Raw genomic sequence first — 144,179 nt, 5'->3', positions numbered from 1 at the left:
AATTAGTCATCCCTTAGCTGAAACTTTTCTGGGAAGTATGCCAATGGGACTAATATGAAATTCAATGAAATGGTCTTGAAAAGGGGCCAAATAGTAATTCATTTTGAACTTACTTACCTTTTGGTGGAAAATGTTCCTGAACTATGGGTATGGCAATAGCTGAAGGGAGAACAGGGCTACTGCAATGCTTTGTCACAAGACAGTTATAAATTCACTCACAAAGTTGTCTTAATGTCCTTTCAAAGTTTTACCAAGTATGATAATTTTAATGGGAGCTCAATGCCAGAGTTTAAGGGCAATGATAAAGGACTTAGATAGCCCAGTAATATCTTTGCAAACAGTGTGCTTATTGAGAACATGGCACATACAGGTTAATGCAGAAGAAAAGGTTTCATAATGTTCTGTGCTTTCTGCACAGCTCTTTACTTTAGTATGTTGTCCCTCAAACTGATATATCTCAGACAGGAGGTGTTCAATTAGCTGAGGTTTTCACTGCAGATGTCCACAAGTCTCCCTCTGAAATGGAAATCAGTAATTCGCTCAGCATACCCCCAAAATAAGTCATTAAATTTCAGCTATGAAAGTTCTTACTAACCATGATGAGTTTTTTAACGTTATAAATGAGGGTATTTCAAGTAAATGTCACTTTATTTATAGAAAATGAAATAAACCAAATTATATAATGGTAAAATTGATATTAAAATATTTATGGAATTTAAACCACTCAGAGACTGTGGACATGTAGCTTTGAATAGTGTTATTAAATGAGCTCTATGAACCTATTTTAGAAAATAAATAACACTGGCTAAATATGTATGAGAATGATTTATTCTGTTAGTTATTGTTACCTCCCAAGTTATCGATTCAGTCTAAATGAATTTACGTTGTATACTGAGGTCAATAAACTCTCCGGACTGGCTGCCTGTTGGCTTAACTCTCATGGCTCTGATAACAATCATTCGTAAACCTCTAAAGCTGGCTACAAACAAAGTTTATGAACAAATGTGTTTAATGTAAGCAAAGCTTTAAAAGTATGAATAAATTAAATGAAAACTATATTAAAACTAATAAACATTAGACAAATATCTGCAAAATTGTGAGAATTATTGACAGGCCCTCACAAACTTCTATATGGAGCAGAAGTTTTACATTGGTGATTTCAAGACATTTATATCAGGATATTGTTTGTGGCACAACAGAAAGACAACAGCAGGGGGTGAAACATAAATTAATCAGGAACCAAAGAGATCAAGCATATCAACATCACCATCAAAGAAGGGTAAAACAGCTGCTTGAACAACAGGTAGTCCACAAGATCAATAACAATAAAGAGATTACATCGCCCATGAGAGAGAGTAAATCGTTTTTCATTTGCCTTTACCGGTGGGATTATTGGACATTAGTTTTCTTTCAGAGGGTCATTTAGATTTCTGTCCACCTTTTGCAGACACACACAGGCACACATTTGCAGACTATTCTATTTTTGGTCAAACAATAAATCATATTTCTGCTGTGCATGCAGCAATTCTCAGTTAACAGAACCTGTTATCCAGTTATATATATATATATATATATATATATATATATATATATATATATATATATATAATGTAATATACTAAACTATATTAGAAGGGTTCATGAATTATGTATCACTAACGTCCTCAAGCAGTACAATTTAAATTGGTCCCCAGGAAATGTAATCCTTCAATTGCAAAGTATTAAAATATCAGCATAGTACTGTAGCATATTAGCATTTGGAGGGAAATGAAACAAGCAGGAAGGCTGTAAATCACGCCAAACAGAGATTTCATTGAAACAACGTGGCTCAGTGGCTTAAGTCAAAGAAATTGCTGTAATCTTCTGTTCTTATTGAAATGCAGTACGAGATTGACAAAGCGAGATGCGGGATGTTCAAGACTAGAAATATAGCCCCGCCAACCTGACATTAACAATTGCGCATGATGGTTGCAGTCCGAGGACAGTCCAAAAGTGAGTGACTTGTCAGGAAACGCATCAGGTCAGACAATCCTGTGGGCCCAAAAAGCCGCTCTAGTGAGGCGGCAAGCTCGTTCATCCACAGGGTGAGATAGTCCAAGACAGTCACAGAATACTGCTTCACAACAATACATACAAATGTGTTTTTAAATTCAAAACAAATAAGTGCAGTTTAATAGTCAAGGAGTGTGCCAGTTCTGCTTCAGGGATGTTTTTGTTTAAGATTGTTTTGTAATGAAGTTAAAAGATTTTAGTTTGTTTTGTTTTTGTAATGATTGGGTAAAATAAGTGTGAGGTCATCAGATAAAACTGTTTCTGTAGTTTACAACACCGATTGTGAACTGGTGTGAGTGATTCATTGTAGTGAGGATTGGCTTTGCTTGCTTGACTGAGGGAATGAAAGGGGAGGTGGTGGCAAACAAAGTACGCTGGGTCGGGGTGATATAGACTGGGTATTTACAGTGCCAGTAGAAAGTTTTTAAACTTTTTTCACAATGTTCTGCTCCCGAAATAGTATTATAAATTCCAAATTCATAATAAAGATGCTTTTATTGTTTGTTTTTGGTTTGTAAATTATGAATTATACTGTTTGAGTCATGACTATGTATTGTTATTTATTATAAAATATATTTTGACTTTGCAAATGTGTGAATGTGGAAAATAGATCAAAGGAAACTTGTCTTGGTGGAATTGAGTGATTTGAAATGATAATGTGTGCGCCCCTCAGGTTTTGCAGCTCGGTCAGTGATTCGGTGAGGTGAGTAATTGCTCCAGGAGGAGACATCCCAGCTATACTGTGTTTTCTTTATTCATGCTTCCCATCTTAAAAAATGCAGCAGCTCAGTGAGAAGCTGCTAAAGATCCCCCGCTAGTAAAGGTTTATGGTGGAAGGAGACATTTGCAAATTGGTGTTATAAATGACACTGTAAATGCATGCACTATTATTATTAATCTCTCCTGGTGAGAAGAAAGGTGGAGGGGATTGTTTGCACACATCCACTGTTGCTTTCAGTCTTTATACCCATGATGTGTGATTCTGAGCAGGTGGAAAGAAGTGGTACATTTAAAGAGCCTTTTTAGTTACTTCATAATTGATTTAATCTTCTTAATTTCTCTTATTTTTTAGACATTTTTGAAGGTCTTTGGAGGTATTTTAAACTACGAAAAACAACTTGACTCACCCCTTATGAGTCCTTTTTAAATTCAGCATTGTGAAAATCCAAATAAGGTGCACAGTAATCTGATACAATTTTATGTACCACACCAACAGTTTTCTTTACAGAGGATTGTGGCTTAAATTGTGTTTTCCTGGATAATTACATTGTGTGTGTGTTGTCTTGATATTTAACTTTGTCACTGTTCCTGAAGTAATGTCACCATGTCATGTTTATAGTTGCCTGAAGCTGCCCAAGGGACTGAACAACACATTCAGACACTTCTGATATGCATGTCTGTGAAACCGAGAAGAATACAATATAAGGGATATTTAATGCACTTACATTTTATTGGTCTGTTTAAGAAAATATTGATGCAATATGCACAGAAAGAAGGCATCCTTATCTCTGAGCCAAGAGATTTCCAGAGTAGTTTATTAAATGAAAAAAACAACACAATGCTTTTCTTTCTTTTGGAAATTTAGGGCTGCATTTATATCCCCAAGGATTGCAAGACAGAAAATAATTTCTTACAACCTGTACAATACTAATATTGTCGCAATGATTGCATGGCAAAGCACCACACCCAGAGCATTAACAGTTTTTATGGTTGGTTGGTTGTATCTGAACAAACATAAAATTAAACTTCATAGTTAAAAAGGAGAATCTTGAGCTTCCTGTGTATTTCTTGTGCATAATTGTTTAAACCTCTGAAGACTTTGAATGCATTACAGTGATAATGAGTCAATCCCTGTTCACTTTAGTATCTGAGATTCAGTTATACTTTTGGACAATGAGAATTAAGCTTTGTTTTTCAGACACTTATACTAGTAGTGTGGGGGTAAATATGTATTTATTTGGTCTACTAATTACTAATTACGAATTACTAATACTAACTTCTAATCAAAGCCATGAATATCTTGAAGAAAGTTTTTTGGATTTGTTTTTTCATTTGATTTGTACTTATTTAGGTGAGCTCCAGTGTTTAATTACTCCAGGGTGGACCTTTATTATTATAGTACAAATTAAATATATTTACCAGATTCTTTAAAACTGAGTGTGCAACATTTTGGGAGACCAGAAAGAGTAACCAATAAAAGGACAAACAAGTATTGATAATTAAGCACTTACAGCTTTTTGAAATATACTGCCCAGCCTAATAATATGTCCAATAAATTATTATAACTACACACAGCTTCTAAAACAAGCCTGCACTTCAAAAAGTCCTGCTTCAGCAGAAATCACAGTTTGGCCTCATTCTGCTGTCTGGATATGTACCAGAGATGAACGTATGAAACAAATACAGAAAACTGAATATCTATAGCTATATTCCACTGAGAGAACACAAGGGAACACAAGGGCAAAGCTCACTCTTCAGTGGTTTGTTAATTATATGAAAGGGCAGTTCATTTATGTTAAAATCCCAAATAGTAATTCTTCTGAGATGTTGGCAATTGACAACATTATTGAGTAGATAAAAATAGTGCTGACTAATGCAATAAAGATATGGAGAAAACTCACCCACCAAATTGCATGATGTTTTGGATACAAAGTTAAAACATTTATAGTCTGAATAAAGATGGCATGCAAGAACTACAAGTTCTATCTTCGCAACATATTCTTTAATAAATGTTGCACCTATCATTACATTTACTCAGTTTTCCTTCAGGGTAACTTGTTTACATTTTTAAAACAAATTAAGACTCAAGACCTTTGGTTGAGTGACAAGTCAAGAGTTGCAGTGTGACATGGCCTGTATTCTGCATTTGTTTCATGACTCACTAAAACTAGAAAGACCAAAGTAAACAAGAATGTACAGCAAAAGTAACATTAAAGGTTAGGACAAGGTTACAGGAAGACTTATGTTCTGTTTTACAGAGGCCAATATGTTCAATAACATTTACAGGTCAACACTGTGATTCAGAGCTGAGCTGGAATGGTGGTGCAAGGTTTTAAACTAAACAGAGAATCGGCTTGTTAAGTACATTTTAGTGAGCCATAAATGGGTAATGTAAATATTCATAAATATAAAACTCAATTCTTACTGTAATACTCCCTTTCAAAATATGCATATGTTTGGAAGTGTGTGCTAAAATGTTTTATGGTTTGCTTTTGTTCTCCAATAAAAACCCTGTATCGTCTCAAGAGTGGCATACGTACAGTCAATACACATAACATTACAGCAAAAACATTATCTTTCCCCTGCAATAGAGAAACGCTTTACATCTTTGTAACCGTCAGCGATAAAATACTAGAGGACAATTATTGTGTCTTACACAGACAGTGTTTGAAATAAAACTTTAATAAAACTATGCTTTATGCGTTCTTGATTGCATACCAGGGAAAGAAACGACAATTCAACAGAAACATAACTTTTATCACTGCGGGGCATTTGTAAGAACTTCACAAGGCCTTTTAAAGCTGGAGTGTGTTTCATATTCCTGACCTGCTCCAGAGATAAGAGCAAAGCGATTTTCGTAATTTCTGGTCTTCTTGTCGGAGGATGAAATTTAGGGGGAGAAGATGAGAAATAATTCCATAAAAGGAGTTAATTATATATATATATATATATAAACACTTTTTCACCCCAAACAACTGTTTCCATTTAGAAGCTGTATTTCTTTTTTATCAAGATGAAGCTGTGCTCATTGCTTATTGTGTAATACATAAATGTTAAACAATTTAGAGGTCACTTGAACTTTGTATTTGAAGCCCAAACAATCAAAAGCAGGCAATATGAAGATTTTTATGATTATTTATTCTTAGCATTTGTTCCAAACTGTCTTTGTGATTCTGCTTAGAGGAGAGATGCTGGAATACAAATAATAACATTGTACGACTCCAAGACTGTAGGAAAAACATCTTTAGAGCGATTCTACTTCTCTCTCAGATTTTTGGAAATGACGCTTTGTTAATTCCTTAAACCTACACATGAAGACACCCCAGCTGAAATTGAACAATTAATCATATAAAGGAATCATGCTTGATTAAATAATGTGTGCTAAAGAATATAATTAAGATCTGCTTCCTCTGGGGCTACAGTGTAGTCAGATCGTAATATAAAAGGAATGTTGATTAAAAATGTTAATAGATATATTCCAGCATGAGTCAGGATAGATGCGTGGGAACACGGAGACATGAGTTTGTGAACTGGGGATCTTAGTGAACACTGTGTAGGTGTCTGTAGGCTTTCATTGACACAGGGGTATATTTAAATGCACCTTTTCTTGACTCATTTTAATTTAAATTAAGTTTAATACAATTTTATAATTATATATATATATATATATATATATATATATATATATATATATATATATATATATATATATATATATTATTGTATAAAACAATACAATGCTCAATATGTTGATATTGGATGAGATTTTTTTTTTTTTTAAAGAAACACCAAGTAATGCCTTTCTTTTGTTACTTTGTTTGGTTAGTTTGTTTTGAAGAGTCACAGAAATCCAGAGAGAGATGCACCTCCAATCAAAAGGTTTTTATTACAAGCAGCTGCAAGGAAGAGGTTCAAGAGGCAATCTCAAGAACAGTTAGTTACAAACTACAGGCACTTTAATGAAGACCAGACAGGAGAGAAAGATAACAGGCCCACGTCTGTCCCGTGATGAGTGGCAGCCTGAAAACTGCTCAGGTAGACCCATATAGAGTCAAACCGGGGAGAATTAAGGCATACGTAATGTTTAATATAAGGGGGTTTGTACGATGTATCAAGCCCATCCTCCACTCCATGGTACACACACTTTTGTAACACTTAAATTGCTTATTGTGGAAACTGTAAGTCTCCCACTGAAAAAGGGTGTCTACCAATAAATAAATAAATAAATAAATAAATAAATAATAGACCAGTCTAAAAACAATTAGAAGATGGTTTTACCCACAGCGCTCCAATATTTTGACTTCAGAAAGAAACAGGGATAAGCTGGGCTCTGGACCCGTCAGATCCTGTCACAATCAGCTGCTGCTGCTGTCGAGGATGTCGTTTAACTAGCGTGTGGCCTTCCTCCCTCCGGATCAGAGAATCCACTCCCACCGAGCCGCCCGCCGAGGCGGGAGGTACAGAGGTTATACTGAATAATTTAACGGGGGTCCTGTCCCCATTGTAAACATTGTGACCTGCAGTGGGGGTTGGAATTGCATTTGACACCATTTCCCTTATGCAATCTGAGAAAGAAAGCTATCCAGATTGACAATGCTGATATTTTACTTAACAACAACAGAAACGTAAAAATGCATATGGCACCAGGATCCCAAAGCACCGACACTAGATAACATTAATAAAACAACACGTAATTAACTCTGACACAGTTGTCTTTTATTATTCAGCACTTTTGCTTAATGCAATTTCAGGTGCATATAAATTAAATCCATCTTTGCGTTTCATTACAGTGTTTCATGTCTGTCAGCTGCCTCCCTTATATCACAGGTTTTTCATCACATGAGTGGCATGTCTGTCTCGCACAATTTATCAATGTATTGAGCATTCATTCTCTTCATCCTGACTATTGTCAGCCTAAGTAAATTTTATTAAGAAGAATTTTATACAAAGTTTTGAGGTTTTTAGATTGTTTAAAAGAAAATATATATAAAACATATTTGGCTCAACTTTTGTTATTTTTAAATGCGCTGTATAAATAAAGATTGATTTGATTTGATTTGAACAAGCCTTCAAGGGCCTAACCATATATCTCTATGACAACTGAAGTGAATGGCTGAATCACTTTTGTTAGGACAACCTGCAATTATATGGAATTTGCTTTCAAAATGGTGTTAGATGCAGGTTAGTGCAGGTTAAGTTAAAGTAATAAAAAAAGGGCTCGACTTATGTAATCACCCCTGAAACGTTTGAAGATAAAAAAAGCTGTAAACAGAAATTCACAGGAACAGTCTTGTGTTCTCCTAGGAATCGATGTGTCTATTTGGACTATGATGATTACCAAGCACACGATTTACAGTACATCGGGGTGCTTATTACATTGCATTTGTTCACATTGCAATGATTACAGTGCTTATCTTTTATAAACAGTCAGGAATTATTGGAGCAATGGCAATTCTGTTCGCAGGCTTTCAAATAGTCAACAATTGCCTGGAAAGTGCTTGATTTTTATTATCTTGCTTTGCCAATTAAATATCTGCTGCCTCTGTGAATCAACATCTAATTGCACTAATTATATAGTCCAAACTTTGGCAATAAAAATATATTAAAACATTTGGATGCCTCCATCTTTAAATGTTTGGTTTAGTAAATTTGACACATTACATTACTTTAAAATGTTAAAAGTAGAAAACACACAATCAACAAAAAATATAGGTGCCAAGTCAAAAATACACAAGTCAAAATATAGAACTCACTTACTAAAGCTCCAAAAACGATTTATTGTAATCTATACTCTTATTTTTAAGTTTTTGTCCTGTCGGCCTTTATCTGAACAATACAAAGCAATACATTGACTCCTTTAAATAATGCGATAGGAATCCTAGGTGCGAACTCGACACACTCAACACTTAATGCTATCCAATCATTATCACGAAGCAAACAATCAGAGAGTGTGACGACGAAGAAAAAATTAAAAAAGAACACTTAAAGTAATAAAAAACAATATTATAAAGGCCAACATAATTCCCGACATATAAATGCAGTCAGAATAGTGATGTGCTCTTGATAATACAATTCTACTTCTTTGGAGATTTTCAAGCACAGCATTGCTAAGTGAACAAAAGCTTTTGCATCTGGATTTTAGAGAGATAGTAGCACACGCTCGGTCCAGCAAGAGGGCACCTAGTTTTGAAGGAGGCCGCTGCAATGGACTCACACATTATAAGTAATTTATATGCTGACATCTTAAGTATTAATAAGCTATTGCAAAATAATGTAGGAATGTGGAATGGTTAAAGGAAAATAAAACAGTTCAGATAAGAGAATAAATTACATGATTTCTATTGAGATTACATTATTAGTGTCATTTTAATTTTTTATTAGGCCCACCACATGTCCTAATATGTATAAATGGCCAAGACTCTGCTAGTGTTAATAAACTGGTTAGATCCGCTGATGAACCAATATGTGGAAAAGTAGGAGATACTATCTTATAAGCAAATGCATGTTCTAGAAAATCTTTTTTTTCAACTCGGGAGCATTTATTTTCATTCCATCTGAGCTCTTACTAATTATATAATCAGACTTATTTGCTTAATTTAATGGGTTTAACCCTTTTGCCAGCTTTAGCAATCAATGCTTTAAAGAGCTATACAATGTGCTTGATTGCAGCAGCCCTCCAGCTCTGGAGTTGTGCAGCATTACTCCAGTTTAAACAAACGGTAAGCCGCATCCATTTAGCGCTGATATAACGTAAACACGGCTAACATATGGAGTGTCCTCAAGGCAAAGGGAATTTTGCAAATGGCTAAGTGCCTGACATCTGCTGGTTCAAAACCAAATAGTATATGTTATCCTGGCCAAAGTCATTTTGTTTTGGTATATATCTGCTTTATTGTGTCCGCTACCTGCATAGAAAAGGAACTATTATAAGAGCATAAGTACATTAGTTACAATACAAACAACAGAGGGCTATCCGGCATATTGTGTCCATTTAGTTTTAAGTAGCTAAGTGATCCCAGACTTTCACGCTGTTGTTTCTTAAATGAACCGAAAGTGAGCTTAACTACTTGATTGAGTTGTTTCAGACGTCCATATTTAACCACAAGTTCACTTTGCTTTTGCACAGACTGGCTGTGGTATAATACAAGAGTTCATTGCGCAAAAGTAAGTGTTTCTACAACTTTTTCTGTTCTGCTTTGTTGTGTAAACAGAGCTGTGTATTAAGAACATGAGGATAACTGACACTCAAGCTAAGTGGATGGAGTAAATTAATCGCTACAATGTTTTTAGGTATACAGCTCTGGAAAAAATTAAGAGACCACTGCAAAATGATCAGTTGCTCTGGTTTTACTATTTATAGGTATGTGTTTGGGTAAAATGAACATTTTTGTTTTATTCTATAAACTACTGGCAACATTTCTCCCAAATTCCAAATAAAAATCTGAATGGAATGGAATGGCTGCCATACAAGTAGAGATACTGATTTAAGAACAATTTGCAGAGGTCTCTTCATTTTTTCCAGAGCTTGTATATGCATCTATTTGAATCCTTTTCTATTTACAGTCCTGATTCATTGGATGAGAGCAATGTGCCATTCTTCAAAATGCTCAATAATAACTTTGCCAATACTTTAGATTCCCTAGCTTTATACTAATTGAATACTGTCTAACAAAACAGAGTTTGCGACTTCAGGCTGTTACTAAAGAAATGGGAATGCATGCAAGACTATGGGACTGGATAAGCAACCGGACGAAAATAGCAGCGAGAGTTTCTATGAAGCCGAATGTCAAAGCGAGCGCTGAGTGCAGTCCCACTGGGGCTGTGCTTACTCTCCCACTGCTGTTACTTCCTATAAATATTTCACATGGGGAAATGGCCTGTAATTCTGAACTGAGGGAAAAACATATTTTTCAGGCATAATGTTCAGGCATAGTCAAACAGCTAATAATTGAGTAGGTTTATAGGTTGATATTTTATCCGGCTACCCTGCTAAGAAAACCTCATGTCATGTTATTCAGGCCAACAGTAGTGTCTCCCGGTGAGGTGAGGATCAAAAACTGTGCTACGAGGAAACTACAAACTCTATGAAAAGTTTTGAATAAGATTTGCTGCTTCAGATCCTATTTCTGGGCCAGCAGTTAAGAATGTATTCATCAAAGTAGTTGCTTCAATAAAATCCCAGCTGTATATATGAAAATAATGCGATATATTGTAACAATTGCAAGTCACCTGGGGTAAGAAATATAATAATAATAACAATAATAATAAAAGTTCAAGGTTTTCAGCAATAGATCATTTTGCAGAGACCCACAAAACCTATGGGATCGTTGCTTTCCAAGAATAGGCTTGCCCCCCCCTTTTGAGGTCTTTATGAATAATTCAAAAGAACGGTTCCATTGACATGCCATTAGACCCAGGAGTGTATTTACAGACAGGATGACTTACAAACTGCGTGCCATTGAGGAAGATCTGTGTATTGCATCTGTGTGTTTACAGTTTCTAAATTCAGAATGTCGAAGGATTCGGGCAATTTTCATCTAATGCCGAAACTAAATATATCTTTCTAGAACATTATACACACATTTGACATGATAACCAGGTCTTAACAAGTACCCAAAAGTGTAATATCTTAAGTGCTATAAAGTCTGTCCAGTGTTTTTTTTTTCCTGGCCTCCTGGCAGATGGACTAAGAGACACAGATGCTTGATTTATCTTGAATGCAATGCAGACTGCTCAGGTGAGAAGCTGCGGTGTTTTATAGCAATGATATCAAATGCCATCAACCTGTTATTGGAGAAATTGGGGCAAAATGAAAGAATGTGGTAAATAGAAACCCATTGATCCTGGCAAAATTGGTCGATGTGTGATAGCTGATAAAACATAAGGTGGTTAGAGCTTTTAGAAAAAGTAATGACTTTTCCAGCTGAGAGCCCTAACAGAATAAAACTTTAGTAAAGCTCCACAAGGATCTAATATTTTTCTTCTCAGTTTGCTGTTTGTGTGGACAGATGGCTGAGGACCTACCACTGCTGTGACTAGACATCACAGATCATGCTTTCTACAGATATGAATCTGTTATAAATCAATCATATTGGGTGAAGTCAATAAAAATAAATACATAAATAAAGGCTCACGTGATGGTGCATAGAGTTGCACTGTACTGGGTTGTTCAAACAGTTAATTAATTAAGAAATTGATTTTAAAAAACAACATCTTTAAAAAACAATCTGCAATTTCCAGCTCAAACCTACACATAACTTGTTGTAAGAAGTAATAATAAATAATATAATATAAAAGTGTCATAATCCTTACAAAATACAACACTTATGATAAATGCATGTTTGTTAAAGAAAGATATTAAAAAATGGAGCTAAGAGTCTGTGGATTCAATGTGACAGTTCATACATTTTATTAAATGCACATTCATTCAGCCCCATTGTTTGCAACCCGGCGAGCTGAGATGTATCTAACACTGGTGTTTCAAATGATACCAAGATTGTTATTATCTGCAAAGTAGGGAAAAAATATAACAATGCTCGAACCTAATCAATTTTGGGTAAATTTTAAATAAATTATCATAATTCCCTCAGTTTTTATAACATTTTCACCCAGTTTCTCTTAAAAGTTGTATTTTGACTAGTTCACTAAGGGAAAAGTTTACAAAAAATAAGTTTACATTGGAAAGAAAAATCATAAAATCCAAAAATGTAATAATTCATAATTATGCTATTATTTATATTGGAAAAAAGTTGGTAGTGTTGCAATATAGTGTGTCTAATCATGATCAACAATGCAGGATTTGTAGTTTGCATGCTTTTATTTGAGTGGTCCCACATGCCTGTGGCCCTTCTAATGGAGAAATGGCCCTCTTGCAAGTATTTTGTGGTACACATTTTCTCTAAACTTCTCTGCATATGTTAGGTTCTTTCAAATGCACATTATTCCTTCATTTCTTATGCTACTGTCACCCAACAATTTTCAATTTGAGTGATATTTCAACATAACATTGTCATATCAAGATTTCCCATAGACTTTAATGGAGGAAAAGGTCAAAAAGGTCAACATTTCAAAAAATGCATTTTTGTTTTTGTGAAAACACTTGGTGGTACTGAAATATAGTTTGTCTAATCATGATCAACTATGCAGAATATTATAGTACATGTTGTCTAGTTTCATGTGATAGGTGTCACATAACTGTACTCCTTATAATGTCCATAATAAACACTTGTGTGTCTAAGAAGTTCAACCAGGAAAAAATGGGGCAGAGTGTAAAGTGTTAAAAAGTGAGGTGAAGATGGTTGTGGAGAAAGTTCATGAGATATTAGATATGTAATAGTGTTCATGTTGCCAGTATAATTTATCTGAATTTTCCACAGCCTCTTCTCTGCATATGCAGTCTTTCTTTGTTTTGATATTTACAAGCCATTACCATTGGCGCACGTTTTATCGTCAGCTCAGCCATAAGACAAAGATCATTTCATTTGCAGGCTGACTTTTATTGGTTTCTTGACAATTGCCAGTAATTTAACATAACGTATAAAATGCCAGTAGAACACGACTGTCTCATTATTTATCCAGACACTAGTGTTATGAATGAGTAGAAGAAAAAAATCATAGTACTTAAGCAGGGCATGCTGTATCTACCATCTTCTTACATGAATAAACCTCCTCTGTATGAAAACACAGAAAGGGGTCGGGTCCTCGAGTGGAAAACTAACAACAAGTAGATGTGGAATCGACTGAAGTGTGATCCTTCCAGAACAACCGCACAAGGCAAAGCTGCTTAACTATGAAAAAGGGCTGTCTGTTTTAATAGATGGCGCCCTGAGTTGATTCATGGCAGACTCTGGCTCGTGTCAAAGCCATACAGACTTGCTCTATGATGTCTGACAGGAGAAGCGCAAACCGGTGTCCCATTGAGGAGACTTTGGAGGATATTGACATAGTAAGAGTCATAGTAAGAAATATTCAGTGTCTCCGATAGTGTTACTGTAAATCTGACCTGTTTTTATACAGTCCGTTCAATCTATTCCAACAATGTTAGAAACAGGCCTCAGCCAATTAAAGAGATAGATATAAAACACAAGCTTTCCTTTCTGTAACTTGATATTCCTTCCCCTCAATCTCAATGCAACGGCACTCTGCTGTATTAGTAAATTATTAAGACAATATCCGCCCCCCACACACACTTTCTATAGATCATCTTCCACTTTCCTGGATTGAAAGGATATGCCAATTAAATTAGCATTGTTTAATTACTACTTAAAATACATTTTGAGATATACTTTACAGATACTACGCACTGCAAAACTCTTTGCTCTTTGGACTCACTATAAGACACAGAACTGGAAAGTCATAATTCACCTTCAAACACGGGTCAAATTTATACATTGTCAACTATTTAATCTTTTGCACATTGTTGACAGCAATATGGCTGAAGAGTAGACTCTGTCATTCCAGTGGAAAAGATTAGGTAAGCATCTGCCTTTTAAGGTTCAGAGTTTTGATGTGACTGCAAAGCTTGTCGGGTGAAAATGTAACAAACGCAAATGCACAAAGGATGCAATGCACAATTTCAGGAGAAAACATTGCATTATACACTTAGTGTGTAGAAGACTGGGTAAACCTTTCAAAGAATGCAGATTTTCTTTAACTTGCTTTCATTCATTATTTACTATTCATTCATAATTCTCTCTGGTAAATCTCTTGACATATGCACACTGTCTAAAATACACTCCCTAGTGCATGTGAAATTAAAAAAATAGTATGATGTTTCTATATACCAGTGAATAGATCGCATAAGGGTTGTCCGTTGGTGGGTCCCTCTTTGTTTAACCACGTTGCTTAGTTATTTAATTGATCGCTTGAATTGACACAGACTTGTGGGTAGAAGGACAAATCAAACTGTTTTAAAAGCCCGTCTCACAATGAACAGGATGAAGAAATATGAAAAGAAAAGGCCTCAGAGTATTGGATTTGTTTAATCTCTTGTTTGGGAGCAGATGTAGACGGCCCTGCCCTCACAATGTCCGTGACCCCTGCCTTGATGTGCTTTTTGTTTTCAAAGGTCTGTGTCTGCAGTTGAAATGGGAGATTTTTCAAGTGTCCTTCCTGGATCAAACCACTTCTTAGTTTCTGCTGCTTATGTTGCTTAAAGGTGAAGCCAAGTAGATGTCGCTCTATGAATGTGTAAATAACTAGGTGTACCCAAACAATTAAATTAAATATAAGGACATGGTCAGCACAATTAGTTCATATGAGTGAAAAGAACAAACTTCATTACAGACCTCTCTGATGCAGACTGAGGGTTTAGATGTCAGAAGCTTCTTTTTTTAATGTAGACTAATAAAGTGTCTATTTTTTAAAGTTTGTTCATATTCATCTGTAAATAATGTGTGATGTCTTTACCTGCTGCATGGTACTGCATGTACCTGATGGCTTCAGAGCACTTCATGATATCCGCTTAACACAACAACCTTTTCTAGGTTTGAATGAATTACCGGGAGACAGTGATGCCTGAGTTCACCGGCGTCTGACGCAATTGTTTTCGAAAAAGCACAGCAGATGAATCGGTTAATTGCTTTCAGGAAGTGGAAAATGCTTCAACCACATTTTGTCCACTCAACAATACAGCCAAGTTATTAGCCTTCCTGCCAGGCCAACGAGATGGAGACATTTGCCTCAAACTTCCACAACTGCAAAAAATATCCTGCAGTACTGATACAGAAAAAAGAAAGAAAGAAAAAAGTCTTACTAATTGTCAAGTTATTTTCGTGTAGGTTGACGTCAGATATTTTTTCCTGTAGTTGAGTAATGCACAAATCACTGTGCCTTCAGTTGCTTATGTGCACATTAGAATCAACTGTCATTTCCAAAAGGATCTGGGAATTGCAAATGTTAGACTGTGACATTCAAGCTACAGGAGCTCGATAGCACATATAAATCTGTCAGTGTTGTGGGTTCAATCCCAGGTGGGGGACACTGCTGTTGTACTCTTGAGAAAGCTGTATCAATAGGTAACTGTATGTAAAAATAATGTGATATATTGTAACAATTGTGAGTCATCCCGGATAAGGGTATCAGCTAAGAAATATAATCCTTCTATATACATATTTTAGTTATGCACAGACAGTAGACAGTGAGTGTGTGTATGTATATTTATAATTTTTCAGTTTCATCAGCACTTACACTAGAATATTGTTTTTCAGAAAGGGTTAGCAAATTATAGTAGGATTAGCCATTAGTCTCATTTGTAATTGTCCTGTTTTAAATACTACTAATACCAATGTGTTGGTGTGGGGATGGTACTGGGGGGCCTCCTAGTGGTGTAAAATGTTCATCAGCAATGGCACATATTTCGGACAGATATCCTGGTTTGTTAACTATATTTCTTATGATTTCCCCCATAATTTCCCACAAATGATCAAACTGATCTGCAGTATAACTTAAAAGAGGTAAGGTATGGAGTTGGCCTCAAAATGAGTTTGATATCCAGATTTATGTAACAAATCCCATTGTCTAGACCTTTAATACATGTTTGCAATGGGCAGATGGTTTACATTACAATCGCAGTAATTTGTGGTGAGTTTCCATTAGGTAGCAGTGAGAACATCCCAGGGAAAAGCAGTCATAAACTACCAGCTTTGCAATTTGAAACTTGCAAGTGAGTCGAAGTTTTGATTTAATCTGGGCTTTAGCAAAAGAAAGGTATTTTTATAGCTTATGTTATTGCTGTCAACCTCATTGCCTCTGGTGAGGAAAATACAAACAATTGATGGTGCAATTCCAACAAGAATACCTGAAGGAGAAATAGCACTAGATGAAGCCTGAAAAACAACTGCGCCAATGGATTCTTTCATAAGAAATGTGTTTTCCCAAATTCAATCCAGTTTCTAAATCTAATCGAATGTTTCTGCTGGGAAACAATACATTATTCATGGAGCAGGAAAGTGGACAACTTTATGAGTTTCACAAAGGTTCAGGACAAAAGGTTTCTTGGCTTTTATTTCTAAGATAGTAGGATATATAAGTTTGAAAACACACAGTAGCACATGGCAAACACCATGACGAGAGAGCATAAGTGTCAGTAATTATAATAGTTCAAGCATATGAACTGGGCTTGTGTTCAAGATATTTTGAGTTAGAAATATGATTTCCAAACAATTATCCAATATGACATCTGAAAGAAATAAGAAAGCATGAATTGGAGAAAAAGATCTAGATCTTCATTGACGATTCTGTTCTTTTATGCAAGGAAGACGATAAAACAGGTTATATCCCTCATATAATGCAGTCACCTCTTTCTGCTTTGTTGCTTGATTTAAAATCAACCGAGATCCAATTTCTATTTCTACTTCAGCAATGAAAGCGAGACACCCACTTTAATAGGTTCCATTCAAAACCTCGTTGACATCTCCATCAGTAGTCGTTTGTCTATCACATCACCTGCAGAGCATCTCCTAGGGCAAAGGAAAACAAGAAAAATCAATTAAGAGACTCAGTGAGGTGCGATGGCATAAAGACAAACATTTTTATTGGTTTCAAACTGGTGAAATAACACATACATTAATACAAGGAAAGACTATAATATAAAGTTACCTATTTTCCAGTCAAACTTAAAATAAATAAATAAATAAAGTACAAAAACATATACAGATGTGCTCAAATTTGTTGGTACCTTACAACTGAAATAATGCTTCATTCCTCCTGAAAAGTGATGAAATTAAAAGCTATTGCATCATGTATACTTGCATGCCTTTGGTATGTCATAGAATAAAGCAAAGAAGCTGTGAAAAGAGATTAATTATTGCTCATTCTACAAAGATATTCTAAAATGGCCTGGACACATTTGTTGGTACCCCTTAGAAAAGATAATAAATAATTTGATTATATGTCTCCAATCTTGTAATCAGTCATTCAGCCTATTTAAATGGGGAAAGTAGTCGTTTGGTATCATTGTGTGCACCACACTGAACATGGACCAGAGAAAGCAAAGGAAACAGTTGTCTGAGGAGATCAGAAAGAAAATAATAGACAAGCATGGTAAAGGTAAAGGCTACAAGACCATCTCCAAGCAGCCTGATGTTCCTGTGACAACAGTTGCAAATATGATTAAGAAGTTCAAGGTCTATGGAACTGTAGCCAACCTCCCTGGGCGCGGCGCAAGAAGAAAATCGACCCCAGATTGAACAGAAGGATAGTGCAAATGGCAGAAAAAGAACCAAAGATAACTGCCAAACAGATACAAGCTGAACTCCAAGGTGAAGGTATGTCAGTTTCTGAAGTACATCCATCGCTTTTTGAGTGAAAGTGGCCTCCATGGAAGAAGACCCAGGAGGACTCCAAACATAAAGACAGACTGGAATTTGATAACATGCATATTAACAAGCCATAATCCTTCTGGGAGGATGTCCTTTGGACAGATGAGTCAAAACTGGAGCTTCCTGGCAAGTCACATCAGCTCTATGTCCGCAGTCGACAAATGAAGCTTTCAAAGAAAAGAACACCATACCTACAGTGAAGCATGGAGGAGGCTCGGTTATGTTTTGGGGCTGCTTTGCTGCGCCTGGCACAGGGTGCCTTGAATCTGCAGGCCATAATTAAATCTCAAGACTATCAAGGCATTCTGGATCGAAACGTACTGCCCAGTGTCAGAAAGCTCTGTCTCAGTCGCAGGTCATGGGTCCTCCAACAGGATAATGACCCAAAACACACAGCTAAACGCACCCAAGAATGGATAAGAACAAAACATTGGGCTGTTCTGAAGTGGCCTTCTATGAGTCCTGATCTGAATCCTATCGAACATCTATGGAAAGAGCTGAAACTTGCAGTCTGGAGAAGCACCCATCAAACCTGTGACAGCTGGAGCAGTTTGCTCAGGAAGAGTGGGCCAAAGGTGCAGAACTCTCATTGAGAATTACAGAAAATGTTTGATTGCAGTGATTGCCTCTTAAAGTTGTGCAACAAAATACTAGCTTGAGGGTCCCATCATTTTTGCCCATGCCATTTTCATTTGTTTTATTATTTACAATATTATGTTGAAAAACAAAATCAAAAGCAAAGTCTGATTTCTATTAAATATGGAATAAACAATGGTGGATGCCAATTACTTTTGTCAGTTTCAAGTTATTTCAGAGGAAATTGTGCATTTGTTTTTTGTGGAGGGGTACCAACATATTTGAGCACGTCTGTAGCTGCATTAGTCATAAAGCACTTATTCCATAGTAGATTTGTGTTTGTTTTCAGTTATTCTTGTAATGCAAACAAGATAATCTTAAGAGCAATACCTTCTCTAAAATACTGATTAATTTGAAGCACATACTGTGTCACTACTTAAGTCCCACAAATCTTATTTTTTGACATTTTTCTCCTTGCTGTATGGATGGCTCTTTTCCATACTGGAGATTGGAAATCAGATTTATCCAGATGTATTATTTCCTGTTTCCACTGCCAAACCCATCTATCATGCAAAATGTCTTTTTGTCATACACAGTTATATCTGGATTTTGTGACATGTATATGAAACAGAATTCACATATTTTAAGAACTATTCAAATAAACTACATATCCCGCTACAATATGCTCATAGAATGGAAATAGCATTTTTAGATTCAATTAGCTGCAAGGTCTGTATTTCTGATTCTGTTTACCTACCTATCACTACCTACTAAATGTAATAAATAATGTTTACAAAATATCTGCTCGCTAAATATATGTAAATTCCCTACTCCTTCCTCTGAAAGACTCTTGAGCGGGCGGTCCACCGCCAGCTCTTTGCATTTCTTTCCCATCACTCACTCCTGAATCCTCTGCAATCCGGCTTCCGCACAGCTCACTCCACTGAGACGGCTCTCCTGGCAGTCACTGACTCCCTCAGCTGTGCTCGGATGGCCTCCCTCTCCTCAGTCCTCATCCTCCTTGACCTCTCCGCAGCATTTGACACCGTTGATCACTCCATCCTCCTCTCTTGCCTCGCTGACCTTGGGATCTCTGGGACTGCTGTCACCTGGTTAATAATAATATATTGATAGAGAAAAAATGTAATCCATATTTGATATGCTTGAACATTTTGCATTCATATTTATACATAATTGAAACACAAAAAGTAGGGAAATGTTGACACTAAATCACACTGTATGAAGTATAGTTTTTGTTCTTATTTCACTTCTAATTAGTTGTGTCACTTTACTACATTTCTGTACTTGCCATGGCAGTATCTTTTATCTGTTACCTTTGTATTAATTTGACAATTTGTGAGTATGCACAACCTCTAAGCTAAACTATGTTTGACACAGAGAAGATGTTTGTGTACAAATCTATTAATTATTTGTAATATTTCTTTTTGTATGCTTAGGTTAATAAAAATTACAGCCTGAAAAAATGTAACTGTGGAATCCATGGAGGGTTTAGGGAACAGTTACATTATCACTCTGTCAGATATTAGATTTTTTAAAAAGTCATCAAAATAAGCATTTATTTTTAGATGGGGAAGTAAAATTTATGCCAAAATCTTTTTATTTTTACTTCCTAACTTCAGATTGTGTCTTGTGCCCTACTTCAATTAAAATCAACTTTACTTAAGGGAATTCCTGGCCATAAATTTGAGATCTGTGAATCTTTTCTGCTTCTCACGTTGAATTTTCTGCCACCAAACTTTCAAAGCAAATATCTTAAAGCTACTATAATTATTTTTACTGCATGTCCAATTTAGTTTACAAACTAAGCGACTTAGTTTAATATAGCCGGACTGTCCATCATGCAATTCTGGCAAATACCAAATTGGACGGACTATTTTTTAGATAGGTGGGCTGGTCGAAGTTGAAACAAATTAATATATATATATTTCTCTGTCATAACGAGCATTTGTCAGATCTATGTGAAATGGCCAGCCCTGCTAAATGACCCCAGTTTCTGATTGGCTAAGGAAGAGCTGAGCTTATGGTTATGCCAATTCTCATTAATAATCAAACTGGCATGAGATCCACTTTCACTGGGTGTCATTCATTGGATCGTAAAAAACGAAAAATTGATAAGACCAAAAAAAAAAAAAAAAACGCTAAATTGGGGCTTAATAAATCGGGATTCCAATTTTTAAACTGAAATGTCATTCTACTGCAACGCCCAATTTATATTCTGTTCGTAAACTTCCTTATATTGCAATAGTTATTAATAGAGTTTTAAATTAACTATAATTTAAAGATGGATGTTTATGTCATGCTAAAAGATAATTTGATGTATTATAAAATACCAAACAGTCCTATTTGTTTTTCTCCACATAATTTAATTACCAATAGTGAACTGTTATAATACTATTATAAATATAGCCTCGATCATATTCACTGCATCAAATTCTTCCCCCATTTGGCAGCTCATATAATTTTTCAGATCCTTTGGATCTCCCTACTTATGGAGAAGAGTAAGGATACTCTTCTCCATAGAAGGTGCCAGTCTACCTCTCTGTACACCGACCCCAAGACCTGTGACAGATCTTCCTTAAATACCTCCCAAAAGATCTTGTACAATTCAGCAGGGATCCCAACAGGACCTGGTGTCCTTCCAGAGTGAAGACTCTTTATCACCTGGCAGAGTTCAGTGGTGGTAATCTCTGGATCCTCCTCCTCCTCCTCCTCCTCGCTCCCAACAGAGACAGAAAGTGATGGATCAGATTCTGATCCACCACCTTCTGATCGTACAACTCCCTGTAGAAGTCCCGCACCACTGTCCTCTTTAGTAAAATACTGTTTTATTGAGTTCGTATTTTACATTTAACAAATAAAATCTGTACAAAATGTTAATATTTTTGATTAATTAAAAAATTAAATCAATTTCTAAAAAACATTTCTAAAATCATTATAATACTAAATGAAATAATATTCAAAACAGTGAAAAATGAACTCAACATTAAATAAGTGCATTAAATGAAAACATTAATGCAAAATAAGTGGAAAATATCAAGAAAAACAAAACAATCTGGTGCACTGAAATAAGTCCCGTCTTTACATGCATTACACAAATAAAAAACATTCACAATTTTAATGCTTTTGAAATCCAATTCTAAAATCACTTAAAACTTTTAAAATCGTAAAGTGTTAAAGAAAACCAAAATACCAAAAAAATTCAAAGTAAACGTGCATTAAAGCAATCAAAACAATTCAACTTGTGAATATGTGGCAATCCGCAAAACCAACAAAATTTAACAAAACCCTCTAATGCATTGACAATGAATGGAAAATACATCAGATAAACAAAAGAACAGAATCAAAACAATCTGATGCATTTAAAGGAAAGATGACGGTCAATGCATTTGACAAATAATAATAAAAAAACATCAAAACATTCAAAAACAACAATGAAACAAGTGCCTTTAAAAACAATTAGATTAAAAACAATCATTAGTCAGTGAAAGAGTAAAAGCACTCGGGGTCCAGCAGGGGGAGTATCCGTCCCTGGAGATGGTATCCCATCATGGGATTCTGAGCTCCCCCGTTCATGGATTTTCCAGGTGTCCAACAAACAACAATTTGAGGATATTTCTATACCATCTGACATAAACCTAAAAGGGGATAGCTTGATGGTTGATTGTGGTTTGGATATGGGGGGCTGGTGTGGCTAAAATGCCTGGGCTGAATTTTGGTCCCAGTCCGCATGTGGAAATAACTGTGCTTAACTGCAGATTAAGGCAAATGTTTTTACAAGGCAGATAAGAGTTGGTCTTACCCTTGAACTACAGTTTACCTCACCAAAGCACAAGGCATTCGTATTGATCTGGAGATCACAGGAAACAAAGAGGGGATTCCAGGTCTTTCGATTCCCTCCCACTGGTGATGGCTATGTGTACTGAGTTTTTAATAAATCATAATCGGCTTTTAATATTTAATTCCGAGGCTAAATGATCTAGGGTGGCACAAATCTTTAGACATGTAGAGGCCAATTAATGATCACAGAGAAACAATATTATCCCAGTATGCGGAAATCGCTTTATTTACTGACATGTTTGATACATTATTACATCAATGAAGGAGGAATCAAAGCAGTTTTAATAACTATGAATATATTTGGCATTGATCATTACTGAAGTACCAGAAAGGCAACCACATCCCCATTTGACTACCAAGAAAGGACATTATAGCCTGGGAGAGGGGAGGGGAAGGTCTTGTAGGACTTTGTATCTATAGCTACTCTTGTAACATGTTGATAAAGAGTGATGGGCTCCTTTAATTTTGATTTCATTTTTATTTTGGGTAAACTGGGAATTGGGACCTTTCTGAACTCTGAGATCAAGATACAAGAGAGAATACAAGGTCTCATTATTATAGGTAAGCAATGGAAGAAGTGAGAATTGAGGCCATGGCAGTACTGTAATAAGGCTAGCCTGTGTTATCTGACCTGTAAAAGCCGTTAAAGACATCTCCCTTTACTTCTTTTGGATCTCCCTGGTATTTTCTATCATTTGGTTACAACACATATAGCACTTAAAGCCAATTGTGATGTCTTGCAACGCTTGAGTATTGTGTTGCTTGTTGGTTTCCTGTGAAGGGGATGTGATTGCCTGAGAATGGAAAGGACAAAATAAAAATAATAATTCATTCTGTGGCCGACCTGGAATTCTGTGGCTCATCTTTATCAATTTTACTTTGTTGTCCCCCCCCCACCCCCGTCAAAAACATCTGCAGAGCCATTTCAAGTTTTCACTCATTAAGATTTGTTTTCCAAACCCAGGACCTAGGAATTCTGGGTCGGCATATACCGAGATTAGTTACAGAACGAGAAAGATTACTTTTGATTTTCATTTGATATTAGAACAAATTGTTAGAACATTATGACATTTACATTTACTATGACATTAGAACATAGTGCATTTCAGTTGGTAAAATTGAGCTATAAAGATTTTTTTCATTAACATAAACCATATCTTAACACTTTTGGTTGTGCATGAACTCTCAATATCAGCGATTAGGAACCCAGACTTGATATGTTATAATTGGTTTTAAATAGACACAACAATGTGCTGGGTTTCTGTGTCGGAATTACACTTCACACTAGCTCCATTAAAGAGCAACATAAGCAAATTTGTCTGCACCAAACTTGCATGTCCATCTTCTCGTTACACTTAATTCAATCACTTGACTGTGCATTTGAGGTTCTGATGTCATATTTTGCTTATAGTCTCGGAGAGCAACTCCTCAGAGAGCAGAACTCTTTGTGGTCACTGTGGAATAGCCTTTAACAATTTGTTCTGCTGTTGACACACATATCTTATAACACAGCACATATATCTATGATCACATCAATTGGCTACTTCTGTATTTAATATTGCCACTAGTTTTAGCTTAAGACTCAATAAAAACCTTAACCCACACACCAATTGCAAATTACAAAGCCAGTACTTGATTTGCAATGGGTAGAAGCACAAAAAACCACCGACAGGTTTTGTGCTGCGTGACTGACAGGTAGGCTGAGGTTTCTACTTCATTTGGGCTTTAGGCCAGTAAATCACCATGTACAGGTCATGCCATACATTTTCAAATAGGTACTGTACAAAATCTGCATTCGCCTACTTAAGACTATAATGAATTAAATATCACTTTTAAAATTTGGCACATTTAGTATTTCCACAACTCTGAGATGATACATTATGCAGTTTGCTGTTTGGTCAAACTCACATTGTCAGCGAGATAAAAACAAGTACGTTTTTATCTCCGTTTACCGAACATGGGTCCGTTTCATAAGTGTTTTGCGCTGAATCATTGTTGCAAACCTTTCATAGATCAAATTTTGTCTTTCATTAGTGTTTATGGGGCTGCCATATTTCCAATCTTCATCTAAAATATCCTGGCAGCACAGACAATGGTGTCATGTAGGTGAATTATTATATTTCTGTTTCCTCTAACATTTGCAATATTGTTTTTTAGGAAATTAAAGTCACTCATGATGTGTCTAATGAAACACTCTCAGGGACACCCGTTGTGTCATCAAAAGGAAACCACAACTGATGAGCGCGTGAACTGGACCCCTGGTCTGGCAGACTGCGACGCACGCTACACAATCATTCCACTGTAAACGCAGCACACTGTGACTTCTGCAATATATTACAATCATAAAACAGTGCAAGGCGTTGGCAATGCTTGCAACATTTTAAATCTGTCGAGTTATATTGTGAATGAGAGTTGCCTTATTTTGTTTTTGATTTAGGGGAGCTCGTGTTTATGGCTCACCCACAGTTTCAATTTTACACAATACAAATATTTTGATGACCGGGGAAGTACATTCATATTAATCCCTTAACCCTAGACAGCAACAATTTCACCCTTTTTTGTTTACAACTTCCTACCTGAGAAAATAATCCACTAAATCCTGCAGTTTGATTATGGTTTAAGCACCATGCTCATCTGTTTTTATTTTTTTGTTTACAACAAAAGTGTCTGATTCATCCCACGTTTTTAATTTCCAATCAATATGACGTAAGTGGACATTTGAAAGCACATGATCGTTATTCAAAAACCTTTTTTCTGAAATAGAAATGATACCCGATCTGTTTTATTGTATTAATTTTCCGTTGAAAAACTATAGAATGTTTTATATCCCTTTATAAACAAAAAGAATATATATCAAATATGCTATACAATCCATATAAATAAATCCTGCTTGAAAATTTTCTAAAATCTAACATTAATGTCAATATTCCTTTCAGTTTGCAAAAATGTATTACAAAAAATTATAGTATCCCAGATCATCTTCAGTTTCTTTCTTTTCCCCCTAAAGGTAAACTGTGTGAATCTCCCATGACTTTTGAGGGCTCCTTTCATATTTGCAAAATATTATACCCAATCTGTACATGTTCTTATGTTGATTTTTAATTGAAATTTTGAAAATCACTTAATTCTTTGTATTAAAATGGCATAACTACATAACACCCTGACTCCCTTCTATTGTTTCTGGGTGCTTTCAATACAGAATGAAGGAAAAAAAAAAAAAAGACTATCGATTTATATTTTTACACAGCCCTTAGTATAGTCTCAGGTTCGAATGTCCTTTTGGAGGTGGTAGAAAAACTGTTACACAATATACAAATTCCCAAAACCTTTAAACTCCTGAACCATTAACATTAAATAAAAAAAAACAAATCTATAAATCACTGGTTAGATGTTAGTGTGTTAAATCTATTTCAAATGTCTTCACAGCACCCTTTTCAATTAAGAGTACTTCTATACCCTATATCAAACTAAGGACAGCCTTCATATATAGATCTTCCTTTTCTGTTGTTGTTTATTGCTTTAGCTTTTTCATCAATTGTATTTTTACAATGTGAAATCCATCACATTTCAGATGGGTAGTTTGAGGTTACATTTATTAGGAACAGTAGAGTATTACTTTCTCTCTTTCTATATGAATAGGCAATTCTAAATGCATAACTAAAGATCTGTGTTATTTTATCCTGTTAATTAAAAACAAAGTGGCCGTTCTGCATTAGTTGCATTAAAAGGTAAAGCTTAACTCACACAAAGTTTTTAATTTCAGGGTGTGATCAAATTTAATCCTGATGGTAAGCATTACCTTTAAAGGATACTAATGTAGAATGGCCATAACCGCATCTCATGAATATGGGATATTATAATTATATTATAATTAGACAATATCTGATATGTTGATTACATTATTATTCTCCAGATCAGTTTGATTCATATAGCTTGACTCATAACTTGAAGTTTCCAAATGACAATCAAGAGACTTGGTTGTGTATTTTCTGCTGTGAATTTCGCAGGGATACCATACATTAGCATTGATTGACTGGGCTAAAGATCAATTGCAGCTTGTGTGAAATTAGTTATACCACACAGCAGAGCACGGCCAACCAGATGGATATTTGTTGGCGTGTGGTTGGTCAAAGAAATGCTTGGTAAATCAATTTCTTTCAAGTGTTTTTAAGCTTTTCTTTGAGGTGTTTTCCAATTCACTGTGTGATTATCTGAAGTATTGTCAGTGTGACTGGACTGGCTATAAGGACACCTGGAGGCTAACAGATTAATTTCAAATAAAATAAATTAAGTGAAAAAACCTGGCCGTACCTATACCTGCTTTCGTTGTCCTGTACCTGAGACCTCAAGTCTCCACTTATTCTACCTTAAGTACTAATTTTAATTGGCAATTTAAGGGAGACTATTTTTAAAAAACAAAAAACATATTTGTCCTATAAACGTTTTTTCAGTCGTGTGCGATAACTTCTGCTTTAAACAATGAAATTAATTTTCACCAGAATGTTTGCAAGGATTCAAAATCCTTACGAGTATTGATACCCACGGATAATAGTTACCCTTTTGAAAACAACCTTAAAATATGAAGGAGAAGAATTACCTCAACAACAATTCAATTTACAATTATACATTTCATGATAGCAAATTTCTTTACGAAAGAGGTAGGCCCTTGTCAATATACACCTTAGACATCAAATGGTAATGTAGATCAATTGGAAGCTGAGCTGCTTGACAGTGCAATTAAAGCTTGATATGATACATTACACCAGTACACCAATGTGGCCAAATATGTTTTTTTTATTTATTTCTGTTGCACACTGTGCACAATTTGAAACACCCTTGCCTTGCTCAAATATATTATTTTATTTGAATGTGTTATATGGTCAATAGGGTGGGATAAACTCATTATTACAAGGTACCACAGGAAGCACAAGCTGGTGTATAGTAGAATGCATCATACAACAGAGGATGAGTGCAAGTTAACACAGAAAATGTCAAATCAATATATTAAAAAAATAAATAAATAAGAAAATAACATATGTGCTTCATTACCAAAGAAAGTGCCAGAGTTCCTCTTTTCAAGAGATTCTGTTGTGTCGGTTTTCCTCTAGTCTCGTCTTTTCTCTGCCTGCTGAACGTACAGGTTACACTAACACAGCCCTCAGACTCCACAGTCATTCAGCTTGTCTTGCAGTTTGCGTGTCAGAGTCAGGTGTGTGGAGAGGGACGCCACGGCCACGTGGAAGATCACTTGCCAGATATTCCTCAGTCCGTACAAAAAGATGTTGCATAGAAAAATAAAACTCAGGGCGACGAAGGACTTCAGCTTCTTCGATGATGTGTGGAATAAATACAGGTTGCACTGTAAATGCAAATATATACTCGATTACAGCGATTCTCAAAACAATACAGGGAATCAGGAGAGATGCTCAAAGATCAGATCACATTTGAACCCCACAGCAAAAGACAAATACTGAAAAAACTCCTTAGTCACACAGGATTGAGAATGTATTGTGTTAATAAGGGTTTAAACATACAGTGGCTGAATAAGCCAAGGCTTACAAAATATTCAGTAATAATATTATAAATGACCACTAGAGGCCAGGATATCCAAACTCACACACACTTGTTTTCATTTCAACAATCGGAGCATAAAGGACCGCTGCATTATCTGTTTTCATTCCCCTTGAGCTCTTAATTAGAAACTAGAATGAATTATTTGCTCAGCTGAACCAAATTAATCTCTTTTCAAAGGAAGAAAGACGTGAGTTACAGAAATCTATGCAATCTATTGACTTGAAGTCCAGAGTGCGTCACAGATCTATACCAACAAGAAATAACAACAGTGCAAGACAAATCGCATACTCTTCTACAGATTTTCAAAGTTGAAAAATATTGTTTACCTGACAAAGACAGCAGGCAAAAGCGAATAGAAATGCCAATACATTCCATATTCCTTCATTGTCATCCTGTGCAAGAAATACAACAAAGTACAACAAATTCAGTAAAAGATGTTGAACAATTCCTTTCTACAGTCAAAAGACAATATAACCTTCCATTTTTATCTAATTCTGTCTCGGTTTATTATCCCATGAGAATGCTTAGTCTTGAATAGAGAAATTAAACAAAAAAATATATATATTTATGTTTTTCATGTCATGGAAATCGCCAATATATTCTAAAACAACTGAAAAATGAATGATTCCTGCAATGGTTGAAAGAGGTGTGCAGTTCTGTCTTCAGGATAACCTAAAGACCAAGGCCCACAAACTCTATTTAGGGGCCTCACATTTGACTGAATCCAAAAGCTTTTTCGTCATTTGAAGAGGTGAGACTGCAAGGTTACCTGAAACGTGTATTCGATGAGATGAACTCCACGGATGAGGTTCAGAGCGGCACACATGATGTTGAGAACCAGGGACAGGATCCCAGAGGCCTTCACAGGCTCCAGTCTTTGACTTTGCACTGCCGGTGCAATTAAAAATATAATTTAAAAACTGGTCAATTCAAGGAAACCAAGGTTCAGGGTTCTTTGCTTTTGTACTTAAAATCTTTAATTTCCATACCTCCCTTGTTAAACTGGAAAGTATTATTTTCTAACTCACAGGCTATTGATTAAGAGGCTTTCAAAACGTGCAATATTAAACAAAGAATAATTTGCTCAGAGAAAATGCTGATTTCTATATATGTAGAACGTACATTTTGGAATGAATTAGACTGTTTGTACCCTGTTTTAGACCTTTAAAGTTAGACCTACAGTATCGTTCCAGCAGCAACCCAGTCTGTAAGGAGATTAAAGCTTGCGTCTGCAGGGGACAGATGCAGTCTGTCTATCAGCTTTGCCTGCACTGTATGTACTGTGATTATTAAGATGTGTTTTTTTTCTTCTTTGGAACAAGAACGGTTCCATTCGCCATATGGTGACGTGACAGAGTTAGTTCAAAGTTGCCAGTTGATTAAAAACACATAAAATGAACAGCTGCCCCAGACGGCTCTGCTGAAGAGTCCGATCGCAACATATTCTAGACATCAGCAGACATCCCGTTTCAGTTTCTCATCTCTTCCCGTGTCAGAGATTAAGTGGCCAGACTAATTCAGTACCTAAAAGTCTGTGTCATCTTTCAAGAAGTTACATTAAGATAGTCTGGCTTCTGATCAATCCAGTGAAGGTTACAGAATAAATGTGAGCTCCCCACAATCGTTAACTGACACATCAACCTTCATCTCGTGGTCTAGCTGTTGTCTAGAGGAGCTGCTGTGTTTAGTGTGAAGAAGATCCTATAAAAGCGCTGTGATAACAATGCCCTTTAATACCCGTAAACCAATGTCATGTCTCACCAGACCCTGACACGGGCTCTGCGTGCCCATTGGTCAGCCCGTTGGTCGGCACCATCTCCTCCAGGTTGAGCACTTTGGGGGGTCTCGTCCGGAGGTCCTCCTGAATGTCCGCCAGGCTCAGGGTGAGAGACGGGGAGCTGCTGTTGCTGTAATGATGCTTCATCTTCTGAATAATACTGTCTGCAGAATTCATAAACAAAGAGAAAAAGAATTATACTCACTATGCATTAAAGTAGCATGAAGCGAGAGATTACAGAGCACAGTTTACATTCTGCATCAGTCTTCTAACACTTGAATTATCTGAAGGTGAAAAATGCATAAGTCATTTCCATTTATCACTTTACTTTTATAACTGCTGGTTTATAATACGTTTTTGGAGAGAATTTCCTCAAGAACTCGCTGTTCTAATTATAGGAGTGGGTTTGTCAAATAGATTGAGAAATTGTAGGAAGCTTTTGAATGCTTACATTTATTCCAAGTGATGTAAACATATGCATTTTAAATTAATCTAAGTGCATTGGATCAAGCCAAGGAGATTTGGAATAAGAACCTGCATTGCTTGGTGAGATAAACTTCAACTTGTCTGCCTAACAATTTGGGTTAGATGCTTCTCTGTGCTAACAATGTTTTGTTGGGCTTCTCTGTGCTAACACACAAGTGTGATGTGTTGTTGTTGTTGTTGTTTATAAATCCAACAGAATATTGGGTATAATGGAATATAAGGACCTTCAGAGATTATATATTTTTTACTCACCAAATTCAAGAAATGGATATGGTCTGGATGCCAGTGCAATTGTGGTATTGTCAAATAATGCTGTGAACTCCCATCTCAGGTCCTCTAAGAAGCTAAAGGCCATGGCAGCAGGGAACCTACTGGAGCAAATTGTCATGTAGGATACACCTTCTGAAGAGAGGAAGCTACAAATCAAGCAGACAAAACAAATGCAATCAAGCTTGAGTAGACATACTAAAACACAAGCTGCAAAAACACAGTCGCAGATACACTCACCTAAAGGATTATTAGAAACACCTGTTCAATTTCTCATTAATGCAATTATCTAACCAACCAATCACATGGCAGTTGCTTCAATGCATTTAGGGGTGTGGTCCTGGTCAAGACAATCTCCTGAACTCCAAACTGAATGTCTGAATGGGAAAGAAAGGTGATTTAAGCAATTTTGAGCGTGGCATGGTTGTTGGTGCCAGACGGTATTTCTGAGTATTTCACAATCTGCTCAGTTACTGGGATTTTCACGCACAACCATTTCTAGGGTTTACAAAGAATGGTGTGAAAAGGGAAAAACATCCAGTATGCGGCAGTCCTGTGGGCGAAAATGCCTTGTTGATGCTAGAGGTCAGAGGAGAATGGGCCGACTGATTCAAGCTGACAGAAGAGCAACTTTGACTGAAATAACCACTCGTTACAACCGAGGTATGCAGCAAAGCATTTATGAAGCCACAACACGTACAACCTTGAGGTGGATGGGCTACAACAGCAGAAGACCCCACCGGGTACCACTCATCTCCACTACAAATAGGAAAAAGAGGCTACAATTTGCACAAGCTCACCAAAATTGGACAGTTGAAGACTGGAAAAATGTTGCCTGGTCTGATGAGTCTCGATTTCTGTTGAGACATTCAGATGGTAGAGTCAGAATTTGGCGTAAACAGAATGAGAACATGGATCCATCATGCCTTGTTACCACTGTGCAGGCTGGTGGTGGTGGTGTAACGGTGTGGGGGATGTTTTCTTGGCACACTTTAGGCCCCTTAGTGCCAATTGGGCATCGTTTAAATGCCACGGCCTACCTGAGCATTGTTTCTGACCATGTCCATCCCTTTATGACCACCATGTACCCATCCTCTGATGGCTACTTCCAGCAGGATAATGCACCATGTCACAAAGGTCCAATCATTTCAAATTGGTTTCTTGAACATGACAATGAGTTCACTGTACTAAACTGGCCCCCACAGTCACCAGATCTCAACCCAATAGAGCATCTTTGGGATGTGGTGGAACGGGAGCTTCGTGCCCTGGATGTGCATCCCACAAATCTCCATCAGCTGCAAGATGCTATCCTATCAATATGGGCCAACATTTCTAAAGAATGCTTTCAGCACCTTGTTGAATCAATGCCACGTAGAATTAAGGCAGTTCTGAAGGCGAAAGGGGGTCAAACACAGTATTAGTATGGTGTTCCTAATAATCCTTTAGGTGAGTGTATATCATTTTCTTCTTCAATGTCCGAGTGTATTTCCTGTCTTAAAGTAAAACCGTTTAAAAATGAATGTAACTCTAATGATAATATCCCACATATAGTCAGATCCACGTGCAACTGTACATAAATGAATGGTGATTTATAACATACCCCCCAGCGAAAATGGTCCATCCCCCAACAAAATGCATGAACTGTACTTACTATATGTTAAGTTCATGGCCTTTCACTGTCCCTCTTTCTGGAAACAATGTCAGAGCTTTAGATATTGTCTTTAGCTGTTGTTTCCGCTCTTGCAGTTCCTTGTTGTGTTCGAAATCCGTTGAAGCCGACAGCGGGAGTCCATCCCTAACCCGCACCACGAAGGCAAACAGGATCAGTGACATGGTCCACTGTGGCACACATGAAGACACAGTCTGCAAATCACAACAATGACAATGTGTTATTAGAAAAATGCATCTTTTCATTTATAAACACAGAGGAAAGTCATATAGTTGACAACTATGTTAAGATACCCAAACGAGTCAATGATTGCATACTTAGTGCTCATGCAAACATACAGTATAGGCTAGGCCTCTCTCGTCCTTTCTTCTATTTTCTTAATTTCATATAACCACCCTTGGTGTCATTGGGGCAGCAGCTCTACCACCAATTATGACCCTTGCAAATCAAAGGTTAACAAAATAAATGGTAAAGTCTTCTCATTCAGCAAATCAATGGACGGAGACAAAAGTTTTCCAGAGCAATTTAACATACCAAAACTACACAAAAGAACTGATTTTCATGAATATCAACATGTACTAGTACTCTGTTATCATATTGTTAGGTCCTACATTTTCGGTGACGTAATGGCTGCTGCTGAGACCCGGATGCTGGAGGGTTTGTTTTTGCTGCTCAGCAGCGCTGTCTGGCTTGCGGACCCTGACATATGGCAACGTGCTCTCAGACTGGGCATTTTACACACAATGGCTTGAGGGTGTACAGCATCTTCGCCAAAACAAGGCCACTGACAATATAGACACTCACGAACCAAAGCTAACTGCAGTACTCTGCAGCATGTTTGATTAAGATGTTACTAATGAATACAAACGTGTTGATCTGGACGAGTTAACGTGGAGGAAACACATTCAATGCATGTGTTCTCATTAATTTGTCGTTAGCTCATGTTGGATAGTTGTGCAATGCAAACACATATGAACATGAACTGTGTATATTATTTGCACGCAAACCTTTGTTGAACAAGGACCAACATATTGCAAAGCAAACCGCATTCATTAATTTCAGTTTTTTCTCCTAACGCACTGCATTGAATTAAAACCAATATAAAAATATAGCAATACACTTTAGAAACAACAGTAATACATTTGGCGTGATGTGTATTGATCGTGTTAAATCTGTAATTGCACAAAGCGGTTGTGGTTTCCTTGCAAGATGCAATGATTTTCTTACCTCAGTATCCTTCGGTTCATTATGCTTAAGGTTACTTATGATGCACAGACCAATCCAAATTAATGAGAATGCAACGTGTCGTTTTTAATAAGAGAAACAGATCTGTTGATATTTGTATAATTATCGCAATAACAACTGCCTTAGTTTGACAGGTCGAGCTGCTGGCTCTTGACAGTTTGCCGCTAAGAATCATGGGAAATAGACTGGCGAGGTAAAACTGCTTCCGCAAGCGACTCTTAAAGAGGCAGCACACCATTCCTGAAATCTCTGTCAAGGCGCACTATAAAATAAACATGTTATGTATGCGTTTGTGTGTTTATTAATTTATTTCTGCTTCAACGCACAGTAATTACTTTTTTCACACTGTCAGGGGAACTTTTAGTTTTCGTTAATGTAACAGATTTCTCCTGCAAAGTCAATATTATGGTCAAATGTATTCTGCAATTAAATACTGGAATAGAAAAGTTAAAAAGTTCTTTGCATGATTACAAAAAATATATGCAAAATTGTGTCCGCCCAATATAAAGGTCAGATTCCTCCAGGAAATGATTATGTGTCGGGTTCAATGTCCCTTAGACATATGCATGTCAGCTTGACACTGTAACCTAATGCACAGCCCCTTTTAACAGACTAAACCAGACACTATTTTACTCACAGGCTTGCTTGGGTGGAAACAGGATCAGAGACTCCACTAGATGGTGGTGTTTCTATTCAAGTTTTATTGATCTTAAACTCATTGAAATTCAAAATGTTTCACACCAAAGTTAAAACTGGGCCGTTCGTTTCTTGTTTTGTTTCCTGAATTCATGTCCTTTTCCATTTAAAATCTGTTAAACACACTTGCTGAACATGTATGAGATCTGGAAACAAATAAATATCCAGAGAAAATACATAATATTATAGAGAAACAGAGCTATTAATCTAACTTCTCATTTTTAGGTCTTCCTAATATTGAAAACTATCAACATAAACAATACACTAAAATAGTTATCCCATTGTAATGATGATATTGACCAGTAATGTAAATCACTAGAAATCCTTTTCCAGGGATATATATATATTTTTTTTCTTTTTCTTTTCTTTCTTGTTTTGTACTGATTTAAAGTATACAGAAGCCCACAATAAAAATAGATCTCTGCACAATAGTTCCTTGAGTCCTGGAATATGTGTTGTTTTTGTGACTAATAATAGAGCAGCCTCCTGTCTCTTGGCCTTTAGTGCTATTCCAGGCTCAGAGCAAACAGCCAGGCAGGATGCTATATTTAGACCACAGGTGCAAACATGTTTTGGGAAATAAATAGCTTTGTAATGACTTTGTGTTATTTGCAATTAATGAAGTGCAGCACTCATTAACCACCTGCGGCAATGGTGTTGTGACACTGCGAGTAAAACAACAGAGGACTAGAAGAGCAAATCAAGTGAGGTTTAATTCAGTTTTAACTTTCTTGACTGCATCAACTTTTTCATTTTAGATGTTGTTGATTTTTTAAGTATTTCACGTGTTTCAATGTTTCCTTTGCTAATAAAATGCTACCTATTGTTGCACTTTTCTCGTTCACTCTAGTTTACACCCCTGCCAGGATTGTAACCATTATCCTGTTGGTCTAATTCCTTATTGAACTGAACCGCCATCTTGAGTGATAATGAGATCACTCAAACATTCAAACAGCTTTTACAAAATACAAATACACATACTTCTGCTACTCCTACAGTGGCCTCCAAATGTATTCAGGCTTTTCTTGAAACTCATTTTTTCATATATAATCATAACATTTGAATATGATCTGTTCTGTAGTATATATCTTAACTTTTATTATAAAGTCAATTGTAAACATGCATATCAATAAATTAACATACTGGAGAGAGCATTGAGCTTAATCATGCAAATACCTGCAAATCCATTTCTTATATTATGTATGGTAGAATGTAGAAATGAACACGTCAATAAATATATATGAGGTCAATTATTTATTTATTTAAACATGTATTTAGTTATTCGTCTAGGCAATTTATGAATGCATTGGAGTCCTCCATTAAAAGTCGCTCTACACTTATTGCCCTGGGTGGTTTTAGACAATGTGCTTATTTCTGAGCCCTTACTCAAATTGCACTTAAATACCCAGTTATATATACATGTGTGTTTATGACAATTCATATAATCACATGTATGAAGCATGTTCTAGAAGAAGACCAGAGCCGGACACAAATCAAAAGTCAAGCACGGTCGGGCGACCTGTCCCTTTAACGCGGGTCCTCCACGTTCCCGGCAGCCACCGGGAGGGAGGAAGGACCTCCGCGACGCCACCGCAACAGCGCACCTCGACTCGCAGCCATAACCACCCAGTGCGCAGGTAAGAGAAACCGTCCCGTCTCGTCTGTGTGCAGGACTTTACCGATAAACAGTGCGTGTGACTTAATTAAACATGCAGCTTAATTATCCCCGGCGACGGCGCTCATTAAGAGTATCGCCCGCCCGGGGGCCTGATCCCAGTGGTCCTGCTGGCGGTGTTGATGCTGGGGGTTAGGAAAGTCTCTGGAGAGTTGCGCATGTGGCTGTTGTGCTGCTGTAGTTTTTGCGATTTCTTCGGCAAACATCTGTGCGTCTTCAAAAAGCAATGCACAACACATAACCTGCAGGCCGATTACATATATGCATTTAACGTGAGGTTTAACTCTGTGAGAGGAATGCTTTTGCTTTCACTTTCGTAGGCAACTAAGATGTCATGCACTGCTGCTGTATTACTGTAGCAAACTGCAGTTGACCCCCCTGCAGATTGATTTATTGTCTGTAGTGACTTTAATCTCTTCAAATGATTATGTCTGTGCAAGAGACTAATCCTGGATCAAGTTTTAAAATGTTGTCCTGTAGGTTCTGGAGACAGGGTCACTGTCACTGTTTTCCTTAAACCACAGGGGTCAGGTGGCTCAATATATATAATACTGTTGTTTGAAAGCTACTATTACTAGTAAATCTCTATCCTCTAGCTACTGGTGTAAAGTGTGTGTAGCAAGTATTAACTCATCACAAAATCATGACATCACTTTTCATTATGTATGATAATCAGAATTATTTTCAATGTTCTAATGTTTTCAAAAATGCAATAATAGTCCCAGGACATATTTAGCAGTTTGATGTGTTTCTTGTTTTATAGGCTCTAACTCCATGCATCTACAGTAAAGCAACAAACCACATATTACAACCATAACAGAAATGTAATGCTGACAAAACAGATGGTGGTTGCACACCTTCTACGGAAATGTAGATTTAAAAATATTAATAAATTAATTAATAAATTGCCTTAAAGGTATGTCGTGGGGGTGTGTCAACAGTGATACAAAATGAACAATGTCAAATATCACCCGACAGCAACCAAAAACAGAATAAAACATCCAAGAGCCAGTTTAAAATGTATTACAAATTACAGTAAAAACACAGCCTGAGTTTCTCATGCCTTTTGCAGAGCCTCTAATTGTCTGGAATAGGTGCACACATGGTTGTTATGGATGGTTGAAGAAACATGCAAAATCTGAGGGATTTCTTTCCAGCTTCTCTCGCTTACCATGCAGTTGTGGAAGGGATAGGCTGACTGAAATTGAAATTGACTGACAATTGTATTTTGCGGTTTTAAATTCGATCTTAGTATATTGTTTAGTCTATCTATTTTTTCCCTGATTTGTATTTTTCCATTTTTAGTGAACTGCCAAAGTTGTGTGCATGTCATTGATCTTTGATATAGTTCAGCATTACAAAATGTCTTCATCTCAAACAGTATTGCTGGAGCTGTGCCATTTGTTTCTGTCACAGACTGAATTCTCACATGGACACAGACCCATTGGTAGCTTCTCTTATCCTTTTAAGTCAGGGGTGAACAAATTTCTTCTGTGTCTGGTAGTCCAGTGGGCTACCAAAAGGTAAACTATGGTAGCCTGCCACAGATTTTGGTAGCCCACATTTTTCAATTCCTTTTAATGCTCCAATAAATACATTGTAGACAGATCTAATTTCAAGGTCGTAAAAGGTTCAGACAAAAAACACAAACACTCCCAAGTACATAAACTAAAGATGTTTTTGTTTTGTGTATAGAAAGGCCTGTTTATTGCTTGGTCTGTCCTACATACATTTTGTAAAACTAAAATACACGTTTTTTCTTCCTCTGCAATTTAGACAACTACACAAACTCGCACCTACAAAGCCAAACCTAGTGGAAGAACCAATCACAGCTCTGTGTTCAGCATAATAATAATCTGGTATCCATTTTTAAAAAGTTTATTTGAAAATCCTATTACCATAATTCATTCTAATGTTAATGATTTAGAAATTACATGTTGATGTAAATGTAGACGACATTCATGCGGTTTGCTGTTTTTGTTATAAAAATAGTAAGCTAACTTTGCAAGAACAGTTTTGTGGTCATGTGAGATAATGGCAGACTTAAAGCAAACATAATGCGAAAAAAGCCATTTTGTACATTTGGTTCTTCTTTTTTGTTTCTCTTTCGCTGAATGCTAAAAAGTAAGAATATGCAAAACTGTAACAAAGACACTTCAAGGAACATCATGCTGAGTCTAGCGCTATGGCTTTGTCGTTTTGCAGCTTGTCTGTTCAGCTGCAGGAGAGAGAATTCAGCAATACACGTCAGCACCGCTATTATCTGCTCAGGACTATACATGGGATTTACTATTCCTATAGGGCTCCAGTCTTAAGTAATAATTCAGTTAATTAATCAATTTGCATTGCTTATTCCACCAAGGCGAGCTGCTTACACTACTTGTTGGTAACTACACCTCCACACCTTGTATTGCTGAAAGATTTGACTGATGTAGATAGTTTGGTGTAATTTAGACATGAAGGTCTTGAAGCAATTCAGGTTAGCATAAAACCATGGGTGGTATATTTCTTTCTAAAATTATAAGGTAATTTAATTTTTAAATAAGTATGATTTTTTTCAGTTTTAATAGCATCTGCAGAGATCCAAATTGATTTAATTTATATTTTTAATGAGAATACTAATGCAATTGTAGAACAAAATACTGTACTAGAACAAAATAAGTGTTATATTAATTTAGATGAAAATGTGGACTCTTATTTAGCCATTGGCTTTTCTTCATTTTAAAGTAATTACAATTAAATTGGTACAGTGAGTCAGGTTGGAAAATATTGAATAGGGAATGTCAGTTTTATACAGTGTGTTTAAATTAATACATGTATACTTTTAGCTAATTGTGTTAAAATGTATTTAGCAAGTGTCAGAATTTGCCAAAAGCAATGCCTGCCATAATTGTCTATTTAAAAATCCCTTGGATAAACAGTTTTTATTAAAAATATTTATGATTCTGCCTTAGTGGTCTATTTAGCACTTTAATAAGGGGGTATTTGCTTCCGGTATAATGGCCTCCAATAATGTTTGTTAGCATTCTCTCCAGTACTAATTTTGTAACAAACTGCGTCAAACAAAATTAAAATGGAGGATCGTGGCTAGGTTGGATGTGTGGTTGTTTTTAGGAACATAAAATGTTATCTCAACAAGTGGATCCCGTTAAATTGTTTGGAGGACTAGAATGGTGTAACAGCCGTTCTAGAATTTTGTGACAGTTTTCCCATCTAAATAAATGTTTCAGTTAACTGCCTATCAACTATATATATATATATATATATGGCGAAATTATATGTAGAATTTAAATCGGCAGTGCGTTGACGATGTGGTGTTCCTTGTTCAGCCTTCACTGCATTTGTTTTCTTATCTACCTGAACAATCTTCCTCCATCTGTTTATTCATTACTTCTGAAGGGCAATCCAGTAATTTAATTAGCCTGATCTCCTTCCTTTGAGCATTTGTAACTCATTTACCGTACATCCACACCCTATTCCAGGCTCCACTTTAATACACATTGGTATTCAGATGCTCACATCCAGCTGTGCTCTCTTTGATAGTTCAGGTTTTGAAATCTGGGCTCATTCTTCTACTTAAGAGCATAGTATACCCTGCAGTCTGCAACCAGGGCTTCTTCTCAAAATATATAACAAATGTTTTAATGTACTCGGGGTTGACATATAGTTTGCTTTTTAGAATAAGTTCTGCAATGTTTACAGATAAAGTATCCACACAGTTTTGATGACTGTTGGGCATTGTGGTGTTTAAAAAAGTAATTATAAGGCAAACAGATGTTTCAGTGCTTTATGATTAATGCAGTTAATTAAAAATGTTCACTTAGTGCACAATATCTTGCTGGCTTGGCAGTGAGTTTATTCTAAGCCGTGCACATTTAAGCACCAATCAGGTTGATGTGTGCAGAGACGTGCAAGCAGGTAGGCTAAAAATAAACCTAGGCACACAGCCCTGAGTACTGCAGCATAACTTGAGTTATTGAGCACCCTACTCGGCCCCAGGGGAAGACTGAGAGAATCTGCCTGAAAATATGAAATGCACAATTTCTTTGTGTGAACACTTGTATTAAGTGTTCATCTGTTCTAGCTCCTTGAATGATTGTTTTTGGCTTCTACTTCTGCTAATTTGTTTCAGAAACAAGAGTGTAGGAATTGAAGAATGAATACCTTTAATAAACATGAAGTGAAAGCTAAAGAAAAATAAATATGAACTAGAGCCAGTAAGTCAAGTTAAACTGGTTTTTAGATTGACGTAGTGACTTTAGACTATTATTTAGTTTTCTTATATTTGTTCTCTTCTGCAGCAAAAAAGGTAACTTAAGGAGAGATTAATTAATTATTTGAATAATTATTTTCGATTTATGTATTGGGTGAACTTTTTGGAATGAGCTGCAAAAATTAAATAGGCCTAGTTATTTGTGTTATTTAACATGTTTATCCTAGCAGCTTTTTCAATTAAGCTGTTACTGATACTCAACTTGTGTTGCCCAAGGTGCTATATGAGTTGTTTTTCAATGTAATACTTGAATATGTAATTCTTAAGAATCTTTCTTTGAAGATTTTTGGTAAATATTTGATTAATAGCTAGAAACAGTTGGTAATAAATTTGTCATTTTGAAGCTGTAAAATATTGATACATTTGCCTAATGCACTGGTATGCTGCATGGACATATGTTTTTGATGGGTCACAGATTTAGTTGAAATGTTAGAAATGGTTGCTTATTCTTGGATCAATTGTGACAAAGCAACTGAACACATTTTATTTGGCTTTTAGATGAAGGATTAACATTATTTGAAGACATATATTTTTCTGTATATTCACGTGTTTTAGGTAATTAAGTCATTGGAGTTTCAAACCAGACACCAGCATATTGCATTAATGTTGTATTGCACAGATTTATTTTCACTACAGTTAACTTCCATTGGGTCCTGAAAATGAGCAATAATACATAAACAGCTGCACAAGACATCTGCCTAATGGCATCATTTAACTCTGTCAGCATAAAGGTGGGGCACGAAATTAAACTACAGCGAGATTGGCAAATGCTGATAGTTGACTTGTCTGTGCATTGGCTACATGCTTTTTATAACATACAAAATTTGCATTTTGTTTTTCAAATTCAGAGAAATATAGTGCTGCAAACAACGTTCTTGCACTATTTATTCACACCTCCCTACACACACACACACACTCTTTGTGCAATAAACTGACCGAGGACTAGATCAAATCAAATCATAAAAAGGGATTTCGTCCAAATTAAACTGCTGTTGGCTATAGGTTTGTATCTTTTGTATGTAGATCAAGGTTTTGATTTGTTGTAGCCCAGTGGTCTCTAGCCCTGGTCCTCAAAATTCCCTATCTAGCAGGTTTTAGAGGTCACCCTTCTATCCCCAATTTATAAACACCTGGGAGTATTTAATGCCAATCAGTTAAGCAGGTGGTTTACTAAATTGGGTCATTAAGAAACCACTGGAGCAATCATCTGAATACCTTCAGCCTCTCCAGGCCAGAACGCCCTTGGTTGATTTGCTTAATTGATTAATAGCTTGCAAGTGTTCCCGGTATTTAGAAATTGGTGCTTTAGGGTGACCTTCCAGATTAAGTGGATTGGGGCTCTCTAGGACCAGGGTTGGAGACCACTGGTCTAGCCCTAAGTTAAGGTTCTTTCATCCATGGAGTGACAATGTTGCATGACTGTCCAGGGGATCCCATGGGTGCTTCTGGTGGCTGAGCTCCGGGCTCAGTGATGCTGTCATGCTACTAGGGACACATTTCCCTGTTCAAGCCAGGGCAGTGTGCTCTATGACATGATGTTGAATGCCCGTGTCAGTTTTCTCTCCCATAACATTGTAGCATGGACTGTGCCGATGTCTTTTCCAGGTCAGTTGGAAAGGTCACCCTTATGAGGACCTCGCAGACAGCCCTGACAGCGCTGGTCACACTTTTCCAGTGTCTGTCCCCAGGCCCTCATGTTCGCTTGGTAGAACCGAAACAAGCCTTTGTATTTTCCAAGAATATATATTTCCCTGAGATGTGTGTGTTTTGATGCGCTCCTTGCCAGTGTTGTGGCAATTGCACACAAGTGTCAGAAAAAAGTCATCTAACTATTTGTGCATAAATTATCTTATTATAATTAATAAAATCGCTCTTTGGCTTGTCAAAGAACTTACAGCTCTTGAATTTTGAGATGGGAAACGAATGTGAAGGGTCCTGTTGGAAAGCATCCCTATATTACAGCTTCATTTCCACTTTTTTCCAACAGTAATACTGAGCTCCTCTTCTTTCTCTGTTAAATAGGTCCAGTGTGTTTTATCACGCATTGAGGCTTTGCTATGCAGTGTTTTAGCAACAGACTATAAGGAGTCATTTAATAAATGATAGATCTGCAGATCTGTAGTAGAAAAACAAGATTAGAAAGTTCTATGGCTCTAGCATGTGAAACTGCATGCATTCACATTGAGAAGCTGGCTGACATTCCTTTGCCTTCACTTTTTTTTATGGGATTTTCATGATCAATTAGCAGCTCATATTTTAGCACTTCTTTCCTAGTTTCTGTGGTGGTGTGCTCTTTATTCTTAATTTAGTATTTTACTGAAGGCTTTCCAACATAAATGAATCCACAATCTTCAACATCATATTTACTCCGCAGCAGCTGTTCTCGGTGCGTCTGATCTAACCGTGTGACAGGTTGGGATTCAGCAAAAGGGAGAATTTGAATTTCCATATCTTTGTCAGACAAGGCGTTCACTCATTGGTTTTGAAGAGCTCTCTCATGCCTAGTCATGTGTTGGCATTAATGAGAGGCAGGAATGATTCTCTCGGAGATTGGGGAGCTCATTAAATGCTGCATGGCTAGAGAACAGGGAGAACGCTGCTTGTTTGTCACTCATCTGTACGTGCTTTCGATTTCAGATTCCCGGGACCTCGTTCATGATGGGGGTTAAAGACCGCCCCCAGTGCTACTTCGATGTGGAAATCAATAGGGACCCAGGTAAGAGATGTGCTCTCCTCTTTATTTATGTATCTTTTGTAATGGAAAGAGTCTGGATAACCTTTCTGTAAGTTTTGACACTGGTATGGTTTTTAATTAAACAATGGGACGAGGATGACCCAGTCCTGTCCTAAAAGTATTGCTGTAAATAAGAAATATATTTCCTGCCTTTTAATTTAAAGTGTTGTGTAAAAAAAATCATTTAATTTGTTATAGGCTATTTAGACTGATAAATCTAGGGGGATATTTTGTGCTTGAAAAGTTCTCCTTTTCATCACTGTTACCTGCAGAGAGAATGCAGTACTAACAGCAGACTAAACGTGTCTATGCTGTTTTAATTTGAATTTGAAGCTCAGCTTTATCCTAATAACCCCCTGCCAGTGGGATCTTGTCCTTCTCCATTTGAGACCCATCTTCACACACTTCTCAGAGGTTTTGTTTAATTCAAGCATGTCAGACAAAATTGAAATGTGTTGGTGTAATATTATATATGTATATATATAAAAAATGTTTATATTGTTGAGGGGTACTTATCTTTAATTTGTATTGTCTACTAAAGATAGGAATAAATGCCACACATAATCTAGCTCCAAGGAGACTGTTAATGTAGATAAGTTGTATATTTATTTTTAATACACTACTCCCGAAAACCATAACATCCTGCCTTTATTGATTTAGTTTTATAACAGATAATGCTGTGGCCTCTCGGTGCACAGTTAGGCACTGGTGAAGGGCATTTATCTGTTTTATTAAGAGGTATAGGAGAGGTATGGTTTCTGGCACTCATTCATTTTTATAATTAATATTATTAACACAGTTTGAAAGACTTTACAAGAAAAATATCAGACTGCCTGCAGGACCACAGCAGCATGTGTAATTTACCCTGGCCTGCAATTAATCCTGGGAACAGCTTTACCCCCTTAAGGAAAATTGCAATTAGCAACTGAATATAATGCATATAATGAAGAGTCCTCTCCCCCCCTTTACCCATCTTCAAACACCTTTGTTTATTTTGTTTTAGTTTTGTGGATAATATAAAGATGTCATTGTATTGGAAAGCTGCAATTTTTTCCTTCAACAAACTGAAATGTTAATTGCCACACACTGAGTGTAGCTAATATTGAATCTGATTATCCATTTTAGGGTAATTTAAAGATTATTTCTCAAATATATTCCATGGCAAAATGACTGGTGGTTATATTTCATAAGGAATTCCACTGCTGTTAATATGGAAATAGAGATTAGTGTAGGTGTCCTTATCTCTTAAGAACATAAGAAAGTTTACAATCGAGAGGAGGTCATTCGCCCCATCGTGCTCGTTTGGTGTCCATTAATAACTGAGTGATCCAAAGATCCTATCCAGTCTATTTGTGAATGTTCCCAAATTTCCTGCTTCAACCATATCGCATTGTTCCAGATTGTGACGCCTCTCTGTGTGAAGACGTGTCTCCTGTTTTCTGTCTTGAATGCCTTGAAGCTCAATTTCCATTTGTGTCCCCGGGTGCGTGTGTCCCTGCTGATCTGGAAAAGCTCCTCTGGTTTGATGTGGTCGATGCCTTTCATGATTTTGAAGACTTGGATCAAGTCCCCACATAGTCTCCTCTGCTCCAGGGTCAAAAGGTTTAGTTCCTCAGTCTCTCAGTAGGACATTCCCTTCAGACCTGGAATAAGTCTGGTTGCTCTCCTCTGAACTGCCTCTAGAGCAGCGATATCTTTCTTGAAGTGTGGAGCCCAGAACTGCACACAGTATCCAGATGAGCTCTAACTAGTGCATTGTACAGTCTGAACATCACTGCCCTTGTTCTCAATTCCACACTTTTGACAATATATCCTAACATTGTGTTTGCCTTTTTTATTGCTTCCCCACATTGTTTGGATGGAGAAAGTGAGGAGTCCACATAGACTCCTAGGTCTTTCTCATGCGTTACTTCATCTAGTTCTGTTCCTCCCATAGTGTATTTATAGTTGACATTTTTGTTACCTGCATGTAATACCTTGCACTTGTCCACATTGAATTTCATCTGCCAGGTGTCGGCCACAAATGAATATTATCTAAGTCCCTTTGAATAGCCTGTGCTGCCGAGATTGTATCTGCTGAGTCATCTGTTTTAGTATCATCTGCAAATTTGACAAGTTTGCTAACTATCCCAGAGTCCAGATCATTAATATAGATTAGAAACAGCAAAGGCCCTAATACTGATCCCTGTGGAACTCCACTAACAACCTCACTCCAGTTAGAAGCAACTCCTCTTATTGACACCCTCTGTTTCCTATACATCAACCAGTTCATAATCCATCTACTTACATTACCCTGAATGCCTACAGCTTCCAATTTGAGGATCAGTCTTTGGTGTGGAACCTTATCAAAAGCTTTCTGAAAATCTAAGTATATCATATCATATGCTTTCACATGATCTACAGCTGCAGTCGCATGTTCAAAAAATTCTAATAAATTAGTAAGACATGATCTGCCTCGTCTAAACCCAGGTTGACTATCTCCAAGAGTATGGTTTTCATGAAGATGCTCCTCTATTTTCTGTCTAATAATTTTTTCCAACATTTTACAAGTAATGCAGGTGGGACTGATTGGTCTGTAATTTCCTGGCTCAGTTTTGTCCCCTTTCTTGTGGATTGCTATGACATTTGCTGATTTCCAGTCAATTGGCACATCCCCTGTTCCAAGTGTCATTTGAAATATTTGAGCAGCTTATAAATAATTTATAAATAATTTATTGTAGATTAAATGTGACCACACTGCTGAAATGTCAGGATGGATGTTAAAATCTAAGTTTTAAAAACCTATTTAACAGCATACTATCAGAGATCTCCTGAATTATAGGCAGTGCATACTGGGTAGTCATGTGTTATACATTTTAATGGTGTATTCGCTCAATCTAAAATTAAATGTATCACAGCTGGACTATTTTGATGTAAATGGCCTGATTGTACAAATTAAGAGAACTGAAACAGTGTGGTGTGTCTGTGTGCCATATTTAAGAGTGCAAAATCAGTCTACAGTAGAACATATTTTTAATATTAATCTCAAGAGTATTTGCATAATACTTTAACCTCCGACACAGTGGCTTTTTCGTCCTGTTACAGAGGCAGAGTATAGACACAGTTTTATATATATATATATATATATATATATATATATATATATATATATGTGTGTGTATATATATATATGTATGTATATATATATGTATATATATGTATATATTATATAATTGTGTCTATATAATTAATTAATATATATATATATATATATGAAATTTGTCTTTTTGTTTCTTTTTCAGTTGGACGCATTGTCTTTCAACTTTTTTCGGATATCTGTCCAAAAACAAGTAAAAATTTTCTTTGTCTGTGCACAGGTAAGTAGCCTTTATGAACTTCCATTAATGTGTTGTAATAGTATTTTTTTTATTTTTGTCAGTTTTGTGTTCAACTATTATTATGGCTACAGTTTACACTGTAATGGACTTTATTCAGCAATAAAGAATGAGAGGGGAGGACCTCTACCTGTCAAATCAATATTTGTTTCAGTCAGGAGGCCCTGCCTATCCCAGACAACATCACTAACAGATGGAAAGGGTAAAAAAGATTATAGACCAGGGTTCTTGGGTATATTTGATCACGTAAAGCAATAAAATGAATGAGAATTAATAAAACTAGACCCTCACAATAACTCTCATCCTGCAGTACCAAGAGCTGCAAGATTAACATTTGCTGGTTACAGGGCACTGTCGGTATCTGGCAGGAGGTTAAGATCAATATGCCCTATCCGTTTTCACAGTATCTACAAGTGTAATGTGTTGCTGGGGAGGACGGAGGTGAGGCAAAGTCCTGTTGTGCTCTTCTTGGCTCCCTATTGGCTCCTGTCTCCTCCACCCCTCTCTACCACTCTGTTTGGGACTTTCCATCAATTACTCCTCAACCTAAAAACCCCATTTGTTATCTGTGGTAGTCAAATAGACATAATCTATGAGCAACCTGAGCTGACTAACTGCTGGAAACTGTCAGACAAAATCCCCTTAGTCTCCACAGCTAAAATAATCTGTCTCATTTAAAATATCTTTACACTGTCGCCCCTGCCTCCCCATTGGATGTAGGGAAAGATATACCCTTCCACTGACAGTGGGGGTTTATCAATGTCAGGTAAAACCTTTTGCCAAGTTATAGATTGTCGTGCTATAGTTGATTTTCTCCTTTAAAGTTTGCACAAAATAGCCCTCAAATGTTAGACACAGTGGTCGGCTGCAGCAGATGAAAGACACATCATGCTTACTTCCCTTTGCAATCGGAAGATGTCCAGCAGTGCCATCAGCTCAGAATTGGCAGAAAACAGTGGGACCCTGGTACACCCATCTACTGTCTGGAGAAGTCTGGTCAGAAGTGGCCTTCATGGAAGACTTGTGGCCAAAAAGTCATACCTCCGACGTGGCAACAAGGCCAAGCGACTCAACTATGCATGAAAACACAGGAACTGGGGAGCAGAAAAATGGCAGCAGGTTCTCTGGACTGATTAGTCAAAATTTGAAATATTTGGCTGCAGCAGAAGGTAGTTTGGTGGCCGAAGGGCTGGAGAGCGGTACACGAATGAGTGTCTGCAGGCAACAGTGAAGCATGGTGGAGGTTCCTTGTAAGTTTGGGGCTGCATTTCTGCAAATGGAGTTGGGGATTTGGTCAGAATGAATGGTCTCCTCAATGCTGAGAAGTACAGGCAGATACTTATCCATCATGCAATACTATCAGGGAGGCATCTGATTGGTCCCAAATTTATTCTGCAGCATGACAACGACCCCACACATACAGCGACAGTCATTAATAACTATCTTCTGTGTAAAGAAGAACAAGCAGTCCTGGAAGTGATGGTATGGCCCCCACAGAGGCCTGATCTCAACATCATCGAGTCTGTCTGGGATTACATGAAGAGAGAGAAGCAACTGAGGCTGCCTAAATCCACAGAAGAACTGTGGTTAGTTCTCCAAGATGTTTGGGCCAACCTACCTGCCGAGTTCCTTCAACAACTGTGTGCAAGTGAACCTAGAAGAATTGATGCTGTTTTGAAGGCAAAGGGTGGTCACACCTAATATGGATTTGATGTAGATTTTTCTTCTGTTCACTCACTTTGTATTTACTTAATTGATTAATATAATCTATTAACATGTCTATTTTTGAAAGCATTCTTACTTTACAGCATTTTTTCACACCTGCTTAAAACTTATGCACAGTACTGTGTGTGTGTATATATATATATATATATATATATATATATATATATATGAGTTCCCTCCAGCACATGCATTATTTTACATTAAAAACTTGAATGGGATTGACACAGTAAAGGTTCTGATTACAAATAATAAAATACTATGTTTTTCACCAACATTCAGTGAAGATGAACTAGAGATGTTCTATTGACAAAACAAATAAGTTTGCTGAAAAAGACTAGGCTGTATTTTCTGAAAGCTGTGGCAATATTTGCAAGTTTAATTACTTGTAAGAATTCCTGAGAGTGCGCTGGGAACAGCCGTATTGAAAGTGGCATACAGATGTCTGCTGTGAATTAAGTACGTGCTGTGGACTGAGCCGAGGCACTGTATAATTGGAATTGGTTAGCAGAATTTTTCTTTTATACTTTATTTAACCGAGTGGCAGGAGAAGAATAATAGAAGCAGAATATCAGGTTTATACAGTGGCCGCAGTACAAAGGAAAAGAAAGATAATACAGAGTTGGATATAGTTACAGCTAGGAGCATGATATTAAACCTCCAGTGATAGTTATACAAATATGCATGCATAGCTCATAGTTTTTAAAGAAGATAAAACAAAAGTAATGTGTGAAGTTGTTCAGCTGAACATGGTAAACCTGAGAAGTGCTTCTTTATTCAGATTTCTTTAGAAGTAGTCACACTGTCTGCTTTATTTACAGGTGAGAAGGGAACTGGCAAAAGTACAGGAAAGAAGTTGTGCTATAAGGGCTCCACTTTCCATCGAATTGTGAAGAGCTTCATGATCCAGGGAGGGGATTTTACTGAAGGTGGGACTGACAAATTCTTTCATTACAGGTTACATTTACTTGGCAAACATCAACAATAGATTCTTGCATGAAAACTAAAACCATATCCTGATTGCATTGTTGAGTTGTGCAGTCACACGGACGATGTTTGTTTGTGTTGTCATTAACAATGTGTTGTGGTGGTGCAGGATGTTCAGAATTGAATACTTCTACCCTGATCTAACATCCAAAAAAATCTTCAATTAAGAATCAATTTATGCAATGAAGATCGTAGTGGAAGTTTTAAAATGCTGCAAATGCGCTCGGCTCTCTAAACATCTGTTGCTTTACTACATTATATCTGAATTCACATTATATTGGATCGTGTTATATTGGGGAAGAGGTATATCTTGTCCACATTGCAGAGAAAGAAGTGTAAAGTTATACAATGATCATTCACAGCTTCTGACTATTGTTTGATTTGAACCACTACTGTAAATGGGATGAAGTACTGAAGGGATTTTGTTTTTGTTCTGTTTTTGCAATGCTTTAGGTAATGGAAGAGGAGGTGAATCAATATACGGTGGCTACTTTAAAGGTAAGCGCGACTGTAGAATAATGCTAAAATATCCGAAGAGTACAGAAAATAAAAACATTTAAAAGAGCTAAGTCCCTTTACATATATTTATTATAGATCTACTTTCAGCTGAACTTCTTTTGCATGAGGCTAAAGTTGCATGGATAATTACTGAATGCATGGTTTTCGGATAGTAGTATTTATTTATCGATTTGTTTATAATTATTTTTTTCTCCCCTATTTGTGTGGGTATTTTTATTTTGTTTGTTTTTATGAACCTTACATAGGTAATTTTTTAGTGTTTTTTTCTGACTCTCAGCATGGAGGTTAGGCAATTTTTTAATGAAAAATCCTATCTTCCTGCCTAAATTTTTCAACGTATTCTTTTATTTATAGAGTGTGTGGTCTTTTGCAAAATGAAAAGGTAAGAGATATATACAGCTCAGTAACACAATTCAAACATTGTTCCCTTACACCCTCCCCATCGCGAAAATGGGTCAAAAGTCTTCTGTGATCAATGTATGGATGGTTATCTGAATTGATTGAAGACTTGGAGCTTTTTTTTTTCCTACTTGGCACCATTAGTTGTAGTGACTTATGAGAACGTATTGATTGCTCTGTAGCACGTTTTTGTATTTGTATTTTCTCAAGAAATGCTCTGTTTTAGTAAATACGTGGTAGTTGATATAGATATATTGATGCGAACACTGTCATTGAAATTTGAAAGAGGGTTCAATGCGTTATGCTGGTCACTAAAAGGTAGTGCGTTTATTCCAATTATGTAGCTTTAGTTTTCTGTTTGTTTAGAAAGCTTTGTTGATTTTTGTTTTTTGTCTTTTGAGGGAATTTGTGTCATTGTTAAAAATGTTTTTTGTAGAAACACCTTTATTCTTAATATTATTTATTGAGCTGTATTAAGTCAATATTTTGTTTGTGTAAACTATTTTGCTTGTTAATATTGCATGCAACCATGCAGTCAGTTTCTTTATACCTTTACCTCACCCGTATATGCAACCCATATTTCCTTTCATTTTTCTATGTTTATTTACGAGCCATAAACAGCTGTGTGAAGTAAATAGTTACCTGATTTATCTATAACTTTAGACTGTCTATTCAAATTTTCTTGAAGTTATACATAAAGCCCTCTCGTCTTGTATAATTTGTAACAATGCTATTATTTATGTGTTTATTGCGGTCTATATTTGTTTCTTTGCAATAACATTGATTTAAGAGTGTCAGAGTTCTTTAATGTGAATGTCAGTTTTGGGGGGCAGCATAAAAAGTCCAGTTTGCCCTCGTCCACTTTAACACTTGCTCCATCTCTTCTGCTGGACGGTGGAGCAGAGCTCACTGGATGTTTCTTTTTTTCGGACAGATGAAAACTTTGTTCTCAAACATGACAGAGCATTCCTTTTGTCAATGGCCAACCGAGGCAAAGACACAAATGGCTCGCAGTTTTTCATGTGAGTATCATTCATTTGGATGTTTGGCAGTTGAAGGGGGGGAAGCATCATTCACAAGAAAGATGGTCAATGTCATCGACATGTCAGTGCTTTGGTTGAGTGGTTTATAAACAACACATGTTCATGACATCAACAAACCATGTTGTGTCATAGAAGCATCACTAAAGCTATTTCTGGAAGTGATTCACATTGAAAAATTCATTTTTGTTTTCAAGATGGTAAACTGTGTTCTGTTCAATTAGTGAGTATGATAATTGATTGGCTGTAAATAATTTTTAAAAACTGTAGCAGCTGTTAAGAGTATTACATCCAGCTGATTCATATACTGTAAATCTATAACACAATAATGCACTTGATTTAGTACATTAAATGTACATAAAATTAACATAAATATGGGCTTTTAAGGTTGCCATGTAACTGAATAAACCATCTTTTTTGTTGAATTTGAATAAATGATGTCTCTGTAAACCTTTTTCTTCCTTAGACGTAAGCTTCTGATCTAGTGTATAAATGTGATCTTTCACTTCTTTGTTTTGTCCATTTAAACTGACACTAGAGCTCAGAGAAACAGGACTCTAAAATTTTCTTTTAAATAAATAGTTTTCAATGGAAACTCAGGATGTAGAGATGTATTGCACAGGACTACAATACATTTCAATACACCAGCCTAGAGGTTTTGTAGTGGGTCTGTACTTTTCTTTGTGTTCTGTAGTGATAATCTTGTATACTTTGCTCTGTTCTTTCTTTTTTGGCTCTTGAGCAAAAGCAATTTTGCATTATGACATAAAAAGGAACATTGTAATATATTTTGTTAGTTTTTGTGGAAAACAATAGATAGAGAATTAGATAGCAATTTTGTAACAATCTATAAATTATTGTCTATTTCATTTAAGTTTATAACTCCGTCAATAGCTTCCTTTCCCTAAATACATTTATCTGATCACTCTCGTGATCCAAATTTAAAGTAGAATAAAAATAATTATATATATATTTCAAATTGTGTGATGCACTCTTTAACGTATTGGAAATGCAGCAATTTAGAAATATGCTTTTCCGTGATAACTAACATGACTTCTGAGGCATCCTGATGTCTGGTTATGCAGTATTAGCATGTGCGAGGCTGTTGATCTGAAACCTCTAGTATGTATTTCATAATGAGATCCGAAGTGCATTATTTTAGATCAATGAGAGAGAGAAATAATTTATCCGGGTCTTTTTAAGGACAGGGTAAGGGGCATTCTCATTAATGCAATTAATTTGTTTGCTGAGCTGGTCTCTATTGTGTGAGGATCCTTCTGTATGCACCCTTTGTTTCCTGATCTGTGAGAGTGACAGTAATCTTTGTCATTTAATACACACTAGCCTGGCAGAGCCTCGTGCCCCAGCTTCTGTACCGGGAGCATGTGACCATTTCGATCATAGGTCTAAAGTGTACTACATACAGAGGAGACAAAATGACTACGATGACAAGACAACAAGTCTGTAGACATTTATTTGCAGTTGGCATGGGAAGATTAGTTTGACTGTTTCCTTTTATTTTCACGGCTAAATGAAAATTTTAGAGTCCTTAGTTTGACGCAGATGCATAACAATGTCCCTCGGAGGTGACAATAGCCCTCCATTTCTGTCTTGTTTATTTCTTTGCACTGCAAGCTTCTGTACGTGTCATGCAGAGTATTTTTAGTATGCTTATTGCTTTTGAAATACATTAATTAAAAAACAAAACTAAAAAAAAACTTGGACTCCTTTTCTGTCAACAACTGTATTACAATTTTTCTCTTGCCATTTTTGTGTAAAATTTACAGAAACACTCTAACATCCTGCTCCTAAAAGGTAAAGTGTCCTAAGGCTGTGCTTCTCTCTCCTCATTGTGTATTGATGATTTATTAGCAGTGTGTATTCAAGTCGTCTTTCTCAGTTTTAAAGCACATTCACTTTTCAATTTAACTTTTTGTTTTTTAATCTATTTTGGAGATGGTTTGGTTCATGTTCATGTGTTATTTTTTAAGTATTCGTAAACCTGACTTGTTGTCCTGACATGAACGGTACTAGTATATGCCCAGTTTCATTGCCATTGAAAGAGTCAGACAAAATTCACATTTACTAATTAAGACAATAATTTTTAACATTATTCTGTATTCTTAGATCCAAAACCTCTAACAGATTTTCCATTTAACGTAGGGAACAAAAATCTGGTTACTATCTCATTCAAAAGGCATGTTTTTCTCATGCGTATATAGAACCAAACTCGACATTTTGCTTTGGCTAGTTAAGTTACTGGATAAACTCATACACTGGGCTTGCAGTGATATTACCAAAGATAACAAGCCCTGCACCATGATTCTGTGTCAAAGTACCATAAGCTGTTTTATTTAAAATATTTGCCTGCTTTCCATAAGGATGAATTACTGCTCTCACCAGGCATCTTGTATTGTTGCATTTATAATGAACATTAATTATTTCAACGTTTTGCTTGTTTACAAAGCTTACATTGCCAATTATATTTATTCTACCTCGTCTCTTATTTTTTCACATGATTTTAAAAACACAATCTCCTGTTCACCTCCATCCGTGACACAATCGGCCCTGCGCCTTTACGTTTACCACCACAGAACGACAAAAACAGCACCGCACCTGGATGGGTAGGTTTTATAAGTTTTCCCTCTTTCTTGCTTGTTTGTTTTTCTTCTTACTGTATTTATTTTTTGTACTTGAAGGATTTCATTCATTGTTGATTGATAGGCCCTAATTGAAATGGCAGTTAGAAAATTGTGTGCACTTTGGGAAAAATCTGGAAGGAAATCATGTTATCAGCCTGTCAGACCTTTCTGCTCAAGTTCACTGTCCTTCATCTCTTCAGAGTGCATGTGGTCTTTGGACTGATTATCTCAGGTTTTGAGGTGATCAAACAAATCGAGAATCTGAAAACTGACTCTGCCAGCCGACCTTATGCAGACGTGAGGGTGATTGACTGTGGCCAGTTAATAACAAAATCTGCAAATGATGGTAAGGGTTTCTTCCTTAAAAAGTATTTTTCCATTTCACTGATTTTGCCACTTTCTGCTTCTTTAGTAACTTTTATCAGCAATTTGCTCCTGCCTACATTTCAAAGTATGGCATGCATGCATTTGTGTATTATATGACATTACCACCAACCTATTTAACTTGAGCAAATGCACAATATCCAGTTGATTGGACCCAATGGTTTACAGCATGACGTTTACTGGTTTAGAGACCATCTTTGGTAGTCTGATAAACAACTAGTTAAAAGCCTGGAGAGCCGTCTCCCAGCGGACTCTGATGCTCAGTCAGATGCCTGGGAACATACATTACGGGCGTACGGCCTGCCTTCCCTGCCACGCACATGATAATCTGAGATTCATTGGAGCACATATCTGTATTCAGTTTAATTTGTTTCATGTGGTACTTCCATTTTCGGTCTCTAAATTGGGAGAGATTCTAGGTCAGTTTTCATATCAATTCAGTCATTAGGTCAAGTTCTGAAAAATATATTTATTTGTAAATTTACTATCATTCGCTCAGTTCACACAAGGGAAGGATGTCTCTTAAGAAATAAAATATATAATATATTGGCGAGGACACAATTACCCATCACTCATCAGTCATTAAAAAAAGATTCTCACAGAGAAGAAAGGTAATATACTATGGCAACAGTTAACATTAAATTGGCATTTTGTGGGTGTACGTACCAATGAATTGCATATTTACTGACTGTGAACTTAGCGTATTTACACTGTAGTTGCATTGTCTGCCATTTTTAACTTCTGATGTTAAATTATTACACACTTGTGTGTATAATTGCACAAAAGCATGCATACATTTGAGTCTTTTCAGAATACTTTTATATCAAGTATTTGTTTAAAGAGATTTAAGTTGTGCACTAAGCAACATTTAATTGATTTGAAAAACAAATTATTATAATTCCAATTGTTTGAGAGTGAATGCAATCAACTCTCTGTTTGTGTTTTGTATAACCTTGGCTCTTGCTCACTGACTCGGCTCAGCACAGAAAGTTAAATGTATCCAATGTATACGTTTCAGAGGGTGGCGTATTGAAGTTGGTTTGGTAATGGGTTTAATTGAGCTGCTGTGGCTGGCTTTACAGCATGGTTTGAAACCTGATCTGTTATTAAGTCAGGCTGAGCTCAGCGATCTGTCCACTGTTGGCTGCTTTTCCTGAATTTAATTCGATTTCTGAGTCACTGTCAAGCCATGAATACTGTGACTTTAGAGAGGGCAAGTAAACAAATGTAGGAGGCTCAGAGAGAGGTTGATTTGTGTCTGGTTATCATTCGGATAGCAAGTGTAGGCCTACATGTGTGTGTATTGATTACTTCCCTTTGTTGAGGTATTACACTGCGACAAATTGCACCAGTGGAACAAATGCCACCATAATAGAGCTTACAGCTGTTCATAATCTCACACTGTCTGATCATCAATCCATGGCACTTGTTAGTCACATTGAGAGTTAGTGTGATTTTTGTGTGGTAGTTTTTTCTTAATCTTGCTGTATACCAGAATCTTGGGAAGTACTGTGATGCATTTATTGAGCACCTTTTTAAAATTAAACTCTTAAATTACTCTGACTCATTCATAATTAATTGAATTGCCAAATTATTGTATAAAGTTAACAGAGCTAATTTACTTTGCAGTTATAATATGCCTTGTGCAATTTATTGTAAACAAAACGTAAGTAATTGGTAAAGGACTAAGGTTTTCAAATTACATTATCTACAGATGCACATTTTTGTGGGAGCAAAATTTTGCAAATAGTAATGCACAAAATGAGTTCATCTAAAGAGTAATGAATACATTTTCCTGCTGTCATAGCAATGAAACTAAATCAGAAACATGCACTGCACCATTACTTTACATATTTAAGTCAATCAGCAATACATAGTGTGACCTTTCACAATTATTTCCAGATGTACATTGAAGGAGGGCTTTTGATCTCCAGCTGTGACAATTCACCTGATTCCCCTTAAAAACTGTACTGGGTCTCACATCAGTAATCACAAAAAATAAACGTAATCATGTATAAATGAATGGGTAAGAACCTGGTATTGAATTTGTTTAACTGAATTGATCGTACCCAAGTTGTCGTGCGACTGATTCAAGATAACATCTCTGCTGTCTTACGTTCTCTAATGGTCTTTGGTTGACTTTATCTTTCAGTTTTGGGGTGCAAAAGAAAGCTACTGTCCTGTTCATCAGACAGCTCTGTCAGTTCTCTGGATACCTTGTCGTTGTCCTCAACCTCCGAGTCCGACAGCGACTCGGAGGAGAAGTACAGGCGCCGCAAGAGGAAAAGGCCTGCAAAGAGCAGGCATGCCAAGAGGAGGAGGAAGGAGGGAAAGGGGAAGGAGAACAATCAGAGACCTTCATCAAGCCAAAGAAAGTGAGTTTCACACCTTAAAAAGACCAGATTTAGTTCAACATCATGTCATTCCTACATTATATTTCTTGGCAGATGTCAAAATAGATTTTTGTAGACACCTTCTTTCAGAGGTGAAATAAATTAATATATTAATAAATGTACCCAGGAAATCAATTGAATCTGTTTCAATCTGAATTCATAAATGCAGCAGTGACAAACTAGAATCCATAAATTTCATGTGTATTCTTGCAGTTACAGGCACAAAAGCACCTTTGAAAAAAGTGTTTTCATTCCCAGCTGCACAAGTAATTCATTCTCACTGCAGTGCATATTTCCATAGTCTGCTCCTTATCAGCACATGAGCATCAGAGCTCTGGGTGTTGCACATGTAGAGGTTGTGAATCATCTGGCATTTGGCACAGTCAATAATAATGTTACCTCTTGCCTCAACAACTCCCTATCTACACAAGTAACTAATATAACACAAACACGACAAAACACTCTGGCAATCAAAGTCTGTAATTCCAAAGTGAAGTCCAAATCCGAAAGTCTGTTACTTTTATCCAAATCAATTCCTCTTCACTCTTCTCCCTGTCTTTCCTAAACAGGATGCTTATTTAAATATAATTGGATTTTATAATATTGTATTTTATTATTGTACTCATTTCTTAATGTTATTGTTTTATGAATATTTTCTGCAGACCGGAAGTGGTCGAGGATGAAAAAGAGAAGGACTTGAATGTGAAAAGAGATAAGCCTGTGGTTCGACCTGAAGAGATTCCCCCGGTGCCAGAGAACAGATTCCTACTCCGCAGAGACGTGCCCATCCAGGTGGCTGAACCCGAGCAGTGAGTAGAGTTTCCTCCGGTCTCCTGTGTGGTCACACTGGGTACCTGGCGCTTGTACTTTACGATGGCTGCTCTTATGAATTTCCACAGAGAAAGTGTAGAAGTTAATGTGTTATTTGTATTTTACAGAACAAAACAGGTCATTTCCTCAATAACAAAAGATCTCAAACCAGCTGTAACAAAATCCGGACGTAAAATCAAAGGACGAGGTACAATGGTATGTGTCCCTTTTTGTTTTTGTTTTGTTTTGAACCATGATTTTATTTCCTAGATGTGACAGAGGTCTCCTATAGCAATGTACTTAAGTCAATCATGTAAAAACCTACATGCATGATTTGTCAAAGACTTAAGTCTCACACAGAATGCACAACTTCCTTTAACCTGTGGGTCATGTAGCTCTGAATGCCTTCAACAGATGTCATCTACCCAAACGTGTAACATGTCATTAAATAAGTGAAGCCTACAAGTTTACTGATTTTTAGTTTGAATCAGGCTCACTTGTCATCGTTATTAGATGACAAGTACAACAGGGAGGTCAGGGATGAGAGAAGGTTGTTTTGGTCAATCTTGTTTATCTAGTTGTCAGTAGATTAGACGGATAGATGTAGTAAGGTGTTATCCAAGATGATCGATACACTACAAAGGACTAGTAAATATAGTAGGGTAAGAGTGGCCAACCTTGTTCATATAGTGCCGCAGTCCAGCAGGTTTTATGGGTCTCTCTAACCCGTGGACACCTTAACATTTTGACTAATTAAGACCCAAAACTGGCTCAATTAAGCAATAAACAATCTGTATAAAACAAAAGCCAGAAGGCAATATGTCCCTCTAGGACTAGGGCTGGCCACCCCTGTACTATGGCAGTTACTACTCCGCTTTTGACCAGTTTTGCTTTTAAAGACTGGATTCTAGAAATTGAGCTGTAGGTGCTTCTTGTGGTTAGAAAAACAAGCAACCAAACCACCAAAAATAATCTGGTTTTCACTCCTACTTATTGAACTAGAATTCCTACAAATGTTTTATCTGTGTCTCTCTCTCTCTCTCTCTCTCTCTCTCTCTCCTCCTATCTGCCTCTTCCTCTTGGCATAACTTACCGGTTTTTCATTTTATGCTGTTCGATAATTCTGGGAATCAAGGTAATCACAGCATTCACAGAGTTGTTGGGAACCTCATAGCCTATAAGGGAAGCTTTGGGTGTCCTGTGGAACAGCTCATTTTATCATGGATAGTGCCATTAAACCCAGACATGCGACAGCCCTGTCATTTTGTGCTGCAGAGATATCACACTCCTACGCAATCGAGGTCCCGGTCGAAGTCTGAGGATGATCGAGGAAGCAGCGAAACCCCCCCTCACTGGAAGGAAGAAATGCAGAGAACGAAGACGTACAAACCGCCCAGTGGAGAGAAATGGAGTAAAGGAGACAAGTACGACACGTTTATGATAAAATATACTTTTTGTTAAATGCAAAAGCAAGCCAAATGTATTCATACTTTTTGTGTATGTACTGTTTTACCCTAGAACACTTTTTATATCTTGGTATGGGTGAATAGATCACAGTTGCTTATATTTACAAATTATTTTCTGTAACCTATTATGATTTGCTTGTAAAATAGCCCTGCTGTTGTATAGGTTTTATGTTAATCTCCATACCTGTTTTTTTTTTTTAAATAAAAACAACTGCAGTGAAGCTAAATTGAATAATAATCCTGAAAAAAAAATCTAATTTTCCTCATGTAATGATGTGGAATAACATATGCCATTATACTGCATAGTCTAGACATTATGCTCATTATGTGACTACTCCTGCTGAAAAGGGCACAGCGGAAACGACACTCCCTTACTGAAGCTTAGTTTAACTACAGTGTCAGTTTCCTGGCTTCCTTAGAAATCTCAGACGGGTCTCTGTGCATTAATTTGAGCTGCTTCAGTGATTTTCTGTGTACAGGAGTAAAATGCATTTTGCCTTGACTTCATATCAAAGATCAGTAGGCATATGTAAATATCAGTCTTGTCTGGATCTAGTGTATTTTAGAGTTGAATCATTCCACTGAGGGTATACATTTCGATTTAACAGATTGAACGACCATCATTCAAGCAGATGGAAAGACAGAAGTGCCTCGCCGTGGTCAAGGTCCTGGTCACACGAGTACTTCTCTGATCGCAGCAGTGAGAGGTCCAGCGAACACAGGACACCCAGAAAAGAGAAGAAGAAAACTAAACACAAGAAGAAGTCAAAAAAGCAAAAGCATTCCAAGAGGAGTAAAAGGTTGAAAAGCAAAGCCAAAGATTCTCCCCTGTCCGAAGATGGGTCGTCCCTCTCTTCGAGCAGAAGATCAAAGATCTCCAGCAACCACGAAAGGAGGTCTCGCTCTCTCTCAACCTCCTCGAGGCATTCCTCCAGGAAAGACTGGACGGGATCCGATAAAAAGCATCGTTCCTCTCCGTCTTCCAAAGGCTCCCGTTCGTATACACGGTCGAAAAGCAGGTCAAGATCGTACTCTAGAAGTAGATCTAGAAACCATTCAAGATCGAGATCAAGGTCTTCCTCAAGGTCAGGAAGTCTGTCCAGGTCCCGATCCCGATCTCACAGAAGTACATCTTCCAGATCGTCAAGAAACACTCCGATTAACGAGAGTAACAAAGCAAAAGCAGATGCTTCAAGACCAGCCACAGTTACCAATGAGAAAGCGGCGCCACCAGCAGCCACTGAGAGTGCTCCAGTTTTACCTATAAGTGATAGTCCACCTCCTTCTCGATGGAAACCTGGACAAAAGCCTTGGAAGCCTTCCTACGTCCGCATTCAAGAGATTAAAGCAAAGACGGTGCCTACTCCGCTTGCCCAGACTAGCTTAAAAACAAAGAGCGTTAAAGAAAAGGATCGCATCTCGTCCCACTGCAGCCAGTACAGGAACTCAGATAGTGAAAGAAGCAAAGACTCCAGGAATTACAGTGACAGGAGCTATGAATATAAGAGAAGGTCACACAGCAGGTCTTCCAGGAGTAGATCATACAGCAGGTCTTACAGTAGATCACAGAGCAGGAGCCGCTCAAGCTCAAGATCGGGCTCCCGAGAGAAATATGAAAGTAGGTCTTCCTCCTACAGCAGATCAGATTCATACAACTCGTACGATGATGAGAAAAATAAAAAATCAAGCTCTGTATGGAGGAAACTATACAATAAAAGGCAAGAAAGCAGCCCCGAAGCTACAGTTGAAGACAAGCATGTGGCCAACAGTAGAAAATCTTCTCTAAAGAAGGACAGTCGCAGCTTATCCTCATCGGAGTATTCTACCGACAGTGAAAACAGCCAAGTGGAAAGAAGCAAGAAGGACGATACCGACTCGAAGAGGCAAAAGAGTAAAACTGATTCTCCGTCAGAAACGGACAGCGTTCATCCTGCTGATCCCAAACTTGACGAACCAAGCGTTGACCAAGCATTGGCTGTAGAGGGGAAGAAATCCAAGTCGGGCTGGGACAGTGACAGCGACAACTCCAGAAAGAAGGTAACCAATAAAGATCAGTCATCTGCGGCACAGCAGCCAGATCCCAGTAGGATGGAGGAGAAATCTGAAAACAGCAAGGCATTTCCCATCAGTAAATGGGACTCCGAGAGTGACTCTGAGGGGGTGGCAAAAAAAAGCAACGCAGATGATTCTAAGCGTTCCTCCAGCAAAGAAGAAGGGGAAGCCAGCTCCGAGACGGAGAGCGAAGGCCAAATATCGCTACACAGCAAAACAAGCAGAGTATCGGTGAATGCATCGCCTGCAGATTCAGACGCCCATATAATGACTGCTGTACAGACCGAGCATTTCCCTGTGGCTGAAGTCTCTGAGGTGGTAGTAGTCAGTGAAAAGCATAAGAGCAGAAAAAAGGCCAAGCGGAAGCACAAGCACAAGAAAAGGAGTTCAGCAAAGTCTGAGGAAAGGGCAAAAAGCAAATCCAAAAGCAAGAAGTCAAAGAAGAAGCATCAGAAGCCCAAGGAGACTTTCCACTGGCAGCCTCCCCTGGAGTTTGGTGAAGAGGAGGAGGAGGAGCAGCAATCCCAAAAGAAGCAAGGTAGCCTGAAAAAGGGTGTATTGAAGGAAACCCCCTTAAAGCCCATTAGAAGGAGGACTTTATCAAAATGTGAAGATAACGAGGTTATCGTTATCACTGAAGAAAGTCAGAAGTTGCCCAAAGAAAAATGCTCATCGCAAGCAGACGCTCACAGTGTGAAAGATATTACTGAAAGGACCAAACCAGGGCACCAATCAAAGCAGTCCTCTGTCAGTGGGACAAGTCCAAACAAGAAAGAGACGACAGACTTAATAACCACTCGAACCAATTATGTCAACACAAACAACAAACCGTTACCAAAGTCCCCAGATCAGCCAGAGCCATCTGATGATAGTATGGAGATCTGTACCCCTGAGCACCACACCCCAGATAGAAATGATTTTTATGGTATTACTGAAATATCAGAAACCATTTCTCACAGTAAAGAGTCACCTCTAGGTATTTCGAAAGATGCTTTCAGATTAACTCCAGTGGACCATTCCAAGGTGTCATCTTCAACTCTGTTGGTAAATAATTGTTCTGGGGAAGAAAATGCCAGAACTGAAGTCTCCGTAGCAGTGACGGATCCAAAATGGAAGCCTCTCAAAGGCATTTCTAATCAGCAGCCAGTTGGCATCAGGAATTTTGAAGTTAAGAGTATAGATACCTCCGATCCAGGGGAAAACAAGCCGCAGGGCCTCCGTATCGAGATCAAAAGCAAGAGCCGCGTGCGACCTGGATCTCTGTTTGACGAAGTCCGGAAGACAGCCAGGCTAAATCAGAGACCCCGGAATCAGGAGAGCTCGAGTGAGGAGAGGTCTCCATCCGTAGAGGACAAGGGTAAATCTCGGAGCCGGACCAGGTCACACAGCAAGTCCAGATCCGTATCCTCCCTAAGAACGAGGTCCAGAACCAGATCCCTGTCCTACAGCCGATCACGGACCCGGTCGAGAAGCTCAAGCTATTCCTACAGGTGAGCAGTGTTGTTTAATGTGCTTGTGATTAACGGCAATGTGATTAACATCCTAATTCTGTCAGGAGCCGTTTGATCAGTTACAGCCCACACAGTGTTTCTCAGTCCAGGAAATTTTAATCTATATAATCAGTGTATATATGTAGTACTTTTCATTACACAGAGATTAAGATGTGATATGAGTGCTTCACTCAGACAGAGGGGTAGTACTTAGAAGTGCAGATCATTTATCAGTATAAATATCAACATGCAAATACCTTCCTGTAAAAAATATTATAAATCAATGGTCAGCTTACGGGTTCTTGGGAGAAAACGTCAAACCACAAAATGACTTTAAAATTACTTTTTTACAAAAAAAACATGAGCTCAAAGACACAGGGTGCATATGAACTAATAAACTACTGTGCGATAGTAATGGGTTGGTGCTGTCTGCAGATCCAGGAGTTACAGCAGGAGTCGCAGCAGGAGGCGGTACAGCAGAGGTCGGTCCAGGACTCGGAGCAGCACTTACCGAAGCTACAGGAGTCGCAGGTGAAGGATTTCTGTTCCAGAGTCCCTGTCCGTATCCAATAAGCATGGTTTTTAAATTCTGTAGATACTTGTTCAATAGTTCCATTGATAGTTTAGGGTAACATTCCGATTACAAAATGTAGGACTTGTATGTTTAAATGTTGGCTTAACCCTCAGAGTACTGCTCAGCCCATGGCATACACTGCGTCGGGATTAGTATTTTATACTACTTATTCGCCGTACGTTTTTTGTATTGGTTTATTTAACACGGCAACACTAGCAGAGAGGTTTGGTGAAATTATTAGCCAAAACAAATGGTTGTAAAATTAACAATTCTTTAGGTAAAAAAATAAATACAAAGAGGTGAGAAATGGCATATGTTATGAAGATTTTAAGTTTTTTTTTAATTGGGCAAAACTCTACAGTAATACAGAGAGCGATGACGTTTTGGAAGAGGAGGATGAAGCCGTGATGGACGATGACAGTTCGGATGAGGATGTTCCCGCAGCCCAGCCACTAAACAAAGAGTTCACAATCCCGATTTGGACCCAAATCGTAGAATTGCCCGAAAATAAATCGGTTAGCATTAAGAAATACACAGAAGTTAGTGGTCCGAGGTTCATTCCACGCGCCGCAATCCGACCTGTCGATTTCTTTGAGCTGCTGTTTCCAGCAGACCTGCAAGAGTACATCTGCAAAGAGTCGAACAGATACGTGCTGGAAAACAATGAAAAGTACAGGAATGCGAGTGCAATATCGAAAACGTACGAGCGGCTTTTCTCGTGGTTGTCACAATCCGGTGGAATGACACGGAGTTGATTACGTGTCGTTTTAGGGTTGTGGCTGAATATGGGGTTAGTGTGGAAACCTGACCTCAAAGAATACTGGAATACGAAGGATGGGTTTCAAGCAACACCAGGATTCATACCAGTAATGTCCCGTGACAAGTTTCTCTTCTGTCTTTCCAACCTGCACTTCAACAACAACAGAAAGCAAAAGATAAAGGGCGAACCTGGCTTCGACAGTCTATTCAAAGTGTGACCAGTGCTTACTAAAATCGAGTCTCTCCTAACGAAGTACTATGTCCTGAACGAATTTATTGCAATTGATGAAAGCCTGGTTGGGGTGAAAAATCGAACAACCCTACTGCAGTACCTTCCCAAGAAAAAACATCACAGTTTCAGAATAAAGATGTGGGTTCTTGCGGACAGTAGTAACGGCTACGTCTACAGATTGAAGGTGTACACCCCAGATGCCAGTTACACGGAGAGGAGTGAATTTGGCCAGGCCTATGATGTTGTGATGTCACTCATGGAGGGTCTGTTGGGGAAGGGGAATACTCTGATCACCGACAACTTCTACACATCAATACCGCTGGCTTCGGCTCTGACTTACCAACATGAAACCCAGCTTGTCGGCACACTGCGCAGAAACAGAAAATTCCTGCCCGCCGTTCCAAAATGCAAAGTGGGTGAACAGGTGGTTTACAGGTCTCGAAGATTGCTTTTTACCGCTTTCAGACAAAAGAAAAGCCAGACGAAGCCAGTTCTCATGCTGAGCACAAGAAACATTGCCACCAAGGTGAAAGTGAGGCATGCAGGTATAGAGTCCACAGTGCCGGAGTGCATTGAAATGTACAACCAAAACATGGGAGGTGTGGATTTGGCAGACCAGAAGATTTACTCCTATGAGAAAGAAAGGAGGTCGTACAAGTGGTACATGGAGATCTTCTTCAATCTGATAAACAGGTGTGTGCTGAATGCTTACATCCTTTACAAAGGCACGATTCAACAGCGGCAACAAATGAACAGTATTATTCTCATGCCCCCGCTCAGCCGAAGGAAATTTCTAGTTTCACTCATTGGTGACCTGTGTACAGGCGTGTGTGATAACAACAAGGTTCCTCAGACCCCAACCCCGGTTCGATCTATGTGCAAGATTGAAAAGCTGGAGACGACCACCACACCTGCTGGCAAGATACGTCAGCTGGAGAAGGATTGCTCCGTCTGCAGCAACCGCAAAGTGAAGCGCGTAAGAACGACGTACAAGTGCGCTACCTGTGATGTGGGAGTGTGCCGTGAATGCTTTCAAACACATACACCAAAAAAGAAAAAGTGAACTCCCGTCTTCAAACAAGCACACAAACACACAACACAAACAAAAACCCATGCAACACACAAAACACTGTTGGATTTCATCAAACTACACATTTTCATAAACATGGCCATGACATTTTATTTTACACTAAATACAAGGACTAGAAATACCACCAAAAAACAGAATTACTTTGTTTTCACCAAAAACATCTCTTCTCGACCGTAAAAAGATTTTGATACGGCCATCAAATCGAAATATGGCCGTGGACTTTTTTTTTTTATAACCGAGGACAAGAAATAGAAATACCACAGACAAGATTGGCTTGTGTCTCCACAACTTGAAGTAAGTATCATTATTAAAATTTATAATTAATCACAGTAATTTTGAATAGTTGTTTCTAAACGTTTTTTTTTTTTTTTTTTTTTAAGAACATGCTGGGGATTCGTGTGTATGATTCTTTTATTTTTTTTCAAGCATTTATAAGTCTGGTTCATTTTGAAAACATTTTGAGGATATAAATGCCATCTGTATAACATGAGTTTCTTTACTAATGCACATTTTTATATTCATAAAAAAAAAACAAAAAAAAAACATTATAATGGAAAGAAACGGTAGTTGGCTGCGCTATACCCGGCGCTGTCATTTGTCTGGGACAGCTGTAGTCCTGATGTGCGCTGTGTGTTCGCCGTGACATCAGTACTCTGAGGGTTAACAATAACAATTTGGTTGATGGAAACAAGTCTGATCTTCTATACCTATACAAACTCGCACACGTATATACAGCTCTGGAAAAAATTGAGACCACTACAAAAGTTTCTCTGGTTTTACTATTTATAGGTATGTGTTTGGGTAAAATGAATATTTTTGTTTTATTCTATAAACTACTGACAATATTTCTCCCAAATTCCAAATAAAATTAGAATGGAAAGGAATGGCTGCCATATATGGAGAGGTGCTGATTTATGAACAATTTGCAGTGGTCTCTTAATTTGTCCACAACTGTATATTCTCTTTTCCACATCACACCTGCAAAGTTTATTTCATTTTCCAATTTTTTACATGGTCGTCTTCTAGGTATGGTTTCGTATCTGGGGATCCATTCCTTTGTCCATTGCCATTTTAACACTCTTTCAATGGCACACATTTTGGTTTGTTCTCGGATCCATTCATTTCCATTTCTATCTCCTCTTGTTATTTCAAACGTGTATATATATTTACACACACACACACACACAGAAAGAGTCTGCCTGAAGTTTTTCATTTGCATTTGCTTTGCTACCCATGGTTTGAAACATCAGGGAATTCTTAATTGAAATACATCACATCATCCATGTACTTTATTTACTCTGTGCTTAATACAAATTGTGATTATATATATATATATATATATGTGTGTATTTATTTATTACCATGCTTACAATCATTGACAAGTTGTCCAGAACAACAATGATAATTTAATCTATGAGATGTGGCTATAAGTCTATAATCTATAAATGTGGCTGATTTCTCATTTGATGGTTTGTTAGTGAGACTTGTTCTGACAGTGTATCTTCTGTGTGTGTGTGTGTGTGTGTGTGTGTGTGTGTGTGTGTGTGTGTGTGTGTGTGTGTATTTTATAAGTTATTTGAATTGAGTTTTGTCTCAGCAGTAGGACGTACAGTAGGAGTCATTCCAGGAGTAGGTCTTATGATCGACAGAGGAGATCCAGGTATGTAGTGATGAAACACTGACATGTAACCCATGTAATTACCAGCTTCGTTTGGTCAATAGAATGCTTGTTTGAATAAACTATTTAAGAAATTGTTACAGGTTCATAAGATACTCAGATCCACACTTGATTTCTTGTCAATTGCAACCCAATAGCCTCTTAAAAGCACATTACATCAAGCAGTAGATAGTCTTAATGGTGTTGTCCCCTATAGTCCGTATCATCACTGAGTTCACAGTAATACCCTGTTTACCCTTTGTCTTCTGAAACCTGTCCGTTTTCATGGCTGTGTTTTGATCAGGTCCTACAGCTACGACAGCTATTACAGCCGCAGTCGCAGCCGCAGCAGTCGTAGGAGGAGTGACAGCTACAGGAAGTCGAGGAGCTACGACCGCAGATCCAGGTATTCAAGTCTGTGAATTGTATTATTTAGGGACCTACATAATAACAGCGTCCTCAGAGATCTGGCCTGCTGTTTAGGCCAGTTCTCCTTCTCCAACACACTAATTGTCAAGCAGTTGTTTCCTTTATGGGGGTGCCTGTCTGGATTCGAGGATTATACTCTTTTAAATGTTCTGTTTTTATATAAATACTGCTTTACAACAATGAAGTATGTCATAAATCATTCACAAGGATGTTCACTGAGGATATCCCATCCTGCCCCGTTCGGTTTAGCATAAATCAACAAGCCGAGCGATGAATGAATGTAGGCCGCTGAGCGCGCCGAGTGGCTTTGAACGATTCCCCGAGGAAGGTGTGTGTTGTGAACCCGGATCGTCCCGAGCGTTTCTGATCAAGGCTCTGACAAGAATGACTGCGTCTGCATGACTGGCATATGTGCCATGTTCATCTCCAACATCTGCGGGGTTTTCAGTTCTCAAAATCACAAGATGGATGTCGGAGACAGGAGCATCAGAAAACCCCTGACTCGTGTGAGATACAGTCTTGATGACAGTGATGCAAAAGCACGATCGAGCTCCCTGTTGTTTATTTAGTTACATAGTTGGTTTTATCTCCCTACATGTATCGAATATATCGCATTATTTAAAAACCTCTTCCTCCCTCACAGGTCCTACCGCTCCTACAGTCGGAGTGATCGCAGTTACTCCCGCCGGCGCAGTCACAGCGGCAGCAGCAGATACAGCTGATCGGGGGGGCCTCGAGTCAATCGTCTGTGTGTGTTTCTCGAGAGGAGGGTAAATGCTTCTGCATCTATTAGTCAAATGTAGGGCATGCAAAGCCGTGCTGAGAGATGCACTCTTATAATGTGAATCCTTTTCATAACCCACTATATGCTTGTGCCATACTGTATTCCCACAGGTACAGCATAAGAAGAGACGTGTAAATACGTATAGAGGAATTTTTTATATATAATTTTCATTTTGTTTTTCTGAATTTATTGTATTTTTGTTTACTTTTTTTTACACTGAAAGGAGGAATGTATGTTTAAAAAAAAAAAAAGTTTTATGCTACTTCATTGCTTTGATAACATACCTAATGTGCTCTGTGATAATTCCACAATTCAGATTTATATGGAAATAGTAATTTAACTTCATTACAGTAGTATTGCCTCATAAGCTTGATTATAATGTTTTCAAGATGCCTTAATCAACATCCTCCAGGTACTGAGGAGAAGACAAGGAATTCAATATGAAATGTAGGATATGAGCTGTAATGCTTATTTCATATGAGAGACGGTATAGTTTAACCTGCAGCTTTACATTTTTGTTCCCCTTGCCATTAATTAACAGATTTTTCAAGCTTTCCAGATTTGAATGTAAATAGAGTTCTAACGCTGGACTCTCACTGTAAATCGCGTTTGATTTGAATGATTGGCACTTGACGCTGAATTACATGCTCACTGTTTTTGTTTGATAAATTGTTTTTACAATTTAATTTCTATTATACCTTGTATTACAATCGTGGACGTCTGTGTCTGAACATTTGAATGTATTTTAATTAAAGACACTTCAGGTTCCCCCCCAATTTCAGATGCCCGTTTCTAAATGGCTTTTGATTTTCACTTGGTCAGCAACCCACGCCTCACAGCCCGCCACCCATATGAGTCGATTTGCATTAAGCCTTATATATAGTAGGAAATTTCAATCATGTCAACACATAAACGCGTCTATTTCTCTTCTGGAACGACATTTTTCATTGATTCATAACAAAGCTGAAGAAGAGGGGGAAATGGTTTACATGATGAAAAGATCCAACAGCTTCGAAGTCGGATCCAGCTCAGGTCCACAGAGATGTGCATCATTATAAATTGTGGTTTAAAAAAAACAAAAGGGATGCAAGGCACATGACCATCAATATTATTTTCCAAATCTGGTTTACAGCATTTGACATTGAACTGGGAAATTAAAACTACATGTATCCCACTTGAATCATCACTACAACATTTGACCCAGAATTGAAAACCCTGATGCTAACCTGCATACTACAATAACATCCAACATATTCAACAATGCAAACAATATGCAAACCGCACTGTGAAACGCAAAGTGTCTTCGGATCCCGTCACTGTGGGACTGAGGGAGTGGTGTTGAGTGGTGGGGCGCCATTTGTGTCAGACATAATTTCGTGCACAAAATGAACAATATTTGTACTTAATTTCCAATAAATATAATGCAACTTTTACATTTTGTGCATGGAGTGTAATTTTCCTCATCTTTCCGGGGTCATAATGCACTCAGGTGTTCGTTCCGTCCACGGAAGGCAAAGTACATTTAACTTTTCATCAACAGAATTTCTCAGCATGGAATACAAGACGCAATTCATTTTAATATTTTAATCTTATTTCAAGTAATATTGGCTGAAATGTGTACTGCTGCACGAAAGTGCTTTTATGCATTAAATTATGTATTATACCAATAGCACCCCATACTCCGCAGCATGGCCAAAATCATGAATTTATGAATTAACTATCAAATTGACGAATTAATACTTTTTGGCACAAACGGCGCCCTATATCTACACCAACATGTTCATAATCACGTTCATCTTAATTTTGGCACTGATCACCCTCCGTAGAGTTGACTAAATGTTTTACTATCATTTTACTTGTCCAGTTTGTGGCGCAGCGCACATTTCCCTCTTGGCCTGCAGTACACAACCTGACAGACAGGGGTTTCAAAGAGATCCCGTGAAACTTAGGGGGGGGAGAGCGGGTTGGTTGAACAGTTATTTTGTGGTCATGTAAGCCTGCAAGAGGACATTAATGGTAAGTTACTTACTTTCACTCCATGGAGGAAAATGACATGCAGCTCTGGAAAAAATTGAGACCACTGCAGATGTTTCTTAAATCAGTATCTCTACATATATGGCAGCCATTCCATCCCATTCATATTTTTATTTGGAATTTGGGAGAAATGTTGTCAGTAGTTTATAGAATAAAACAAAAATGTTCATTTTACCCGAACACATACCTATAAATAGTAAAACCAGAGAAACTGATGATTTGCCTGGAGTATCAACTCAAGTGTCTTCAGAAGGATGTGTCGTCTGGGAGAAAAAGTCCACATTCCATGTCACATTTAAGAGATACTGAAAACTTTGAGTTATGTGAAGACAATTGGCCTGGACATGAAGGAAATAACCCAGAACTGAGATGGCAGGTCTTCTGTTGCCCTAATTGGACTGCGATGCCATGTTGGTTTCAGTTCAGCATCAAAGCTCATCATGTCACAGAAGACCTATCTTTGAAAAGCTGATACTATGACTTTAAGACCTACCTACAGTAAAGTCTGATCGGCGTGTTGCAACAATATCATTCAGAATCTCCGGGATGGGCTGCGATAAATACTCATTAACTCAGACAAATCTGTGTGACACACCTGGGAAGTGACCATTGTGAATGTGCAAACTGTAGGAGTGAAAACCAGCAGTCACTGCCACCTCTGCTATACACCTTTACACTTTCAATATGTATTTATTTAGCAATAGCTAAAGTGTCTTAAAGCATTTACATTTAATTTTGGTTCCATCTAGCGTCAATAAATCGAATTGCACACCATTTTCAAATACTGTATATGGAAATGAGCCACACTTGATAATATAGCTGTAGACAACAGTTCACATGCTTCATTTGAAATATTTTGGTTAATTAATAGTGTTCATTAAACTAAGATATTTTCAGAGTTCCTTGAACATGTATTCAGTCTAAAGACAAGCTGTAGTGATTGCAATTGGCTGAACCGTGTTAAGGCGGGGGTGTATGCAAACGTTTGACCACCAGTCCTTGGAACTCAATGCTTTTATGAAAGAGTCTTAATTTTACTAGGACGTTTCTAGAAAATTCTATTTGCTTTTAGTAACATCAACTAAATAAGCTCTTCAGAAGACAAATGACAAGATCTTTCTAGAACGCAAGCTGCATTAGGTAATTTTGGAAAAGCACAAAACATAAAAATATAACGAGTTTCCAATACTGCCTGCTTGGGGAGGGATTTCTTTATCGACATGCTAGGTAGGGATTGTCCCCCTTTAAGATACTGCATATGGTTTTTTTTTTGGTCTTCCAAACAGCACTTAAGATGAACAAGTTTTAACAAGAAACCTTATACTAAATAGAAATATATGTTTTAATCTGTATAATACCGCCTTGTCATCCTCCTGGGAGGCAAAGGGGGTTTGTACTTGGTCAGCGTTGGAGAAGGATTTCATGCCCCTTTGTGGGGTTGATGCAGGTTTGGCCAGGTTCCCAGGTGTGGCCGGGCGTGGTACTTCAATACGCAGGAGAAACCTCTGGGGGGCAGCAGTAGTCTGGAGATCTTGTCTGGCCTGACTCGGTGCAGCACAAGCCTGCTGGCCTCTGAGCACAGTCCCATCCACCTGCCTGAAACTGGTGAGTCCGCTCTCTACGCCCACAGGATCAGAATCTACATTTTGGTGCTGCTCATTGTCAAACCCATGCTCTCTTTGGGGACCCTGATTTCCTTTCTCACGAATAGGTGGGCTTCCCCAGGCCCCCGTGCCTGTACCAGCCCAGGACAGCAGGACGCTGTTCTCCATTGCCTCAGTGCACAACGCCCCTCAGATCAGCCCAGTCGCCTCCAAGGCTGTGGACCTGGCGTTTTCTACACAATAGCTGGCCCTAATATGCAAGCCTTTTCAGCTTTTATGCCATAGAAACTCCAGACTGGACCTTTGGGTGCTAGTGTAGCTGGAGCACTGACAAAAAGCTCAGAAAAACTCTTGCTCACCTCTCTGTATGCTTTTAAGTCTCATTCCTAAACCATAAAAAAGTTATATATATTGTCTATCTATCTATATATGCCTCTCTTCAAAAACACTTTGTAAAGTTACAGATTCAAGAGATTGTTTTACAAGAAGCATGTTTTTGACCCCCTGAATTACTTGTGTTTTGTTTGGTTGCTTAGAATTTTTTTTTTTTCAGTTTGTATGTTATATAATCTGTTTTGAAGCCAACAGATTAGTGTTGAAATTACAATTCACTGCTGTGATCCATTGTATGTCATCAAAGGTGCAATTCAATATCTCAGTTAACTTAAAGTTTCAATGATAAGTCACTATGATCACAGTTGTAATATTGATAGACTGAAACTAAATCTATTACCAAAAGAGATGATTTTGTTAGCTTGTATTTAAATTAATTAAACTCCTTTTTATGCAGTAAGTGTGTTGGCATATTCATAGAGAACTTGGTTCCTTTTTCTAAGTATCACCAATTCAAAAATGTAATGTGTGAATAATTCATCAATAACAGTCCTTTTGTGTATTTATATACAGTAGAGGTTGTTTGTAAATGCTTTATGTCTAAATATTAGACCCATTCATATGTTTGATTGAAATTATAATATTCCTTACCTAAACTTAGTTTTTTGCGTGGATGGAAACATTTGTTCATATTTAATGTAAAAGACTAATATTCCCTTTCAAGATTAAAATAGCTACAGCTGGAAGAAAGAAAGGGAATAATGGATTACCCTGCGCAACTACTTTCCCAATGGCTGTTTCTGATTCTAAAAGAAATATAAGGAAATTAAATTATTAGCAATGTTCCAAACTCATTTATTTTCGCTGCTGTGTGGACAATATGTACATTTAGTCAAGTGCTGTGCTGGTATTTTAAAAACCCATTCTAGACATAAAAACCCCGGTGTTGCCTCAGATACAGTGATGCCAGGAATTCATGAATTTAAAAGCACTGTCCATTTATTCAGCCAGGAGACAGGTGCGATAATATCTGGCTGCCTGCTTAACAGATCTGCGGGACTTGCCCAGCTGAGTATAACTGAAGGTTTTCTTTGCGTGGATGGCTGCAGTCTTTTTTATTTATTTATTTATTTTCTTATTTTATTGTATACACCAACATCTGAAATGAAGTTTTGTCATGGCTGGGTGCATTGACTAATTTCAGCCCTACGAGACGGCTTCTGAGATTGCAAAGTAATCCTGCACTTTTCCAAAACGTTGTTTCGGTGCTCTGCTTTGCTTGTCAACAAACATTTTAGGCCGTCTCGCTGGATTGCCTCTAACGCCATAGTTGCTGTGGCTGTCTATTCAAACGCCTGAGCAGTAGCTGCAGTAAATGTATCATAGAATTGTATTTCTGCTTTTTTAATGGTGGTAATTACTTGCATACTATTACCATTGGTGTACATGGTAGAGATATTAGTTTGTTACAAAATATTCTATCAAGCTCTCATTGAATTACATTTGTTATTCCCCATTGTATTGTCAGCCACTAGTTCCAGTTAAAAAATACTGACATTGAATTTGAGAAGCCAAAATTGCATGTTTTTGTTTGTTCAATTTATTCTGTCTTCGTTACACACAGTTGTGGATGTAGAAACACCAGATGTTACAGCTCAGAATTACTGTATAAACTCCTGAGGAGGCAAAATGCAAAATGTGCAGATCATACCATGTTTCAACAGCCATCATTCAGCCTCAGTCCTTAGCTGATGATAGCAATTTTAAGAGGAAAACAGTTTAGTAGATTCGCATTCCATATTTGGGTTTGGTCTATATCGTTGTAAATGTAATGGTTGAGTTTAGAAGGAAAAACAGATCCGTTTTCAGAAGATAAACAGAATGATACAGTGAAAATATCCAAAATGCACTTAACTCTGAGTTTCAGTACCATAGTGAATATTATTCTGGGACTGCTGGGGTTTGCTTACAGTTTCTCTTGCGGTGATATTTCAGTGGCTGTACCTTTGCCTGTTTATTTTTGTGCTCCTGTGTTTGCTTATGTTGTAAAAAGTATCTGCTGATTTATGCTTTCTTAGTGTACATTGGCTATGTGTGCGTAGAAGGCTGAAGGGGGCATTGCCCATCAAAGTAAAGCTGCGCCGCCGTCATAAATGTTTCTGTGTGTGCTTGTGAGGCTGCTGGTGAGGTCATGATTTCTTGCAGAGGACCTGGGGACCAGGCACATTTTCTTCAACTCCTTCTGCCCTGATGTTGCAAAAGGTTTACAATGTTATAGTTCAAAATAAGAGGTTTACTTTTGAATTGCAGATATGTCCGTGAGACTACAATTCAGCACAATTAAAGCTCGTTATTCTCCCAAGTAAAAACATCTTTCTGAGTCTAAATTAGCAAGCTGCATCATTATCCTATTTTCTCGCCTGATATTGAGACAATATTGATCTATCACAGCGTTAGTGCGTAATCAGCTTATGATAGTTGGGTATTTCTTAATTGTACCTGCTTTTGATAATTGGGTGCAAGAAGCGAGTCTCTTTTGCTCTCTGCCAAGGTCCTGGCCAGGCTGTACCAGATTGTGGCATCAGGAAGCCGTGCTGATGTGAGATGACATGCATCGCAGGCTCCCTTGGTGAGTGTGAAGAAAACCTGACCTTGAGATTCTGCTAATGTTGCTGACCAGACTCAGTCCCTGACTATCACCAGCTTCAGGTGAAGAGTGTTCTGCTTATGTCTTCCTTTACACATGTGTTTCTGAAGTGAAACACATGGCCGGGTCATTTAAAAAATACACTGAATGTCTGATGAAATTATAATTTTAAATTTGAAAGTGATAAACCATATATACATATTAATGTATCTCTTTCTCTGGCTCTATCCTTTATATATACAATTCTCTATATCTGTTTGGACCATTGCAATAAGAACAAACAGAGATGATCTAAAGAAGTCAACACAGAGACACCACAGATTGAGACGGGGACAATCTGAATGTATTTACAGTACACACACACACACATATATATATATATATATATATATATATACATACAGTGCCGCAGAATAAATAGGAACAAGGATAGTCATATTTGTCATAAATTATTAATTTAATTAAAGAAACTATGAGGCTCACATTTATTCACACACTTGTAGTCAGTAATTTGTAAATCCTGTGTCATGGATTAAACTGACAAGATGTCTAGGATGTTTGAAGCGGTCCTGGTATTCCTGAGGGGGGATTTTTGATGCTTCCTCCAGGCAGAATTGTCCTATAGGTCTTTCAGACCCTTTGGTCTCAGTTTGTGAACCATCTTGAGTTTGAACTACAAATGGTCTATTGGATTGAGGTGATTTTGATGAGATTTTGGGTAAATGTTCTGAGATGGAGTTCATGATTCCAGGGCCCGTAGATGCAAAACAACCCCAAAACGTAATAGCTCCCCCGCCATATTCCACAGTGGGCAGGAGGCTCTTCTCAACATCAGCCTCACCTTTTTTATATCAAACATAATGCTGAAGAGCATGTCCAAAAAGCTAAAATTTCACTTAATCTGACCATAAGACATGGTTCCAAATGTAGTTTGGCAAATTGAAGACACTTATTTTTGTGGTTCGCCCTCAGAAGTAGCTTCTTTGCAAGCTGGCCATGAAGCCACAGTCATGCAGTCACAGTTGAATGGACGTTTTTGACACTTTGTATCTTAAAGATGCCATATTGTCTTGGAGATCTCAAAATGTCTCATAGCCTGTGGTATAGAAAGATACACTAGCTTTAAATGTCCTAATAATTGACACTACAGTGGAAAGTAGTAGATTCAGCTTTTTGTGAATTATTTTAAACCACCCCCCAACCTAGTGCTGGTCAATTACCACTTCCCTGCAGTCTTTGGAGAGCTCTTTGACCTTAACCACGATTATGCATGCTACTATTGAATGTCTTCTATGTGTCACCTCCATTTTACATACATACAAAAAGCTTATTTCTCTCAAAATGTTGTGCACAAATTTGTTCACATCCCTGTTAGTAAGCATTTCTCCTTTGCCAGGATAATCCATCCACCTGACAGGTGTGGTGTATCAAGTGTATCATTACACAGGTGCCCCTTGTGCTGGGGACAATAAAGACCACTCTAAAATGTGCAATTTTGTCACACAACACAATGCCAGAGATGTCTCGGGTTTTGAGGGAGCAGTGATTGGCTGCTGACTGTAGGAATGTCCACCAGTCCAGAGCTGCTGCCAGAGAATTTAATGTTCATTTCTCTACCATAAGCCGCCTCCCACGTCGTTTTGAGAATTTGCCAGAACGTCCAACCAACCTCCGTCCTTACCAGGGTTTTGACCCGACTGCAGCTCTGATGGCCAATCACACGCTCCCTCAACACTTGAGACTTGAAATCCATAGATAAGGGCCTAATGAGTTTATTTCAATTGACTGATTTCCTCATATGATTTGGAACTCAGTCAGATCTTTGAAGTTGTTGCATGTTGCGTTGATATTTTTGTTCAGTGTGTATACAGCACTGTCACTAAGTTTTGAACACACAAAGTTTCAAACAGCCTCAAATAAACCAAAGGCAAACTCTGCACTGTGTTATTTCGTATGGAAAGCCTCCACCGTCTGTATCACAGCCTGATGTGCCGTGACTCACACTTCGCTTCAGTGCGACCAGACATCTCAGTTCTGTACAGACCGTCACAGAGTGTTGCATTTGATCACTATGGGATCTTTTTAATACTTTTGCTGACTTTGATTTTCCCTGCAGTGCTTATCCCTTCTATAATAACTGTCAAATGAGGAATGACAAGGATCTCACTCTTGATCTACAAGAGGAAGGACAAAGTTTGGAAGAGTTTGGTACACAGTACGTGTCCTACAATTTACAAAGGTTATTTAGGCTTGTTATTTAGGCTTAGGCTTTTTTATGACCATCCACACATATTACCGTGACCGGATGTGACCAGATAAGCATATATACAGACGGGAGACAAATTAAAGGAAAAACCAACATAAAGTGTCTCAGTGAGGTGTTGGGCACCACGAGCCCCAGAACAGCTTCAGTGCTCTTGGCACAGATTGTAGAGTCTCTGAACTCTACTGGAGGGATGAACACCATTCTTCCAAAAGATATTCCCTCATTTGGGGTTTTGATGATGGTGGTGGAGAGCGCTGTCTGACACGTCGGTCCACAATCTCCCATAGGTGTTCAATTGAGTTGAGATCTGGTGACTGTGAAGGCCATAGCATATGAGTCACATCATCTTCATACTCATCACACCATTCAGTGACCCTCGTGCCCTGTGGATGGGGTATTGTCATCCTGGAAGAGACCACTCCCATCAGGAGAGAAATGTGTCACCATAGGATAAAGGTGATCACTCAGAATAACTTTGTCATGATTTGCAGTGACCCTTCACTCTAAGGGGACAAGTGGACCCAAACCATGACAGTAAAATGCCCCCCACAGCATAACAGAGCATGACAGGATGTTAATTGCTTAATTGTATCATGCAGTACACCTGTTTGGAGGCATCTGCATTCGTTATGCTCCTCCACTCATTTATTCAGGTTTTTCCTTTAATTTGTCACCCGTCTGTATGTGAAAATGTTAACATGGCAATGGGCTGGACACACTGCAAGAAGAACAGTTCGAAGCTGAACAAAGGAAGCTATGTAATGTATCCTAAGAAATGCAATAAAGACCTAGAACACGAACACATAGAAGAGGGGAAGATTAAATCATACACTTTGCAGGTGTGAAATGGGAAAGAGAAGCTGTAGATCAAAGCCAGTGGAAACATCTTGGGGAGCCTTCATCCAGCAGTGGATCGATATGGGCCGATGGTGATGATTTGCAGATATGTATAAAGAGCGAAGCTGTTGGGGGACACAGACAGCTGACAGCCTGAATTCGCCTACATGTGGCAGGACAGACGCACCTGTCAGTTAGTAGGTGTCAATGTAGCCAGTTCACAGTGCGCAATGTTATAGAAAATTTGGATTTCATAGTGAATGGGGAATTAGTATTGTCTGCAACAGGTGTCTCAGTATAAAAGACATGCCAGCTGTCTCAAAGGGAGACATTTTAAAGTTGGAAGAAATTTAATTTAAAAAGAATAAGAATAGGATGACATTTTGACACAGGATTTCACAAACATCAAAATACAAACAGATGGAGGTTTTGGTGAAGCTCTTTGATACAACATTTGATATTATAATATTTTTCTCCTCATGTCTTGAGATCTGCTTGCCACAATAATAATAATAATAATAATAATAATAATAATAATAATCATCATCATCATCATATATGTGTGGAGAACGTGTACACTTTAAATGACAAGCAAAATTAATTATTGTATTTTTACTGATATATCATATTATATCAGTTATCATATTAGTGTTAATTTGATATTGAAATCGTACAGCAGGACCTGAAAAAGCTTGCTTTCCATTGACATCTTATAATAGTGTGCCCCTAAAATATTGTAACATCTTAGCTGCATATCTTAGCTGTACAATACACTACACAATTGTTTTGTTTTTTTGATCATTATTGTTATGATGATAATTTTGTATTCTACGTTTTATATAATCATCATCATCCTCAGCAGATAAACTGAAGAAGTAGTGGTTTTGCATCAGCTTGTCGGAATATCTGCTCCAATCTGCCAATCTCTTTATTCCAGGGGCATTTCAATGTTGTCAAAACTGATAACATGAATTTGAACACTTCCACTTATTGCATCGATTGAATGTGCAACCTCTCGTGTCACAGTGTGGGGAACACACCTATGATACATGTAAGGGTAAAAAGCACTGCTGAAAGTCATATCATGTTATAACCCCCCCACCACACACACACACACATAAAGTGCAATTCACTTTCACTTGGCGTTTGAGTAGCATCTAATATAACGTCCCTGTCCCTTTAAAGCTCCAGACAAAAAGCCCCATCTGATCCCCGAGCTCCAATCACCAGTTCCTCCTGCAAAGGCAGCCTCTGCATTTTGGTCTTTTTCTAAATGCTAACATGGCGAAAAAAGACTGATGTGAAGAAGAAAAAAAGAGAGACAGAAGAAATGTGAAAATACGAGAGCACACCTCTTTCATGGGGAGCACAAGTCCGAGGCAAAGGGAGGGGATTCCGGACTCCTTTGCACCAGAAAACCTCGGATCAAAATGGTAGAGCGCTGCCTGTTTATTCTGTTTATTTTCTTTTCTCCTTTTGATCTCTTGAACATTTGGGCTAGTTAGGCCTTTGAAACTTACCTGACATTTGCGTTCAATAATGCTGTTTTTGCATGCAGTCGTGCTTGCTGATCGCAGGGCATTGGCGGGTTTTAGGAGGAAGTTTGCAACTTGCATCCATCTAGGAGGCAGGGAAAATGTGTGATTTAATTGCAAGAATGTAAAAAGCAACAATAGCGACATTGTTGCAAAGCAGGAGTTACATTCCTTCATATAGCAGGATGCCTGAGCCCGGAGCAGGTCGGACTGGTGCATGGAGGGACCTTGGCTTGCGGGAGAGGGTAGGGGATGGTAACGCCTTTAGGAGAGAGACTTGTGCCTCTTTTCCCAGCTGTGGGCTTTCCAGACTTCAGTCTCCATTGCATTCTCGCCAAAGTTAGTTTTTTTAGCTGAAAATATGGAGAAACTCTATATGAAGAACTTATGCAGGGTTAGCAGTTGACTGATGCACCACCCTGCTTTAAGAAACATCACATTTATCTCTGATTTGTGTCATTGCACTCCGTTTTTAATACTGTGTCTGGTTTTAATGCCAATAACTTGACAGCATTCACACAGTTAAACAGGCTGATTTAGACAGCCTGGCACCAATTTTTTTTTTTTTAGGTTTGCACTATCCCTTTTATTAATTAGTTGGAAAAGATTGGTTTTCCAGTCCTGTTATTTCTCTTCTCTCTTTCAGCATATCTTGCCTGTTATTATGATTATTAGTATTATGGGTGGTTATATTTAATCTGGAATATGTCAGTAGAAAGTTGTAGATGTTTAATTAGGCCTGTCTATATTTGCTTTCCTTCCCATGTGGTGATTTCAGGTGTTTTTGTTGTGGATACTGTTATCTTACTGATACAATGGTTTCACACCTTTTTTTTTCCTTTTTTTTTTTGGTTTTGGTGCTGGGTTCAGAAATATGCAAATCACACTAAACCACTAATTTAGTGGATACCTTGTTCAAAATGTAAATGCAGGAATGAGTGGAAAGACTAAGAGCAAATAAATGTTCCACAGAAAACATGAAAAATTACCTTTTTTGGTCACTAAGTGTACACAGGTAAAAATGTGCACGGAAAATTGATTTGTGTGTTTATTGAACACAGTTATTATTGGTGTGTGTTATCGTTCTTATAAGTAGTAGTGAAGTAAGGTAATTATAGGGTAATTGGGGGAAGGGATACAAGTTGAAATGTCAAAATATGTTGCTAAAGGTTGTGCAAGAAAAGATGAACATGAATCTTGTGCTAAAATTATAAAATTATAAGGAATCATTAACCAGACAATGTTTTAAATTGCTTACAATTAAGTAAATTCTTGATCTGTGTTCTTCTGCACTGAACTATTTGTAACAGATGTCTTCTTGTACCAATAAAACACATCAAAATTGCATCAATGTTCCGGGCTTGCATTTAAATTACACTTTATGATTAAACACACTATTTCAGGTGCTCTGCTATGTATGATAAATACTTATTTACTTATTAGAGAGCTTTATTTTGTAGTATCATGTAAATGTATATAATGTGAAGTATTGTACCGCTGTGACTGATTACATAATCCAGTAAATGCTTGGTTTGTATGTATACTTTTTTTTTTAGTCATTATTTATTATTATTGCATAATTGTTTCTCCATGGAAATAATTGGTTACTATACTCTTTTGCTGAATTCTACTGCATGATAGCTTTTGTTTGCATAGGAAGTCATGTTGGTATGTGGTTAAAGATGGCTGAGGACAGATCTGCTCAGTGTGGTTCATATCAGGTGAATGGGGAAGCGATGTCACAGGAACGACAGATTGACGAGCTGCCGTCCGCGCTCAGAATATTTTCTTCCAAAAATGTATTCCTTCTTCGCAGGGATTACAGAAGTCCTCTTGTAGAGTGGTGTTGAATTGGGCAGGCAGTTTCTCAGACAACCACCTGTAGCCCCAAATCACAATCCGCTCTGTGACACATAGACTGGCATATATATCCCCCATCCACACACAAGCTGTCTAACGCTGTGAACACCTGGATTTGCTGGGAGTTACAGGGGTCACAACAAATATGGGAACATTTTAGAATAGAATATCTGTGCATTCAATTTTTATGTTACTGCTTTTCCACGGTAAACTGCTTGTGGAGATAACATCTGATGGGTCTCCACAACACCTGCATGTGTTTTGCTTCATTGGCAGATAATCCCCATTGGATCAATTGTTTATGTGCCCAGATCTTTGTATACCATGAATTCACACCATTAGAGCAAAATCTGAAATTCTCTGGACCACTTTAATGTTGTCCTTGGTTCCTTCTCCCCAGGCTTGCTCAGAGTATTTACATTTTCAAAAGTTATAATGCTGCTTTAACATTTTCTCTTACCTCAGCTTTAGGGTAAATATGACTCAGATTTGTCTTCCCAGTCCAGACTGGCGGCGCTTAATTTCTATAATGATAAAAAGCAGCCGCTTTTCTATTTAATTATGTAAAACGACTCTGAAATGTTGCCCATTTGGCCTAATGTGCCGCCTCGTTTTGCAGCTCAAATTGACCTGTGGAAGGAGTAGGGGGGGAGTGTGTTGGCATACCTGCCAACTTTGAATCATACATCCTTGTCCTTTTTCTTTTTCTTGGGGTGGATCCAAAATGAACCCTGTTAACTTTACTTATTCCAATGAGTTCTTTAACTCACATCCAGAGCAGCATTATATATTGTTTTCATTGGGGGGTTGGGGATGTGGATGAAAAACACCCCAAAAACATCTATTAAGGTACGCCTCTTTAGCTATATCTGAACACAAAATGTGAGGCCTGGCCTGATTTCGAATTCTAATCAGCTGACACGATGTTTGCCAAAACCAATTTATACGATCAGAATGTCTGTTACATCAAAGGGAGCACTGTTCCGTGCATGAGCTTCTGAAAAGAGGGAGAATCTTATTGCCGTTTTATCTTTCACTATTGATCCTCCTTGAAAGGTTTGAAACCCTTCTGGTTAAAAGGGAAATGTACTATTTCTGAAGTATACAATGTGTGTGTGTGTGTTTGTATGTGTGTATATTTATATATAATGAGCCCAGTTTAAATTCCCAAGTCTTTTCCGCTGAGGAGAAAAAGATAGAGAGGTGGTTAAAAGCACCTTTCATTAAAAGCATTGGAGCTGGGTGGCACAGCGGAATAATCCTATAGCGTTTCACATCTGGAGGCCCGGGTTAATAACTGGGTCAGGTCACAAGTGAAATGAGTGTGGTGGTCAGGTTTAGCCTCCAGTGAAGTGCATGTGTGTGCATGTGTGTGTGAATTAACTTTGAAACTACCTGGCCAAAATACTCCAGCCCTCTTTGTTTGGAAAGAAATGACATTGACAACAGTGCATTAGCAGTAGTATAGCCTTTTTAAATAGAAATATGTACATGTTATCTTGAACTGAAAATAACATATAGAAGGCATTCATCTTAGACTTGATTTGTAATGTCTTTGGCCCTGAAGAAAAGCCTGTTAATGTGTTTTTCAGCTGCAAAAGAATGTTTTGGATGAGACGAGCTCAGACATTAACTATTTCAGATATTTAGAGGAAGAACATCCCTTGTGAAATTATTTTATTTTTCTCCAAATGTGAACGAGAAAAGACAGCCTTATCAGTTGGGTGCCTTTATGGGCTCTTTCTCCTCACTCCATTGTTTGTCCTTCAGAAAATAATGACAGCTCTTCCCCTAAATGTCAGTCTCCTTTCCCTTCTGGATGTACTGGTATAATCTCAATCTCCGCACTGTTAGATCTGCTTTGTGTCCTAATTGTTTTGTGAAAGAGAGACATTCAGTTATGAAAGAGTCCTACGGCCGAAGAATTCAATGATTGATTTAAATGTAAAAATGGGTGACTAACAAAAGTGGAAGTGGTCTTTATGTTTGAGTACCTCGGTCAGATTGGCAGCAGATTTGATTGACCTAACAAACCAGTTTAGTTGTATTAATATTGCCAACACCAAGGCATATTATTTAAAGTGTGTTACAGCATTGTTCCTTACAGTGAGCGTGATGATGCAGTAGAACAGAAAATAAATGTGTAATTTGCGTTATCACCGTTAAACAGGACACTGGTAGATGACTGTATATTTTAATGGTTACCACTTGTAAGCCAACAATCCCCCTTACCCACAAATAGTTTTATACCTCTGCACAAATGAAGAGTTATTTTCGAAATCGTAAATTTAAGTGCGGCCAGGATCGCCTGACTGGTTCCCCAGTAATAGTTGTTTGGGATTTGCCATTTCATGAGAGTACAGTAATAATTCACTCACACACTTGCCTGTGCTGACTGAGGCTTGTACTTACAGCAGGCTTGGTTTTTACATAACCACACATTCAGGGCAGGCGGCCCACCCTCGACTCTGAAGCTTGGCTGTCTTACAGTTTTGAAGCAGAGGTCACTTTAGTTCTCGTGGCAAGTGCAGCGTTCATGCGTTGCACATTAAACACGGGCAGAGCTGGGCGCTGCAAGGAGACGGTTTACTTTCTCCCCTGAAACAAAGATGAAATGTGTTTCTGATTTATGACCGGAAGACTTAGCGCCGAGACGAGCCTCTGTACGCCACAGTGTTGACTGTTTTTGCTTATACAATTATCCAGTTATTGTACTCTCTTCTTGGGCCTTTGGCAGACAGGATGCTTTTAATAAGAAACATGAATGAAAGGGGGGGTCCTGTGATTTAAATTTAAATGTTTTCCGGCTCGGCTTGTCAAAGATCGCCTGGAACGTTGAATGGCTCTACTTTCTTGACAAATATGAATACATTAACAGTTAAGTCTTTAGTGTGCAGTGCATCCAAAAATATATCTATCTAAATGTATAATTTCTTGTATCTGAGCTTCACATTCTGGAACATTTATTTTCAGTGTAAGAAAAACAAACAAACGGTAGTTCTGCGTTGCTATTTACTCATGCCTGCTTCATCAAGCAAAACCACATTTAGCCCGGATGGGAACATGAGTACCTCAATATCTAGACAAAATATAGAGAATTGAGCTGTCACTCTGCCCCAGGCTAATAGAGAAGAAGCACCCGCTCAAACTCTCAGACAGGGCTATGTGAATGGGTCGGATGTGAGAGAACGTGCTTTATCTAAGGACACTTAGATTTGGATCATATCAAAACTTTAACCCACAAATCGATGAGAAAATTACAACCCCAAATCTTGATGTTGGGGTTTCCTTTGGTAGGAGGAATACTCTTTCCAAAAATAACTGCTGGTAAGTATTCGGGGGGGGGGAAGTAACCATCGTCCAGAGGATAAAAATGTTGGTTTACTCCTCACTAGAAGGAATTGAAGTTTGTATATCAGCAGTTAATGGACTGCGCCTTATGTTAGGCATTTCCTGCCTGTGTGTACTAAGCGACGTTTGTGATTTTCATGTGCGGCTCTATGAATTCATTTTTACATTTCTAGTTGAATGGATAGACATGTTTTCCAAAACAAAGGTTTCCGAGGGTACAGCTCTGCTCTTTGTCTGTTTTCCCTTTAGTGAAGAAAAACAAACATGTATTTATTTAGTAATGGTGAGGGTACATGTCGGATCATAAACAACAGACGAGTTTCTTTGTGCATTTGTACTAGCAATACAATTTTGCTAGTTATTAATGAGCAGGTCAAAGGAGCACATAGCCCACGATATTTGGGCTTGCCTGGGATTCTGCAAATTTCTGTCAAGTGACCATGTGTGGAGTTCGGTTCCCAGTGTGCGTCCCGTTCGCTGCTCCTGTGTACATAACTAGTATTATTATTGGTTGCTGTTCCGGTCATTTTTGCAAATCTAGGAAATTACCAACTAAATCCTCTAACGAGATATCAAGTGTATGTTTTATTCTTTAAACATTTTTGAAATAAAAATAATATTTTAAAGATCTGTGCATTCCATAGCATTACAATTGTGCATCTTCTTGTTGTTGTGCGTCTCCCCCCGCACTCCAAAGAAATGGACAAATTCAGCCCTCGCTTCAAAGCCCCACACCTTGCATCTGTGCTGCTCTGCAAAGGAAATCTTGCATTTCTGAAGGGAGGTGGGCTATTCTGAGAAAACCCTGCAATAAAATGACAGCAAAACCCCTCCTGTCTTTTTTGGAGGCTTGCCTTTTTTCTTACAGATAGTTCAAGCAGGTCTTTCCTTTCTTTGTTGTATTTCAGCAGCACCGCGCATGTGCCCCCCCTCTTTTCATCGCCACTGTAGGTAACACTTAATTCCAGAGAAACTAAAAAGGCACCCGTTGCAGAGATTTAAAGGAATCCATTATCACACGGAGGAACTGAAGGTTATTTGTAATTCTGTGAATTGGCTGGTGAAAAGGGTCAGCTCTCCGTCTTCGTTTCTTTGTTCCCCAACATCGCATCGCACCCTCCTGCCTAAACTTCAGATCATGCCGAGGTCAAACGGCAGGTTAATTGCTCGCTCTGCCCGCTGTATGAGCTGCCCCCAGCTTGGCAGCTAATGAAGAGGCTCCTGTTTTCCAGGCTTTAAAAAAGAAAGAAAAGAAAATTGTCTTCAGTGCATTTGGAAGACATTGCAGGTATTTAATATAGACACAGGGTTGGGTATATTTGATTTAAATAGGTGTCAGTCCAATCAGGTGGGTTGCATAGGCCTTGCAAGTGAAAACATGTTAGACATATTTAGTTAGTTAAACTGACGAGCTAGAAAGCTCTCAGACAGCATCCTCGTGATTAGCAGACCAAGCATTTGGCAGAGCCCTTTGCACTGGAACCGATGGGTTATCATGGTCTGATTTCTGCCTATCTCCAAGTAAATTTAAGCCAAGCGGGGTCCTGTATCTTCTTTAGCTTGTAGTTTTTTTTTTAATTAGATCTTATTTTGAAGCTGAGGCCCAAGGGAGAATAAGAAGACTTGCTCATAAAAGATGTGGATGAAATGATACCAGGCCGTACACAAAGTATTTGTAATTTGATTTTTTTTGTTTTTGTATCTGTTAAGAAAGGACAGGGAAATGGTCTTGGATTGCAAGTAACGACCATGGAAGTGAATCAGCTGCAACCCAGCCCTGATCTGCTCTTAACTTTTCCCCTTTGTTATTTTTAAGCGCTATAATTAAGTTTATATGAATATTCTGTGAGTGATACATTTCTTGCAGTGACTCTTTAGCGTGTTAACCTGCAATACCTAAAAGAAAGGTCATGGAGGTCAGTTGCACATGAGGATTATGTACGCTGCAAAAATAAATGAATAAATAAATAAAAGGCTTGCAGAATGATTGGATTTGCCCACTTTTATTTGTTGATTTTGCTGGAGATATACTTGACTCACCTAACATGTTGTTTGAGCAGCCTCTTTTTCTTCATTTGACATGTTGCAACTCCTGCTTGTGGTTTTCCAAAGCTTTGTATTTAATTTGATATGTTTTGAAGGGGGGGAGGGGGGCACGTTAAAACTAAATTATGTTGGTACTTGCTGACAGTCATCTGGCCTCACTTTGCTGGATAAATGAATGCCAGTAACTCATTCTCTGAGACCTTTCTGAGGTGCCATAACCTGTAAGGACCCACTTCACAGCTGTCCTAATGCACTATCAATATCATAAGATTGAATGTTGCCTGAAAATGGAAAAAACACTTCACTGATTGATTGCTATCTTTTCTATGCTGTGTGATTGATACTATGCATTTATGTAGTGGCACACATCATACAATTAGATCTCAAAAGTTTATTTACCAAAGACATGATATTACACAATATTTTTCTTGGCCGTACTTATCCATTTCCAAGAACTGCTTACTGTGATCTCAGCCTTCTGATATTGGCAAAAGGAGGCTTAATTTGAGCTGATGACTGAAAATATTTAAACCTGCTTACATCTTTTGCATCGTATCAATGGACCAGATTACTGCACTTGAAAACAATTTCATCTGAAGTGTTGCTGTACGCCGTGGGTAACCTGCTAGTTAAATGTTAGGAGTGATCGTAGACCGCTGAATCCGTTGAACTCCCAACTCTCAGAAGTTAAAATAAGGAAGATTTTTTTTGTGTGACTGTGAAGCCCATTTCTGGTCATCTCACAAGCACAAAGCTTTTGCTGTACCTGGGTAAACCCTCTTCAGTGTGATGTAGTGAATAACTTGCATCTCACTCCTCAGACCAGTTCAGGGGGAAGTTTAAAATGTGAAAATAGCCCAAGAGAAAGAGGTACTTCTTTACACCCCCCCGCCATTTAACATTTAAAAGTCTTAAGTCATTCTGCAATTTTCGCAATTATTACCCGTGAAAATATTTGCGTATACGGTAATGGTTTTCAGTTGTACTTATATATATATGAACTTCTGAAGGTTATTACCAAGAAATATGATTTCCAATAAACCAATTAACACTAATTGGATTTTCATTCATGGACATGTACCTTTGTTCTAGGGATCTTTCTTCTTACGTTTTGAAATATTTTTCTGAGGGAGATAAGTTGGCATGGCGTTTGGCAATATCTGGCACTTGCATTGATTTCTGTACGTTAGATTCTTCCTTTAACAATAGATAGTGTCATAAACATAAAAAGTTATTTTTCTCCTGACCAGAGAAATCCAAATAATGAGTTCAGCTCTTTCTGAAAGTCTGATTTCATTTTCCCTGCTTTCCGATTTGAAATGCCCAATTCACCGTTTCACCCCTAACAACCACACAAATTGTTTTTCTTTCACCCCGCTCACCTCCTACCGCTTCTCCATCTGATAAGAATGTTTAATCTGCTGAAGCATGAGGGCTTGTTTTTTTCTTTCTTTTCCCCTTTAAAAAGGCCCAAAGCTAATATATCTTCCCATTCCTCTTTCTTTTCTTTTGTTTCTAGGCCAAACAAAATCAAGAATAAAGTTTCAAGAGATTGGTATATGATCAGTGTACAGTATGATTGTCAAAAACTAAATTGAATTACATTAGGTACTTTATTATTCAATCTAATTGGCTTTCTGTCCTTTTATAAATATAAGAATATACTGTAAATATACCCAAGCTATGACTGTTACTGAGTTCATGTGAAAGGGTTTTAGTTCAATATTATCTTCCAGAACTTTAGAGGAGTTTTTCTCATGCGATTTCCCTAACAATCCTCCAGGACGTTTAACTGAATAGCATACAGACATTTCTTTCAGATTATTTTGTGGGGGGAAACAAGTAAACAATAATCCTTTATTTAGTACAGGGAACATTTTTTTATGGTAGTTATTTTTACTGGAAGTGTGATGCAGTAGCTACAATGAAATCTTATAACATTTTATTCGCTTTTTCGTCATTTTTCAAAAATCATCCTAATCAATTATTGACATTTCAATCACCAAAGTATACATGTAGCGCAGTTGCGTCAGGCCGAAGCGTTTATCTTAAACAACCCCAGTTATTGCAAAATACAAATATTACTGTGTGCAGATTGTAATGGAATAATAGTTACTATTTACCTTTGCGAACACACAAACACTGTAACATACATTACTGTTCATTAGATTGTGATTGAGTACTTGCAATCTTGCCTGCACATTCATTTCCTCTGTTGTTGGAGGTAAAGAATAATTGACTGGGTTCACTTGACAATACTAGTTGCCGTGGGGAAGACAAATAATTAATAGTTTTTCTGCCATCCAAGTTGTTAAGACCTGACACATCCAAACTTTAGAGAGCTTACATGCTGAAGTTTAACATCCACCATTATTAGGTAGGTTTTAAAGTTTTACATTTTATTAAAAGTTGCTTATATGATGGCCTCTATTTGGAAGAGTGGCCTGTATCTTACTTATACACTATAACAACACCTAAAGATATATAAAAACATGATTTTAGTAAGAATGACTTTGCAACATTTATTTTTCTTTCTGTTTAAATTGTTAGTTTGTTTAACTTTTTTTTCCTTTCCTACTTAGTGTTTACTGTGATAAAACAGATCTGTACAATTTGTGGGCAGAAAAAAAAAACCCGTTTACTTATGTCTATTGCACTCAGATATGGAAGCTTGTTTATGAGGACAATTATGCAATACCATGATTATACAAATTGGGTTTTGTGTTCTGCCAATAGTGGGAGAACAATACTTATTACAGATGGACTGAATTTGCTTTGTTATGATTTATTATTGTTTCTAGTGGCACTAAATGGAAATACAAGTCCTTTAACTTGTGATCTGAGACCAAACTCTGAATCTCCAGTGGCAATTGACAGAGGCATATGTACTCAATCTGAAAAAATAGTACCTGCAAAACCCAGTTTTGTATTATTTTGTGTGTCTCCATATCTTGCAATGCTGCATTTCATGAGAATGATGCTTAGAGCTACTCCCTTTGTACTGGGAAATCTCAAGTCCCTTCCCAAAACTTAAAGGATTAATTAATATCCACAATTTACCATAGATTATATAAAATAAAACTGTGTGAAAGGGGACTTCTAATAGGAACAAGATATATATAGTTTTGCAGAACTGTCTCTATTGAAGCAAAACTTCAAGAATTTGTAGAAGAACTCAGTGAAGTTAAACAGGAAATTATTATTAATACTTGGAAAATTGGAAGAAAAGGAAAATAACTCATTGAGCTGAAGAGTAGACATATTTTATTTTATCATGTCAAAAGAAATGGTCGCACAAGTAGTGTTGGACTAATTATACACAGGTGACTGAAGAATAACATCATTGGATTTGACAATATTTCTGACCGAGCAGCAAGAATAATTATGCAGCTAACCCAGAGATATCAACTCCAGATGGTCCAAGCCTGTACACCTAGGTCAAGCCACGCTGATGAGGAAATGGAAGGTTTTTTATGTAGGAATAGGAAAACTACATGAAAAAAGATGAGCACACTTTGAAATAGTCATAGGAGACTACAATGTAAGAGTTGGAAAACAACAGCATGATGAGTCCTCAGTAGGTAAACATGGGCATGGAGACAGCAATGAAAGAGGTGATAGATAAGTGGAATCTGCAGAAAACCCAAATCTTTTTATCACACATTTTCTCTCGAAGAAAAAGATTCAATACTGGAAGTGGCCAAAGAATGGTTTGGTGCAGAATGAATCTCAGTGCCAAAGTGGAAAGAAGAAAACTAATGAAGAAACCAAACCAGCCAATTCATCATCATTTTGTTTCTGCTTGATCTTGAATGCTTACCAGCAGATGCAGCCCATAGACCTATGAGAGACAGAGCGTCTGAGCATTTTTAGATGCACTTTTACCAGGCGCCTGTTCAGTTGAGAGAAGTCCTAGTTTCTATAAACATGCTCTTGACTATGGGACTGTAATGGATAGTTCAGGATTTCCCATGTGTCCAAAACATGCCCCTATTTCAGACAAGCTCTTTTGGGAGAAACATTTTCTTACTGTTGATGTGGAAGGCTGTATTACTTTCATTATTAATAATAATAATAATAATAATAATAATATTATTATTATTATTATTTCTTGGCAGATGCCCTTATCCAGGGTGACTTACAACATAAGTGCAAAACAAAGTGTAAAAATACAGTTAAGTACAAGGCATCAATCATTACAAATTCAATTTAACTAAAACATAGCAATTCAAAATAATACATTTTACAAATTCCAATTTACAATTTACACAAGTACAGTAAGTGAGGTCCTACATCCTGGACGGTGAAAGCTAAGTGCTGTCAAGATGTAGGGTCACAGTCAAGGGCTACAGGAAAGGGAGCAAGGAGGAAAACAATCAAGAATGCAAGAAACATAATAAAACTGTGAAGTGCTATCTAGCAGGGATAAAAGGACTAATATTACAAGTACTGTCAAAAAAGATGCGTCTTGAGTAAGCGCCGGAAGGAGGTCAAGGACTCTGCTGTTTTGACTACAGTGGGAAGGTCGTTCCACCATTTAGGGGCCAGGGATGAGAAGGAGCGGCTCTGGAGGAAGGAGAGTGAAGAGGAGGTAGAGTTAGCCTTCTGGCACTGGAGGAGCGCAGTGGTCTGGAGGGGATGTATGGAGAGACGAGGATCTGAAGGTAGCTTGGTGCAGTGTGGTCAAGACAGCGGTAGGTGAGGGTCAGTGTCTTGAACTGAATGCGTGCCGGTATCGGGAGCCAGTGGAGGGAGCGGAGCAGTGGAGTAGCATGTGCGAATCGTGGCAGAGAGTATATCAGACGAGCCGCAGAGTTGAATGAGCTGGAGTGGGCGGGTAGTAGATGCAGGCAGGCCGGCCAGGAGGGAGTTGCAGTATCCAGGCGGGAGAGGACCAGTGACTGGACGAGCACCTGAGTCGAGTAGTTGGTGAGGAAGGGACGGATCGGGTGTATGTTACTCAGGAAGAATCTGCAGGTGCGCGTCAGCGTGGTGATGTGCTGGGAGTAGGAGAGCGCAGGATTGAGGGTGACTCCTAGATTTTTAGCGGAAGAAGAAGGATAGAGTGTGGTGGATTCCAAGGGGATCGAGATGGGAAGGTCAGCAGAAGGTGAGGAAGAGTGGGGGAAAAACAGGAGATCCGATTTGGAGAGGTTGAGTTTGAGGTGGTGCGAGTGCATCCAGGCAGACATAGCAGACAAGCAGGAAGAGATGCGAGAGGGGATGAGAGGGTCGGAAGAGGGAAAAGACAGGAAGATCTGGGCATCATCAGCGTAGAAGTGGTACGAGAAACCATGGGATGCGATGAGGGGGCCCAGGGAGCGAGTTTAGAGCGAGAACAGGAGGGGGCCCAGGACGGAGCATTGGGGAACGCCTGTGAGGAGAGGTTGGGGGGTGGAGGAGGAGCCTCGCCCTGTCACTTGGTAGGACCGGTGAGGAGAACCAGGTGAGAGCAGTCCCAGAGATCCCAAGGTCAGCGAGGCAGGAGAGGAGGATGGAGTGATCAACGGTGTCAAATGCTGCGGAGAGGTCAAGGAGGATGAGGACTGAGGAGAGGGAGGCCGCTCGAACACAGCTGAGGGAGTCAGTGACTGCCAGGAGAGCCGTCTCAGTGGAGTGAGCTGTGCGGAAGCTGGATTGCAGAGGATCAAGGAGTGAGTGTTGGGACAGAAAGTCAGAGAGCTGACGGTGGACCGCCCGCTCGAGAGTCTTGGAGAGGAAGGGGAGTAGGGAGACAGGGCGGTAGTTCTGAGGAGAGGTGGCATCAAGGGTTCATTTCTTGAGCAGTGGGATGACAGCAGCTTGTTTAAATGCAGAGGGGAAACAGCCAGAGAGGAGTGAGGAGTTGAGGAGGGAGGAGATGAAGGGGAGAAGATCAGGAGTGGTCGCTTGGAAGAGGAGAGAAGGGAGAGGGTCCAGGGCACACGTTGTATGTTTCATAGTAGACACCCTCCCACACCAGTAGTGTTGCTTAGTGGTCACATACACCGATCAGCCATAACATTATGACCACCTGCCTAATACTGTGTAGGTCCCCCTTTTGCCGCCAAAACAGCCCTGACCCGTCGAGGCACGGACTCCACTAGACCTCTGAAGGTGTGCTGTGGTATCTGGCACCAAGACGTTAGCAGCAGATCCTTTAAGTCCTGTAAGTTGCGAGGTGGGGCCTACATGGATCGGACTTGTTTGTCCAGCACATCCCACAGATGCTCGATTGGATTGAGATCTGGGGAATTTGGAGGCCAAGTCAACACCTTGAACTCGTGATTCATCAGACCAGGCCACCTTCTTCCATTGCTCCGTGGTCCAGTTCTGATGCTCACGTGCCCATTGTAGGCGCTTTCGGCAGTAGACGGGTCAGCATGGGCACCCTGACTGGTCTGCGGCTACGCAACCCCATACGCAACAAACTGCGATGCACTGTGTGTTCTGACACCTTTCTATCAGAACCAGCATGAACTTTTTCAGCAATTTGAGCTACAGTAGCTTGTCTGTTGGATCGGACGACACGGGCCAGCCTTCGCTCCCCACGTGCATCAATGAGCCTTGGCCACACATGACCCTGTCGCCGGTTCACCGCTTTCCTTCCTTGGACCACTTTTGATAGGTACTGACCACTGCAGACCGGGAACACCCCACAAGAGCTGCAGTTCTGGAGATGCTCTGACCCAGTCGTCTAGCCATCACAATTTGGCTCTTGTCAAAGTTGCTCAGATCCTTACGCTTGCCCATTTTTCCTGCTTCTAACACATCAATTTTGAGGACAAAATGTTCACTTGCTGCCTAATATATCCCACCCACTGACAGGTGCCATGATAACGAGATTATCAGTGTTATTCACTTCACCTGTCAGTGCTCATAATGTTATGGCTGATTGGTGTATTTGTCTTGTCCCACATACCAGCAGCAGTAGAAAGTATCAAGGTGTTATAAAAGGTCTTGAACACGATACAAAGAATAATACAAGGGGTAAAATCTGAGTCAATGTAATACATGCCTTCAGTGTAACTTTAGCCAGGGTCTAACAATACACATCTGTGAATCCACTGGCAGACACTGAATGCCAGTGCATTGTCTTCACTTACATTGATGGTGAGATATAATTGCTGTATAAATAAATAGCACTTGCCACTTTTAAGATCATATGTCCCCTCCAAATTACAGTTTTGAATTTTCAAATCCAAAATGGATCTCTTCAATAAGATAGTCCTGCGTGCTGCTCTGTTTCTAATGCAAGTAAAATGAGTATTTTACTATTCATATTCTCTGATTTGTACACATATAAACCTTTGACTTTGAATTATTCATTCTAGATTAATTTACTATGCCATATACCTCAGTGACAGCAAATAATAGTAGTGTTGCCTTTAATGTCAACATTTGATATTCCGAATCTTGATTAAATACTGCAAAGTGATGTTTTTCTTTTAGTGTTCTTTTTTTTTTATCCAGTTCAGGATTTAGTGACCAGAAATCAAGTTCATTAAGATAACATATAAAGTGGTTTATGTCAGACAAAGAATGTCATTATACTTCAGCTCTTGTTTTAGTAAATTTCTCTTCAGTAGCAGAGAGGGAAAAACATTAAACATTTAAAGAGTCTCTCCTGAATTCTAGGATACTTGTTTCATTGCTAAACTCGGAGGCAGATTTTAATAAAGGATTTATTCTGCATTCTGCAGCACTTACAGTATTTATTCAAGCAATAATATCTCAACCCAGTTATACAGTTTAATGAGATTGTGCAGATTTCGCCGCCTGCACTGCGATCCATAGAGGGCATTTTTAAAGTAAAGAAACAATAGACTTTAAAATTACCTTTCCTCAGCGGTACATGTAACTCGGCTTGCAGCTCTAGTCTAAATCATAACTGATGCTGGCCCTTTAATGAGTTATTAAATCTAAGGTGTTGGATTCCTGAAGAAGAAACTAAATTAATTTTCTGTGTAAAGTTCATTTTACAATCCCATCATCCTTCTAGATTATCCATGTTCTCCTTCCCTGTAGACTTTCGTTAACATCACCTACATGGCAAGATTTCCTCACTTCTAGTTAGGAAATGTAGTGATTCTAGTTCTAGGGTTTGCACAATAATGTTTAAGTTGATGCTTCAAAATCAGTGTATCTGTCAAGGACTCTTATAACTGTGTTTGCTATTATGGCAATGTTTTGTATGGACAAGTGTATCAAAAAGAATGTGAAGTAATTCAAGATTTAATAAAAAATATTGAAACCATGGATAAAATTAGGTTCATTGTTTTTTATTGATACAGTATTTTTCTATCCATGATAAAAGTATCCTGTGTGAAATCATCTCGTTCACTAAATTGTTGCAGACTTAATCTCCTGTGAGAAAGGTACATTCAAAGAGTGGCAATATGTTTATTACCTTTTGATATGTGTTTATAACTAATATAATTAATATTTTATACTCCATTCAAACATTTAATCAGCTAGGTCAGGTTAATCTTTTAAAATGTTTTGTTGAAATTAAATAAAAAGAGCATTGCACAGTGCACGGTAAAGTTCACTACACAATAAAGGCAATGGTACAAGAACAGGGCTTAAAAATACAAAATCTCAAGGGTCACGAGTTCTTGACATCTTCTGTGCTGCCCACTCAGTTGCAATAATGTGTACCAGCAGGAAAACATGTTCAAATTAACCACAATCAAAATGTTAAACTCCTGTGATTATAGATTGTGTACTGAATGTAGTATCCAAAATATCAGCACATATTTTTGGAATTATATTAGCCTTCCCTATTTAAAATCGATCCACACACCTCTCTTTGGAGTCTTCCTTCTGGCATACACTGTATATTACATTAACTAGATAAAATAATTAAATTAGTGTTAATGGTTATTTTAATTATTTAATTCACCTGTGGATTTTTCTTCTTACTTTCTTTTTTCTGCAAATTAAAGGTGTTGATGTGGGAGCAAAGGCCTGGGAGACATTTCTTAATTGTAATTGTAATTGAGGAGTTTTAACAGACTGTTTAATCTGATTGTTGTCATTTGAGAGGTTTCATTCAGATCACTGTGGTTTCTTTGATTATCGAGGTTTGCAGAGTGGGATTTCATAATGTATATTATCTCTCTATATCTGAAAACCTTTTAGCGAAGCCAGAACATGGATGGGGAAGGTATTAAACCCACATGAAGCCCATTTTTAGCAAAAATCATCAATGCTTTAGTAGGAATTGCAGTATTTCTCTCTGTGGAAATAGTTGTGTGTTTTTAGTCTTCAGTTTTCCTTCAAAAAGTAAGGACGTGGAATATAATCTCTCTATATTATTCCGGTATCACTTTATAGTACATGGTGGTTCAAAATTAACTCCTGTTGAATAATGCAAATATTGTGAATAAATAATGAGTGTCACTTGTTAGTAAATGTTTCCCACTCTGCAGAACTTAATAAAGTTCCTGAATTTCTAGTGAGTTAAGGACAGTTATTCACCTGCTTTGGGATTCCCGTGACTCTTGAATAGTATAATCAGGCTTTCATGTTCATTTCAAACCGCACCAGCTAAAAACATTACTATGATTTTGTTTCCCTTCCTGATGTGGCTTCATTGTTCTGTTCATGTTCAACAACTCCAGCCCATATGGACCACAGATACATTATTCATCTGAAGCTTTACACAATATATACATATTGTATAGTGCTGTACCAGGGGGTGCCATGTGTCTGATAGGCCTCACGCTGGGCTGTCTTAAAACTATTGATCATTTGATACTGTGTCCCAGAAGGCAGAAGATCACGGTTTTACTAGAAAACCAGACTGTATCAAATTGCTCTTTGGTTTGCGGAGATGTGCTTGAAGACGGGGAAATTGCTGTTGTTTATTAACGTTAAGTGTGCTGCAATACAAGAACAGCCAGAGGAGATATAGGAGACTAAAATTAAAGGAAGATGTGGAGCTGCCCGTTGTTTGTGTTGAGAGAATTGTTCTCTTTGAAATTAGTTTCTAGTTTAACGATCATAACAGTGTTTATGACTCAAGCAGATTGGGCCCTGGGGTTTCTGTTTGTGCTGTTGATGGATTGAGAGTCTTTTTGGGAAAGTGCTTTGACTGTAACCTGAGCTGGTAGCTTTGGCTTTGTAATATAATCGCTGTGCCCGCACACTGTGCCAGGTGAGGAAGGCCAGCAAACCGGGTGAAGCCCGGGCAGCGCTGGCACTGTTGACTGTGCACCTAGAAGCAGCGTTTTCACAAATGGTATCAGGAGCTACGGATAGTATTTGTTGCTGTTAGTTTTATGACTGTGCTGTATACATACACAGTTTGCATCAAGTTATTAAAGGATATTTTTCTCTGTCTTTATTCATCATATATTGGACCATATTAGTACAACTTTAATGCCATGTTATATTTTAAACTATTTCAAAAATCGATGTAAAAGCAAACATCCATTTGTCCAAAATGAAAAATAAACGTATGATTTGCTTGAAAGTACCTTGAAAGATTCATGTAATTTCTATACTATTTGGGGTTTCTCCAAGAAACGGGTGTTAGCTTTCAATTTGAGAATAACCCTCAAAGGCACTATGGGTAATCGCACATTATGGGTATTGCACGTGGTCCCCTGCCCTCAGAGTGGCGTCTTCACCCCCAGGTGGCACTGCACATTTGGGGCCAGTAGGGTGAGTGTCGATGTGGCATCCGAAGCCAGGCTTTCTCCAGCTCTGGGCCTGGCTGGAGATGTGCAGACAAAGTTTGACAATTCCTCATCGTATGTTAATTGTGATTAGGGTTTATGGATGAGATGTTCACAAAGTATTAATTAATTAATTAATTAATGGTTCCTTTTCAACAACAACACAAACATTTTGGTCAATTATGAGCTGTATTTGTTGCACTGTTGTAAACAAAACAATTTCAACAGATATTTGATTATAAGATACTGCTAATATTTAGCTAGCTCATGATGTTTGTTTTAAATTTCTTTTGTGCTCCTTGTAGGTGAGTTAATATGAAAATCATTCACAGATTCAACTGGGATACACACATACCCATAGTCCCTTTGGGTGTTATTCTCTTTTTCGATAACCAGAGTTGCATACACAACCTATTGTTGACTTAGCATGCCAATAAAAGCTTTATGAATATGGTGCATTTTCAAATGTAGCTTCAGCTTTCGGAGGAACAAATGCTGTTCTTCAAACCTTGACGATCATTTGCACATTGAGAAAAAGTCACTTCAAAGTTGTGGTAGAAGATCTTCTCTTTTTACAGAATACTTATGACATTATACATTTAAGACATGGTAAAACCATTTTCTACATTATATTGAGGAATACATATTTCATCTCTATTTACTTATGAACATATCTAAACTTAACTGTTTTTTATGCCATTCAGCTTGCCTTCAAACTGAGGAAGACACTTCAATTGTACAAAATTATTTGGAGATTCAGTAGCTTAAAGTATGAGAGACAGAGCTGAATGAATGTATTTACATGGATTAGGATGACTGCATTCTTCCTCTATAAGAAACAGTCACCCCAAATGGATTAACATATAGATGAAAATTTAAAGAAGTCCCATCGACCTTTCATACAACTTCATCTACAACTAAGCCAAGTACATCTCATTCATCCACTTTGGTCAGATAAATTTGTCCAAGATAGTGCTCAGAGTTTGCAAAGGAGCATTTCAGGTTGGTTCAATGAGCTGAAGAATACAAATTAACATGTAACCCCCCTCCTCCAAGCAATAATCTGAATTGGTGCTTTAAAACCTACTTGTCTCTTCCTATAAAAATGGCTGATATGCCCTCTAATAATGATAATACATAATGATGCATAATGATAAAAGCAGAGGAAAAATCATATTGCTGTTCTCACGAAGGGCTTTTGTAAGACTTCCTCTATGAGAAAGATTGAATATTAATTTCTGTGGATTTTATCTCGCAGTCCATGCCGATGAAGAATCCGCCATGCTTTCTGTCCCGGACACCGAGTCCCTTTCCAGTTAGATCTGTGCTTAACACATGGCGTGCCCTCCAGCTTTACTAAATCTGTTGGACAGGTGAGTGATGAAAAGTTAAATATTTCCTTTTAAGGAACATCCGTGGAAATTAGGTCCCATAGCATTGACAAAAATTACAGATTTGTCAGTCTTGTACAAAACTGAGCACTTGAAAAAACTGGAAATGCAAATTCTTTCAATATGTCCTATCTTGCATGCAACATTTAAAGGAAAGAAATTATTAATACACATTTCATTTTGTCAGTTTGTATATTATGTTATTATTCATACTGTTTTTACTTTTGCTTTGTGAACTGATCAGTTTCATAACTGCCAGTGACTTGGTTTTGTGGTGGATCCTTTACTTCCATTTAATTTAAATGTGACGGCATCTGAAAGTGATTTCTATTTGCAAAGACATCTAACTGCCTTTTTTATATAATTATTTTGGGATGTGCCATATATTTATACTTAAATGTGATAAACATTTATACATATAGTCTTAAATGAAATTCACTGAAGATATTTCTATTTAAGAAGATATTTTAGTCTAGATAAGGTAGCATATTTAAATGGTGAAAAGAATCGCGAAGTCGGGAATTGCTGTGCAAGTTGTTCTGCATTTCATTTCAAGTTATGTCTTTTTTGCACTGCTCTACTGAGCTAGTTGTGCAAAAACTGAAAAACTAGTTTACTCAACAATAGCACATTATTATTTTTGTCAAGGCAGTAGCCAAAGCATCCACTGGGATTCAAATGCTTTCTCATGGTATCCTACACCTTCTAATATATTATATTAATATAAAAGGCGAAGTGTATGTGTGTGTGTGTGTGTGTGTGTGTGTGTGTGTGTGTCAAAGAGAGGGGGAGAAAAAGAGTAATGAAAAAAATACTTGAGAGACTCACTCAAAAGCAGACCTGCAGAAATTAAATTTGCCATGCATAGCTGTATGTCACAGTAGATGAGTCTTGGCTTGATCCTTTGTGAAGCAAATGTTTCTCTACAAAGCTGCTGGAAATGTCTAACCATCAGCTGCAGGGAAAAACCTTCCAGGCTCCAGCTAGCTCTGACCTGGCAATTGTCAATTTAGGAGAAGTAAAAAAAGAACATTTCAGCTCCTTCAGCCTCCTCTTCGCTGACAGGCTATAGCGCATGTGTACTTTACAGCTGGTTAAAAAACGACAAGAAACCAGCAAACAAAAACCCGGCCTGCGTATTCATCTTAAACAATAGCCGCATTTCATTCTGGGATGTGGGCACGGCTGCAGTTTAGCATTCTCTTGAAACAACAACCAGCAAATCTTGCAGACTAGTCAATAAAGAGGTTGATTTTTATTTTTTTATTTTCTCCAGTGTATTGTACTGCAGTACACATGCTGTGTACTCTGTGAGATGCATATCCACCCACCCCCCACCAGCACATATAAAACATCTCATTTAATTTGACTCTGAAGAAGATATTAGAAAAATACATAAATGAATAAATTCCCTATGGGGGACTAGAGTTTGAAAGCTTAAATTCACTTCCATTAGTAAGTGTAAAACTATATGCTGTGTTATGGTAGCGTTCACTCCCCATTGGAAGTGTAAGAGAATTTGAATGCTTGGTTTTTCAGTCAATCTAAATAAATAGTTGAACTGAAAACTCATAGGTCAATTGGTTTCTCTTTTCAGATTCTTTTTAGAGGGAAGATGCGGTCAAGTCACAGATGTGCAATAATCCTTTATTTTGACAAAAATAGGAAACTAATATCATTCAATTATATTACTGAAAATAAGTAATATTAAGCTTCTGCTGGATTACAGTAAGAAACAGATAATATCCATTTTCTTCTTTCTCCTCACAGTACAGCTTATAGGCCAGTCTGGTCAGGCAGGAAGCAGTGTGTCTCTCTCTGTCTCCCTCCAGCTCTCTCTTGTGTCTCGTTGCAGGATGAAGAAGTTAAGAGAAACTCAAATTCTCTTTGTTTTCCCTTTTATAAGGTTTCCTTCCAACCAATAGCATTTTGCCACCACCATGACTTGGGTGCTTTATGCTTAAGTAATTTAGAAGTGGGGGTCATTTTGAATTTGGCTAGGAGCCAATCAGAGGACAGGTCCCTTTTGGTCTCTGGTTATAAAGATAGGGTTACCAGGGCTACCAGGGAACTTAGATAAAAGGGAGGAGGTCTGTTTCCTCTACCAAACCAGATGGTATAGAATTTCCCATAGAAAAATATATTCTAACAAATAATATCTTACAGAAGAGACCGAAGCATTGCTTGGCAAGTGAGCATCCTTCCCAGAATCCTTTGCATGTGTGTGATCCCTGTCAAGAGTGAATATTGCAGGTTGCTAGTTTTGGTTTAGACTGTTGCCCTTTTAATCAATACCATAACCATAATATGTTGATTTTAAATGTGTGCTCGCTTATAAATACACCCAATGCCACTATGTACAAAACAGCAGCCGCTTGAACTCAACCCTTGTGTTGAATTTGTGATGTTAAACTTGGAGTAGGGACTCTGATAAACCCCAGGCACTGTATGTTTGCCCGAGAACGGCATAAAAGACATACTTTGTTATTCAGCAGGAATCTCTTGCTCATTTAGGGAAGCTTTATATGGACTTTTTTTTCTATAAGACATTGCTCCACTACACAAGGAGAGGGCATACCTTTTGAATGATGTTTGCGTCTGATTGTTTAAAAACATTTAAAAAAAAAAAAAGTCTGTATTGTTATAAACTTTGGCTTGTTAAACTATCTTGCTGAGAGTAACGGCTTTTCAAGGTACATCTAACATTCTGATTCAATGCACCGGTTTTGCTCTTGCACAATTGTCATTAACTGTATTGGCTGTTTGGGTTATTTTTTGGGTTCAATAGGAAAAGATAATCCTGAAGGAATATGCATCTGTTTTCCAGTCCTAAATGTTTGTATTTGGTCAGTTTTGATATACTTGAAATGTATTTTACTATTTCATACACATTCGAAAGTGTTTTTGGAGAGCTGATGAGTTTGTTTTGGCCTTGGCAAGCTTTTGAAGAGATGTGTACCGTATGAATGAGGCGTAAAAGCAGCCCAGTGGGGCTTCCTGAGAGAACCGGTCAGATCAGTTGATTATCATCTATCTAGGCCACTGTGGGCTCAGCAGTAAGTTGCAACAACAGCATTCAAGTTCACTGGCCGACCGCAAAGCATATAGAGAGGCAGACGAGGGGAAGGGGTTCTTCTGTGCCCAGTTTTTCTTTTTCTCCTTGTAATAAGCAGAGAACAACTAGAAAACAAAGGAAAGGCTTCAATAAACCCATAGTTCTGGAGCTTGCTTGCGATGTCCTGTATCTGTGAGAATCTAAACAATGATGCTACAACTAAATACCACAGTTTTGCCACACTGCAGTTGTTGGGATGAAATTGTCTCGAGGACCACTGTGATGGATGGTGTGCCATTTCAATGAAGATGGTTAACATACTCTGAAAGAATGGGTTATATTTGTAGGTACTTTGATTAAGTGATTTTCTAATTAACAATATGGATTTTCATTAATTTATCTGCGTGTTTCTAGCTGAGAATTAGCATAACGCAACTGCAGACTGCTGCAAAGGGTTTCTTGCTGAGCTGTTGTGGGCGCAACATGGAGCAATATGACACACTGTAACGCAGTACAGCTACAGGCTTAACATTGACTTCTTTGGTGACTATGCAGACGAATGGACTAATGTCAACTACGTCCAATGGTGTGTGTCACAAGTCATGTGTCTCAGGCAGCGCAGTTGTACGTTATGTTGGCACTACATCCTATTAGTGAATCTCGTACTTCGTTTATTTGCGATTATAAAGGATAGTTTATAGATTTGTAACTGAAATGGTGTTCATTTTTTTTTTTTGTATTCATTTTTATTCTGATGCCTCCTTTTGACACTTTAATTCTGTTTTAATTTGGTCTTTTTATGATTTCCACACAATTGGAAAGGAATAAAAAGACTGTAAACCACGAGACAAAAGCCTTATGGTTTAAAGTGATAATACTCATATGAACATTTTGACATCTGTTTAGAATAGGAACAGTGTTACAACTACAATCCTTGTTTCTGACAGAATGGTGATGTTCTTTTTCTTAATTGTAGAACGGCTTTGAATTGTAAAGAAAAGTCACTGTATTGTTCAGCATGGAGTCTGAATGAGGCCTGTTCCTTTTGTATGGTAAAATCCAAAGGGTTTTCTTGTGCGCCGGTGTCATTTGTTGCTTACACAGCATTTTTCTGTTTTTATTCCATCTTTCCAATTTCAACAATTCTGACGAGTTTGAGAGATTATTTTAATGGAATAAACCATATTAGACTTGCAGAATCCTGTTATCTCAGTATTTAAGTAGAAACCTAAATGCTGAATTTTGTGAGAATACTGTATCCTACTCCTATACACACACAAATATATATATTTTATAATGTGTGTACTACACTAAAGAGAATCATCTCTGTATGAGGGAGAGATCTATCCCCCCTATCCAAGGTCATTGCAGGGTGTGTAACTAGACCAGGGACGGGTGGAGAGAGAGAGCGAGTGTGCTTGTGTGATAGACCTGCTGTGTGTTCTTCACAAAAAGCCCTTCCAGGCATTTGTCTTTCTCTTGCTGAGATTCAGTCTTATTCAACCTTGGCAAGTCAGCTGTTTCTATCGGTGGGAAGCTTGAAAAATGTATACAACAGGACAATAAGCAGTAAGCCTGGTGTTTGTTACAGTGGCTCTCTGTCTCTTCCTCCGCTGAATTGGAAATGTACTAAATGCAGTGTTAATCCTTTTCTGCTCAGACCTGAAATCTGAAGGATAGAAAATGACTCTGAGAGGTTTCAGGTTGTGGATCGTCAACAGGAAAGAGCTCACAAGAGCAAATGTGTGTGTGCGTGTGCGTGTGTGTGTGGTGGGAGGGTCTTCACTTGTGTAGGAAAACTGTTGGAATAGTTTAAACAATATTATATATCAGATTGCTCACCAAATAATGACTGTAAATCTCATAAATATTCTCAAATAGTATAAAAAACAACAACAAGGCTTTTTCTTCCCAAGAATGTTGTGAACGGATCTCAAGTATTTATTCATAATACACTTCTATAGAACTATTATCTAACTTATATAGAATAAGTTTATCAGGTGTGCATTAATAGTTTAGTTTAATGTAGTAGAGGAGGAACTCTGTTTTCAGACAGCACAGACTGTAAACTGTACCTGAGGTATTCTAAATGATTAGGGAAGATTAAAGTACACTAATGCAAAGTGGGTTATTTTTTAAGGTATGATGGCCTTGAGTTCAGTAGTTTTAAGTGCAGCAAGCGCTCCACGATACCTTTTGTTGTTATGCAATACAGAACCTGCACAGTCTTTTCTCATGCTACAGTGGACATATCTGCCCGTACAAGTAACTCTTCAGAATGACCTTCTTTCCTCTAACTGTATCGCATTCACTCCTCCTTCCGGTTCTGAATCATTTTAATGTATAATGTAAAGAAAATCACAACTGACTTCAATTATGAAGGAGAAGCAAACGTGATATTGGGCCCATTCCATCTGAGCCTATATTTACATGCAGATCATGATTATGTTTTAATCCTGGAACATCACAATGGTGCTGAAGTCTTACTTTAATTAAATATCAACCATGTATTGATGAATGTTTCTAGAATTGGCATTATTCACATCGCTATCATATCACATTTCTGTTCAGACCTATTAATAATGATGTTATATTTTCATAATTTAAATGTGGTGTGAATTTGTTTGCTCCTGCCCCAGAGCTATACCGAGTTCTTAGGGGGAACTACATACAAACACTTCAGGAAAGTGGCACCTTGTGTTTCTAATCATATTTTTGGCAGTGTTTATCTGTAGCCGAGCATCAATAACTTTAACACTCTGAGCATAATCACATTCATCTTATGCTCTACAATTATGTTGCGCGATAATTGTACGCCTCGTGGAGTTTCTTGATCACGGGCTTCGTATAGATGTTGTCGACGGGAATTATTTATTAACTAATTCCTACTTTTGAGATTTGATTGTTTATATGAATGCTATGCATACAATCTCACAAAAGGGATCTGTTTGAGAATGCCAAATTTAACCCCACCCTCATCTTAAAGCCAGCATGCTGTCTTGGTTTCTGCCTTTCCCTCCCTTTCATCTGCTATGAAGTTCTGCATTACTGAAATGAATCTCTGCTGCTGCTGCCATCTATCCTGCCCAGATGATCATCTAGATGCCGGACCAAAGCCCTTCCCTCTTATGAACCTAGGTCACTAGGTCACTTGGCTGATTGTTCATTGATACACGAACCTCGTTAAACTGTTTGTTAGAGGATGGCAGTGAACCGTGATACACAACACAGACCATCTCCAGTCTCTCATTGTGAATTAAGTTCCTAATGTTCACTAATGGCCTCTTCTGCTGGTGTGTGCGCTAAAGCTAGAGGATTTTATTTTTCTGTCAGACAGTCGCACCAAAAACGAAACAAGCACAATTCATCAAGCTGGCAAATGGTGCTAATATCCACAGTTATACCTCTATGCAACTGAATGGAACAATGAGGACCTGGCATAGACATTACCCATGATGCATTTGCCTTGTTACAAGTGGTTGTTTTGATATCATTTAAATAGGCATTGGTTTCATTAAGGGGAGATTGGAATGCCATTTGGCTGGAATTCAGCTAATCTTTGTTGTATGCAGGGTTTGGAAAATGAAGGCATGCATAATCGGGCAAAGAAAAGTAAAACCTGGGGTGGTGGAAAGGGAAATGTCCTGTGTTGAACTAGATATAAGTGTTACTGGAAATGTAAAGAGTTGTGACCTATTCAGGAAGTTGACAGGTTGTGATGCCTTCCTCTAAAGTCTGAAGAAATTAAGTTGCATTGAGGTTCTACCACACAATTTACCGGCGGCTCCCTAATCAGAAATTCTGCCAAGTATCTCTCTTTAGATGAGCCAGATATCATTTGATCTGTGGCTATGAACTTTGTTAGTTTCCACCAAAGTGACAGAGATCCTCTGTGACACAGTGCCTACTCCAGTGCTGGCCCGTGTCATTCAAAGAGTGTCTGTACAGCGCTAGTCTGGAGGTTGTGCTCTCTCCAAGTAAAATCTTCCCAAAGTCTCGCCATTGCACATTTTCTGAGGCACGGACTGATTCCTTTTGACTTCCATCTGAACGAGTCCTGTCAAACAACGTGCTGAAGTGGCTCTTTTGTGGCCCTCTGGCCGCATCTCAAAATGTCCTTCAATTGCGATTGTTTGTGGACATCAAAGGTATTTATATGTGGAAACACAACAGGGCACTTTTGCCGTTCAATTTACTTTTGCATCTGCTGATCCATACATGGTCTCCAACAAGTTTCCAAACCTCTGGCAAATCACGCTTCAAATTTTTATCAATGACTGTATATGAAATATGATGATTGAAATAATTTACACAACCCCGATGGGTTTCAAAGGATTACCGCTGCATCCAAATGCCCAAAGTAAGGATTTTTTTAATATATAATGGACAAATCTTTCTACTCTCCTTGGTAAAAACCCAGAATATAAACATGTGAATCTTAAAATGTTCCTAATTCCATTTGTTCATATCTCTCCATTGATGGATTAAATTAATCAAAATATTTTTGGGCAAAATGGTAATCATATAATTGTATAATTTCTGTGTAATAACATCTCTACCAGTCTTAAAGTTGCAGAAGACCGAATTGCAAGTGTGTTTCTTATATTGTTGATGGCATTTCTTTCACTTTTTGCTTCAGAGGTTTTTGTGTCACTTTGCACATAAACTGTTTCCAGAACAATATAATATTATATATTAAGACACTCTTGCATGATTAAATGTATGGTATTCAATCAACTAATAAATATAACTGTATGCTCTGTAGTTTATTTAAATACTTGCAATATCTAAAATAATGCAGCACAGAAATGTCAACCTATTTGTTAAAATAAATTTGAAACAAAAAACAAAACAACAACGCACGTGTTCATTAGTATGCTATTGGATTCCTCATTGTCATCTGCTATTTCTTTAAAATCCCACAGGAATGTCCAAATCCTGTTAAGCTTTTCAGACCAAGAAGCTTTTTCCCTTATTGGATTTTTAGCTTTTTTTCACTCGACTGCCTAAAGAGCACAGAGATATGTCTTTTTCTGACGTTCTCGTAATGAATATTATGAAGGCATAGTCTTGGCAAATATTTTTTTTAAATATATATGTTGTCATCTAATTTCTCTTTCCAAATGTTCTTGAACGTCTGACGTGAAATTCGTTTTCTGTTCCCGTTTAGGGTAGACCTCTGCCGAATGTCTGTAGGTCAAGCAAGTGTACTGTAAAATGTAAATCAGCCAGCTGCAGAATCTGTCAGATTAGTTTGATACATTCCCACCAGATGAATTTGGATTCCCATTCTATGCCATCCTTGTAGAAATATCCATGACATCTATACTGTTATCAAAGATATATTTAAAGGGTATCTTTTAAGATTAAGTGAGTTTTGAAATGGTAAGGCTGTAAATGTGGGTAATAATAAATTAAGAGTCAGGCTTATGGATCTAAATGAAAATATTATGAGATTGATTTTGTATTGTTTGTCCATTTTTAAATTTAGGCTTAATCTCAGTGTCATTCTTAATAGAATTAATCGTATACTGTAAATGAAACCATATATTGATTAAATCCTCAGTAACAATAATAATTATGATAATAGCTTTAAGAAAAATAGGACCATGTTTATTGTATTTCATCTTTCATGCGGAGTTTGCTATGTAATGTTAGTTTATATTTGGTTGACAGATGTTATGTCTATTCCTTACAGTGAATACAATAAGATTCAGCCAGGGAATATAGTGACTTCTATTAATAGTGAGTAGTGATTGTGACTTCAAGCTTGACTCAAGAAACAAGAATTCTGCTTCTATGTTTTAAATTAAAACATGAATCTATTTAGTAGATGCAATTGAGCTTTTTAAATTATTATTTTAAATAATTCTAGCCCTTATACCTCTACTGTTATTCCGTACTGGGATCTGGGATATTAGAATCAATTCTATAACAAAAAGGTGATGTAGAAAAAGGTGCACTCCATACTTTCAATCAGTGTTTTTCACAACTAAGCCAAAGTAATTAGAAAATCTAAATGTCTCATCCCTAAGGTTTCAAATCCAATTGCTGTACTGTGGGGCACTTTCACTGTACACATCATATTACTATTGAACTTTTTATTTAATCTCTGATCCATGTTCTTGAAAAGTCTCATTGGTGTCTCTCACTTTTGTAATCATGTTTTATTATTAATTTGTTTTGTTCTACCAAAATACTTTTGCTTCTCCGTAAAATTGGCTCTAATTCTTTTGATTGAGACCCCCTGATTCCAGTGGTCATTAAGAACATAAGAACATAAGAAAGTTTACAATCGAGAGGAGGCCATTCGACCCATCATGCTCGTTTGGTGTCCATTAATAACTAAATGATCCAGATTGTTCCAGATTGCGACAATTGTCTCCTGTTTTCTGTCTTGAATGCCTTGAAGCCCAATTTCCATTTGTGTCCCCGGGTCCGTGTGTCCCTGCTGATCTGGAAAAGCTCCTCTGGTTTGATGTGGTCGATGTCTTTCATGATTTTGAAGACTTGAATCAAGTCCCCACGTAGTCTTCTCTGTTCCAGGGTGAAAAGGCTCAGTTCCCTCAGTGTTTCAGTAGGACATTCCCTTAATTAAGGATGTGGAAAGGAAAACCATTAAGGAAAATAAAAAACAAAACCACTCAATGGTTACACATCCTGAAAAATATAATTTCCCTTAATAATCAAATTAAATACTGAATGGTTTAAAATAGTGACTCATATGCAAAAATAGCATCTGCTAATAAAAGTCTAATATTATCTGGTAGAGATTAACAGGTTTAAGCAGTTCAAATGTAAATGTTCTCATTTCATTTGGCATGATTTGAAGAAACCAGCAAAATAAATATTTCAAAGGAATTATGTTGTCTATGTTGGCACAGCGCTCCCACAAATAAAAGTGTGCCTACAAGAGAAGAACTGCACACAACAAGACACAACTAGCAAGCAGAAATCGTCCCAGGATAGATCATACAACAGCCAATAATGTGGGCATAAACTCAAGTGATTTATCACAACATGGCAGCTTTAGCCGAAAGGTACGTTTGGCAGTAATGTGTCTAATGCCTTTTGTGGCTTCAATGCCCGACTCCTGTAGCACGTGTGCAGTTGGGCAGCACTACTGGAGACGTATGCCAGAGACGTCCCAATAGTGTCCTGTGACAGGTCTGGGCTAAAGATAATTTTTCTATTTATTCATGAATGAATTATAGTAATTAAAACAGAAGTTTGTATAATATTATAACACTAAATAAGAGTAAGAAGAAGAAGACTTGCTGAAGAAAAAAAATTGCTGCTCTAGAGGCAGACTTATTCCAGGTCTGAAGGGAATGTCCTACTGAGAGACTGAGGGAACTGAACCTTTTCACCCTGGAACAGAATTATGAAAGGCATCGACCACATCAAACTTCTTCACACCAAGAGTCGTCACAATCTGGAACAAACTCACCAGCAATGTGAGCCCAAAAAAGTGGACAATTTGGGAAATTTCAAAAATAGACTGGATAGGATTCTTGGATCACTTAGTTATTAATGGACACCAAACGAGCACGATGGGTCGAATGGCCTCCTCTCGATTGGATACTTTCTTATGTTTCTTAAGAATTGTAAATGGATTAAATTAATGACTTATCCAGTAGGACAGCAAATGTTTTTTCATTATCCAAGCATTGCACATCAATATTTATTCAAGTTCATCAGTGTGCATTAATGATTCATGAAATGCCCATGAACCGATTGTATAATGGAAATTTTCATGAAGTTGTTGTATATACTTAGCACTCCCAAAGAAGAATTCACTTCAGAAAATGTCAATCTTATAAGACGATTTGCTGTTAGTGATTCTTTTGACATAGAAACTATAGAAACTAATATGCTGCCCTTTTAATGAATTGGCAAAAGCTTTATCTAACTATTTATTTTTACATACTTTATGCTTATATCATTTTAATATGTATTATTTGTTCTTGGGTATTCTGAACCATGATTTATACTATATAAACCCAGTAGCAATGCTTCCTGCCTTCAATAAAGTAGTATTATGAAGAACATCTGAGATTCTCTGGTTCCATTTGTTTGTCTGGAAGATTTTGGTCTTGAACATTAAACAATAAAAAATAAAAATCTAAATAAGGAATACAATTAGGTAGCTGTTCTTTCAGTAATTGATCCTGAAAATCTTAATTCAATATGAATGATTTATTTTTAATCATCTTACTAAACCAAGCCTTCAAGTACCTATGGGCTCAAATATATGGTTTAACCTTGTGTAATCCATTTTTACAGTTATTTAGGATACAGTTTTAAACAATATAAAACTGTTCTTTCAAAGTTTCACAAGAATTTTGAATGATTAACGATTCATACTTCATCGGTATCAGTTCATCACAACTATTCAGTCAGTCATTAACTTCTGCTTTTTGGGTTGGTTTGTTGAACTAATGGTAATGAACTTGTAAAAATAAAAACTTGACGATGTACGATTATGTACTTTCACTAACAGTTTTACTTCACGTCATTCACTGCTTTTCAATGAGAGAAGAGCACAACGGGCTTGTGTTTGTAGTGTGACAACAGTTTCTCATGGTTTCTCATGGTTTGTGCCAAGATGCCAACTCTTTTGGCCAGTTATCATTTTTATAATCTGTCCTGCAGTCACTGGTAAAGTATCTTGGAAGTCCACTATGGGGTAGATCAGTGATATTTGCCGTTTATTGGGACTATTCATTTGTGTACTCTTTGGCTGTTTTACTCTCATTCTATTCCAATGGCTCTTCATAGTGACTAGATGTATAGTTTCATGTTATAACAACCATATCTGATGTTCCTCTTTTAAAAACAACATTATAAATACTTTTTTTTTTTCTTCTTCCACCTAGTTGCACTTACATAGGCACAGAAAATTAGTGCTTTCATTTTGAATTACCGTCAGTTAATTGGCCTGGTTCTAAGGTCAGGATAGGGTGGTCTGGCCAGTCACACGTGGGACCTGACCTATTGCTTTAACAGTGGTTGTCGGGAGGGTGAAAGTACGTGTGGAATAAATTCTGCTGCTCACTCTAGCATATTGGGTCCCAAGTGGCCGACTTGTTTAATTATTTCCACATAAAGGGAATATGGCCTGTTTTTGAATCCTGATCACGTCAGCTGCAGATAGTCACTCGGGACCCGTTTAAGTCCAACACGCTGGCCTCTGCACTCCTCTGTGGGTACAGGCGGGCTGGATCTCTATGTGAAACTATGATTCCTGCTGACCTACTGCCCAGCCCTGTCAGAGGCGAAACCTCTGGGGATTGAAATGTCTTTCAGAGTTCAGCCCTAGGCAGCCTTTCCCACCTCTGGGTGTCAAAGTAGTGCCTCAGATACACCTATTTTGTGTTGCTTTTGCATAATGGTACTGGATGCCACACAGGTTTGCTTTTAGCACAGGTTATTCTATCCAGCCACACTAAATGTCAAGTTAAAAGAAGAAAAAAGTTAAAAACTAACGTTGTGACATCAAACTTGCTTTTACAGTCAAGGTGCAAACAACAGTGATTTGTATGTAACATTTTCATGCCAGTGCTCATAAAAACTTAATCTCATAATAAGCCCAAAACATCAGACATCAGAGATTCATATTGTTGACATGTGGATGTTAATCCAACTACATTTATATATACAACAAACCAGAGGTGTCTCCTAGTCGTAGCACAAATAAACAGTGCTCAGTTTTCTCTCACAAAGGGCAAATTAAGATTCAAGCCTGTGGTATATTTGTCAGACAGCTGTAATCCTTAATTGCTTTCTCTTTCCAAACACCGCCACCTACTCCTTTTCATCTTTGTTTTAAAGCACAGACTCCACTAAACATTACAGTAAAGCTATGTGAACTCTGTGAATGTGATTTGAGCTTAATTATATTTACATTCTTGGCATATGGCTTTGCAAGAAATGACAACAAAACCTTTGAGGAGGGCTGTGAGGATTACAGCTACATTGCAAAAGTTCAGTTTTCAGGAATGGCATGAACAACAAAAGTACAAGCTGCATTTAGTTTTGTTTTCTTTTTCTTTTTTCTCCAAGCTGCATGACACAATCTGTAGCAGATTGTTTTACCATCACAAATTGAGAGACAAAATAGAATCAAAGGATTATACATGTGTCAGTAAATGTAAACCATTCCAGGACCATATGACTGAAATCTATCCAGTCAATCCCTGAGTGCACACAAACCTCTGGTATAAAGTTTTACCTTGTCTTTGTGCAGTCCTGATTGACTTTTGCTACTTTGTAAACATGTGAAGTATATTCACACACTCCTTAGTTTGGAACAATGTTCCCTTTTCCCCTTTACAGTTGTAATTTGAGGTTATCTGGGGATCATATATACTATGCATTAAGCTGTACTTATTTTTTTTCCAGCGATTATCTTACACAGTTTAGTTGAGGACGAATTCGGGTGCGAGAGGACCACAGATTGCAGCTGATTGAACCGAATTAAAATGTTTGACTTTTGCAACTCCATAGAAATCTCCAAAAAGATATCATGCATTCACAAGTACAGTTTAATTAACATTTTTTTTCTATGACTGCACATGCTCCTTCAGGGTGCATGGCTTTTATAGCAGGTGAAGTTTGCAGGAGGACACTTGCAGCACTTGTAACTGACCGCAGCTTGTATAGGTCTGTCTGTGGTGTTCCCTCAGCGATTAATTTAACCTGGCATCAGCTGATTTTGAACCCTTCTTGGCATATTTATGTAGGCTACATGCTTAAGGACAGGGCTCCTGTCCCACCACACATGGTAATTTAGGTCCAATGAACTCAATGCTTCACTCCTGCCGTCTCCTGCTGAGAGACCTTACCTTCACGTTGGTAGTACTATTAAAAGTTGAAACTGGGGAAGGTCGCTGTGAATCCTGTGACAGTAGATGATTTTGCACAAGCCATAATATTTGGATTCACTGTAATGTTGTCTTGTGGTCTTGATTCTTTTGGAAATTCTTGACTTCTTCAGGGTCGTGTACATATACATATACAGTCATGCACAAATATTTACACATCCTGCTAAATAGTTATGAAAATGACAAATATTTACATGTTATACTGCTGCCACTAACACAATTTTAAAATAATGAAATTTTTGATTAGCACAAATCAAGAAGAGAAATGCAAACTTAATGACTTTCCAAATATCTACTCTCTAAACATCTTGTTTAGACAATGATGTTTGTTAGTTTTTTCATAATAGTTTTCACAGCACCTTATTTTGGTGAGTAGAGATGTCCTTTGTTTTCTTAGCAGTATTTTATGTAACAAATACCAATGATTGTGTGCTTTGTAGCATCCCAATTTAGATGTGGTGATTTAATTTCCTTGACAAAGCTTCTGCATTTCATAGAAGTCAACTTTCATGTTCTTTTTTCCTACTGTCAAAATCCTCATACTGTATGTCGTTTACTCATTCTACTGTAACTTTAATTTCTATGCTTTTTCATCCTTTCATCATTGTGCATCTTCACATTTTTTGCTTTCATAGTTTTATGGCAAGGACTTGCCAAAAAACAGTACAAGTGAATATTATGCAGACCTTCTGCTCAACAGACTGGTTTATGGTAATGAAGGAATTACAACACTCGAATCTTTCAGGAGAATTGCTTTTTGATTGAGCCTTTTTGAAATTACACCTTTTGTTAAAGTAATGTCAGTTATTCTCCCAAGTGCTTGTTTTCCCTCGTTCTGTAATAAATAATGCATGTTGGCTTTCGTGATTGAGCTGAAGGTTAGAGGTGGAGTTTTTACGAAAGAACTGAATGGCTCGAAACAAGGACTAATTCTGACATTTACATGCAGACAGAGAAACCGTAATGGAGATTAGATTTGCTATTATAATTCCAGATATTATGCATGCTTTGTTTAGTTGCCGTGGTGACGGAAAGTAATACCCATGGTTTATTCAAACTAGTCAGAATACATTTCCCTGTTTGTTTATTTATTTATTTATCTAAAATGATAAAACCATGCCGCTGGAATTTCTGTGGTAATGGTACCTGATACAAATGTATAAACAACACGGGCCTAATGAAGCCAACGTTAATGTGATAGCTTCACATTAAAGGAATGCTGCCCCAAACCTCCCCCCAATACGGAATTAAACAGTCATGTTAGTCACCACATGCGTACTGTCCTGGAGTATCCAGTTTATTGCTATGTGCCCACAGCTGGGACAGGGACAAATATGCTTTTCTTTTTCACTACAGTTTTCATTCCTCAATTCACATCTGCAGTCTGGCAATGTCAGACGCATGGCTTGTATTATTCATGACTAAAACCTTGCATCACAGAGTCTGCAAAAGATGTAAGCAAGTACTTTTATTTCTCTTATTTTTTTCTACCTGGGAGAATTTCTGACCAAATTGAGTTTCTATTCTATTCTATTTCTATTGTATTGTAAAGGGGAGGGGAGGCTTAGAGGAGGCATGTCACAAAACAAGTGTGTGTGCGTGTGTGCGTGTGTGCGCGTGTGTGCGTGTGTGTGTCAGAGTTGGTTGCTTCAGGCTGTTTGCGGTCTGAATGTCAACCATAGGTTTCCCCAAGCCACCTGACTCGCACAGTCTCCTTAATGAGAGGCTGCAGACTGGCTATTCACCTTGTGGTGGCCAGCTGATCTTCGAAGGGAAGTGCAGCAAGTTTATCTTGGAACAGCACTGACATTACAATGGCACAGTAGCTAATTATGGTTTGTTGCAATGGCACTGCATCATCCTAATGAGATACCTGCCTCCATTAATAGCATGAAGAAAACCCCAGACCCCCGTCTTGAGACAATCCCGAACTCTGAAGCCTCGCCCAGTCTGCGGCTTGGGCTTGAGTCTGGGTTAACCAATCAAAAACACGACCCACATCTTACTGGAACACTATGATTTCTATTAAATGAACCCTAACCCTTGTAAAACTCTTAGTATAATGTGGAGGAAAAATAAATAATTTTCTGCCTTTGTCTTTTGTGTCTGTGACCCTGGAATTCTCTAACAGTAACTCTTAATGGCCTGAATTCTTTCTATGCAACTTTTTAAACTTGAATTACTTACATCCTATCTTTGCTATCGGCAATTGACATTCCAATGCAGCTGGCAATTTAAAGGTTAATGATTATTATTCATGAGTAATGATGATGATAATATTGATGAGATGGGAAGGCTTATTATAGAAGGCCATTGAAATCCCTGCTGTAGGTACTAGAATGACCAATCAGACACTGTTAGTAAAATGTCAAGGCCCTTGAGAGGGTGTCCCAGAAGGGAAATATAAGCCTTGTATTTCCTTGAGAAGTTTGAAAAGCAGAGAGAAACTTGCTTAATAGTTCCTTGTTGTGTTTTGTTGTTTTCCCCGTGTGCACGTAATAAATTCTGATTAAAACTGCCAACTCCAAATCTTTCTTCCAGCACAATAATTTAAACAATATACTACAAAATAGATTACAATAAAAAGTACAATAAGTATTGACCAGCTTATCATTGGTGTGTGTCCTGGGTTCCCTCCTAAACTGACAAACTATAGCAGCAAAATGGGATTGACTTTAATGTTGGCATTTAGAATCATCATAAAAAGATAATGATTGTAACAGAACCAATGTTCATAACAATTGCTCATAATTTACCTTTTTTTTTAATTTTTGTAATTCTGAATTTTAATTTGTTTTTGACAAAGCTGTGCACGTCCTTTCATTGTGGTCTTTGTTATAAAAAAAATAAACAAAAACACGGTTTGTATTAATACTGATTGATATTAAATGTTCCTAGAGAAAACAGGGAATGCCACTCGAACAGTGTTCACAGGCATACTGGCAATATACTTAAGACTGGAATTTAAGAAAATAGAGAGAGCGTGAGAGAGATTAACATGTTTGTAAATGCAGCTGTTTAGTTTAAAAACATATTCAATTTGCTTATGGCGCAGCAGACTTTGAGTGATAAATACCTGCTGTGTCTCTCGATGCGGACATGCGAGTGTGGTTATCTGTATGGATTGTAAAGAGCTTAGCGGAGGCATCTGAGGTGAAAGCATGAGTCTGCTTAGGAGACGGCTCCAATAATCGCCCTACATGCATGAAGCCATTTGTGGTTTTACAGATTATCTTTGTTTCACTCTTGAGGTTTATGTGGCCTTTCAAATGAGAGCCTTCAAAGCCCACATATAGCCGGCCTGTGTCTCAGTCACAATGACTGTGCAGTCTGCAGCTACAGTTCTGCAGTGTTAAAGGGATAAGCTTATAATGAAATAAATTGTACTCTGCTGTATGTGCGTTTGGAAGATGTTCTTCACATATTTACATATTTATTACATATTTAGGCAGATTCTGCACCTCACCAGTAAATCATGTATGCTGTACTTTTTTAGTAGGTTTAGCATAACCCTGTCTTTCTCATATTCTAGCTGCATATCCCAGAGGTCCCAGTGTAGCAAGGTCGAGCCGAACAGCGCTCTGTCCCAGCAATAATAACTAGGACCCGGCGTTTTCTTCAGTTGTAATTAAACAGCTGTGCTCTAGATGTCCCTGCAACTTCCCAAGTTATAGTAACTGAATTCACAACTAATAAATGGTGATTTGGCTAATTAGAGAAATAAATACTCATTACGGTTCATATAAATGGTACTCGAATAAATTGATGTGTTCAAAGAAACACAGAGAGCCCAAAACATGAGGTCAAATAGCAATTCATTGATGTAACTCACCCAACATTATATATCCCTGGTATTCTGTACACCGGTGTGTATAATTCATTTTGCGCAACTTGTTATTTAACTTCAGACCACACTCGAGAGTCAACAATAAAGTTACATTCCTCACCAGAAAAACTAACGGAAATCGAACAGCTGAGGTTGACAGCTATTAAATGACCTCCTCCGGTAGAATCATAAGGGAAAGAGGTTTTGTTGTGTATGCAGTTTTACTATATTATTGAGGCGAGGGTGTAATAGGTTCACATGACAAAGTATATTCAGTAATAAGTATTTATTTAAAGATGACAGGATGGCAATCAAAATGCCTGTTTCCTGCGATAACAGCATGTTGCTCCAGCGCTGAACGTGTGTAAACCGTCCACACCGTGAGCCTGCAAGCAGTCGACTAACGATCAAACGGGAACACCATCTCTCTGTAGGCGTCCCAGTTAAAGGTAAATTCGTAACCTCCTACTGGTCCATAACATGGAAGGAACTGGTATTGGGTTCCACACTATAAACACTGGGTGCCATAAACCCCTGTCACGGTATGAACACCGACAAGATGTTGTTTTTGTTGTGACAGAGGCCTTTGTTTGTGCTAATATTCCCCTGCAGAACAAATATCCCAAACCGCGTTCATTTCCCAACAAACATGTAATAAATGTGGGTGTGAATTCGACAGCAGCTCCAACTGAAAAGGGAATATCTACCCCAAATTGCTGATTTGCACAAGACTGCAATTATACAACTGTTAAAGATGTCTGACGGTGTATTTGTATTTACTGACAAGTCTACAGATGCAAAAGATCACAGTGTTGTGTATGTGGGTGAAGTTCTACATCTTGATAACAGGGCACAAGACGATAACAGATGCACTGTATTTGTTTTTGTTTGTTTGTGTGTTTTTATATATATATATATATATATATATATATATATATATATATAATGCTGCAATACCCTGCTCTGATTAAGATTTGTTGATTTTACTGGGAAGTCTTCCATTGTGTTTGACCATGAATACAGTTTGGAAGTGGTTTGAGATGATCCCAGCGTTTCAGAATTAATTAAAGTCTTCCAAAGGCCTCCAAAAGGATAGTAAAACGCAAATAGCAATGAATTCTGAAGACATCCGTGTTATAAAAGTTATGCTGATTGGGTGTTTCTACAGGTGAGTTAAAATGCAACCACTGGGGTTATAAATCGGAGAATTTAAATCTCAGTTCACTGGTGAGAATGACTGAGGAATTTCTACGTGCTTATTTCCTTACATACAGTATGGTTGAATGTGCTCTTGAGCTTAAGTGATAGCAATTCATTAATACAAAGTCACAAACATTAAAAAACAAAGGACAACAAGAATAAACAAAAAGCTATATCAAATGAGGTGTGGAAAATGATTAATTTTAGAGTACACACAATGATGAAAAGCTATGACCATAACGGTTATCAGCTCGGTGTTAAAGCAATCTGCAATACTTGAACAACTGAAGAAACATAAAATGAAATTTCTTTCAGTTTCAAAAAGCTTAGGCTGTGTACTATATTTACTCAAAACGCAAATTAAATGAAGACTGCACTAGTGTTCATTAATTGGGAATATAACTTTGAAAAGCATTCAGTACAGCACTCACTTTATGGATTTTAAATCTGTCTGCTTTCCTCATAATGTTCATTGTTACTGATCTAAACTGATGGGGAACCGAATTTCAGTCACTGAAAGTAATGTTATGGCAGCACATTTAACTACAGCCTTGTTCCTTCCTGTTTGTCTTTGCTAAAATGCCGGATTACTCGCCTCACAGGAATTTACACTTATAATTATAGCGAAGGAAGAATGGATTCAAGGAGAAGTCACTGCTTATGTTCCTAGAAGGCTCTAGCCAAATAACGTGATGGTTTAATGTATGAAATGGTAGCCAGACATTTTATAGTTGCATCCTTAAAAATGTACCTCTGGGACACCTCCTGAAATCCTTAATCTGCTTTCTGGGTGTGACTTAAAAAAAAAAAAAAAAGTAATTATCAGTTTGAATAGAGACAATGTGTCCAGTTAGAAATTATTTTATACGTATATTTATTTTATATGATTTCCATTTCCCAGTTTTATCTTTTATCATTAAACGGGTAGTTTTGGTTTTATGGCCTCTAAGACAAAACTCTGTGGCCATAGTATTGCATGTATACCTTTTGCTTCTTTTATCCTTTAGTAGAAAAAAAAATCTACAATCTCACTCCTTTAATGAATGTGTTGTTTAAAGTTCTGCTTAATCAATATCGATGGTCTTGGTTGGAATGTGTGATCCAACAAGTATTCTCATCAATATCAAGCACTTGGTTTCTAAAGAATGGACATTGATTCCTAACTTGAATTAACCTTTGGAGATATAGCTGTGTACATCTGCCAAACAATGTCAACTATATATATAATATGTGTATATATGTGTATGTATATCTGTATTGTAAAAACTGTAGGCCTGAATACATATGAATAATTAGCATTACATGTCTACAATGGTTTAGATGCTGAAATGTAGAATTGGAGTGAAGATTATATTTGAAGAACAGAAAACAAAAGTGAGAGTCAGACACACAAGGTCTGGTCTGTGATATTCTGCTGAAGTAATATAAAAGTGACACAGCCATAGATAAAATAGCTTAAGAGTTGGTTACCAAAAATAGGGCAGTATGAGTGACCTGCCACCCCTGAGAGAGAGAGAGAGAGAGTGTGTGTGTGTGTGTGTGTGTGTGTGTGTGTGTGTGTGGAATCAAAACACAATAAACCCAAACATATACAATACTTGCATACTATCAATTAATGCTCAGATGTGAGGCAAATACTGCAGTTTCTTGCATCAGTTTCACATCAATACACATACTCTGGGCTGCAGAATGAAATAGTTTGAATCCAAAACTGATTAAAATCACAATGAACGCTCTATCAAAATGTTAAAATATGCATTTGTGACATAAATGAACACCTTGAAGTATTTTACACTTACACTTACATTCACAAAGTGTAAGTTCTCAATTATCTGTAGGAGTATAAGAAAAAAAGATGTTAAATAAGCCTGGACTGAGACACAAGCTGTCCGAATTCATTTAAAATATTACCCATAATTTAAGAAACATCCTTTTAACTAATAGCAATACAAAAAATATATATCCCGAAGAATGCATTTTCTTTGTAAAGCAAAGTCTAATCCCTGTTGAACTGAGCTTTGCTTACGGTTCATTCATCTGAATTCATTCTGAACTCTTTTGGTCTTTCATGTATGTTTAGCCATGAATATGTATGTATGCTATAAAACTAGAGAAGGCTTTTTGCAGTTGCTTTGAATTGTTGTTTGTTGTTGTTGCTGAGGCTTTGATTTTAATTACAGAGACTTAAAGTTAAAGCACAACAGCTTATGAAAAATGAAAATCTAAGGCTAACACACCAGAGAAGAAAGCAGACCTGTGAAATATCAAAGCTTAAGTGCATCAGGGAGTTTTTCAGTCTTGGCATGAGCTGCTTTGAAATTGATTTAAATGACCTTTCCTTTGTGTATTTTTTTTTTCTTCAATGTGATGTAGCTTATTCAACTCACTAAATAAGGTGCTGCTGTATAATTTTTTAACATCCATCATATGTGTGTATACGTTTTGTGTGTGTATGTATATGCATATATATGGTATCTTCTACTGCTTTGCTTGATGTTTGCAATCTCCATATTAATCATAGTCTACCTCTCTGTCCTTCCTCAGCTGATAGTGGAAAAGACAACTGACTACCCTTCCACTGAGTACTCTCTGGTGGAGGATGTTGCCCTCCACTTTACGTGTTTGATGGACAGACTTAATGAGCAGCGCCTGTTTCAGCCCGATCTCTGTGATGTGGACATTGTGCTCGTCCGGCAGAAGAACACCTTTCCCGCCCACAAGGGAGTCCTAGCCGCCTACAGTCAGTTCTTTCATTCGCTCTTCACCCAGAACAAGCAGCTCCAGAGGGTCGAGCTCTCTTTGGAGGCGTTGACATCTCAAGGCCTCCAGCAGATCCTCAACTTCATCTACACTTCCAAGCTGCTGGTCAACGCCTGCAACGTGCAGGACGTGTTGAACGCGGCCGCCGTCTTTCAGATGAACGACATCGCCAGTTCCTGTCAGGAGCTCATCAGCAGTCGCTCTTTGAACTTGAACATCGCAGGGGACATGTCCAAGCAGGACAGCCGCGGCAAACCGGTCCCCTCCCAGTTCTATCGAGAGATCAAGCAAGAGGTCGATCCTCCGCACACCAAGATCTACGCTCGAGAGGGCAACGATCCCTACTCGGTACGCGTGGAGGACAATGCGGCCAAGCAGCATCACGCCAATGTTCAGACAAAGCCGTATTTTAAAAAGGAGGAGGGCAGCGGTCGAGGGGTTTGTAAAATAGAAGGTGACGTGGAGGAATCGGAGGACTCGAACGGCCACGCCTCCTTCAACAGGGAGCAGATCATTGTGGAGGTGAACCTCAACAACCAGACCTTGAATGTTTCCAAAGGAACGGAGGGGAAGCCTTCCTCCACCGAGGCCACCGCAGTCCTGGGGAGGTGCCATGGCGAGGAACGGGACTCAGAAGAAGAGGACGAGGAGGAAGAGGAGGAGGAGGAAGAGGAAAATGAGGATGAGGAGGAGGAAGCGGATGTTGTAGAAGAGGATGAGGAAGACCAGAGCGAGGATGATGAGCTCAGGGATACAAGTGAGGAGGAGGAGGAGGGGGAGGAGGAAGAGGAGGACCACAGTGACATTCCGGAAGTGAAGAAGGAGAAAGTGGAGCGGCCCCGCCGGAGGACCAGGGTGTCCCAAGATGCCACGGCCACGGTTTCAACTCGGCAACCCAAGGGCACCACCAAGAGGGTGGAGAAGCGGAGAGGGCGCAAGACGAAGAAGGACCAGGAGAGCTTGGGTCAGAAGGTCAAGCTGGAGGAGAAGCAGAACTTTCCCTGCAAGAAGTGCCCCCGTGTGTTCAACAACCGCTGGTATCTGGAGAAGCACATGAATGTCACGCACAACAGGATGCAGATCTGCGACAAGTGTGGCAAGAGGTTCCTGCTCGAGAGTGAGCTTCTGCTCCACCACCAAACAGACTGTGAGAAGAATATTCAGGTAATCTTCGCCCTTAAAAATTGGAAGATTAAATAATAAACTTTGCAGGTGTAAGTAATGCAAATGTCTTGGGGAGGCCTTCTTCCCACAGGGGATCGATATAGGTCAAATCTGAATGGAATACATTCCTGATGATGAAATTTTAGTTCCCTATTGCGTTTGGCTTGTTGTCCTGTACGATGCAATGGATTTACGAAAGTTAACACAATATACACAGTCCAAAAGACATCAGGTGTACAAAGAAAACCTAAATTAATAAATAAACAGATACATAAAACCTCAGTGCCTGTTCTTTCACTTTGGTCACAACACTGTTCTAAACTTTCAAATATATTAGAGAGAATGTAGATATTGTTAGAAGAGAGATCGGCTCTCGAGATCCTGACATTTGGAAAGTACTTCAGTTTCCATTTACGTGTTTTCTTGTGAGTTGAAGACGTGTTTGATATTGATCACGCAGCTCCACTAAAGGTGTTGTCACTCTCGATGGACATCAGGATCGTTGAGTCTGTGTGATCAGGCCCCTGTAGAGCAATGCCCAGACTGGAGAAGTATAGATTAAGGTCAGATCAAAGAATTTGCTTTCAGTCAGAGGCAGTTATAGCAGCATGATTAAATTCCTCAAGAACTTCTGGATTACTTGCAATTCCTATGGTCTAAATTTGATATTGTTTACAGACTTTGTGGGTGGGGTGGAGTTGTCATGTAGTAGTTGGCTTTTAGACAGCATGAAGCAGAGGCTGAGAGGTAGTGTAGTTGAAGTGGGAAATCGACACTATCGATACAGGAAATCATATCACTTAAATAGGTGTATAGTCACGTAAACATAGAACATTTTAAAGTTGAAACACGAGTGGGGTATATAGTCTTGTAGCTTTAAACATGCCTTATTGTGAGAGAAAACATCTGGATTGTTGCAGAAAATGAATGTTGCCATTTTCTCTTCATAGCATCCAAACTGTTATTGAGAAACCAGTATCAATTAGTCACACTAAAATATACAGTGCCTCAAATTACAACGCAGTCAAAGGAAATGGCTCCCCAATCGTCTTTGCTTTGTTCATTTGGGCTGAGATGACGTTAGTTCTGGTTCACATTATCCCTTACTGGCGAAGATCATTTCGCAGTTGTAGCCTGTAGCTGCAGACTGTAGTTCTCCCTGTTTATATCAGTATTCTTTACACCCTCATGATTTTTTCAGTCTCCAGCAAGATGTTTTGCATTTCCTGTGTGTAATCCTGCGTGGCTGAGTCAGTGTGGTGCGACAATCTCACTGAATGTTTTTGTGTATATATTTAAATACTTATACATCACCAATCACACACATATGCCCTTAGTACAGAAAATCCCAGACACAAATCTGTTACTTAATTGAGTTTAATTTAAGGTCCATGTAGTTCGTTTTTAAAATAGAATGATTATATGCAAATATATTCTTGGCTTGGGGAGGGGAAAACGTGCTATTGTGAATTGGAGAAATATCACTATAGACAACAGCTTGCCTACATAGTTTCTGTTTTTGCGAATTAGGTCTAGATTATATATACTGTACATATGAAGTCTTCTTTATGGGCATTTATACAGTGTGGTCCCTGCATAATCTTTTTTTTCCACAATCTAGTGAATGTTAATATATTAATCAGTTTTGAAATACTAAGAACATTTTGCGCAATGCTAATAACTTCAATTAATGTATGTTTCTTATAACAGTGTTTTTTGCAAAGGACATTTCTGGAGTCTGAGAATACCTTTCACCTTCATCATATGTGTTGGTGGTCTCCTCAGTTTGTTCTTCTCTCTGTGTTTCCAGTGTGTGACCTGTGGGAAAGGCTTTAAGAAACTGTGGTCCCTCCACGAGCATAACAAAATTGTCCACGGCTATGCAGAGAAGAAATTCTCCTGCGAAATCTGCGAGAAGAAGTTTTACACCATGGCGCATGTCCGGAAGCACATGGTCGGTGAGTAAAGGCACCGGGCCGTGCGTGGATGTGACGAGGAGGTCCTGTGTTTACGGTGTACGTGTCTCAGAACCTGTCGGTCCAGGTTAGGTTTGGATCTCTGCATATGCTTCGCAGCTCCTCTTGCTTGAAGACCAGAAGTTCGTTTCCTGATGTAAACTGGCATTTGGAGAGAGAGAAGTCTAGATTGCGCTGGATTTAGGTAATCTCCCCTGACGTGGAGAAATTGTCTTGAAGAATAAAGCTGAGCGCATATTTAAGTATTTCCAGTTGTTGGCCTAATTTTTCTCCCCACTCCCCCCTAATGTGCAATATATATTAATATAAATATATTAAATCTGTCAATATGAAAAGTTGTTTATATAAAATACTCTCTCTCAAAGTTGTAGCTACTATATATTATTACTATTATAACAAAATGAAGAACAAGCCCACTTAATTACTGTTGAAGGTCATGCTCCAAAACAAACTAACTATTCATGTTTTTATGTTTACACATCCATTCTTGGACAAAAAAGGAAGACACCAATTGTCCTTATTCAGGCAAAAGTTTAGGGTGCTTTCATTCATAACAATTTATCAATTGTAAGCTTTGCCATTTCCCAGGATATTTTATTGTTCAGTTTTTAAGCAGCACAAAATGTGATCACTTTATCCGTGCCCACAAAACAGTGTAAAAATCAGTTGTTGAAAAAGAAACAAAATACTTGACTGTCTGTGTTAACTCCCGTAACCTCACTGGCTCTAGTGTTACAAGCGGGACACCGAAGGAGAAATCCTCATTTTAAATTCAGTGTTGATTAACTAAGTAATGCTAAATGCTCTGGTTTGTCATCCCTTGACTTGACATTTTTAGGCCACTTAGAATGGTTTACTGTGAAGCCATTCTCCTTGGCAGAGAAGTTAGACACTCTGGTGTCTCAGTTTGGGCAAGATTTTCATTCCCACACTGTTTGCAAACCTGTTTGTAAGAGAGGCACTTCTGGGATAAATATTAGTTTTTGGAGGACAACAGAAAGCTCCTTATGTAGCAAATACTGTCTGTTGAAATGGGACCAATGAAGCAGACAGAAATAGGTTACAGAAATGAATGCTTCCGAGGCGGACTCCAGAGACATCCAAAGAACACAAACTTTTGTGGAAACTTTGAGGTGTTTGAAGCACGCTGAGTATGGCGCTGTCACTGCTTTCTGATTTGAAATTCTGAAAAGTGTTTGCAATCTTGAACGCTGTCTCACAGGTTCGTCGCTACCCTGCTGTGTTTTCTCATTAGCACCACTGTAACATATCTATAGATCTATAAATATCTCTCTATATATAATATAATGCATATTTAGCTGTACATTTATTATTATTATTATTATTATTATTGTTGTTACGGATTGGAAAGCAGACACATTTGATTTGCTTAATTGAAACTTTTAAAGGTCCCCAACACAAATCAGATCCATGTGTATCACAGTGAATCATTAAGTGCCTTGTATATAATTATCACTTCAAATTGAACTCTACCAAGCAGATTCCCTAGACTGTTCAGCTATTATTGGGAGTGGAAAGAGTTGTTGTTGACAAAGAAATACTGACACTGGTCTTGGAAAGCGAGAGGTTAAACAAGAGACTCATCCTGGATTATTCCGCTGGGTTTTTCTTAAACACAAGCGCTCTTGAATTTCAGCCCTTAATTCAGAGCTGTGGGCTCGGAAAGGTCACCAGTTTCAAAGCACTTAGCAGTCTGTGCTCGGGCGTAGTACTAGAGAAGCACAGACATAATTATTTGGCAGGTCCTCTGGGACTGGCTTTTCCCAGGAAGTTTGACCAGGGGAGTTGAGATGGCTTGACAGATATTTGGCGCGCGGTCATTCAGGAACGCATAGAGACCTGCTTTTAAACAGAGCGGAGAATTTCGAGTTTAGATAACCTACGGGGTAATCTGATGCCTTGTGAAGCTGGCAGGCAATACCTGGCAGTCCCTTATTCTCAGTACTGTACATAATAGGTCTAGTTACTAAAGTGTGATCTACTTCAAGCAGGAGTGAGTTTCAGCCATGGTTTTAGTTATGCAAAATGGCTTTGGCATTGATACATTAATTAGCAATCTATATCAAGTGCAGAATGAATTGCTTGCAGTCACAAACCATCTTTCTTTTAATCTGCCTTATTAAAAGCAAACCAATCTATTATCTCTTTTAATTTCTGATTGCATTTTTACCGGGCAATACTGGGATTGTATGTCAATGGAAGAAGTAAATGGAAGACAATTAATTTTTCCTTCCTTAATCTTCTGTAGCCTTTGCGCTGTTCAAGACCATGAGCTTAATAAGGACGGAAAGTTTGTATTTCTTTAGTTTTTCCCACATTATGAAGATGCATTGCTGCTAGCTGTGGTTTCATGAGATTAGGTATGATGTATAGTAATAAGACCAAACTGAATTGCTTCTTGCTTCTTTGACATCTCTGAATCCCCCTGATTTGTTCTGGTGACCCTTTTGTGTCCTCAGCTCACACCAAGGATATGCCGTTCACCTGCGAGACTTGTGGGAAGTCCTTCAAACGCAGCATGTCCCTCAAAGTGCACTCCCTCCAGCACTCGGGGGAAAAGCCTTTTAAATGTGAGGTAAGACCCGGGATACGACGGCCCTGGTCGGCTGGAGAGGAGACTGCGATGAACATGCCATTGAATACAATCTACTGCGGCCCGGTTTGTCTCCTCTCTGTATCCGTCTGATTGGAAGGGTGCTGTGTTCAACAGATCTCTGAAATCACCAGAAAACCAATATCCACACTGGATGCGTCTAATAAGCTGATCATTCAGATTCTGTACTCCCAAGTATGCAAATTAAAGATGCAATAACAATTACCCTTTCCATAAATATTTACACTTTAACATTATTTTTCTAATCTAAGGCATTTCTTAGACCGGAGATTGGCTTTAGGTTACCTCGGAACAGTGAACCACTGTCATTGTGAACCAAATATTTTATTTTGAAATAACCTGTTATTCCTATTGATATAACATGTTGTAATAAACAGATCATTACAGATTGAAATGTAGAATTTGATCATGCACCACCAAAATAGAAACTGCAGATTTAGTTATGGTAATTTTGATCTCTCTGTCTCTCTCTTGGGCCTGTTTACTATAATAAGTCTCAAGTGTTTTTTATGGCTGCTATTGCCAGGATTAATAATAAAATCCCACGAAAAGACCCATGCATTTCTACTACGACCACACGCATAATTACATTGAATGAGGCAGAGCGCAGTTGATATCTTCTCTTGCTGCCCCTGCCTGGCGAGGGCTTGGTAGGTCAGCCAGGTTGTTAAACTGGGGACTTTATACGAAGAGACAAGGTCAAAAGGTTTCTCTGTCGCAAGTCGGACTACAGACCAGTAGTGTTTCAGTCTTGGGATTTAGACCCATAAATGTCAATGTCAGACACTTAAACCATGCTGTTAAAGTCCAGACAAACAAGCCAAGGAATGTAACAAATACTTAAAGTAAATACTGTTTTTTCTATAGTGGAACAATATTACATAATAATAATTCATGACTGATAGAGAGCAGTATAGAGAATGTATAGGTGCACAAAACCAATTTAAGGGTTAAAACACTTCAAAACACAAGTAATTGACAACATTCCTTTGCATTCCTGCACTGAAGGTTTTTGATCTTTTGATTGGTGCATTGTCAGCTATATTGCCGACTGGGTTGAAACCTGCAGTGTGTTTGAACAGCGGAAGCTTGTGGTCATGTGACGCAGATGCGTGTTCTGATTTGGGGTCATGTGACGCAGATCCGTGTTCGAAAATGTGTTCCTCTTCCACAGAACTGCAGTGAGCGATTCCAGTACAAGTACCAGCTGCGCTCCCACATGAGTATCCACATAGGACACAAGCAGTTCATGTGCCAGTGGTGTGGGAAGGACTTCAACATGAAACAGTACTTTGATGAACACATGAAGACACACACTGGTAAGAGACCTTTATATTCAGTGGTTAATCTTACAGTGTGTCTTATATGTTGCACCGGTGCTCGGCATTTTATTTAACTGCCCACGTGCTGAGTTCTGTGTGATTCAATTGTAAACTTTTCAATGGAATAGTTTTATTAAGGTAGGAATAGTAATTGTACTCCGTAAGTAGGTGACAATAAAAGCAAACTACTAGGAGCCATGAACTTGGCTCAGGGCATTATTTTACTGTGATTACTAATTACAGGTTTGATTTGGGGGGATACTTTATTTATTCCTAGAATATGATTTAAAGAACATTAGAATATAAGTCTTCATCACATTTTAGGATAACATTACCATTGACATTATCTTCTGGCAGACATAGTTTTCTTCTGCTGTCAGAAAATCATGTGAATCAGACCAGAATCTAGACCAGCTGTTCAGTTGTAACAGTTTTTACTAATAATGCTTCTGATGCAGTGATGACAGTTAAAAGTTTGCAATATATTACTGTACAGTTCTTCAGAACTCATTGTAATTTGGTCAAGTTTAATTAGATCAGTACAATTTCAACCTACAAAGGTGTCTGCAGGAAAACCGCAACAGTTTAGCAAAACCTTGTGGGTTGTGTTTGTGCGGTTTGTGTGTTAAAATGGGGATTGTATGGTGCCACTTCACGAGGCTCAGGTGATAATGAATGGAAATTGGTTCTTGAGTCGCTGAGAGCCTGTCTGGACTGTTGTCGCTGCAGGAGAGAAGCCGTACATCTGTGAGATCTGCGGGAAGAGCTTCACCAGCCGGCCCAACATGAAGCGGCACCGGCGCACGCACACCGGCGAGAAGCCCTACCCCTGCGACGTGTGCGGCCAGCGCTTCCGCTTCTCCAACATGCTGAAGGCCCACAAGGAGAAGTGCTTCCGGGTCAGCAACCCCATGACTGCGGATGGGAACCCCCTGGGCCTCAGCCCCCCATCGCCGGGCAGCAACTCTGACGCCGCGGTGGCCCCGGCGTCCGCAGCGGGGGCCGTTGCCAGTCCGCACAACGCTGCATCGCTCTCTCTGCCCCTGCTCCATTCCATGGGCGGCCTCCCACCTCCCCAGCACCTACCCCCGCCCCCACCGCTCTTCCCCGCTGGGAGGATAAACTCCAACAACAATTAATAGCGGTTCATTCTTTGTGTTCGTTTGTTTTGCCATACACACACGTAACAGACTCTCCCACGTGTACACATGCAGTATTTATGCACAGGTTAGGCTGGCATCTGTATCACAAAATGGGAAGTTCCACTTATTAAGGAAGTTGTTATCCTTTACACCCCTGTTTTACTCTGTGTTATACTGTTCTTTTTCAGAGAAACAGTATACCTTGACTTCAAAAATAATTTTCACAATTTGGTGTGTGTATACTTTTCAGTGTGTTTTAACACCTGTACACACACAGCGTATGTTTATATACACAACCATGTACGCAAACATGACACATACGTAAACCCCAGCAGAGTTATTTCAACACATATCGTTTTTTGTGGACACAGACTGATTTTTTTTTTTTCTTCTTCCGATGCCAGTTGCTCCTTTTTAACACCGTAAAGAAGTGGCATCACAGATAAGTCCAGTTTACTCGCCTGATTCAGGATTTAAACTTCTCTTCTGTTGACCCAAACAGAATGCCAAACCTTTATAAGGGAAAGTGGTGTGGAAGCTTGTCACGTCGTTTCCTCAGTGTGGGAATTGAATGGTGCCACTTCAAGAGGTTCAGGTTACACTGAATGGAAACGATGCTTGCTGAAGATTTTAGTTTTTTCTTTATTTTAAATTTTTTTGTTAATTTCTGTTACTTCACAACAGATGCAGTTTTCACCACAAGGGAGTTCTAATCCCAGCGTTTGTGCGTGTGAGAGAGTATAGCGGAGATGCACCCTGCTGTCTTGTTTCGTCATGTTTGTTGATGTTCCTCAGAAGACTTTGGAGGATGCGTGTCAATCTTCAGTGAGGTGTGGTCGAGCTCAGATTAACTGCACCACGAACACCGGCACCGATGTGGTGTCATAAAAGAAAAAAGATGCAGACAGAGAAGTCTAATAGACTTGGACCTCTGTGCTCCATGGAGGACACTTTATGGGCCTGTTGCTACGAGACAAATATATGGCTATGTAGTGAAGTATATATTAGTGATGAAGATTTAACAGCCACAATAGGAAGCTAACAACTTTATAGTGAATTTTATTTTTCCCTTAATTTCAGTCCCAGAGTTTTATCACTTGCTCCAGCGATAACCAAATGCAGATCTGTCTTAGAGTAAATTTATATTGCATTGCAATAACCAAATCCTGTGAGCTCTCTGTTAGGGCAGTGTTATATTGCATTTATCCATACTGCGGCTTTTTCCATTGATATTTATTATGTACTGTACTCAGATCTTTAATAGCGCATTTTAATCGTAGTTCAGCAATTACGTTATTATTTTAGGTATGTAATGCCATTTTGTAAAGGTTTTTGTAAAGCAAGGTTTCAGGATGCTGTGCAGTGCACAGTGATGTGTACGAAGGTATGTAGTTCTATGTAGCATAAGGATGTATAAGCACTCTACGAAATGCAGATTTGTGACCTCTGGGTCATACGATGTTGCAATCTGTTAACCAAACCCTTTGATTCCCAAGGCTAAGGGTTGGCACGATGAAGGTTTTTGCCTTGTTGCCAAGCCAAACTAATTTTGCTTATGTTAAGCAATTTGTTTGTTTTGCTCTATTTCTGAAGTAACTCGGCACTTTTGTATTGGTTTCACTTTAGCCCTCCTAGTGCCTCATTATGGGAGCTTTGTGCTACAGAAATAATGGTTCTTCAAGCGCTCTTCATTTGGATCTTTTGTCAGTTTCTAAGGATCTTTATCTGGTACCACGTGGAAGTGTTGGTCAACCCCAGTCAATTAGATGCCCTAGTTTTCATTCAGTCTAAGTTCACAACTTCTTGGCTGAACTAATCATTTGCTGCACTGGTGATATTCATGATCTAGCATTTCCGAATTTGGATGTTCATACTATAATCTTGTTACATCTTCCACAGCAAGAAGGGTCATTTTAAATTCTTACAGTATCTCAACATGTAAATGAACCATTGCCTGCTAATCACAGGAATGATACCATGGGAATGATTTATAGGTCCAACTGTGCATGGTCACCATTCTTAGCAGGATTTTTGGAGGCAGGAAATCCTTCTTCTTCAAACACACTTTCCACCAACGAACACTGGGAGGGTTAAACCTCAGAGGTTTGATAAAAGTCTGTTACTTTTTAATGCATTGCTTTCCTGTTGGTGTTATAAGTTACATCAAACTTTAGTTTCCAATCATGATGCAAAACATTTTTTTTTTTTTTAATTGTGAGTCTGCCTTGTGACTTGTATTTTGATATGATTTATGATCCAGAGACTTTAGCATGGTATTGATAAAAGGAAATGTGTGCAGACTGGTTCACTAAAGCTGCATCCACTCAAATGTAGTGTATAGATCTGCCAATGTTATAGTGTTCTTAGTGTCTTTCTAGAAACTATTTCTGTCCAAATACCATTTACAATATTTTTTATAGTAATTCGAATAGCAAAAAGTTGTTTGATATTTGTTACCACCTATAACAAATGTGCTCAGCACAGGTGCATTATGAAGCAGTTTTATCTCTTTGTTTTGTACAGTAAGTTGCAGTTAATTCTGAAACCATTTTGGTGTTCTGCACAGAGCAAAGAAAGCTCTGCTTAAACATTACAGCTGCGGTGACTGTTTGGTGAGTGGATATGATTGTATCACACTACAAGTCACTTATATTGAAATACAACAGTCTTAAAAGGACAGAACCCAGACCCTGTAACAGGGCTCCTTAAACCTGGTATGGTACCTTGTTAGCGTCTCGCAGGCTGAAAATGTTTGTGTAGTTACTGTAAAAGCCTGTGCAATGGGGACAGACTCCCCAGAAATAAGTGCAATTTTCTTGAGACACATGCACTTTTATGACAAACGTAATAATGAGGTTCAAGGATAAGCTTCACACATGCAATGTTTTAATCCCGAGTTCGTAATTGGGTTTCGTGTTTCAGAGGATGCTAAATTCAAAGACATTACGCTTCCTTTCAAAAGTGTTTGTTTGGAGGGTGACGCAAAAGCCCTCATGTACTGGATCTGTGGTGCAGTATTTACACACAAGTGTAGGGGTGTGTGTGCTTGTGTTAGTATGTGTGTACATACATGCTTACATGCACACATGTGTTCATGTGCTTTTGTGTATATGAATGAAACGCAATTATCTTCAGTCAAACTGTTTCCCCCTTGTTTACATAGTTCTAAGAGAATAGTGAATGTGTTATTGTATTGTATTTTGGTACTGAAAGGCTTGGAGAGTTGTGGATAAGCTTTTCTTTCAGTAATAAGCTGTAATAAGTTAGTTAAAAAATGCTCATGCACCTTATACTGTAGTAGTAATAATATAATGGAGAAATGGGGCCCCCTACAGCAGCTTAAATGTGATTGCAGCTGCAGGAGTAAGAGATCTGTAACTGTGGATTGATATCAATATTTTAAGGAAATATGTCAGTTTTGTTTTCTCCTGATGGCTGCGTGGATGTGGATGTCTGGTCTGAAGTGCTGTGGCTGTTGTCTGGGGATGTTATGCCTTTGAATCTTTTTGAAAATCCCTTGGTGGAGAGAAGAAGATGTGCTACAATGTTCACCACAGCTGGCATGTGCGACTGTGAGGATGTCTGGGCACCGATGGTTGGACTCTACAACACGCCAGTGCTACAGGGGTGGATGCACTTTATCTTGTAGAGCAACATCGCCCCCATGAGCTCCACATGCAGAATTAATTCCCATTGCTGTCCTAAGCTATTTGTTAGTTTTGTTTTGTGCCATCAGGTATATTACAATGAGTTGGATGGAACCTGACTCAGTGTCCCATTTTAAGCTGTTAGGTTAATTTAAAGAAAGTTATTCTTATGTAAAACAAACAAACAAACAAACCCACAAATTATACAAATCAAAGTTGTAGAGGTGGCAAACTTTTCTCATCTCTGATTTGTCCTTCTATGTAGCAGATCTTAAGTGTGATGTAGTGCATATAGCATTCTAGAACTTATGTTGTTGCTTTTCACAAATATATATATTTAAATATGTGCAATTAGGATGAGAGAAGACCTAAAACAGAGAGGATTGTGGTCTTTGGCAGTGAATGTCATCTGAGCAAGTTATGCTAGGAGTATTGTGTAGACGAATAGCTGATGGTCCTCAAGAACCAAACCCATGTGTTAAAACTGAGCTACAACGAGAATCATGCACACAACAGAATTGAAGTCCAAAACTGCTATTATCATGTTTTCTGTTTTTCTTTGTTTGTTTGAGCCTTGGCTATATGATAGTTCTCCGGTTTGGGGTGCTATAAAAAAAGCACATTATTTTTCTCTTTGGGAATGAGGAGTTACAGATGCGTGGTGACACATTATCTAGGCCCACAAAAAGCTGCTTAGCGCCGCCGTCTCAATAACAATAAATGCTGGAGAATTTGCTTTATTGACATGCACTTCAAATAGTGTATGCTGTATTTTAATTATAAATAACAATTTGAACTATAAAGTAACAGATTAATCTATAAAATATATGTAGAAACAACATTTGTTTTTCTCCCCATTGTTACACAATCTTGTATAAGGTAAATGGCAGTGATAATTTCAAACCACACATATGTACTTACTAACAAATTATTTTTCATTGAAGAATTTTACATTTTATCTCCTTTACTGTTATGATACTGGGAATGACAATTTAAATAATCAATTGCAGAGCAGAACGTCTTTTGAACTGTTTATTTCTGCGGTCAGTTAAAATCATTCCCAGTGGTCTTTTGGTGATCTTAGGTTAGCTCCAAATGCACTTTAATATATACTGCAAAAAACACCTCCCATTCTAGCACAATTTGAAATAATGAGTCTTCAGATGAAGAACTTTCAAAGCTTTCCTGAGTCAGACAGTTTAGACTAAGAACATTTTCCAGTCATATTAAACAAACAACAACAGAAAAAAAACATTTCCAATTCATCCCTTAAAGGAATTCCCCTCCTTCTATAGGAGTGCTTTTTTATAGTCTGCTACAAATAAATGAAAATGAATTAGGCTTCCTTCTTTTTATTATCCAACAATAATATATGTGTTAGATCTGTTGTCCTTTTATGGTCAGTGAAAGTAATCGTATTCAGTAATGAGGAGGTGTCGTTACACGAGCAGAAACGTTACCAGAGGTGTTGTATTGTGATCCGAGTGGACATATTAGTGTCGGCTAATTACTGTTTATTTGTTTGTTTTCAGGTAGGACCTTGGTCTTTAAGAAACTCCTAAAGCTATAGCTCTCACCTTTTTTCTCTTCATTTTTTCTTTTTCATTTTTTCACAAAGCTGGATGGTTAAACAAATAAATTAATGCACTTGAAGCTTACTTGTACTTTGTTAATGCTTTTATACAACCTTGTCCTTTTCTGGCCCTGAATAGTTTGGAGAAGCGGTCACATTTTTGTAAACAGGGTTTCTAACGATCTTCCTATGACTTGTCTTAGACTTGTGTGTTTGATAAAATGTGACAAAACATTGATGTAAAGTTTTGCTAACACTGCTACTGTCAGCAAAAAAGTAGAGGGAAAGTATGTGATCTGTAAAAAAATATATATATATATATATAAATATATATGAAAAATACATGTATTGAAATTCCAGTTTTTATTTTATTTTTAAAGGAAATTTAACAATTGTTTTTTGTTTGTGGATTTTACTAATAATTTGGTTACAGAAATACGCTTAAAAAATAGACATTTATTATTAATAATTCCTTATTAAGCATATATAATTTCAGAGTTAAACACCCAGTTATCCTGTGTCTGTTGTTATTCAAGTGGACTGACCTGTACAGTGTAGAGACATTTTTGAACAATAGCAAGTGCATTTTTTTGTGAAAGAAGGAACAAAGAAATGTTATTTTGTTTTATTGGAAAACAATAGCATTTTGTGCCTATACCTGTGAGAAGTTTACATGGGATGTTTTATATGGTAACTGGTGTTTAAATTTGTGTCTTGGGTTTTTGCTGCTAGTTGGGGTTTATACCCTGTGTGACTGACTTCTGTGGCCTTTGTACCCAAACCAAAATAATTTTATTTTGTTGTTTTGTTTGTTTGTTTGTTTGTTTAATGGTTAAACCAGTCCAAGCAACTGGGTTTTTATCATGGCTGTACTTGTGTCCCAGAATTATATAAAGCTAACCTGTATATAAAGGGTTGTGACTTGACGGAGACATGTTTATATAATAGAAGAAACACAATATATATCAAAAGCTGGCTGAGGAAATTGTGAACCGGATGAGTTTGCGTACTACAACATTGTTTTTGTGTTGTTTTTGTTTGTTTGTTTTTGCTTGTAATCAGTCGACCGCCAGATGTGTGAAAGAGGAATTCCAATAGAGATTGAATTAAAGCCCTGACCAAATCAAAGCTTTGACCTGGCTGCCACTCACAACACACGGCACAGTAGCTGAGGGCACGTTTGTGTTGGATAGCAGGAAGATGCCTCTACAATAAGCTGCCATTGAATACCGTAATTATAATCTGAGATTGGCAGGTTCCTCAAAATGTTGATTTGGTCCAGACGTATGTTTAAACAAGTGAGCTAGGCACTTTAAATGTTTAGTGCACTTTTAAGATTGCATAATGGTCACTTTCATTCAGTGTTAAGTTTATTTAAGGGGAAACAGAAGAAAAGAAAAAAAGAAAAGCACTTTCATGGTCACCTAGGCTTCAGTACTACTGACTTCAATCAAAATCTTAAAATAAACCAGTATTTTGGTAGCCTGAGGGGATTCAATTGGTAATTTCAAGCCTTGCCCCCATGCCGCCCTCCTGATCCTGATTTAGTAAGTCAATCATATGTGTTTGTCAGGTCTCTGTATGCTGATTCTATATTTTACTAAGTAAACACAATGTCTTAGTTAACGCGCGTGTACATAGACTACATGTAGGCCGTAGCTGTTGTGGTTATATAAACGGAGAATAAAAACAATACAAGGACGATTGTGTCTAGAGGTGCTAATACTATTAGTCTATATTTTATGTCATTTATTGTATTGCCTAGTGTATAGTGTCTGTAACACAGGAAAGAGAGAAATGATTCCTTTCAATATTAAACAATATAGATATATATTATTCCAAACATAATGTGGTCATGTGTGGTTATTTCTGTGGTCAATTAAAGGACCTGGGAGAAGAGAGTTATCAAAGATTGTGATATTTCATTCTCATTGTTGTTATATGTGCTATTTATGTTATGTAGAATGTGAACTAGATTATTCTGGAAAGTTCACCAAAAAGCGACAATCATCCAGCCCTAATACACCCCCACTGTGTGTCATATTGTGCACCTGCTCTTTCATATTTGTGATACACAGGTCTGTGCTTCTGTTCTCTCTGTAATTGTACTTTTTCACCTCCTAATATATACCATGTTTTCAATTTCTCCCCAAGGTCAGTTCCAAACTAAAGACATTTGAACTCACGTGAAGTAACAGCAATTAATAGATACTACGGCAACTATTAACCATATATTTATGCATGTCCTCATCTGGTGGATCACCTGCAGTGACAGGGTTACATACATGATCCATTGATATATTGATATATATTTTTAATTGGATGCATCTATGTGTTAAAGACTTAACTCGAGAGTGCATCATTAGCTCTTTGGACCATAGACTGCTTTACTCATGAGATTTAAAGTGTTCAGACCTTCGGTTATATTCCAACTCAATAGCACCAGTGATTTGTATGTTCAGTAATTACATTTAAATACTTTAAATAAACTAGCATTGATATCTATAGGTGGAGCTATAACTTGTGATGGCTAGGTTACATTCTAATATAGACAACCAGTCTTTGAAAATATACAAAAATATTAACATAGATAAATATAAATCTGTTGTGATTAGTTTAAGTGAATGTACATAAATACATCATTTCAATTAATTAATCCAAGATTATTAATAATTTATGTTGTTTTTTGTGTTGAAATATTTTCCGGGATATTTACTTGCCATATTGTATCAGTTTGAGTTTGAACATTTGAAATGCACTGTTTCAGAATATGAGTGATTTTGGTACTAGCTTTTATTTCTTGGAGGAAAGAAGGAATAAAGCATTGTACTCAAAATGTCAGTTAATAAGTAGTTTGAAATTATCGCTTGCTTTTTCATTGCACATTTAGCACTTTAATGGCAATGTCATTATTTTTACCAGAAGCTCTGGATTTCAGTGGGAAATGTCAGTGTGCAGTTCTTCTCTCCAGACGTCTTTCAAACAATAGCAAGGGCAAAATCTATGTCTGGAGAGGAAAAGGAAAAACTCTTTTAAAAGGAAAAAATCTAGCCAAGACCAAATTAAGTAGAGGGAGGACCACTTTTTTTTTTTTTTAATTAATTTTAATTTGTTCTGCTCTTGTTTTATTTTGCAGGATTATTTTTCCTTGCAGATAGAACTGTGTGCTAACAATAACAATAGGAGATGAAACAAATGAATGGATCTGAGAACAAACCACAATATGTGACATCACTGAAAGTGACAATGTTAAAATGGCAATGGACTGCACACATCACAAGATGAACAGATCAAAGATGGACAAAGGAAGCTATCGAATGGATCCCAAGAGATGAAAAAAACAGAAAAGACAACCACATAGAAAATAGGAAGATTAAATTATGAACTTTGCAGGTGTGACATGGAAAAGAGAAGCTGTAGATCGAAGCAATTGCCAACATCTTGAGGAGCCTTCATCCAGCACTGGACCAATACAGGTTGATAGTGATGATAGTGTGTAGATATATATATTAGATATAGATATAGATATAGATATATATCTGTAAAGTGTATATGTGCTCATTAAATGTATTATATATAACAGTTCTGTACTTCACTCTATTGGCGAGAGAGTGAAACAGCAGATCCGAGGCTGTATTTCTGATGTTCGTGTATTGATCTTAGCTGGGATGGAAACTCAGCTGCACTGCCTGATGAATTTGTTTCACGTGATCACCATTAAAAATACTATCTTTATTTCCATAATGTGTGAAATTATGCAGATATAATAGGTTATTTAGTACTGTTTAAATGCTAGAATATCATCTGACCTGACACAGCTTTCATATGTAATGCCTTATGTCTGTGAGACCGGAATTGGGCTCCTACTAAACTCACAATTTCAGCTTCTGAGTAACATTTCCCAAGATATGTTACATAGCAATATGAAATGAAGGTAGGAGGATTTACATAATTTTAACTTTTAAGGTTGAGTCCAAGATATTGTATGTTATTAATTGATCACAAGGTGCTTAAAAAAAATTATATAGATTCCTGAAAAACCCATCATGGACACAAGTTTTCAAAATGTGATTGTCTCGTTTATTAAATTCTTCAAGTCAGAGATACAATATGACGTTTTACACCTCAGGACTGGAGTACAGAAACATGTCTTCACTGAAATGCAGAAACTTTAAGGTCAGTCTTAGAACTTTTTTTCAGACAACAGGAATATCTTGTAGCCTATATTATTATCAAAATACATGTTTTAGTGAAATAACATTCTCCATTAAAAGCAGAAGATTAAAAAAAAAGAAACGTTTAATTTCCATAAGAATGAGCTTTCCTTACGGTGCACAGAAAAATGACAGAGTTCAGAATACAGCTGAAGCGTAACAGACTGGGACTTCAGTTTCAATTTGAGGGTTAAGAAGTCATTTGAATGAATGTTAAACCTTTCTCTAATAATACAGTCTTGGAAGAATAATGTAACTTTATCGCTAACCTGTCCACATACTATTTATTAGACTATCATGTATCATTCAGGTGTACTGTGAACTTTACTGACATTGCAGCGATGTTTACTTGTGCGGTGAATTGTTTGTTCACACTTCCTTAGACTTCACAACACTGCACAATCCCCCCCCTCGGCACCACACTGCTCTGGCTCTCATATCTTGGTCAGACGAAGAGTGTTCAGACGCACACCAAGTATGGTGGCCCCCGAGGCGTAGCGAATCTCTCGGAGAACGCCTGTCCACTGCTTTGCGTCTTCATCATACCTGTGAAGAACGAAATAGATCAGGTCATTCACAACTATTTGCTGCTGCAGAAATACCTTTAAGATGGCTTCTCATTTGTTTCTACAGGGTTTATACAGTATAGCTTCAGTCAAAACAGCATTGGCAACGTCATGTCATCTCACCCACTACAACACTTACTTCCAGATGTCATTCATCTCTGTGGGAACCAGTTCCTCAGACTCGTTGGGCATCATAGCGAAGCCACCGACGGCGTAGAGAGAGCCGGTCAGGTTCAGGAGGCTCAGAGAGCTCCTCTCCTGGGGGAATTCGGTGAAGTCTTCCCACCTGAAGGAAAACGCAGCTTCATCAACACACCTGGGCTAGACATCAATTCTTTCTTTAAACCGTACAATGCTCTGGGGAAATGTTTGTGCACAAGTGAAAAACATTGATTGTTGAAGGTGCAGAATCCATTCATTAACTCACTAGTGTTTGATCTTACGAGCTTAAAATGCGAGACAGCATAAGATGCAGTATTGTATCGTGGCTCTTACAAGGGGAACCTTTAACAACATTCAGTGCTTACCAACATTTACAGAAAATACATCTGAGCAAAGAACACAATCATTTGAGAGTGAAGTAATGGAAGGAGTGAAACACTAGACCAACAAAAATATATTTTACAGCATAGAAACACATGTAAACAATTGTACTTCAATTATTGATGCCCAACTTACTTGTTCCGGGCAATGTCATACACTTCCAAAGCATTGGTGAGGCCGGTGTCGGTCACTCCTGCCGCCACGTAGATCTTGTCGTTGAGGACTGTGCCACCAAACAGCGACCTGGCCGTTTTCATTGGAGCCAGCTCCTTCCACTCAAACTTTTTGGGATTATACACATACACCTTCTTCAGGCATTTCCTAAAACAAATAAGAATAGCAATGTAACCAGGAAGAGCTTTTGTATCTATATTGTTATTCACCAGCATGTAGATTAAAGAATTGCCTGTCAGTGAAATAATGGATTGGCGTTGAAAAATTTACTCTTTTGTCCACTTTGTGGATTATGAATCATTGAGTAGTAGTAATGGAGGGCCATAAGTAATGCACAGTGAAATGTAAGCTCTTAAAAGATTACTACATATGTTCTTGGATATATTGCAAGTTGTATTGTGTGGTTACTGCTATCTTTTCCAAAGCTTTCAAACGGTAATGATGATGAAGATTAATAGTATTTAAAAAGTCTCATATTGCCACCTACAACCATTGTTGTGGAACTGCAAGTGCTATTAACTGTTTTCCACAAGACAATAGTGAGATATAGTCAAATACTAAGGCTGTACAGTATGAAAACAACCCCCAAAGAGTTTGCCATCAGATTGATATATATTTTTAATTATATGCATCTATGTGTTCAAGACCCCTTACTTGTTATCTCCTTTCCCTCCTATTACATAGACCAGCCCATTGTGCGACACGGTCACATGGCCATACACTGCGTAAGGAAGTGGATCGGACTCTCCCCATTTGAAGGACCTGCACAAAGACATAGAAAAACAAGGAAAGACTGGATCACTAAGTCTTTAACAGTTGCCACAACCTGATGTATTTTCAGTTCTAAATTAAAGCTATGCACGGTGTATAAAATAATGTGTAAGCATTGTCTAATCTTCTCATCCTTTCTCTGTCTGATGCCAACTATAATTTTCAGGTAGGGTTTGTTAAGAATTTAAGACAAGAAAAAACAAATCAGGGTGTAATGAAACTAATCCCACTTGCCTCTGGACTGTGGAAGTGGAATGGGAAGAGATCAGGAAGTCGCAGCAACTGTTAACATTGGTTTGGTATTTATAGCATGACAGAAATGCTATACAGCTTTAACTTAAAATATGAATTGGTCTGAATTTGAATTTCCACCATCCAGTGGTAAACCTTCATGAACCAACACTGATTGTAATGCAAGCTTTACACTTACTGTCTGTCATAGATCATGACTGAGTCCAGAGTTTTCTCTCCCTCCTTCAGCTCCTTTCCTCCGATAACGAAGATGGAATTTTCCCCCTCGCCGAGGCCAAACAGACAGCGTGGAGAGGGCAGGGGCGGCATGCCTAACCAGTCTGAGTCCAAGGGGTCATACTGCAGATAAAGCAGACTAATTTACTGTCCTATTGTTGAAGTCATTTTCTAAGGTCCAATGTCACATCATTTTCTGGGTAATGTGGTATATTCTACATAAGAAAAGTTGTATTGAAGTTTAAACACAAACATTGACAAGGCTGAATTACAGAAGTGCTGTAACAGAGACAAGTCCTTACCTCTTCTGTTAGTTCTTAAATCCTGTTGGAAATTGAGGACACAGTATGCTCTGAATCCTACATAAACTTATATTGCATTTATATGTTGACTCATCATACAACAAATGGCAATTTCTATCTATCTATATATATTAAAAACAAACAAGCACAAAGCTAATGCTCACACACCTGCAGAAAGTAGGAGCTCAGTGGATCGTCTTGGATCTCTTCATTGTAGAAAAGTCCTCCGCAAACAAATATCTGATTCTCTTTGGTGACCAGACTACAGTGGTTTTTAGGAATCCGAGTAGATAAAGAGGCCACGTAACATTCATTTCCTGCTGGGTCATAGGCCACAGCGCCTGTGGCACTGACCATGAACATCAAGTCCTTCAGGAACATGCCAAATCTCAAGTTGTCATTCAATATCCCCGGAAGTAGACTCTCTTCTTCCTTCACTACATCTCCATTGGCCTCAGACACCTTGTCTTCAGCTTTCTTTACTTCGGGAAGCTTTCCCTCGTAGGCATCTTTGACCATCTGCAGCTTTTTCAGAAGCTCTGGGTTGGATTTCACAAGTTCATGCTTCTCCACTTTGCTGGCAAAGTAGTCACGGGGCACGAGTCGGAAACGCACACAGTCAAACAGATCCGGCAAGACTTTTATCCGGTTGTCCTTGTCATGAGCAGCCCACTTCATCAGAGCTTCAAAGATCACCTCTTCCTTCTCCACATTGAGGGAATCAGTGGTGATGATGGCCGCCAGCTCAGTGGGAGACATCTGCTGGAAGTCCTGGTCTCTTAATATCAAATGGAAACGGTCACAAATGAAGTCTCTGGCACTAATGGCAAGACGTGGGCAATCCAGCATCAAACCGAGTCGAAAGATAGCCAAGCAGTTGCTCAAGCCGAGCCTCTTCTGCAGAAAGGAGACACAGACGGTGAAGATGGAGGGAATCTGGAACATGTTGGCCGCTGCAAATATGTCCTGGACGTTCTGCTCCGTCACGTTGATTTCCGACGTGTAGATGTATTTGAGCAGCATGGCCATGATTCCAGGCTTCACGTCTTCAAGGACTATCTCTCCCTTCTTGCTCTCCTCCATGTCTGACAGGAACATGGCCCGGAAGTAGGGGCTGCAGGCGGCCAGCACGAGCCGGTGACAAGGAAACTCCTCGTCCTGGACCTTTAAAACACAGTCAATGAATTTGTCTGTTTCCAGTAGGTCGTTGAGTCCATCTTGAAGGAGTGTTTGTTGGTACAACCGCGGCTCTTCGATCGGATCCACAGGTAGAGCCATGTTCCTTATTTTCTAGATGAAGAAAATACAGGACTTCCTCAATGGTCACCTCTCTGCGGCAGCACTCTCTCTCATTCGAGGCCCAGGCCTGAAAAAAGACGCAGACTTGATCGAACTGGAATGAGTCTCAGAAAGCAGGACTGCCTGCGAGCCCAGCTGTCTGAGTTCTTCAAACATCTACAGGGATGTATTTATAGACCGGGCTGCACAAAGCCGAGGAATCCATATTGGTGCATGTGAAATATGATCCCCCTTTTAGATACACCATCAGTCAGACATAGGCAGCAGCTGAGATGCCCCAGAGAGGAGCTCTCCCTGTCGTCTACCGAATCACTAGTGCAGGAGTGTTTCTCTGACATCATGATCCACAAGCAGGGTATTAATGGTCTTTTCCAGTGAGACACAAATGACCGCACTCTTCAAAGTGTGAATGTGACTGATGTACATGATTTATTCAACAGGCGTTTAGCACAGTAGCTCACTAGAAGATGCGTTGTGTGGTTATAAATAATGAATACCAGGACTGTTATCAATTACCTTGAAACAAATTAAACAAATCTGATATACAGCAATGTTTCACTTCAGATACGTTCACTTCCACTGTGCACCCTTATCACCAAAACTGTTTTAAACGTGAACATTTAATAAGTTAATGGGACGATCATCTCACAAAAGCCTCTGTTCACATATTAGTTTATTCAGTAGTTTAAATTTATCAACCCACTCAGTAACCGAAGAACCATTAAGTCAGACATGCCTCAACATCATTATACATTACAGGGTCTCCAATCAATTTGATCCCAGTTTGCTTTTAGCATTCTCTCAATACATCACTATTGTATGTGTGTGTCCTTGTTGAGACCAGAGAAATGTCTGCTTTGACATTCATGTATTTTCTTTGAAATCAAAATTCCAATTTATGTTACCATTTTTTTACATATCTTTTAAAATCATCAAAAGCTGTCCCATTTAACACACTGATAGATTAAAACAATCTTGTGACAGGGAAGCTGCGTAATGATTTCTGACAACACCAAGCAGAGATTTAACCTACGCAAAGTAAGAATCCTTTGGGATATGTAGATTTAAGAATAAAGTGTTTGATTATGTTCGTTGAAAAATAACCAGGAATCCAAACAAGATTAGCCTACAGATAAGGAAATGCAGATGATCCATAAAGTATTTATCTATTTATTGGACTGAATTTATCAGAATTAAAATTTGCTTGGAAATTCAATGTCTTAAAGCCTTTAGTAATCCTTTATTAAGCATATATATGATGTCTCTTGTTTGCTTGTTTGAATCCAAATTAGTTTACCTTCCTATGTTTAGAATGTCACCTTTCGAACCAAATTACTCTGTGTCAAGCTAGACAAGTGGTAAATATAACATAGTTTAAGAGAAGAATTGGCATTTATAGTTTTGGGAAGTATGTTTTTGTTAGATTTGTTGTATATTTTAGAGACTTTTATCTATTTTTGATCAATAATACTGTTACACTGCTGACTGTTAACTGCCCTGTCCACAAATATCCTGTAGAGACATGGTATTACTTGCTTAAAAATATATTAATTATTAATTAATTTCAATTATACTCCTGCCAAACTAGATTACTAGCAGAAAAGCAATACCTCAAAGCTGTGCATTTAAGTTTTTAGAAATGGTAAACCCTTTACATATTCAACAGAATACAAGGGACCTGTATTCATTTCAACATAGTTTGCTGGCATACATTATTCTGAAAACAGGTTTATTAACAAGCATGCAACACTAACTCACTCATACATATTTATAGCAAGCCTATGTTTGTTCGAACCCTAATGTAGGCCACAACGTCAGATAAACAGCATTCAAATGAATCACACAGGTTGCAGCGCTGTGACACTGGGATACAGAATGTAACAGTTAATCTGCTCTCATCAACAACAGCACAGTTTGAAGCCAACAGCTGCAACAGCATGGCTGGGCTCGAGAATAGTCCAATATCAGGTGCAGCTTCGAGTCAATTCCCTAAATTCTCGCAGAACTAATAAAAACCTCTCTGTCCTCAGAGGTGCATGCAATTTTAAGCCAAGGCTGTTCCGACATTCATGAAAAAGAAACTGCATGTGTAAATAAGATACTTCTGAAGACCCACGTACTCCTAATACTACAAAAGACAATACCTCAATACATCAGTGTAATTAAATGTGATTTTCTTTGGTAAAATGGAATGTAAAGTATCACCATTTGGGAAAACAATTTGATCTGTGTTTAATCAATGTGTTTTGAACATATTCCAGAGCACAGCAAAAAAAATATGGATCTGGTTCTGACAAAGTTACTTTCAAATTTGTGAGGGTACAAAATACTATAGCAAAATACATAATGCTCATTGTTAACAG

General features: G+C 38.1%; 4 protein-coding genes across 11 annotated transcripts; 2 read left to right on the top strand and 2 right to left on the bottom strand.

Moving 5' to 3' along the window:
- Positions 1 to 22,725: 22,725 nt before the first annotated feature.
- Positions 22,726 to 33,703, bottom strand: sec22c (SEC22 homolog C, vesicle trafficking protein). Of its 2 annotated transcripts, XR_010820967.1 has the most exons (8): positions 33,527 to 33,703; positions 32,282 to 32,493; positions 30,616 to 30,779; positions 29,862 to 30,041; positions 28,870 to 28,988; positions 28,427 to 28,492; positions 27,576 to 27,885; positions 22,726 to 23,320 (listed from the first exon to the last, which is right to left on the bottom strand). XR_010820967.1 is itself a non-coding variant. In XM_066717088.1 (7 exons), the coding sequence occupies exons 2-7, from the start codon at positions 32,461 to 32,463 to the stop codon at positions 27,685 to 27,687; spliced, it is 912 nt and encodes a 303-aa protein (XP_066573185.1). In that variant the 5' UTR covers positions 32,464 to 32,493; positions 33,527 to 33,703; the 3' UTR covers positions 22,726 to 27,684. The 2 variants fall into 2 exon arrangements, 1 of the variants encoding a protein (XP_066573185.1); XM_066717088.1 differs by having other exon boundaries at positions 22,726 to 27,885.
- Positions 33,704 to 35,801: 2,098 nt separating this feature from the next.
- Positions 35,802 to 68,506, top strand: nktr (natural killer cell triggering receptor). Of its 7 annotated transcripts, none has more exons than XM_066717042.1 (17): positions 35,802 to 35,877; positions 42,826 to 42,904; positions 46,204 to 46,278; positions 48,840 to 48,947; positions 49,459 to 49,503; positions 50,858 to 50,945; positions 53,558 to 53,587; positions 53,806 to 53,951; positions 56,142 to 56,364; positions 57,045 to 57,191; positions 57,321 to 57,408; positions 58,468 to 58,616; positions 59,267 to 62,200; positions 62,636 to 62,731; positions 66,459 to 66,515; positions 66,817 to 66,918; positions 67,585 to 68,506. In XM_066717042.1, the coding sequence occupies exons 2-17, from the start codon at positions 42,844 to 42,846 to the stop codon at positions 67,661 to 67,663; spliced, it is 4,428 nt and encodes a 1,475-aa protein (XP_066573139.1). In that variant the 5' UTR covers positions 35,802 to 35,877; positions 42,826 to 42,843; the 3' UTR covers positions 67,664 to 68,506. The 7 variants fall into 7 exon arrangements, with proteins under 7 accessions (XP_066573139.1, XP_066573131.1, XP_066573122.1 ...); XM_066717034.1 differs by having other exon boundaries at positions 66,456 to 66,515; XM_066717025.1 differs by having other exon boundaries at positions 66,453 to 66,515.
- A 10,158-nt stretch (positions 68,507 to 78,664) lies between these two features.
- On the top strand, positions 78,665 to 135,327 carry zbtb47b (zinc finger and BTB domain containing 47b). The gene is made up of 6 exons (XM_066717012.1): positions 78,665 to 78,879; positions 119,805 to 121,184; positions 122,995 to 123,142; positions 125,641 to 125,756; positions 126,970 to 127,114; positions 127,847 to 135,327. The coding sequence occupies exons 1-6, from the start codon at positions 78,877 to 78,879 to the stop codon at positions 128,254 to 128,256; spliced, it is 2,202 nt and encodes a 733-aa protein (XP_066573109.1). The 5' UTR covers positions 78,665 to 78,876; the 3' UTR covers positions 128,257 to 135,327.
- A 2,433-nt stretch (positions 135,328 to 137,760) lies between these two features.
- klhl40b (kelch-like family member 40b) lies at positions 137,761 to 141,940 on the bottom strand. The gene is made up of 6 exons (XM_066716999.1): positions 140,686 to 141,940; positions 140,178 to 140,338; positions 139,631 to 139,738; positions 138,938 to 139,123; positions 138,399 to 138,545; positions 137,761 to 138,239 (listed from the first exon to the last, which is right to left on the bottom strand). Exons 1-6 carry the CDS (start codon positions 141,793 to 141,795, stop codon positions 138,128 to 138,130), a joined length of 1,824 nt encoding a protein of 607 aa, XP_066573096.1. The 5' UTR covers positions 141,796 to 141,940; the 3' UTR covers positions 137,761 to 138,127.
- Between the last annotated feature and the right edge of the window lie 2,239 nt (positions 141,941 to 144,179).

The sequence above is a fragment of the Amia ocellicauda genome, chromosome 2 (assembly GCF_036373705.1).
Source record: "Amia ocellicauda isolate fAmiCal2 chromosome 2, fAmiCal2.hap1, whole genome shotgun sequence".
Lineage (NCBI taxonomy): Eukaryota > Metazoa > Chordata > Actinopteri > Amiiformes > Amiidae > Amia > Amia ocellicauda.
This window is presented reverse-complemented; position numbering and strand designations above follow the sequence as displayed.

Bases quoted from the DNA above. Each gene is read 5' to 3' on its own strand.
- sec22c (XM_066717088.1), bottom strand. From the start codon at position 32,463: ATGTCACTGATCCTGTTTGCCTTCGTGGTGCGGGTTAGGGATGGACTC. The intron at 28,989-29,861 runs GTGAGACATGAC...TTGCACCGGCAG, and splicing joins AGAGCCCGTGTCAGGGTCTG to TGCAAAGTCAAAGACTGGAG. The intron at 28,493-28,869 runs GTAACCTTGCAG...TTTCTTGCACAG, and splicing joins TCATCGAATACACGTTTCAG to GATGACAATGAAGGAATATG.
- nktr (XM_066717025.1), top strand. From the start codon at position 42,844: ATGATGGGGGTTAAAGACCGCCCCCAGTGCTACTTCGATGTGGAAATC. The intron at 53,952-56,141 runs GTAAGGGTTTCT...TTTATCTTTCAG, and splicing joins AACAAAATCTGCAAATGATG to TTTTGGGGTGCAAAAGAAAG. The intron at 66,919-67,584 runs GTATTCAAGTCT...CCTCCCTCACAG, and splicing joins AGCTACGACCGCAGATCCAG to GTCCTACCGCTCCTACAGTC.
- zbtb47b (XM_066717012.1), top strand. The intron at 121,185-122,994 runs GTAATCTTCGCC...CTGTGTTTCCAG, and splicing joins ACTGTGAGAAGAATATTCAG to TGTGTGACCTGTGGGAAAGG. The intron at 127,115-127,846 runs GTAAGAGACCTT...TTGTCGCTGCAG, and splicing joins ACACATGAAGACACACACTG to GAGAGAAGCCGTACATCTGT.
- klhl40b (XM_066716999.1), bottom strand. From the start codon at position 141,795: ATGGCTCTACCTGTGGATCCGATCGAAGAGCCGCGGTTGTACCAACAA. The intron at 140,339-140,685 runs GTGTGTGAGCAT...CTTTATCTGCAG, and splicing joins TGAGCTCCTACTTTCTGCAG to TATGACCCCTTGGACTCAGA. The intron at 139,739-140,177 runs GTAAGTGTAAAG...GTCTTTGTGCAG, and splicing joins GTCATGATCTATGACAGACA to GTCCTTCAAATGGGGAGAGT.